We start from the raw sequence: 144,179 nt of genomic DNA, 5'->3' as shown, positions 1-144,179 counted from the left end.
GCCTACCCTGTTTTCAGGCTGTCTCATTTGTTAGTGGATTTTCCTTTGCTCATGCTCAAATGCAAAACTTACATTTCTACATCGAAGAAAAAATTCATTGGAACTTTCTTTAATTTTCCCAGCAAAATTATTGAATCCTTAGTAATTATGCATGAGGTTTAAGCATTTCAAACATCCCCTATTCTCCCATCCTTTTTTTGTGTGTGTGCTTTCTATATGGTACAGAAGGTGTTTGTCTCTACGTGCAAAGATTCTCAGTAGTATCCAGGGAAGTTCTGGGCACAGAATAAATAAAAAGAAATGATGCCAAGAGGAAGATTGTGAGGTTCACAACAACATGCTCAGGAGAGACTATGGGAGAAGTTCTTTAATGCTCAGTTCCAGAAGGAAGTTGAAGACTTCTTCAAATAGCTGTTCCTGGTACAAGAACTCACCTCCAAAAGGTTGGGGGTGGGTAGGTAGGGCTCTCTCTCTTTTTTTTTTTTTTTTAATTTTTTTTTTCATTGGGGAAGGGGAGCAGGACTTTATTGGGGAACAGTGTGTACTTCCAGGACTTTTTTCCAAGTCAAGTTGTTGTCCTTTCAATCTTAGTTGTGGAGGGTGCCATTCAGCTTCAAGTTGTTGTTCTTTCAGTCTTAGTTGTGGAGGGCGCAGCTCAGCTCCAGGTCCAGTTGCCGTAGCTAGTTGCAGGGGGCGCAGCCCACCATTCCTTGCGGGAGTTGAAACCGGCAACGTTGTGGTTGAGAGCCCATGCTCCAACCAACTAAGCCATCCGGGAGCTCAGCTGCAGCTCAGCTCAAGGTGCCGTGTTCAATCTTAGTTGCAGGGGGCAGAGCCCACCGTCCCTTGCGGGACTCGAGGAGATGAACTGGCAACCTTGTGGTTGAGAGCCCACTGACCCATGTGGGAATTGAACCGGCAGCCTTCGGAGTTAGGAGCATGGAGCTCTAACTGCCTGAGCCACCAGGCCGGCCCCAGGTAGGGCTCTATTTTGAGATAAGTTTCCTAGGTAAAATTGATGACATGACTGTGATTCAAAATCGGTCCAAAAAAAAGAGAGCTTCTTTTTGGTTGGAGACATCCCATGCCAAATTTCTGCCTGTAGCAAATATTCATGGCAAAGCCGGGAGACAATGAATATAAGGCTGGGCGGCTGAAAATGACAGCCTGTGGAATGGAACTATAAAAGCAGCTTCCACTGGCAGTCGGGTGGAGCGGGCCCCAGTCAGAAACAGTGCCCACCCTGACTGTCCTCCCTCCAACCCCACGACCCTCCGCCTCCTCCTCCACACACACATACCCCTGCCTTCACCTCTTAGGCTTCATCTGCTCTACATCAGGTCAGGCGCTCCAGGAAAAACGTAACCTGTCCCCTGAGAGTGTCTACAGCTGCAGGCCATACCTCTTTCACTCAGGAGAATTTGAAAAGGCCCAGATACTAAAGTATTCATGTGGAAGGGGCTGGAGGGAGAACAATAATATTGTCTTTAAGGAGCCCCATTTTTACAGGCAATGCTTGATCCTTCTTCTGCCTTAGGACATGGAGCCAGGGCATCCAGGATGCTTTGCAACGGGCAGAACCAATTTGAATGTCTCCCCAAGGGATCCCTTGTGGGAAACAGGGCTGGAGCATTTTGCCTGGCTCATTTACTGACCAAGTGCTGGTGGCTGGGGCCTGGGGGCCACAGGGTGCCAACAGCTTTTTTATACTCCTTACCGTTTAATCTGTACAATTCTCTGAGGCAAGAATTGTCTTTTACATGGATGAGGAAACCAAACGTATGGAGACTTTGGGTGCTTGTCCCAAATCAAACAGCTAGTAAGTGGTAGCAGATCCTGGAGTCAAAACCCGATGCCCAATTAATCAGGCTCCCACAGCATTTTCTGTGCTACAGGGTAGGTGTTTCTCTCCCCATCCAGAGGATGAGAAAACAGAATAGATTTATCAGGGTTTTCACACAGAGAAAGCCTTGCTAGATCATCTAGTAACCCCTGCGTACTCCTCCCTGCCCCGAGTGGATGTATTACACCCAAAGGAAGACTCAATTTTGTGTTGTGCTTTTTAAAGAAAGCAAACTTGATCCTTGCTGATTCAATTCCAACAGTAAGCGGTTGTCCTCTCCAAAATTAACCTGAAGAAAACACATGTCACCATGGAGTCATTGATGAAATGTTGGGCAGTGGTGAGGAGATGAAGAAAAATGAAGCAGGGTGAGGAATGAGAAAGAAAGGGTGGAGTGGCTCTGCCACTCAGTGTCAGGCATCTCCCTAGTAGGGAGCACTGTGTCACCAATCTCTTTCTTGGATGAGAAGAGAATGCGTGGGAGTTCCTGTGGGCAAATGCACTGCATGGAAGGTTGTGTGAACTCTGAGAACTGTATTTGTCAAAATAGACTTCCTGTGGCTAATGGGCCCACATTTATAACCAGAGTCCAGTAGCTGTTGCTGACAGACGTCTCTCACATTTCATTTAGGAAAAAGTCACAAACTGAGCTCTCAACCTCCCGCACTGGGCCACTGTACTCTGCATCAACTATTATAAGGAAGTTCCTGGTTTCCTGTTTCAACCAATGGACTGAGACCTGCCCCACCCAATCAGAACTACAGAACTAGACCGTCATTTGTATCTATAGCAACCTATCAGACTGCTCTATAATGACCAATCAGCACGCAGGATACCAACCAATCAGGACTGAATGATTCTGACTAATCAGAACTGAATTTGGAAACCCCACCTGCATTAAGTGGACCTGATTGGGAACCTGGGCGGGAACTTTATAAAAGGAGGCCTCCCCTCTTTAGCTCCTGGAGACCGCTTCGGTGCCTGCTGGAAGGTTCTGCGGTTCTCCGTTTTGCAAACTCTTTTTTCTTGAAGAAAGGCTCTGCTTTCTAATATTCTTTTTGGGAATTTTTGTTGATGGCTGGGAGTAAGGGCAGTGAAGAGTGGGAAGGAACAAGGGGACCAAGTAAAATTTGCAAAGGGGGGTAATTTCTTGGGCTTCTTTTTCTGTTCTTTTCCACCTATTTAATGGCCTGCCAGCACACCGTCTTTCTCATCAGCATGTGACCTTTGCTACAGCCTCTGCTTCCTGGGCAATTCTGTTCTGAAAATAACCAGCACCTCCTCTCCCTTCCAGTCCCTTAGATGTCACCATTTCCTAGTGACCTTGCCTTAGCTCCTTCATAATACACACATTCTGTGTTTCAATCCTCTAGGGCCCATTAAGTGACCAGATAGCTAATGTTTTCTGTACCAAGTTAGCTGATTTTGCATTTGTATTACATTTTGATAGGTGGCACATATGCCTAATGTTGAAGTGCCCCAGGACCTCTTCTTATCTTTACACTCACCTTCTTGGTGCTGTCATCCACTTTGAAGGCTTTAAATACATCTATAAATAGATGACTCAAATTTACATTCCATGCAGACTGCTCTCTCTGCCTATTTGACTTTTCCACTGGGAAGTTTAATAGACATCTCAAAGTGAAGACTATGTCCAAACAAATCCTGGTTTCCGTCTGCAGCCTTCTCCATCTAAGTAAATGGCAACTTTATTTTCCCAGCTACTCAGGATGACACATGTGGGTCATTCCTTACTTTTCTTGTATTCTCACATCCTGAAAGGGTCAGTTCACCTTCAAATACATCCAGAATTCAACCGCTTCTCACCGTCTCAACCTTTTCTCTTGCTTCTGCTACTACTTTGGTCTAAGCCATTATCATGTGTTGCTTTGGCTATTCCAACAGACTTGTAACCCTTTCTTCTTTTGGTCTGCTCTTAGCTCAGAAGCCAGATTGATTTTGTTAAACCGCAAATCAGATCACATGGGTCCTCATTTGCACCTTCCAGTGGCTTCCACCTCACTTGAAGGAGTCAAGCTGAAAACTACCTCTGCTTCTCTGGAAAAAAAACAAAGACAAAATACAAGCCCTGCCAGGTCTAAGCCCTTCCCTTTCGTTCTCCCTTCTTCTCTAGTGGAGTGTCAGGGCTGCTGATGTTTTCCGGGCCACACCTTGGCTGCTGAGTTATCCTCACGTGCTAACCAGTCAGTCATTTTAAAGTTGGTCAAGGTTGGATTGCTAAGAAATGCTTTCCCCAGATCTGAGAACCCTGCCTAATAGCCCTGGGAGAAAAGGCCTTCAAGTGGCTTTATCTTAGGAGAGGTTGTCCTTTCTGTCCTCAACCATACAGGAATCACCATTCTTTCACTATATAGCAACTCAGAGCCCACACCTATAGGAAACACCTATTTGTTTCAAGTTAACATTTAACCCAGCAGCTTTCTTCTACTTGGGCCTTCAACTACTTTCTCTCTCTCTCTCTCTCTCTCTCGCTCTCTTTTTTTTTTTCCCTTTAAGAAAACTAAGTCCGTTTTAATTTTATGGGCTTGACAGAACTAGGACAATAGGACAATGTTTGCTCGGATCAAATTTTTTTGTGCGAATTTTTCTGGCAGAATCAGTGTTTGCAAGAAGCAGATAAAACTTGACTGTTGGAGAACCTCGCTGTCGCAAGCAGCTGCCTGCCAGCAAATCTCCAGTTAACAACAGAGCTGGAGTCATTGTTAGCCAGGTAGGAGAGATGGAAGAGGGAAGAGAAAACCCTAGAGCTTCCTTGTTGGGCTCTAAATGAATCGTTGTTTAGCAATTACTGTAAGACAGCAGACCTGGGTACATGAGCTCTCTAAAGATAACATCTCGACTTGTTTTGCCTTCCTTACACAACACAGGTGCATATGCATTAAGGAAGCCCTACAGCCCCGAGATATTTTATTCACCTCACACTCGGAGGAGTTCACTGACTGGAATTCAATAGAAATGGTTCTCTGTGTGAAAGTAATTTCAGAAAGTAATCTAGTTTATGGAAATGAAAGGCATCAAAACACAAAAAAACACTGTTTCTCTACAAGTGCTTTGCCTCAAATATTTGACATGGAAATTTGTATAATCCCTCTGGGGGCACGTGGGTTTCACCAGTGTTAACATCTTTTGAAATGAATTTCACAAATGTTTGTCATGCCAGGCTGACAAATAATTTAGAATATCGAGGCATCTTAACAGAATCAAACTTAATGATAATGGATCTCAGATGATTGGGGAGGTTAAAAGTGTGAATTTTAATCAGGTGTTGGGGGTGACATCACTTTCACTTTCAAATACTGCCCAGAGGAGCAAAGGTGTCACTTAGCTGCTTGTGACAAGGCCCCCAAACCTCCTTGTTATGTAATGCACCTCAAATACAATGGATTGTCCACTGCCACATTCTACTTCATTTTTCACATAGAAAAACAAATCTTATTGTACCTGCCTGGAGGGGGAGGAGGAAAAGGAAGGTAGTGAAGCAACAGCAAGCACAGGTGTGAGGTGGGCACCTAGTGAGACAGGGTGAGCTGCCTCTCATCAGTCCTTAAGAAAAGAATAGACACAACATGAGCCCTTAGGAGGACTGGCTTTTGGTTAGAACAGAATTCAGGAAAAGCACGAGAGAAGGAAGCTTGTTTTCCATCACCTAGAGCTAAGTGCCCACGGATCCCCTTTTTACTTGCTTCGAGGGAGTGCTTTAGAGAACGCCCCATGGTCCTGTGAGAGCCCTTTTCTCTCACACAGGAGGACCCTCAGGAGGAGCGTCCTTCCCTGGGTTCCTGTGGGGACAGAGCCAGGAGTGCAGTTTCCAGGCTCTCGGCCTCATGTGGAAAGGTGCTCACTCGGGTAGTAAATGGCCATCAACAGTGATTGGATGGCCATCAGCTATGTAGTTGGCCGTCAGCTATAACCAGTGAGCCATTGGCCACTAGTATAACTGCTGTGGCTATGCTAGCAGCAAATGGGGGCTAACAAGAAGACGGTGGCTGAGCTAGCAAGTGGGGTTGGTTGATTGGCAGAAAAGCGGATGGTGGGTTGCAGATGGTGTGGCTCCTGCTTCCTGTGTCTCTGGCCTAGCTGCCAGTGAGAGTATGGTGGTGTGGTTCCCTTGGCTGTGGCTCCGTGGGTGTTCCTTTTTGGCTTCACCGTGTCCTGCATTCTTATGTGGGCAGCGGGAGCTGAGACCCTGCCGGACATCCCGCACGACAATGGGACTGTCGTATGTGTTGAAGGTTACTTAACATTCCTGGCTCCTGCCCACCAAATACCAGTAGTGCCTTCCAATCATAATGACAAGCAGAAACAGCACTAGACAGTCCCAAATGTCTCAGGCTTGATATCATCCCAGTTGAGAAATAGTAACTTTCATTCTGGTGTTCTTCTGTCACTAGCCTGGATTCTGACAATTTACTTTTCATCTGAGATAGATTTCGGCTCATCAAATTAGCCTTCTCACTCCTAATCTCACCTTCCTCCAATCCAGTTTGCACAAAACTCCTGTTTCTAAAACACAGCTCTGATTACATTACTCCCTGTCCGAAATATCTAGTGGCTCGCTACTCTCTCAGTAATAAAATCTAACTCCTTGGCCTTGAAATCAAGACGTGTTACAAATTGTTCTTAATATTCCTTACTCTTTACTGCTCTCTTTCCAAGACCCTTACGTCCCCAAAGGAATGGTAAAAGACAGAGTGAATATTTGGCTAGAGTGCTGGTGTCTTCCTACAAACACAGCCAACAGCAGATGAGTTGCAGGTTGTCTGGTTAACTAATGCTACAGCATAAACCACTCAACACTTAGTGGCTTAAAAATGTCAACTCTTTTAATTTTTACTATAAATCCTTGGGTCAGGTATTTGGGCAGGGTTCTGAGCAATTCTTTTGTTCCATGTCATGTCAACTAGGGTACCTGGTGGTATAGCTGCTGGCTGGTCTGTTCTGGAGGATGCAAGATGACTTTACCTGCACGTCAGTTGCATCTCAGTGCAAACATGTCGCAGGCTGGGCTCAGCTGGTTTCCTCTCCTTCTCCCTGGGTTTCCAGGCTTCTTCCCCAGAAAGGGGAATGGAACTTATGGTGGCTCAAAGCTCTGGAGGAAGGAAGCAGAAACTGCCAGTCCTCTTAAAGGCCAGGCCTGGAACTGGCAGAGTAGTCACAGCCTCAGACTCAAGGGGATGGGAGACACGGACCTGCCTCCTTTTGGGAGGAGTCTCAAGAATTTGCAGCTGACTTGAATCCTCCATAGCAGGGTAGATTACACTGTGTGGGTGATGTAATAGCACGGACATCAATCTGCCACTTCCACCTCTACAATTCTACAAGTTTCTTTCAGCCCTAAAGTGAAAAACAAACTTGACTTCTGCCTTTATTTTACCTCTGTCCTCTACTGAGTCTCCCTTAGTCTGAATTACTCTCATCTTCTGCTTTGGAAAAGCTTAAATTGATGAGACATCATGGTCATACCCAGGACCACAACAGGATCTAGAGCAGCTCCATAGAAATACAATGCAAGCCACATGAGTTACTCTAAATTCCCTTGTAGCTCCATTACAAAGTAAAAAGAAACAGGTGAAATTAATGCATTTTATTTGACCCACTGTCATGCGGGGTGGCCTTCAGGGTCTCTGGTCCCGCTCCCCACGTAAGAACGCAGGATGTGTCTAGGCCAAAAAGGAACACCCACGGAGCCATAGGTAGGGGAGTCATACCACTATAGTCTCGCTGGTGACTGGGTTGGAGAAACAGGAGACAGGAGCCACACGATCCACAACCCTCAAGATGGCAGGCTCAGCCACCATCTTCTTGCTAGCCCCCATTTTCTGCTAGCGTAGCCACGACAGTTGTATTAGTGGCCAATGGCTCACTAGTTACAGCTGATGGCCAACTAGCTATAGCTGATGGCCATCCAATCACAGTTGATGGCCATTTACTAGCTGAGCCAGCACCCCTCCATATGAGGCTGAGAGCCTGGAAACTGCTCTCTGGGGCTCTGTCCCCACACCCACTCACTGTATGAAGAAATTATTTCAATATATAATCAATAAAAACATTGAAATACTTTATTCTTTTTTACATCGGAGTCTTCAAAATCCGCTGTATGTCTTCCACATACAGCCTGTCTCAGTTCAGGCCAGTCCAATCCAGCCACCTCTGAAGTGCTTGATGGCATTATGTGGCTACTGGCTACTGCATTGGACTGTGTGGGTCTAAGGCTTTGTTACTGTTATTCCCCAGCCCCACAACCACCAAAAATGAAAAACTGCTCTACAAGTGGACTCATGCTAGAATAAACACGTCAGGCATCCTTGAAGGGGGCAAACCACCCAAGGTTGTACAGATGAAGGAAAATGCTCCCTTGTCATTTAGGTGGGAGTGGGATAGATCAAGGCCTATGGTACAGTTTCTAGGGCTGCAGACTCCCTCACCTTCTTCCTCAGTAGTTGTCTTTCCAAGTGAGACCCTCAGTCTCTCAAAGTACTCTACATAAAAATTCAGATTTGGTAAGGGACTAAGTAACTATTCAACTTAAATAAGAGTCTGCTTTACCAAAGGATTTGCTTCAATTCAGAATTCCTTAAGCCAAAAGCATTTCTCCTCTGTATTTCAAATGCATCCACTTATTTTTAAAAGATTTAATCACATTTCACCAACATCTATTAAATGAAATAAATGATCCCTACACACGAAGCCTTCCTGAAAGTTGATTTTGGGGGAAGAGCATGAGCACAGAGAGGGTGTACTCTTAGATTGTTAGGGCTATAAGAAAACTTCGAGCTCTCAGGAGCTAATCCGGAGATGGCAAATGCAGGCCCCAGTGCCATCACTTCTCATGGCAGACAGCATGGTGGCCTGCTGTCATGACATTCCGTGTGACCCGAGACATCTCTACTCGTCCCTCTAGGCAGCTGCTACCAATAGACGTGCAGTAAAGGCGAGATGGTGTCTGTTTTTACAATATGTAGAGCAGCTGTAGGATTCCCTTCTGGGCCCCACCAGTATTCTGAAATTCACCTGGGCCCCCATCCAGAGTTGGCTTGTTTAGAATGGGCACCGATCTAATTTGAGCTGGAGAGGCCCTTCCCAAGCTTTCATGTTGAGGAGACCAAGAGTAGGTCAATTGGTGGCTGAAGCTATGAGATGGAAAACTGAGGAGCTGTCTGGTTCTGTTTTATCCTCAGAGTAGGTCTGAAGCAAGAGGACGGAGCTGCTACTCTGAGGAGGCAGAGAGGAGAGAACCAAAGGCATCTCTTGGGCCCCTCCGTTTTTTACCTCTCCCTTGGTTTCCACGATACCACGGTAAGTGTCTACTTATTATCTGTTTGTGGAATGAGTGTGAGTTGGCTTCTCTTATTCGTAAACCTAGTCATAAGTAATATACATGGCAGGATTCACAAGCAGGAGATCTGGTCATTCAAACAAGCCCCATGCTGAGAAAGGCACTGCGCTTGGTCTAAATGCTCTGCTCTCATCGTCATCTTGAAATTCTTAACTTTTGAGTAAGGGGACTTGCATTTTCATCTTGTTTTGGGCCCTACAAATTACGTCGTGGATTCTGCAAGTATACCTTTATTGAGAAGGTAACTGAGACTGAAATGAAGTCAGTAATTCATTTAAAGGCACAGAGCTAAGTATAGAATCCATTTTCAGTCCAGTGGAGTCCAGGTTGGGACTGAGAAACTGACATAAACAGGTGGTGGTGGTGGGAGGGGTAATTTCGTCTCTGTTGTTTCTTCCATGACACAGAAGCTCCCTAACCCCAAACCTTAATGGCCATTGTTTGGCTTCTCAATTTTCCGTTAAACAGTAGAAAGGGCAAGTAGGTAAAGGCTGGCTGGTGCCACAGAGCAATTGTTCTAAGAGAAGGAAACATTTGCCATGTTGCCAAAGCTAAACTCATTTCCCAATTCCCCAAAGACCCAATTTCCCCAGCTGCTTTGTTGACATAGCAACAGTGAATTCTGAAAGGGTTGTTATAATATTAATATGCATTTCATGGTGGGCGTGCCCTGTGTTCTTCCCCCAACCTTGTGATCCAGGTCTGAAAAGAGGTGCTTTTGGCATCTGGCCACTGAAAATAAGAAACCCACGACCCAGTTCTCTGAGTGTGATGAGAAATATGGAACAGGTGCCTCCATCAGCACATTCAGACAATTGGTGGAAAGGTGGGTTACTCGAGCCCCCAGGCTTCTCAGTCTTCCCCAGAGTGAAGGGGCTGACACTGTAGATATTTTAAGTACAAACTGCACCTCGGAAAACATTTCCATCCTCCTCCTCCTCGGGGTGTTAAATGTAGCACCTGTGAGCTATTGTGTAGAAAATCAATTATACCTTGGGCCCAGTGATAAGAATTCATCCCCCCTGAGCTCAATTTTCAAAAGGCTTGAAAAGGCCTCCCACTTTTTTCCCTCTTTCCAATGCAAATAAGCAACACTCAAGACATTTCCTTGCCAAATTCCAACAAGAGTTTCAAGTGAGTAAATAGTCATATTTATTAGTAAGAGCGGTGGTAGATGAGTAAGAGGTATTTAATAAATGTATGTTGAATGTGTAGCATTTCTATAGCACTTAACAGTTTTTGAAGCTCCCCCCCACCATCCATCATCTATTTGATTCTTGAACAAGAACACAAACCCCAAAACCCTGTGATACAAACAGGGGAATAATATTATCCTCATTTCCCTAATGAAGAAAATAAGGCACAAGAAAGATTTTATCTTGCCCAATGTCACACAGCTGATTCATAAGTGTCAGGTATGATGAAAACTTGAATGTGATTCCAGCAAGCAGTGCCTTTCTGCTGTACCACATGGCCTCATGGTATTTCAGAAGGGACAGAGGGACAAAACAGGAGTGGTATTAAGTGATTGCAGGAAAGTGCAGTGAATAATAGTTAAAAAGTGTTAAAAGCTTACTATGTGTCTGTCATTAATATTAACTTATTTAATGTTTTAATTTTTTTGGCTTGAGGTCATTGTCCATTGATATGCAATTGCAGAAAATAAGTCTTACTGTTAATCCAGTTTCTTCCAGTGGTAACCTCTTGCAGAAGTATAGAACAATGTCAGAACCAGGATACTGACAGGTCGCTGTCAAGATACACAATATTTCCATCACCTCAGGATCCTTCATGTTGTCCTTTTATAGACATACCTACTTCCTGCTCACCCCCACCCCTCCGTAACCCCTGGCAATGACTGGTCTGTCTCCATTTCTATAAATTTGTCATATAAATGGAATCATACAGCATATAATCTTTTGTGTTTCTTTTCCACTCAGCATAATTGTCTGGAGATTCATCCAGATTATTTCATGCATCAGTACTTCCTTCCTCTTTGTTGCTGAGTAGTATTCCATAGTATGGTTGCGCCACTGTTTGGGTAACCATTCACCTGTTGAAGGACAGCTGCCTTGTTTTCAGCTTTTGCTATCATGACGAAAGCTTCTATAAACATTCAGGTACAGGTCTGTGTATGAACATAAGTCTTCATTTCTCTGAGATACATGCCCAGGAGTGTAATTATTGGGTTGTATGATAGTTGCATATTTAGGGTTTTTTTGTATCCAAAATGTTTGTTGGGATGGTTCCTCACTCATGTTGACTCGGGGTGCTTTTAGTGCTGCTTCCTTCTGAAGGAGCAGCCTTCTGTAAGCTTTGCTTTTTCTCCAGTAGGCTGACAGAGGACCGTGAAGCAGCCAACACACAAAACTACTGTTTGTGCGTGACTAAAGGTGGTAGTGATTTTATAGCATCCTGGGCATTTCACATCCATGAAGCAGGAATTGGGGCTCTGCATCAGGCGCTTCTTCTTGTGTTTCCTTTTCTTCTCTTCTGGAGAGGGATGAAGGAGATTCTTAGCGAGAAGCATGTTCTCATGGGGACGTCATCACCGCCAGAAAGGCCATATTTAGGTTCTTAAGCAATTACCAGACTGTTTTACATTCCCACCACCAGCAATGTATGAGCAATCTAGTTTCTCCACATCCTCACCAGCATTTGGTATTGTCACTATCTTTCATTTTCATGTTTCTAATAGGTGTCTGCTGATATTTTATTGTAGTTTTCTTTCACATTTGCCTAATGAGGTTGAACGTCTTTTCATGTGTTTATCATTTGTATATCCTTTTTGATGAAATATCTCTTCATGTCTTTTGCCCATTTTCTACTGGATTATTCTTTTATTAACTGTTGAGTATTGAGTTCTATGTATTCTAGATACTAGTCCTTTATCAGATATATGATTGTAATATATTCTCCCCTCTGTAGCTTTTTTTTTCATTGTTTTAACAGGGTCTTTTGCAGAGCAAACTTTTAAGTTTTGATGAAGTCCAACTCATCCATTTTTCCTTTTATGGGTCATGCTTTTGGTGTCAAGCATAAGAAATTCTTGCCTAGCCTAAAGGTTTCCTCCTATGTTTGTTTCTAAAAGTTTTATAGTTTTCCATTTCAGGCTATGATCCATTTTGAGTTAATTTTTGTATATGATGTGAGACTAAGTGAGGTCTTCCTGCCCTCTTACCCCCCATGGATATTCAATAGCTCCAGCACTGGCAATCTGGAAAAAGTTATTTTCCTCTATTGAATTTTTTTTAAGGAGAGAAAAAACTTTTATTATTGGATAAGCATTAAACTAGAATATGATGCGCACCATAGGCAATCTGCTAAAGAGACGGCAAGACAGGAAGAAATTTTATCCTTTTATATAACCAAGAAGATACATCCCATTGCATACATCTTCTCAAGATAAATGATAACTATTCCTGAAGTAAAAACATGACATCATCATTTGTCACACATGATTTATCCTAAGTTCACCTTGTAATTCAGGTAGACACCTGTTAGTTTATTTTCCTGTTTAAAGACAATTAACAATTTAGATCTTTGACAGGAGGTGGGTCTATAACTTGGAGCCAGGCACCAGCTAAAACTAGGCTCTTATTCGTCCACAGAAAATAGGAGATATGGGCCCTATCTTTCGTAATGATTACATTTCAAAGAGATGGCTACCAGGTTTTTTGTTCTTACCTATGTTTTTAATAAAAATCTTTAACATACAATATTATATTAGTTTCAGTGGTACACCATAGTTACTCAACATTTCTATACCTAGAGAAGTGGTCATCATGATAAACCCAGCAACCATCTGACATCATACTATGTTATCACAATATTATTGACTATATTCTCTATGCTGTACATTACATCCCCATGACATATTTGTTTTATATCTAGAAATTTGTATCTCTTATTCCCCTTCACCATTTCCCCTACTTTTTAAAAATTTTCAATTACAGTTGACATTCAACATCTTATATTTCAGGTGTACAGCATAGTGGTTAGACATTTATATAATTTCAGAAGTGATCCCCCTGACTAATCTAGTACCCACCTGACACTATACATAGTTATTACCATATTATTGACTATATTCCCTGTGCTTTACTTTACATCCCATGACTATTTTGTAACTACTGATTTCTACTTTTTAATTCCTCCACCTTTTTCACCCTGCCCCTAAACCCCCTCCCATCTATCACTCCCAAAAATCTAGTACCCATCTGACACCATACATAGTTATTACAATATTATTGACCATATTCCTTATGCTATACCCTACATCCCCATAACAACTTTGTGACAACCAACTTGTACTTCTTAATCCCTTCCCCTTTCTCACCCACCCCCAACCCCTCTCCCATCTGGCAACCATCAAAGGTTCTCTGAGTTTTCCTGTCTTGTTTGTTTTGTTCTTTAGAGTCCACATACCATGTTTCCCTGAAAATAAGACCTAGCTGGACCATCAGCTCTAATGCGTCTTTTGGAGCAAAAATTAATATAAGACCCAGTGTTATAAGACCTGGTATTATATTATATTATATTATATTATATTATATTATATTATATTATATTATACTATACTATACCGGGTCTTGTATAAGACCCAGTCTTGTATTAAAATAAAACTGGGTCTTATATTAATGTTTGCTCCAAAAGACATGTTAGAGCTGATGGTCTGCCTAGGTCTTATTTTTGGGGAAACACGGTATAAGTGAAATCACATTGCATCTGTCTTTCTCTGTCTGACATATACCACTCAGCAAAATACCCTTCAGGTCCATCTATGCCACCAGAGATGGCAAGAACCCATTCCTTTCTGTGGCCTAGCAATATTCCAACATGTGTATATGTACCACCTACTCTTGTATCCAGTCAGCCATTGATGGGCACCCAGGCTGCCTCCACATCTTGGCCATTGTAAACAATGCTGCAATCAACATATAGATGCACATGTCCCCTTGAAGTAGTGTTTGGGTTTCTTCAGGTAAATACCCTGAAGTGGGATTGCTGAGTCCTTCTTTGTCTTTTATTATAGTCTTGTTTTAAAGTCTATTTTGTCTGGTATAAGTATTGCTACTTCAGCTTTTTTGTTTGTTTCCATTTTCATGAAATATCTGTTCCCCACCCCTTGGCTTTCAGTCTGTGTGTCTTTCCATCTGAATTGAGTCTCTAGTAGGCAGCATATGTAAGCATCTTGTTTTCTTATCCATTCAGCCACCCTATCTTCTGATTGGAGCATTTGATCCATCTGTATTGAAAGCAATTGTTGATAGATATATAGTTTTGCCCTTTATTTATTTATTATTATTATTATTATTATTATTTTTTTTTTTTTTTCCATCTTAAAGAAGTTCTTTTAAGATTCCTTGTAATACTGGTTTTGTGGTAGTGAACTCCTTTAGCTTTTTCTTGTCTGGGAAGCTCTTTATCTGGCCTTCAATTCTAAATGACAGCTTTGCTGGGTAGAGTAATCTTGGTTGTAGGTCCTTGATCAATAGGAGGGATTGACCTTCACACTGATTTGTAGTGAGGACTGGCTGTGACTACAGTGGAGGGCTATGGTGCAGGGGCTGACCCTATAGAGCAGGATTCACTTTAGCAGGGCTCTGGTGCCTACTCAGTCTGCCCTTTGGGTGTGTTGTCCTTGGAGGCAGCTGGGCAATGCTCTGGCTCAGTCTGAAGCCAGCCACTGAGCATGGAGGCCCCACAGCCTCTTACAAGTGGCCCTGACACAGGCCAAGTTGAGCTGCAGCCTGTGTTCTGCCCAGGGCCACCTAGCATGAGCCGGAAAACAATCTGCAGGTGGCCGCCACCTGCACTGGGCATGGAGGTGCCTGGAGAGGCCAAACCATAAACTAAGGCTGGCTGTTGCTAGTGCCAGGTTTAGGGCAGCTCAACTAGTGGTAGAGGACACACTGAAGCCTGATGCTGCTTGTCTGTGTTTTGTGAACCTTTGAGAGATTTTAGTAAAAAGTCTGCATCATGATCCAGGACAGGCTGTACGGAAAAGCCACTGGACACAGCTTGGGTGGGCCTGCAAGTAGGGTGGCTGGTTCTTAGGGGATTAGGGTGAATAAAGGGTGTTGGCCAGGTTTATGGAGACTCAGATATGGTGTCTGCCTGTGTCTGCATGCCAGGAGTGGGAGGGCTCAACAAGGAAACAATGGCTTCTGCCAGCTCCTCTGTCTGAGAGTAAGCTGCTTCTCCAGCCCTCTCCTTGAAGCCAGACAACTCAGTTCCTCCCCATATGTCCCTGGTACCTTTTGAGCTGCTGTCTCAGCACTGGAGCTTAGAGGGAGTGAATCCAACAGTAATTCTGTGCATGGGTCCTTTAAGAGGAGTGCCTGGTATTGCAGCCCCACTCCATCTCAGCCACAATCTTTGCTGGTTTTCACATATGGAAGTTATGGGCACTAGAACCCTGGGTTGGGAGCCTGGTGTGGGGTTGGGACCCCCTCACTCACCCGGGGGGTGGGGTGGGGACCTGCACAGCCAGGAGATCCCTCCCACTTTTTAATGGTCACCCACAAGTGTGGAACCAGACCATTCCATGTTTGTGCCCTTCCTACCAGTCTCATGTTTGCTGCTGCTTCTTTTTATTTGTTTAATTTTAATTAAAAAATATTTTTTTAAATTGGGGAATACTGGGGAACAGTGTGTTTCTCCAGGGCCCATCAGCTCCAAGTCGTTGTCCTTCAATCTGGTTGTGGAGGGCACAACTCAGCTCCAAGTCCGTTTGCCATTCGCAATCTTAGTTGCAGGGGGCGCAGCCCACCATCCCATGTGGGAACTGAACCAGCAACCTTGTTGATAAGAGCTTGTGCTCTAACCAACTGAGCCATCCGGCAGCCCCCTTGGCTTCTTCTGTATATACTTAGTTGTAGGGCTTCGGTTTGGCTACATTGCAGGTGATTTTCAGTGATGATAGTTTTGTAGTTTAGTTGCAATTTTGATGTGGTCGTGAGAGGAGGTAAGTGCTGAATTTACTTACTATGCCATCTTGACCAGAAAACCCTCTATTGAATTTGTTTTGTACCTTTTCCAAAATTCAGGTGGATGTATTTGTGTGGGTCTATTTTCAGATTCTTCAGAGAATCTGTTTAATCTGTCTTGTTTATTTTTAACAACTCTTTGCGAGAGATGGCTGTTGCTGTCACCACTTTGCCGATGAATAAACTGAGGTTCAGAGAGTGGATGCAAGGTTTCTATGATCCAATATTTGCTACTGTAAGGGGAAAACAATGAATACTAGCAAACAATTCTGCTTATGAGAAAAGGATATATCAAAGGTGGGGTCAATTACATTAAAATTTATAGAGTCAGAAATGTCTGTACTTCCTTTAGAGATCCTCAGTCAGCTTATCAGAAAAGCTTCAAGAAACAAATAGCCTTGGACACAATAAAGTAACTGAAAACTGAATTTATTATTCTATTAGGCCCAATAAACATCACTTTGTTGCCTTAACCTAATAAGAACCATCACTTGTTAAACTAACCATTAGGTGAAGAAAAAACTGCCAATAGGGGGCCCTTTACCTACTGATAGATAGCTGTGATGTGAAACCTGGCAGCACTTCCTGATTACGTGAGATCCTTTTTAAAAATGCTTTTTAAAAATCCATATACTATAGCGACTTAAGCCAGGTCTCCAGAATTGAGCTGCTTCTATTTATATTTATTTACCTGTCTTTCTGTGTGTCTATGCATGATTTTAAAATTCTTTGGGGAATTTTGATGTAGAACAGGCAGGAGTACTGAAAGAAGTTTTTAAAAATGTGGTAGAGGCTATGTTTTGTAGAAGAGATGGAGTCCCATTTTGAGTAATTGAGAAGACATGAAGAACCCTTGTATGGTGTCCTGTGTTTGGTTCTTTAGGGAAAAAGAGCTTTCAGAAGTTGCCCACCAGCTTCACCCTCATATCCAGGACTGACTGTGATTGCTCATTATTTGATTGAGTTTTAATTTAATAAAGATTGCTCTGCAGGGTCAAAAAGCATTTTATGACTCTCAGATATTCCATTGTGATGTGCTAATGAACCCTGATGTTGTAAAAAAGAAAATCTCTCCAAATTCAAGTTGTTTAGGCAGAAGGGACTTTTCAGGTAGAGGGTGGTGGTATGTTTAGGTAAGATGCTAACATAGGAAATGCTATTCTCCTTTTCTAGATGATAAAATTAAAGACTGGGTAATCAATACATGAGCAATCCAGAATGATGCTCGTTGATTTCTGTATCATCTTTCAAGAATTTGAAAGATTTGTATTTGTTGTCTTTTGAATCTTCAAACCATCAGGGAGAAATTTATGGTTTACTCCCCAAAATCCATCCCATCTTAGATTAGCCCGATCTCATTCTACTGCTCTCCTTCCACTGGCCTGGCAAGCTACTGGTCAGGATTGGGCACAGTAGTGGAGGCTTTCCAGTGTTCTTCATATCTGGTCTGCTGTTTTCCTTAGGACATAGGAAGATCACACTTCCCCATCAACTTGCAGTTGGATGGGGGCCACATGACTAACGGCCATGAATAAAAGTGACAAATATTATTCCAGGATTCAACATCAGATTGTTGCACTAGAACCCCCCACCCCACTCTTTTCTCTGCCACAGTGATTGTGGAAGGATGTTTGGAGATGTAGCTGCCAATAAGATTTTCAAGCCAACGCATAGAGATCTCCACCCTGGAAAGATTCTGGACTCACAGCCAATTTTGCATGAAGCAAGAAATAATCCTTTGCTGTGAGACCACTGATGTTTGGGGATTATTTCTTACTAAAGCATAATTTAGCTTAAGCAATGGCCTTATTCTAGGTATGAAATATGAGATAAAGTCTGGAAGCCTTTTTGGAAATGTTCCTCTCTCCTAAAGAAACCACAGAAAGAGATAGTCTCTCTCTTTCCTCTGGATTTTAGTTCTGGGTGTGAGGCCTGGGACCAACAGCTACTGCCATATTGTTTCCAGCCCGAGGGTGACTCTAACACATAAGATGGCAAAGTAGAGAGAACCTGGGTCCTTGATGACATTTTTGAGCTGCTGAATCAACCAGCCTGGAACTTACCATATCTCTTTCTGTAATAAACTACTCAAATTGGTTTGATTTGGAGTATCTGTAACTTGAAACCAAAAGCATCCTAAGTGATAAACCATGGCTGAAAGCAAGGCAAGATTAAACTTGCTTCAGTTCTCTTCAACTACTATTCTAGTAGCAGAGACCTTGCTAAAAGCTCAGTGTCTTGTTTAATTAAGTGGGAAACCAAATTTAATATAAGCTGATGTACAAACTTGCAATTTTTCCAAATGCTTTACTGTAACTAATTCTTTAAGACTCCACCTAAGCCAGTGAGAGAATCTGTCTTCCAGCTGTGGGGATGACACAGATGTGCTGAGCCTTGCTGGCTACAGAGAGGGGCTCAGTCACTACAGTTACATTCTCCCATTGAGGCCCTGCCTCCTGGCCTGCTGAGCTCAGCATCTCCCCAAGTGGAACGAACCAATTTCAAAGACAAATCTTACAGTTGCACATGATGTTTTAGACAGAAAGTAAGGGAATTTGAACAGAGCTTGTAGGCACCCTGGGACGCCTTTTAAGATGAGTTTGTCTTCCTGGTGCCAGCTTCCCAAGATGGCTTGGTCTTGTATTATGAGGAGCCAGGGTAAAATACGTGCCTGTCACTTCATTCCTGAGTGGTTTTAAAACCTCATAGAAAGGATCTGATATTTGTGATATAAGACTTTCAAACCTCCTAGAGGAGTCTCCGAAGGAAAGACAATGCAGATGCAAAGTATACCTAAACTATCAACCTGGAAAGGCAGAAGAAAGGGCCTAAAATGGGACCAGGTACTCAGTAGCCAGAGCAAGGGCCTCAACAAGATGACGAGGGAGGGGTACTGTTGAGAGGGCGTGTACCATGATGAAGTGTTCTTTGTGTGTGGGAGGTAATATCCATGAGTTCTTCTTCCTCTAAAACTTAATTCTGTAACATTATGTTTGCGTTTGTGGGGAGGTAGATGGGGTTTAGGTACAGTAAATAGTGAACTAGGATATGTGATACAGGGCAGCTGTGGCTCTCTTGTGTTCACTCACTCATTCATCTATCAAAAATAGGTTAAGTACCTACTATGTGCCGACTAAGTACCTACTACAGGCACATAGATGCAGAAAGAGATACTGTCCCTAAATTCGGTATAAGGGGGAAACGAATAAGCAGGCCATGACAATCTAATATGACAAAAGCCATAGGAGATTACGTTTTCATATAGTTATGGGGGCTCAGAGGAAGAGCTCTACCCCCACATATATCCCACAGCACAGAAATTTCACCTGTGGCGATGTACTGTCTTAGGTTAAGGGTGCCGTCTTCAGAAGTCCTCTGTTAGAAAGAATGTCTTACCTTGGGTTCTCCCAGAAAAACAGACTGAGATAAGGGCCTATGTACAGACAGTTTATTATGAGAAGTGAATTTAGGGATGAAGTGGGAAAACCAGGGAGAATAAAACGAAGAAGGGAAAGCCAATCCAGGAGTGTATTTGAGAGCTAGTTACCACTGGGCAGGTAGAATCTGTCCCCCAGGGCAAGTTTCTGAGGAACCATGTGAAAGACAGGGGAGAGAGGAGTTTTACCCATTGGCTCTTATTTCCACTGGTCAAAGTTTGCTCTGGGAAGTGCTGATGCCCTCACACCTCCAGTTTTATGCATGTGTATATGTGAGATGGCTGGGTTAGCTCCTGCAGGTAGTGGAAGGGGAGAAGCCTTGGGCAGAAAGGAGAAAGGAAGTGCACAGCAGAGGACAGTGGTTGTCAAGATACAACTTGGCACAGGTGTTGCCACAGTAATAGCTGGAGCTCAAAGGTGGCCTAAGTCCATGTGAGAAAGGGCACCAAAGCTGACTGGCATAAAGGAAATGTTATCTGAGGGAGAATAAGCGATTATTCCATTAGGCTTATGCCAATCACTGCATATAAGGTGTGATTAAAAAATACAATGAATGTTTAAATAAAAAATTATTACAGTAAGACATATTGTCATTAATTCCCCTCAAAATACTCCCCTCACTTCAAACACACTTATCCCATCGTTCTTGCCACTTCTTGAAGCAGTTCTGGAAGCCGTCTTTCATGTCTTGACTTCATCCTCCATCATGACCGTGTCCCACATCTCTTCTGGTATAACAATTTCTGTCAAATAAAAACATTACGGTGTGTCCTCATGCACCTTATTCACCGGATCTGGCACCGTGTGACTTCTGGCTCTTCCCCAAAGTCAAAATGATCATGAAAGGAAAACGTTTTGAATCAATTCAGGACATCGAGGCAGCCATGACAGAACAACTAAAGACATGAAAGAGGGCTTCCAGAACTGCTTCAGAAAGTGGCAAGAAAGATGGGATAAATGTGTTCGAAGTGAAGGGGAGTCTTTTGAGGGGGATTAATAGCAAAGTGTCTTTTCCTGTAATAAATTTTTTAAAATTTAAATATTCACCGTATTTTTTGATCACACCTCATATATTCAATTCGGATCAAGCTTTTATTGAGCTTTCTATTTGAATGCCAGGTTGCTCACTCACAGCCCTCTTGAAGAAATGGAGTAGAGGACAGGCAAATTTTGAAAAGTCAATATAGGGAGAACAATTTGGGGGCAGTGGGAGGAGAGGGATGACCAATGAGGCCAACTCAGGTCACCAGCTACCTGAAGAGAGTGTGGAAAGAAGCATGGGGTCCCCTGTGGAAAAGAGAAAGTACCCAGGCAAATCTCTCTAACTCTATTCAAGAGGACTCCCGCTAAAAGATCAAATGAAGGTACTTAAAGACAGGAGAACATTAGGACCTCAAGGAGAGGTAGGCTGACAAGTTTGAGAGGTCTGAGAAGTCTACATCCTCAGCATATTTTCTGAACTGACTCCACATTGCAAACCTGGACCATCACACATGCTTGAAACATAAGACATGTTTCCCCAGAGGCAAGGCCAGATTCTATAAAGATTGGTCACAATGAATAGCCTTCTCATTGCTTCACCAAACTTGGGTTTCATTGGAATTGAGTTACACCCTTGCTACTTTGAACATACAATACTCCTCAGCTGGGAGTTAACGCGCCATCTCTGTGGCCGTAACTCTGCACTTTAATAGAATAACTGTCAGAACCACTAGGCATCAGTTCCGACTCCTCTTTCCTTATTGGTGTTGGAAAATACCTTAGACGTGTTTAAAAATAAATGCCCTAGTATTTTATCCCAGGAGGCCAAACAGCCTGGAATTCCTCAAGCAACCTGGGTCCCCATATACCCTTCTTGGTTTAGTTTTTTACGTGTGCAGTCTTATGGTTACAAAGATCCATACGCACGGGCTGGAATTCCCAAGCCAGGAGAGGATAAAAGAGAAAAGTATTCAGGGTTTCAAATCTCCAAAGTCAGGTTTATTGACTATAGCTACTATTCCTTGCAGGCTTATTATGTGCCAGACACCCTGTACATGATGCAGTCATCTCATTTAATCCTTACAACAACAGCGTAAAGTAGGTGTCAGTTTCCCCATTTTATAATTGAGGAAACTGGTTAAGTAACTTGCTCAAGAGCACACAGCTTGAAGGGGAAACAGCCAGGATCATGCTTAGATCTGATTCTGAAGCCGAGGCTTTGCACATTGAGTTGGGAAAAAATGATATTTATAAACAAGAATAAAAACATCCCCCATGAAAACACCTCTCCAAAAGGATATGAGTTGAGAGATATTTCTAATAGTCTGTCATAACTTCTCCAAGGTCTTAGCTTTAGGAGCAAAGATGTTACCCTTCCTCCTCCATTGCTCATCTGCAACATCAGACCACCCAGCCACCCCCTACCTTCCTCCAATCAGAACAATCAATCCTACACACTCGGCTAATGACATCAGTTCTTCAGGCCCTTTTGGAGGCAGAGGAAGTGGTGGGTCCAGTTGGCCGTAAAATACCTTCCTTCCTTCCATGCATACTCCTCTCTGGGGCTGAGGACTGTTCTTGGCTGTCCAGAGCTGGATAGAGAGAATTTTTCTTCCTTTTTGACTCGAAAGGATGTTTGATTGCATCGTGTGGAGCTGAACGGAGAATGGACTGGGCAGATTCGTTGTCAATTTTGACTCTTGTCTATGGTTCGGCTGTGGAATGATTGATTTGCCTTTCTGTATTACAGAGACTTCCTCTTTCACACACATGGATGTCTACTGAACCCTTCAGCGGCCACTTGTCAAGTAAAATGAGGCTCTTGAAAACAATTGAATGAACAGTCTCTCTCTTCTTAAAATTTTAATCGATTCTTTCCTTTTGCCCTTGCTCTTGGAGGGTGACTTAGCATTTTAAAGGTACACCTTTCCTCCATTATGCCCTCTTACCTGCTCCTGGTGCTTTTCACCTCCTTGTGGAGCAGAATCAATACTCTGCTATTCTCTGGAATTTGGATGTTACTTTGTGCAAACAGCAGTTTAAAAAAAAATAATTATGTGAGGAGCTCTGCTGTCTACACAAATCAACAACAACAGGAAACAAGAAGTGGATTACTACTGAAATCCTTTTTGTTCTAAATTGTAATCAACTATATTGGATGCGAGGTTTGTCCATTTAAAAAATTTCATAATGGGTTTTGGTCCTTTTGGTTCTATAAAAAGGGCATTTATAAATATTAATATGGAATACCAGGGAAAGAACAATACATAACAATAATGAGAATCACAAAATCCCATCACATTTGACACTGTCATATCACCAGCTTAAGGATTAGCAGGTTAACCTTAGAGTTAAAAATATTGCTTCATGATTAAAAAAAAACCACACACACAAATCTCAGAATCAAAAACACTCCTTTTTGCATTATATATTCCTTTTGGCTTCCTTATTTTTCTTCAGGTTATGGGATCACTGCTTCGATTGACATTTTTGGGGAGAGTGGGCTGAGGGGAAGGTGGTGGGTTGACTTATCTGCATTCTTTCTTGCCCAAGTCATGCTGAGCTTGGCTTTGTCTAATTCTAACCCCTGACACTGCTTGAGTCAAAGGCCCAATGACTAATACTCCCGTTTTAGCTGAGGTTCTTTTATTCACCCAAAGCTCCATTTTAAATGATAAAGTTACCCAAGGTGTCAGTTTTCACCAGTATTTCTAAATACATCTAGTAAAAATGCAGCAATTTCATAGAAAATCCAAGCTATTGAGATCTAATCACGGCTTTAAGCTGTGGCTTTATTCAAATCGGGATCACCAATATGGCTTAAGATGTAAATGAAGTGCAGAGAGAAATAAAGCAAGAAAATCTCCGATGGCCTTTCTCTCTGCTATTTGATGCCTGGGCCCTTATCAGTCAATTAATGCCGCGAAACTTCAGTGGCAGCGTCAGTGTAAAAGCCCCAATAGCTGCTGTCCTCCTCCCACCGTAGCCAAACAAAACACACTTTCAGTAGCCTTAATATGAAATGGAAAAAAAGGTCAAAATAGATGGGCTTTGCCAAATAAATCCTGAAGATCCATTCTAATTTCCACCCATGGATCTTTTAAGTCGTCCTGGATGCTCTTTATGATACGTTGATCCACACTTAGTTTCATTAAAACTTTGTGACTTGGTATTTTTCAACCTGATAGCTTCACAAAACTAGTTCTCAGAGTGTTCGCTAAGCCGCTCTGCATAAAACGACTGCTGTCATGGTGGCTTCTAATATCACCTAAACGCAGGCAGCGGCCGTTCTGGAAATGAACCTGATCTACATGCATTCCATCTGAGCTTGGAATTACTTAGCCTTTGCTTTTACTGGATGTCTTATGCGGAAGAGGTGCTGTCCTCTGCAGCCCCCACCCTAAGCCCTCCTGAAACTGAATGCTAAATTATCTACCACCCCGTATTTGTTCTGGAAGCAATCTACACAGAACACGACTTTTATCTGCTAAGGTTTCCAACTGGGATTAACAGATGCTAAAACATTTGGGGAGGAGGAAGAGAAGGAGGGGCCCAGAGAAGAGAAAAAAAATTAAAATTAAGGTTTCTTCCAACGATGGCGTGGAAAATACAGAGGAGATGCAGACTAAGGGAAAAAAGCAAGAGGTTTCTCAGAGGGCACACCAAGAACCTGGCTTTATGGACATAAATTTTAAAATGGTAAAAGGAAAAAATAAAATAAAATAAAAAAATGTTCTGGGCTCTTGGCTACCCTGAATATTACTTCCGAGCTGGCTGGGTCTCCCTCACTGATAGTGCCCCCCCCTCCCCAGCCGTGCTGTCCTCCACCCTGAGATCTGACAGAAGCCTTTATTTCTTTATCAATTGCTGTGGTCAGTATACATTACTGTAGTCAACAGAACTACTGGCAAAGGGTTTCAAAAGAGCTGGAGATCATTTTTCTAGGGGAAAAGCGGATTAAACATAAAATAAATCAGCAAGGCAGAATAACCAATTTCTAGCCCCAGCTGAGTCTGAAGTTGTGCGTTCAGGTAACATGGTGTCCCCAAAAGTTCTACCCAACATGACAGGTAGACAGCCTTGTTCAGCATCACCGTACTGGGGTGTAGGGCGGGAAACCAGTCCTCACTTTAGCTGACCTTCCCTTCCTCCATAAGCTTTGTTTCAGGCTACTATCTGACACCAGGCCTGCGTGTACGTTTATAAACTGTCAGGCTTTGCAATCAAATCAACCTGGATTGGAAACCTGACTCCTTTGACAACTGGCTGTGTGACCTTGGATACCTTCTCTGAGTCTCAATTTCTTCATTTATAAATGGAGATGATAATAACACCCTCTGCCAGAGTAGATTCGATGAGATAATTTATGTGAAGCAACTAGCCTGGTGCCTGGCACATGCTTGATGCTTAATACATGACAGTGGATGTAATGAAAGTTATTGTATTATGACTGCAGGTACGGAGAACTGGGCTGAGCATGACTGTTCACCGAGTCTATTGAACAAAACAAAATGAATCCTGAAGCATAAACCTCCACTTTGTGAGTGTTGTTGAAAGCCTTTCACTGTAACTGAACTGCACCTGGATGCCCCCCATTACTTGGGGATCAAGGATATTCTACACTCTCTCCCCTCACTATCCCCTCACCAGATTGTATGCTGCAGAAAGATAATGACAACCACACAGGCTTGAGTTCCCAGGAATGTTGGGGAAAAGCGAAAAGGTCTTTAGGAGAACCCTTAGAATAGCACAGTGGGCTCTGTTAGGGAGCTGCAATTCCACCTGCCTTACCCTCTCGGCTCTCCGCATGGCATTTTCCAACGTGGTTGCAGGAGCTCTTTACTCACCCCAGCCACCCAACAACTATGGAGCATGCTCAGTTCTGCTTTGCTTGTTGTACCATGTTTCCAGAGGTTTTTCTGGAAACATGGTTCAGAAAAGTGAAGGCTGTGATGAGAGAAATTGGGTTAAAAGCCAGAGGGGCAGATGAGGAATTAGCCCTACGGTATATTTCCTATAATCTGGAAGAACCCAGTTTTGAGGTGTGGTTTCAGGCTTCCAGAGAAGTGTGCTGATCGCCTTTACTGATGCACGAGAAATAAGCTAGCCATCTCCTTGCTGGTGGCATCAGAAAGTTTCTGACAAGCTAGGGTACTGGGAGAGGCCGCCTTCAAAGAGGAACAGGTGGAAAGAGCACGGGGCAGAGAGGTGGGGTCCCCATCCTTGCTCTGCCACAGAACCGCTGACTTGACCGTCCTGCACATCCTGAAGAGGAGGTGGGTGGCAGCATTAATGGGGATTAACTCTGAAGAGTGAGGTTATAGGGAGAGCCTTCTCTACCACTTTTAACACCTCTCCTGGTTTAAAAATTCTTTTCAACACCATCTTTGTATTACCTTTACAGTATAAACTTTTCACTGAAAATGAAACTAAAGGGCCCGGACAAGATATTCTCTAAGATGCAGAGAAAATTGTAGATTTGGATTGCGGAGGTGGCCAGGAAAAGACACAACTTGGGACAGGGGAGGAAATCTCTGAGCTCTTGTCATGACCAAGACAAAATAGGACCTGGAATATTATCACCCAGATCATCAGATGAAACTGAGCCTATAAAACCCAGATTCTACTGAGACCTCCTTCTCATAAGTTGGATAATCATATGACCAGCTTGGCTCCCTCCCTAAGTCTGCTGGTGCTTTGGAACATTTCCTGGTACCACAAAATGGGATTCATGGGAAGGGAAGCATGGGGCTACAGTTGCCCTGCAGTTTCTCTCTGCTTGGAGAACAGCCCCTATTGCTCAGGCAAGGCTTATAGATGACCCTTCAAGGTGAGGGTTTGTTCACTTTAAAAAGAGGGACCCTGCCTCCCGGAAGCTTTAGTCTATACTTAGAGGCCATGGGTCTACTACCTTATGACCAGCCTTTTCTGGCCCAAGGTAATTTCCTGGGTACCACTGCCCTTCTCCCTACTTCATGCCCATGTCCTTTCACCAAAAGGTCACCAAACGGCTTAGATCAGTAAATAGTTCTGCATATCAAACCCAGCCACATATCAGAACCACCTGGGCAGTGAGTTAATAATACAGATTCCTGGGTCCCAGCCCAGGAGGCTCTGGTTCAATAGGTCTGGATGATACCCAGACATCTTCATTTATTATGAAGCACTCCAGGTATTTCTGATGCCACCAGGCCAATGCAGTGATATCTACTGTGACACATTACCAGATGATTTCTTTAGGGCTTCCCAGGTGCAGTGGTCTAGGCCTGAAAACAGTCAGCCATGGACAAACCATCCAGACAGGTGAACCTGAACACTAATCCCAACCTGCCAGTGCACTGCACATAGGTGGGTATTAGTGATGGGAACTCCACATGGGGCTGTGGGTGTTTTGACAATACTGAGAGTGCCTCCCCCTACCCTACCCACAATGCACCTCTCCCCCTCTGTCCTTTCCCCTCCGCCCAATGGCAAGTTAATGCACAGATGGAACAAACCTCTGAAAACAAGAAAAGCTCTGCATGAAGCATTCTTGGCTTCCGGAGAACTCAGTCCAATTTGCCACCAATATCAAGGCTGGCTTTTGATTATGTTGATGATTAAGACTGTAAACAAAACAGCCTTTCTCTACTAATTAATTCCCTTCGAAGAACTCTAAAGATCTTTAATTACACAGTTTGAAAAGCAGCGGTTACCCGATCAGGCTGATCAGCCTGTGCGCTCCTCTCTCTGCCCACCTGAACGAAATATTTTCTTGTTTTCCCTGCTTCACACACCTAGGATGGGCTTGCAGTAAATCCTGTCAACTAAACGCCTGACAAAAGTGCTCTGATGTCAGGTATAAAGAATGCCACCTACAGCTTAATGTCTGAAAAAAAAAAATTCTGAGGGCTGCAAACAATGAAGGTTTTTGTCTTCTTAATGCCCAGTATGCAATCGAGTGGAAATGCTACTTCCATCCGTAATCTACAAATGAAATTAAAGTTGTTGAAAGACACAGAGTGAACCAAAAGCCTTTGTTTCTTTGCAGAACAGGAAAAATTTAAACCACTAAATGTTTTAGCAGATTTACTAAATTTCCAATTAAATCATGAAATCTATTGCAGAGTTCTGAGAGGACAGTGTCTCTTCTCTCTCTGTCTCCCCGCTCCCCCCCAACACACACATATGATATGAGCAAACCAAACTATGCCCACTCCCCATATTTAGCCTCATTCTGGTCCACCTGTGGGTAAAGTGAGGCGCAGAGAGGGCCACACAAAACTTGAAGGGGAATGAGGCCAGCTTAGCAGTCGTTTTTCCGCATGTCCTGGGTCAGCCTTAGATAAAAAAAACAGCAATTTGCCCCACGTTAGGGTTTCAGAGCCCCCAGCCTGTGGAGGCAGCTGGCTAGAGTGGGAAAGCATCAGGAGCTCATTCGTGGGGAGGGAGTCAGATCTGCTATACAAGAGCACCCTCTGCCAGTTGGCACGGAGGGCTGGCTGGAGAGGCCTATGGCCCAGAGTCAGAGAAAGGGCATGGGAGCCTGTATACAAAATTGGAGGGTCTAAGGGCCAGGCAGGAGGGAGATTCTATCTTCAAAACTAGACAGAACTCTCACCTCTGGAACAATAGCCAGTGCAGGCAGGGGCGATGCTGATTTTCCAAGGGCTCTCCACGTTAATCCGCCCCACCAAATCCAGCCACTAGGAGCCTGAATGGTCCTCCAGACACCCATTCAGTAGAAAATGACGGGTGATTTTTGCCCTTGTCTCTGGAGATCTCCGGTGAACACCGCTACTCTGGCTGACATGTGTTTATAAAGATAAAGCACCAGGATACTTTGGGGGCCCTCCCAGGCTATTACAAAGAGCAATTGGTGCCAACTCGGGCTCTGTATGGCTTTTTAGAATTGAGCTGTTAATTTTTTTTATATGTGCACCTCTTTCTGAAAAGGATTTGAAACAACTTACTATAAAGGCAAACACAATAAGTTCATTCAACTAAAATTAGAAGAGCAAAGCCATGGAAAGAGGAAAGAAGTAACCACTGACTGTGAAGTGTAATAGAGTTACTGTGATTTAGCATCAGGTTGGGTTCTGAGCTTCCTAGCAGCCAGGGAAAAAAGGACACCCAATTAGATAGTCCATACTACCTACTACAAGGCAGCCAAACAATTCTCCAAAGGACGTATGTTTTTTTTCTGTCATTAAGTTTCTTTTAAGAGATTCTGTATAGGAACTCTGAAAACATCACACTGTGTGTTTGACAATCATTTTATATAGCAAATGCAGAGGCTCTTCGGATACAGCTATTTCTTGTGATAATCTTTGGTACTTGTCAAAGACCTACGAGCACATCATTCACAACTCAATGGTAAATTTTAATGGGAGAAAACAGTGGGGGTGGGCAGTAGCTAGTCAAACGTGTAGATTTTAGCTCTTCAGTGTTTCATTCATTTATTGGTACATTAGATAGTTATTAATTGTCTACCAATGTCAGGTTCTAGATGTGGGGGGTTAGAGCAGTGAAAAGGCAGGCAAAGTCCTACTCTCAAGGTATGATCTAACCTGATACTAAGAAAGAACTTAATATCCTCAGATGGTGAGTGGATAGCAGGCAATCTTCCATTAGCTTAGTTGCTAAATAAGGGTTGGTGTAACAGATAGGATGCTTTCAGATGTAAGTCTCAAATTCCACATCATGTTACCTTAAACAATAAAGACATGTGGCTTCTTGGGGATATGAAAGACAGTTTGGGGACTACAATCAATAATGTTGTACAGATTTTGTAGGGTGTCAGATGGGCACTTGTCTTAGGGAGACCACTTCATGGATGGTGTAGATGCCTGACCACTGCGCTGCATACCAGGAACAAGCTGACATAATATTGTATGTCAACTGTAATTTAATATATATATATATATATATATATATATATATATATATATATATATATAGTCACGGGATATGGAGTTCAGCATAGGGAATAGAGTCAATGGAATTGCAATAGGTATATATGATGTCAGAGGGGTAGTAGATTGGGGGAGGGGGCTATCACTTTGTGAGGGGTATAAATGTCTAACTAGTACATTGTTTTGTACACCTGAAACTAATAAAATAAATAAAATCTCCTTTACCTCTGGGGGTGGGGAGAGATATGTGGTTTCTTTGATTCAGCAGCTCAACAATGCCTTCTCTATGCTCTACCACCTTCACTGTTGGCTCCATCCTCAAGGTTATAGCGATATGGCTGTAACAGTTCTGGGAGCCACAAAGCCAGGACAACCTTCATGGCAAAGCAGGAGACCTGCCATTTCTTCCTGTGGCTTTCACTTAAGGCGGAGGAAGTTTTTTCCAGCTCCGGTCCCCACCCCTTTCAGCTGACTTCCCCTTTTGTCTCATTGGCCAGAATTGGCCCACATGCCCATTCCTGATCCAATTCTGGCAAGGGAGATGGAGTGACTCTTAGACCAATCAGGCCACCCCTGGAGGTGGGGCTGGAGCCAGCTTCCCCTCTACTCCCACGCTTAGCATAACACTATTAAAAACAAATGGACAATATTACTCCTCTGCTTAGCAACTCTTTGACAATATAATATTAACAATCTTTGCATTAGCATTCAAAAGTGGAATATTTAGGTATACATTTAACAAATATGTACAAGATCTATATGAGGAAAACTGAAAATATTCTGATGAAAGAAATCAAAGATCTAAACAAAATGGACAGATTTATGCTCATGGATAGGAAGACTCAATATTGTTAAGATGTTAGTTCTTCCCAACTTGATCTTTAGATTCAATGCAATCCCAATCAAAATCCCGGGCAAATTATTTTGTGAATATAAACAAATTGATTAGAAACTTTATATGGAAAGGCAAAAGACCCAGAAGAGCCAACACAATATTGAAGAATGAAGTTGGAGGACTGATAATAACTCAAGATTTACTGTAAAAGTTAGAGTAAATTGAGATTGTGTGGAATGGGTGGAAGAAGAGACAAATAGATCAATGAAACAGAATAGACCCAAAGAAATTGACTCATACAAACATAGTCAACAGGTCTTTTGACAAAGGAGTGAAAGTAATTTGATGGGGAAAGGACAGTCTTTCAACAAATGGTGCTGGAACAACTGGACATCTACATGCAGAAAAGGAACCTAGACACAGCCTTACATCATCCACAAAAATTAACTCAAAGTTGACCATTGACCCATATGTAAAATGGATCATTGCAAACACGTCTAATGCAAAACACATTATCTAATAAAGGACTTGTATCCAAAATACACAAAGACCTCTTAAAACTCAATGATAAGAAAACGAACAACCTGATTAAAAAATGGGTGGAAGATTCCACCAAAGGAGATAAACAGTGGCAAATAAGCATAAAAGATGATCAACATCATTAAGGAATTGCAAATTAAAATGAGATACCTCTACACACCTATTAGAATGGCCCAAATCCAGAACACTGATAACACTAAACGCTGGCCAGGATGTGGAGCAACAGGAACTCTTCGTTCATCACTGGCAAGAATGCAAAATGGTACAGCTGCTTTGGAAGGCAGTTTGGCAGTTTCTTACCGTACTAAACATGGTCTTACCATATGATCCAACGATTGAACTCCTTAGGATTTTACTTATGAGTTAAATTTATGTCTATGCAAAAACCTGCCTTATTCATCATTGCTAAAAATGTGGAAACAACCAAAATATCCTTCAGTGGGTGAATAGATAAACAGAAGTACATCTATACAATGGAATATTATTCTGCAAAGAAGAGAAATGAGCTATCAAGCCACAAAAAAATATGGAGGCTTCTTAAATGCATATTGCTGGAAGAAGCCAGTGTGAAAAGGCTACATACTATATGATTTCAACTATATGACCTTCTGGAACAGGCAAAACTATAGAGACAGTAAAAATGTGAGTGGTTGCCAGAGGCCCCAACGGAGGTGGGAAGGATGCATAACAGTTTTTAGGGCAGTGAAACTATTTTGCATGATACTGTAATGGTGGATACATGACATCACACATTTGTCAAAACCTACAGAATGTACAACTCCAAGAGGGAACCTAATATAAACTATGGACTTTAGTTAATGTATTGGTTCACCATTTGTAACAAACGTACCTTACTAATGCAAGATGTTAATAACAGGGAAGCAGTGTGGGTTGCAGGGAGTGAGGAAAAGAGGCAGCCTGAGGAACGCTGTGCTTTCTGCCCAAATCTTCTGTAAATCTAAATTGCTCTAAAAAATAGTGTCCATTAGTGTAATAAATCTTCAGCATGGTATGAAAGACCCTGTACCCCCAGGGCAGTGCCGTCCTTCTCAGCCTTTGCTCCACAAAGTCTCTCCATACATCCTTTGCATTTTGGAACTTCTCACTGTTCTTGAACATGCTATGCCATTTTTAAAATCTACATATACCATTGTACTTTCCTTAGAATACTGCGTTATTTAGTCATTGACTGGCAATCTCCTATTCATTAAAGTAAACATTGCTTGCATGCCCAGTACATGCCAGAGCTATCAGATCCCTGTGGTAGAGAAGCCCACCGTCTACTGGAGAGACAATAACTCAGACAACTGTTATAAATATTTTACTAAAGTGTTCAGGCTTTTTTGGTCTTGCCTTTGATTATCATCTACGGTGTCCGAATTACCCTCATAGTTATAGGATGGCTTATGGAAGTGTCCCTGTTTCTTTAGATGGTAACGCCACTGACCAATGGTGGAGGGATAAAATGAATGTTGGAGTATCAGCTACCATGTGTATTACCCATGTATACTCCCATGTAAATAGCATGCCCATCCTACAGGGTAGTAAGCGAGGCTCAGGGAAGTTCAGGAATTTGGACAAGGTTGCTTAACTAGAAGATAGTATTCAAACTCAGGGCTTTGGAAGGACAGTGAGACATGGCTCCATGACCCTAGGAACAGTCAAGCTGTCGCTAGAGCTGCTCTGGCCTGAAAGTGAGGCAAGCACATGGGTGGCACACAAACTGAGTCTGCTGAATCAGAGTTTGAGCCAGAAGGGGAACTAGACCAGCTAAGAATAAGGGAAGGAAGGGAATAAGAGTTGGAGGAGAATCACTGCCAAATTCTGGGATGTGTGTGTATAGCAGCAATGGATTGTGAATGAGCACTTATGGGGGGCCAGTTTGCATTTATTACATTATGTAATTATCTCAAACCTCTATGGAGTAAATATTACTGCTCACATTTTACAGATGAAGAAAATGCACCTCAGAAAGGTTAAGTAACTGGTCCACCCCCCACCCGACCCGACCCCCCAAGCAGGCAGATGAGAAGGGCGGATGGAAACCCAAGTCCCCTGAGCTCAGAGCTCCAGCTCTTGACCACATGACACAGGCCAGCTCCTCACCAGGACTACTGCGCCTGGAAGAGGGTGCCCCGAGACACGGATCCCTAAGGCTGGAGGGGGCAGGCGGAGCTCCGTGGTAAGAGTCAGGGGAATGTGCTGCCATCTCCAGAAAGCAAACAGGTTTGGCGGTGCTATGTAAAGACATGTTGGGTAACAGACTTAGGGAGCAACATTTGAAGGCTCAGTGTGGTTTACTGACCTCCCCTGGACCCATCTCAGTTTGCAATAAAGTTACACATTTCATGCTAAATGTGTAGATAGAAAGCTACGTGGGAAGCTTTCTGCCAATCTCTGAAGGCAAAGAAAGAGGGCAGTAGCCAGAAGGCAGTACTGAAGGGAGTATTCCTAAGTGGGGACCCAGGGAACTGTGGGAGGCTGGTAACGTCCCAGCTGGCAGATGAGAGGGAGGAAGGCTGTGTCCTGTCTAACAAGCACAGGGCCAGGGCTGGAAGGGTCTGGGAGCAGGGGGCCATGTTGTGAACCTCTGACACCCCTGCATTCTGCTAAGAGAAGGGCAACAGCATATGAACGATTTATCAAAGGAAACAGTATCGCCATGCTGACTGAGGGCTCCTCTTGTGTTTATGAAATTCCATCCAGGACACAGAGTGATGTTGAGAGGTGACCTTGTGAGGGGGACTGCTAATTACCGCCAGCCTCTGAGGCCACCAAAGTTCCCAAAGGGATCACAGGGATCTGTCTGCTGAGCCAATGGAGGCTCCTACTGACGGTGTCTGAAAACACTTTGGAAAATTAGAGGAAGATGAAATATTTTTCCTGCCTCCAAGTTAGGGATAAATTGAAGATCGAGCCTAAATGAACAGGGTCTAAAAGTACAGTCCACTCCGCAGCTGCCATGGCAGGAGTGAAGAGGGCCTTCAAGGTGTTGATGCAGCCCTAGCCCAGACGGTCACTATTCAATGTCCTGGGAGGTGGTCTGCACAGAGAACCCAGGGATGGGCTGAGAATGGGAAACTGCTCACTCATCTCAAAGATCGCACTTTCAGTCTGGGCTGAGGCATCCTAATCGGGAAAGCAGACTATAGAATGGCCTGGGGCCCTCACTGTACACTTACCCTTGGCTGCCATTTGGAGGGCAAATACCACCTTCTTCCCTCTGTGCCTATATCTGTGTGTGTCCCTTCCTTTTAGAAAGACACCAGTCATTGGCTTTAGGGGCCACCCTAATCCAGTACAACCTCATCTTAATTACATCTACAAAGAACCTATTTCCAAATAAGGTCACATTCTGAGGATCTGGGTGAACATGAATTTTTGGGAGACACTCTTCAACCCAGTACAAATGTTAGAATCTTTTTCAGACAGATGGAGCAATTTTTACACAGGCCCTCCAGGTAGGAAAGAGCCTGGAGTGTTTGGGGCCAGTGTGCCCGAAGTGTAGGTGCAGGGAGTAGAACAGACCCAGGGGTTCCTGGAGAGAGGTGCAAAGCCAGACCATGCAGGAGAGAGGGAGGAGAGTGAGACACCAATGGTGCAGATAAGAAAAGATCTGAAGGAGCAGAGTCCTTGAGGAGGTGGCTGGCATAGGATTTCAGGGTTGGCTTGTGACAGGAGGAGGATTCAGGAATGGAGAAGGGGGAACATGGGCATAGAAGCATGTGGGCCTGATGGCAAGAAAGACAGAAACCCTTTCAAATGGCTTCTATTTTTCTCAACTAAATAGGAGATAGCTAGTAAGTAGAGGAAACGGAGCTGGAGTTTGGATGAGAGAAGAAAGCCTGGGATGGTTGAGAGAGAGAGAGAGAGAGAGAACCAGGATTTCTTTCTTTATTTTTTTTTTAAACTTTTATTTATTTATTTTTTAAGCGTGTTTTTCCAGGACCCATCAGCTCCAACTCAAGTAGTTGTTTCAATCTCGTGGAGGGTGCAACTCACAGTGGCCCATGTGGGGATTGAACCAGCAACCTTGTTGTTAACAGCACCACGCTGTAACCAACTGAGCCAACTGGCTGCCCCCCAGGATTTCTATGCAGTGTCAAGAGCCCTTTTGAGGTTTGAAGTTTGCTATAATATGACTGTTCTTCTTCTGTTCCACTGTCATTTACCTAGCTCAGGCCACATGAGCGCCTCTCTGTGACTGCGACCATTTCTGATTGGCTTCTCTCCTTCTTGTCTTGCTTCTACTCCCATCTGTTCTCTACACTGAGGCCATCCTGATCCTTCTAAATTCACATGGCATCACACCCCAGTTTAAAACAGTCCCAATAGTTTCCCACTGCCTTCAAGATGTAACCCAAACTCATTTTTTAAAATTCTTAAAATTTATCTTTCCGTTTCAGTTGGCACACATTACATTAGTTTCAGGTATAACAACCCAAACTCTTTAATGGAGCTCTGAAGATCCTTTATAAGCTGGTCCATACTTGCTTCACAGTTTCATTGCTTGCTACTTTCACTTCAAATTTCTCCTTTCAGCCATCCAGAATTACTATGAATTCCTTGAATGTGCTATTCTCTCTCTACTCCAAGGCTTTGCACTTGCTACTCTGCCTTCCTGAAATACTGTCTCCTCCTGCTTTAGCTTCCTTCCCTGTCTGCCTGGCTAACTCTCCTCCTCCTCCCCTCTCAGCGTGATCTCCTCCCCCAGGCAGCTTTCTTTGACATTCCCCTACTTTAAATCTGGGTAAGTTTCCTCTAGGCTTTCCTACTATCGCAGTTACCACATCATAATGGAATTGCTTCTTTATTTTGATTTGGCCCTCAGACAATATAAAGTACTATACCTGTGTTTCTTCTTATTTCCAGACATCTAGTGTGGACTACTTACTTTTCACTATAAACTGCATGAGGCTTGGTGAGGGTTCCCTACTGGATAATGTCTACGGTGTCATTCTGCTCCTGTCCAGGGCAGACTGACTGCAATCAGTGGTCTCTGTTATTGTGTTATAGGTGAGTTTTGCTTTAAGTGCTCTTCTAGCTTCTGAAAGCGTTGGGGCAGCGCATGCATTGTAGTCTCTTGGGTCATTTGATTTTGAGTTTCCAGAAATTCTTAAGCTGCTCTTTAGCAGAAAAACTTTGTCCCAGGTCCAGCACTTCCTCCTCTGCCTTCCAGCAGTGTCCCAAAGATGTATTTCACTCACACCCAAGCTATCCTAAGACGGCTTCTCCAATGACAATGGAAAAGTGGAAGATGCTCTGGTTTGTGTTTTGTTTCTTTCCTACCTGCAGGCCCTCTGATCTTTTTGGAAGCACACTGATTCCATTTCTCACGCATGCAGACCCAGTTCCTGCAGACCGGCCGTGACCACTGCACACCTTTAACCCATTCCACTGATGATGTAACAGTTTCCTTTCTCAGTTCTAGTCTTTACAGCAGGGGAGTCCCCACTGGCTTCCGTGTCATTAATAGGTAAAATCAGCTCCCTTTTGCCCTTCTGCGCCATGTTCTTACCATGTGCTGAGCAATATGCTATGGATGTCACAAAAACAGATACAAGGCATTGACCTTTGGTAATTCCTCTATTGCTAGGACAGAGGAACTAAAATAACTCCCATCCCCCCCTTTTTTGTGTGTCAACCTCAATGTCTATAAATTCTTGTCAGGACAATTCTGCATTGCTAACTTGTGTATTTCTGAATGCACATTTATTTTGGGTTCAGAAGAAACTATATTTGCTCTTGTGTACAGTTTGCAAATAAGCTTCTTTTTCAAAAAAGGATGTTTTTATCTCTGCAATTGTTTGAAGTGTATCAGCGACAGTGTATTAATGTTCAACATTGACTCTGCCTTTTAGAATGCCTTCTGTACTCAGAGGCTGGGAAATAAAACTGAGTTTCCCAGACGCCCTTGCAGCTGGGCTTCTGGATGTGAGCATGGTTCAGCTGTGCAGATGCACTTAGGATTTGGAAGTTACACACACAGAGTCTTGCTGTGTCTGGTCACTAGGTTTGTGCTGAAAGCAGTGGTGGGTCAGACATTTGCTGGTGTGGATTCTAGTAGGCACCTGGGGGGTTCTGGTGGCAGCACATGCAGGGACTTCCTGACCATAGGGGCTTCCTGAGAACAGCTGTGGTGCCATGGTTCTGGAGTTGAGCTCGGGAGCAGTAGCTTCCCATTTTGGCAGAGCTTCCTGGTTGCAGAAGGCCGCGGCTCTGCTGGTGACTGGGTTCTGCAGAGCGATTGAGGTCATCCTGAAAAGGTTAAACTTAAGCCTGTTTCTTCAGCTCCCCCCACCCCCCAGTCATTCTGTGAGCCATTGAATGCCTTGTAACAAGTCCCTTTCTGCTGAAACTAGCTGGAATAAATTCTAAATTCTCTTCTTTGCAATAGGACCCTGACTGATATACTATGGGAGTAGTTATTTGCAATGTTAAATACAGCTTCTGACTAGAAAGATTTTAAGGCAAGAGAAGCAAATAAGAGAAGCAAGATTTGTACTTCTTATTGGCAGCTCCAACTGTGTGGGAGCCAAATCAGGGCTCTTGCCATTTTGGGTGCATAGATAAACTGCTTTGACAGTACCACCAATAGGATTTTGAGGGGTGGATAGGAAGCAGAGCTCTGGAGACTCTAACTTTCACATTAAACTTGAATTTATCCTAAAACTCAACCCTAAATTATAAGCCTGCAGGTCAAAGTCTCTTGCCACATTTCTAATGATGAATGGTCTCTCTCCTTTGTCCCCTTGTTTTCTCTTTCCTCCCCTCCTGCAGCCCTTCACCACCCCCACCCCCAACACACACCAAGAAGGAGTCCATTTGTAAAGAAACAGTGCGATATAAACAATAAACTACAATTTGAAAGGAGAAATGATAAGAAGATCTTCAGTAGAGTGCCACCCTGGGAGAAAGGATCATTATTCCTAAATGAAAAGCACCAGAGGAAAAAAGTAACTCACAGGGTGGGGAGAGAGGCTGACAACAAGAGCAGGTCTAGGAACGGGCCAGCCACTCTTTACAGGTTCAGGTTCCACTTTTCCACGATTTTAAGATCAGGCACTATTTGCTCAGGGTACAAAATTCAAAGCTAAAAAGTGCACATAGCACGTCTCCCGCTATTCTTTGTGCTCTTGGTCCTGGTTCTCCACGCAGTGGTGTTTCTCCCCAGCTCATTTTCCCAACGGGGGCGTCTCTGATCTGCAGATTGTGCGGAAGGCTCCAAAACGGTGGGGAGGTGCTCCAGAGGGAGGAGACTGGCAGGGGGCGGTGACAACTGGGATTCCAGACCCACCTGGCTGGTGCCTGGGGGAGGGTCTGACCGTGCAGGGTGGACAGGACAGCCTGTGGGGGCCCACTCCCAGCCACTCAATGTTCAGGAAATAGCCGATTCCGTGGCGGGAGGCAGGCCTATGCCTTTTTCTTTAGCGTTCTTGTCTGTTAGTTTTTATGATGTTGTAGTTGATGCCCACAGCTTTCCCTTCAGCTGCAAGTTAGTGCTTATGGACGAATGTTTGTTTATACCTGTCATGTTTCTGTCCGTTCGGATAGAAATACGTGCATCTGAGGCAGGAGACTGTGTTTGTTTTTTAAACTAAGTGGAGCTGCCAAATACCCTCTACCTAGAGAAAGTTGCCCTCTTAGGAGTTTACACAAGAGAAATCCTTGCCAGTTATAATAGAGAGAGACAGAGAGAGAGAGAGAGAGAAAACCTGAACAATTGTTTGGCAATTCTGGGTGTGACACAAGATTCTCTTCTTTCTTAGCAATTCTGTGCCTCGTTCCTGAAATTTTTAGGGTCTGCTATGTCTCTTGCTATGAAAATTAGCATCAGCAGCTTTCAAAATGCCTTACCAGTTCACCCCGCCAGAAATCTTAAGACATTATTCTTTTCTTCTCCAAATTTCCCTTCTCTAAGCCTTCTAATTCTCCTTCAAATTTCCATGTGTAAAGTTAATACAATCCAATAAGAAAATAATGTGCTCTTGAGACGTTGACATGCTCAGTCATTTTATCCTGCCCTGAAGCCTGGAAAGTTTGAATTTTCCTTAGGATAAAAAAGTAAGAAATAGAATAATTCACTGTACTGTAACAATTAAATCCAGCAATTTAACATTACACATTGGTAAATATAATGCTTGCAACGACCAAAAGTCTCCCATGTATTGACAGACAAAACCAAAGTTATAAATCTAAACCTCCTATTCCGAACCACATTCCTAAATGTAAATAAGCATCCAAGCATGTTGCTACATATCTTTACAAAAGCAATTACAAACAAGCCTTATCAGTCGCTAAGTCAGCAACGCACACAATGCTTATCTGCTGTGCCCTCTACTGGATAGAGTACACAAAGCAAGCTGCATTATTTCCAATTAATTTTTGGCATCATCACCCTGCATCTGCTTTAGGAATGCAAGGCGTGAAATTTATAGTAGCAGGTTTAATATTCCATCCAGTCAAAATTATTTTGCTACAAGGACTTACCTTTGGTGGAATATTTCGGGTTGGTGTTTTTTTATTTTTATTTTTAATATATGGATTGTTTCTCCCCTTCTTGCAACCCACTGTCCAAACTCTCAAGCTATCACCAAACTTTGTACAGGGCAGGAATAAGTTCATGCCGAGTAAAATGTGTTTAATTTAATATCCTGTAAGAATAATTACTTAGCATAATGCCACTTAAACTGTATTTCTATCAGCAAATGCTAATGAAGCTACTAAAACATGAGTCATCTTTGGAAAAAATTAGGGTTTGATGGGTGCTTTGCCTTCACGCCCTTTCCTCCTGTAGCGACTGCCTGAAGAGAGAAACTCGGACCACAGGAATAATCCCAGGCTAGATCCTGCTGTCTTCCAACTGGGTGTGAGTCCAGTGGCTTTGTGGGGAATTTAATCCCACAGACCTTTCCTAAGCCTCCCAAGATGCTGGAAATAAAGCCCACAGGCTCCTTGCAGATGGCCATCCTCATCCAGGTCCCACTGGACAGTCACTAGCAGGGGACTCTGGCCCATGGCCCATGAAGACCACCTACCCTAACTAACAGCAGTGCTGGTGGCAGGCCGGTGGCCTTTGGCCTTAAAGAACTTGTTGCTTTGATCATTGGTGCACCCAAGTAATAAAGACCACTGTTCTATCTATCGCTCATTTGGAGGCTTAAAGCAGTCAACAAAGAATGCTAAGGAGTTAAGAAGGAAAAGGAGTATTTTGCCTTCACATTTTTTGTTTTATTAAAAACCCTTTCCTTTGGAAACAATTTTAGAATGACAGAAAAGTTGCAAAAATACTAGTTCAGAGTTCTATATACGCTTCCCCCAACTTCACCGAATTTAATCTCTTACATGACTATAGTATAATGATCTAAATCAAGAAAGTAACATTGGTACAATATTATTAGCTACACTATAGACTTTAATTTGGAATTCACCAGTGTTTACACTAATATCTTTCTTCTGTTCTAAGATCCAACCCAGGACCGCACATTGCATTTAGTTGTCTTGCGTTCTTAGTCTCTTCAATCTGGGATGCTGTCTGTCTTTCCTTCTTTTTCATGGCTGTGATACTTTTGAAGAGTACTGGTCAAGTGTTTTGTAGAGTGTCCCTCCGTCTGGGTTTGTGAGGTGTTTTCTCGTGGCTAAACTGAGGTTATCCATTTATGGCAAGAATACTACAACAGTGTGGATTCCTTGTCATTGCTTTGTGTAAGTGGGACCTTTTTTTCCAGCTATGAATTTAAGCAAGGGCATGTACAGAGGGCCTGGGTGAATCAGTACACCTCTGATGTGGGTCTGAGAGAGTTAGGCACTGAGCCTAAGAGCAATCGACATGCTTCTCTTACCTATATCCTGCTTTCTCTTACTAGGTGTGACAATGGAAAAAGTGAGAACATTTCTTTGCTATAGGCAGACAGCGAATAGTGTTTGCTTAGTCCGGTGCTACTGAGATCAGCAGAAGGACGAGGTGTAGGCTCAGAAGGCAGAGTATTATGGATGCTGGTGAGGAGAAAAGGTGTGGGGGGAGGAGGACCAAAATGGAAGTGTGGGTAACTGACCCTTCTGTGGCCCAGTGCAGCTTTTTTGTGGATTCAAGGAGCTCTAGATAACCCAAGGAATGAGATGCAGACATCCTCCTGGTCGAGAAACTTGTTAATTTGTGTTAAGGAGGTGGTGGTAAGCATTTCTCAATCACCACTGGCAACAGGGAGAAGAGCAGGTTTGATTTCTTCCATGGGGTAAACCTTAGCGATGGTGAAAAAGAATCTGTGGGCAGATTTTTAAGACTTGCATTTTGGCTTTTCCCCCCTGTAGAATCTGGAAGTTCCTTAGGGAACAGGCCCATTTCTGTCCAGTTCCCCTCCCCCTATTAAAACCTAGTACTTGGGCCTGGCACAAGCTCCAAAAATGCTTATGGATTAAAATGAACTTTTTAAAAAGTGAGTGTGGCACTCATTTACAAAACACACTGATGGGTGCTTTGCCCGTATCCACGCTGAAGTCTATGACCCTGTCCCCCAGCATGGTTTTGAAAGCCCAGCCGTCACCCTGAGTTACCAACTCCAAGCCTGCTGTCCTATGTCAGTCCTCCCAATGCTTAGAGAAGCTGTGTTGGGAGGAGACTTTTTTAAGAGGTCTCTGAGAGCAACAGAATCTACACTGTTTAAGAAAAGGTAGCATAAGCTCAGTTGTACAGATGGCAACATCTAAGTAGAGGAGAAGAGGCAAATAGTAATGTTAAAGCCTCCTTCAGGGTGGGCTATGGTGTGGGGAAGCCAGCAGAAAGAGGGAAGGACCGTCATGTAATGGGGTCGCATGGAAAGGATTTAACGTGCGTGCGCATGTGCCCGCAGGTTGAGCTGGGTTTGCCAGATTGATGGCACTGATTTCATTTCTTCATCTGCTCAGTGTGTCTTGCTTCCTTTCTTTTAATTGCCAGTTTTCCATATAATTTAAATAACATAATTTGTAATTACCATTGTAATTTAAATGGAATTATGTAAGTTTTCGAGATGCATATTGAGTGAGGACATTTTTAAACATAGAAGAGAAGCAAAGCAGCCGGGGGCCCTGAGACTTATTTTACTCAGGTGTATAAGGCAAATTGGAACAGGTTTTACTGGAATATTAATAGAAACAGTCAGCAGTATGAGCCGTTGGTATGTACCAAGCACTGTTCAACGTACTTTATATATATGTGCTCCTTTCATCCTCACAGACACACCATGAGGTCAGTCTGCTGTATTTCCAGTCTGCAGAAAAGGAAATTAAGGCATACACACTTTCTCCAAGTCATTCAGCTAGTAAGTGGCAGAGCTGGGGGTGGGGGTGGGGGGCTAGCTCTAACCACTATATTACACTGTGCTTCTAGTGTGATCTAGAAAAGGAAGGCCTGTGCTTTCTGGAGTAGCCTGTAACCCGGGAATATAAATGGGAGCGTTGGGAAGGCCTCGGTTTCTGTTCTTGGCTCTTTTAGGGACAAAATGAACCCACCAGGCACACAGCCTTGTGCATGCTTCTCCATGCAGGCGATAAGAAGTACAGCTGTCCCTCCCTCACTGGCAGGCCATAGTGAGTTCCTGCAGGAGGCTGCACACTGTTACGGACGCTTTCAGGGTGAGATGAAGGTGTTTGTTAAGGTCTTTATTTACTCTACCAGCACTATAATAGAAAAAGAACATAGACTCTCTCTCTCATCAAAATTTCAAGTAGTCACATATTTCATATGACAGGTTAAAGCACAATTACTATGGGATCTCATGGAATTGCTTTAAAACGAAGTTCTAGCTTTGTTTGATTCTTATATAGGTTCACACATGTACTTTGTACAAATTAGCTCACAGTATTCAACAGATTTAAGTTCTGTAGATCAACTACTTAATTGTTCACAAGGGGACATGTAAAAGGAGAAGAGTATTGTCACATTAATGCTAACCCTGTGAAATAGGTCATCTTTATCCAATGCACAGAGGCACGCAGCATGGTTTGTGTGGTCACATCAGAAGGAGTCTTTGTCTCATGAGCAACACTAAATTTATTATTTATTTATTTGTGTTTTTTTTTTAAAGATTTTATTGGGGAAGGGGAACAGGACTTCATTGGGGAACAGTGTATACTTCCAGGCCTTTGTTTTCCAAGTCAAGTTGTTGTCCTTTCAATCTTAGTTGTGGAGGGTGCAGCTCAGCTCCAGGTCCACTTGCTGTTTTCTAGTTGCAGGGGCACAACCCACCATCCCTTGCGGGAGTCGAGGAGTTGAACTGGCAACCCTGTGGTTGAGAGGACGCATTCCAACCAACTGAGCCATCCAGTAGCTCAGCGGCAGCTCAGTCAAGGTGCCATGTTCAATCTTAGTTGCAGGGGGCGCTCCCCACCATCCCTTGCGGGACTCGAGGAATTGAACTGGCAACCTTGTGATTGAGAGCTCGTGCTCCAACCGAGCCATCCGGGAGGCAGCTCAGCTCAAGGTGCTGTGTTCAATCTTAGTTGCAGGGGGCAGAGCCCACCATCCTTTGCGGGACTCAAGGAGTTGTGGTTGAGAGCCCACTGGCCCATGTGGGAATCAAACCAGCAGCCTTTGGAGTTAGGAGCATGGAGCTCTAACCGCCTGAGCCACGGGGCTGGCCCTATCATACTTTTAATATGCCCGCATTATTTGAGGACTTTAATGTGACATAAAGTTGACAGTAGAGCATAGCTAGTTTCATTTAACTGTGATGGAAGAAGGGACAGGATATCAGATTGACCTAAGAAGCTTGTGTTCTAGTACCAGCTCTGCCACTGCCTAGCGGTGTGACATTAATCGAGTACCTTACTTAGTGTAGGCCTGTTTTTTCATTCATTCAACTAGGCTAGTCATACTACTTATACTAGATGATCCCTTACTAACCTTTTTGGCATTAACAGTCAATAAAGTTAGGTAAGTTCTCCTAGGCCAGTGGCTTTCAAATTTATTTTTTACTGTCACCCATGGTAAGAAGTACGTTTTATATTCTTACCTAGTTCAATATATTTATAGACTTATATGTAAATGTTTTCATATACATATACACATACATAATGTGATATGTCACACATACAACCACACACACACATATATATATATATATATATATATATATATATATATATATATATATATGAGTTTCATGAAATAATACTTATCCTTATTACCTCAGATTCATTATATTTTTTATTTCATTAAGAGAAATACTTAATGAAATACTTAATACTTAATCACTTTCTACTACATTGACTTCAGGACCCAGTTTGACCATCACCATAACAAGGCACAATCCTGCATTTTGAGGACCTGCCCCCATGTGACTGCACAGGTTAATAGTTAAAATTCTGATCATTGAAAAAAATATATAAAAACTGGGTAGATACCAGTCAATATATTGAAGGAATATGCTATAAGTTTAGTGAAAAGTTAGGATACACTAAATAAAAACAACCATTGAGTGCAAGTAATCTCCATTGGTGAACTTACCTGTTTTAAGTTCTGCATAATTGAACTTTGGTTTTTCATTCTTCCTATAATTTTTTTTTCTCAAACTTCCTCTCACCTGTTAGACTGACTTTTAACTCTTCAATCAAAGGAACCCTCATGTTTTAATAAATAGATCATCTTCTGTTTACAAATAACTCCTTTAAAAGTTTCTGTAGATTTTGCTTGAGTACTTTAACAGAGCCCCTAGGGAGGATACTGTAAGAAGATTCTCGGCTTGCATCTTTTACCATGTCCTCAAATCCTCAATGGGGCCCTCTGTTGCAGTTTTTGAGTTCAAGTCTTGGCATGCCAGGGTGTTACGGGCATTTCTTGTGTCTTAGGTGATACTCAAGGGTTTTGGGTAATGGGTGTTTCATTTAGGTTCCCTCGCACCATAAACTAAGAATGAGAAAACTGGGTCTGATTTCACAAGCAATGTCCCCTTTTTTACTTTAATCACACACACTTGTGTATATAAGTGACCACCACAGGTATTAGGATATTTCCAATTGTTCAACCATCTAGGCAATATTTCATTTAGATGAGAGAAATCTCAAAATATCTTCTCTAAAAGGTTACATTACAAAATAACCCCCTTTCAGGTAACACTTCTAAATAGAAGATAATTCTGGTTTGTTTGTATACTTTAAAAAATGGGACATAATCTCCATTTATTAATTTATAATATATAATGAACTTAACAATATAAAGATTGTATTCCATCTATCATACTTCCCCCTCAATACAACTTACACAGATTTATTAAATATTCTAAACAATTAAAATTATGAAAGGATTAAAGCTTAGATTTGGCGTATTTCTATTTATTTTTTATTGGAACTGTATTTAATATTGTCTTTGTCTAACGGCAACCATGTACAAAAAGGCTTGGGACCTCTTGGGTGCTCTGAGAAGTTGGATCATTGGGATGGGAACATGGCCTAGTTATCTGCCTTTGTGTTTTTGATCTGTGTCTTCAAACTTTCTCAACCTCACCAACTCAACTTTTCCAAAATCACCATAATATTTATATTACTGAAAATTAAGCTTCACCAATAACACTTTGGATTTGTGGGTAAGATCCGTAGAACTCCATTTAAAGGTCAATAATTGTGGGCTTCATGTTTACCGTTTTGAAACATCTACCCATCTCCCCCACCCTCACCTTTTTTTTTAAATATGACATAAGTTAATCTTTCCAGTACATATAATTTCCACCAGATATATGTTATATCGTTGAAAAGCAATATGATTTCTTTTTTCAGAAAAATCCCTTTGTCAAGATATATTCCTATTACCGTACTTTCTTATATCCAGGTAGGCACATTGTGCTATTCCTGAGGCTTTTAAAATACCATCCATGCTGATCCAAATCAAACAGACCTTTAGAGGGTACTGACAATGACATCTTCATCCAATATGATCGCTGCTAAAGCTTTAACTCCCTGTTTACTCAGTAATGCTGTGCCAAGATCTTGGCCTTTAGATGTTCCCAGAATCCCTGGGAACATTACTTATTTGTTTGTGAGTATAAGCCTTAGAATGGTTTTGCATCCACAACAAAATATGAGGATGGACAAAGCAGTGTGAATCTCTTATTGGGTTGGAATTATTTTCTTTATCTACCATAGGACTTGGAACCAGTTAGAAGAATAGAATTTTAAGTAGTACTCTACCATGGTACATTTATAAAATACACTGGAATTAAAACAGAGTAAAAGCATCTGTTGTAATAGGATCTGTTTCTTCAACCTTTGGCGTTAATTTTTTTCCCTTAATATTAAAAGTACTAACATTTTTAAATTCTGAGGGATATTCATGGGAACTATGATTATGGGTTCACATTATTTAACTTTTAAAATATAAACTTAAAAAAACAACTCTTCATATCCTCACCTGATTACTTAAAGAAATCAGCAGGGTATCATAAGATAACCCTAACACTCAAAATGGGCTTTATTTAAATATTATAAAGGCTAAACATCATGGTTCTATCACCAAAAAATACTAAGAATTGTACAGAAACATTTCATAATTTCTACTTGAAGATTTTCAAAATAGTACACTTGTAATTGATTCCCTCTGATTTTGGCTGCATTTTTAGTAATGGAACAAAAGCACTAAAAAAAAAAAACCCACAAAAAACTCCTTTAAAAAAACAAAGATGAGGAAAGTCAACATCAAGAGTCAAGCATACCTCCCATCAGTGGGCACAGGGTTAGGGAGGGGATTTGTTAGAGAACATGGAGACACACAATCCGTTCTCCGCTTGCCCTCCATGTGCGCCAGCCTGGGTGCCGGGCAGCAGGGCACTGCAGCATGTGGACAGGCAGATAGTTTTGCTGGCTCCCACTTGCTTCTCAGGCCAAAGTCCAGGCAGAAGTTGGCCTTGTGGGGTTCCTGTCATCCTGCCAAGCCACTCAGGGACACTGCTAGGAGAATGCCGGCCAAATCCAGCATGAGAAGTCACCTCCTTCACATTCTCTCCCATGTCAGGGGGTTAGACTAAAGGAAACCCCTTCTGTCAGATTTTATGGTGTTTGTGCACTAGCCAAGGAAAAGTATGAGGAAGAAAAAGAAAGCAACTTGTTTAACCTCACACAATAGAAAGGAAAGAATTCTTCAAAGTAGTGGATCTGGGAATGAAGTCTAACATCCCAGAATCTCAGCTCAGTTTGCTATTTTTCCATCTACTGATGGTTTTTGGAAATTTAAATAATTATGATCCATCGACTCTGGACCATCATATGAGCGCATTCTCAAAGAGAGTGGTCCAAAGCCATTGTTGAACAAATACAGAATAATCTGTGCACCATCTGACAATAGTCAACCCACAAAGCATAGTCAGACATACATAGATAGCTCCACAGTGCAGACGTAAATGTTAAAAGCAGATATTCTCTAAAAGAACTCTTCCTTGGCCAGTCTTAAGGCTCTATGTAGGAAATACTCCTTTTAGTATCGTTCCTCCAACATCACATGTACATGTAGATGCTCAGATGAAGACTTACATCCACATATAGGTGTGGAGAAACTAACACGCTCATCTCACACACGCATGCAACCTCTTCTGAACCAATAGAGACAATACATTTTCTAGGGAACGTTTATTTGAATTTTATTGTACTGGGTTTTTTTCCCCCCTAGAAAAGTAGGAATCATAATCTTAACCTAATTTCTTTCAAATGGAGAAACTTAGATAATTTATCAACGCTTCCCTCAATTTTTACACCACACTGAACTCCAACAGGTTTTTGTTTTAAGGTAAACCAGGTTTCTGGTTCTTCCCTGTGGAGAAGTTACTTTCAAGTCAGTGAAAGTTCTTGGCCCGTGATTAAAAGTCTTTGCCAATTAGTACTCAACAACTTCAATTCATTTTTTTCTGGTTCAAGATGAGTAGGAGCCTAATAAGGCTGTGATAAAAGGGCAAAAGGCACTGAGAGCCAAAAGCGGATTAATGAGCTCCTCCATTTATTTGTCTTCCTAACAGCTGAACTGTTACAACTATTGACACTCTTCAAAAGGTTCCGCTCTGAACCCTGTCCAGGCACTGCAGGCTCCAATGGACATCTTCAAATCCAGAGAATGGAGGGGCAAGAGCTTCCCCTGTGTGATGCCAAAACCAACAAAGCCCCATGGATCAGGTAATGAAACTTCAGCTTTTCCCCCTTTGAGATTTATTTACTGGCAGCTGACAAGGGGCAAATTCAGCTCGAATTGTGCAGTCAAGGCCCTGTCAAGCTTTTAGAGGCACCCTTGTCTTGAAGCACCTTCATGACTGGCATTTCACTCAAAAGCCCTCGGCACTGGTCCTTAACAGCTTATGACATCACAAAGGACACTCCAGACAGATGCCTACATGGCATCCTGCAGCATTTTAAAAGAGAATTAGTGGTTTTAATTATGGTCGTAGTATGAAAGGGAACCATGCAAGCTCCACAGGAGACCTTTGATCAGACCCTTTTGCTAGTACAATGCCACGGAACTGTGACTATTCCTGGTAAGGGGCCTTTTCTTGCTGAATGACTCACCAGTGATCTTTGAATGCAGACAAGCTTCTAGCCCTCCCTCTTCATTAGTGAGCATTTCTATACAGGGGCCTATATAGTGCTTGGAGTCTAGGAGCTATACAATTGGGGGGAAAAGAATCCCTACAGATTCGGGCCTCTGCTTAGGAAGTGCTGAAGGACTCTGAGTGACTTTATTCATTAAAACAGGTTGCTATTAATTAACTGTCATAATAAAATAAAGAACTATTATTTGCATTTCTTACTATGTTCTCTTTAGTAATATGTATAAAAGATGCTTGTAACAGAAATTAATTTATTGAACCACTTCCCCATTTCCCCCATCCAATCCCCACCTTTTTTTTTTTTTTTTCCCTCGCATTTTGGTAGCAGGAGCCTACTTATTATTGGGCACAGATTTGTGAGTCCAAATAGAAGTAAAACATAAATATAAAATTAATTGAAGAAATGCAAAATCCTTTTTACTTGCCAATCAGTTTATGCAACTGAAAAAAAGCAAACAACGAATTAGCTTTGTTTTTCAGTGCTTCCCGAGAATTATCTAAGACAGTAAAATCCCAACTTTGCTCAAACTATCATCCAGTTGGTATTTAGCTTGAAGCGTGAGATTGTGTAACAACCACAGCTACTCAAAGGGGAAGAAAAGGAATTCTAACTTGTAACATAACAAGATTCATTCTTTAAAAAAAAAAATCACTTTTGGAAAACAGAAAACGTGTTTGGTCTAGTATTAATGTTTTAAGAATTTAATCTTCAAGATTGATCCCAATAAGCAGGACCCTTAAAAGATTGATGGTCAATATTTTAAATATATGAAAAGAGTCCATTCTCTTTTAGAATCCAATCAAGCAAAGTCATTAGATGAAAGACTGTGGAGGTAGCAAGAATTTTGGAAAGATTCTTACTGAACTGCTCATTTGGTAACATGGGATAAACAGAATATGCATAAATAGCACACCTCCGTCACTGTCACTAACACCCCCCCTTCCCCATGGAACAGTACTGCTGTGCCACGTTACTTCTGGCTGGGAGGTGACCTAGTCTTCAATTTTTGATACAGTTTCTTTTCTTGGAGGAAAACTTTTGGACCTCAGAATTTCGGAAGCAGAATAAGGAGCAGGTTTTTTTTCCCCATTTTGCTGTCTCAGACATTTTTCCTATTTCTCAGACTTTGCAGTTCATTTCTTAGGTGTTTCAGAGCAACGGAAATATCAGCCAGTTGTGGATCATTCCGTGCTTTCTGGGTGTAGAGACGGAAATGTCGGATGGTTTCAGACAACAAGACTTCGGGGTCCGCGCCTCTTGGCCCGAGGCGCAGCATCCGCTCGCAGGCGATGGCGTAGTTCTTGTGCCAGTTCACTGGATGTTCCTTCCGCGAAGAGACAAGCTCCTTATAAAGCTGGAAGACAGCAAACATGCTGGTGTTTCGTTGTTATCCCTTGATTCGCACCCTTCCCGGCACCCCCCTCAAAAAAAGAAAACACAGAGAAATTAATAACACAAGGGGAAAAGAAATCCAAGCAGCCTACAGTAAAAATCTAATCGTTGCTAGGCCATGCAGAAAATGCAAGGATGTTACTGTAATTATTACAGTAGCAGGAGGCAAATGTGCTTCATCAAAAAGTGCTTCTGGGGTTTTTCAGATGTTGCGGAGGGAACCTATGACACACTGTGTCAGGACAAAATGCTCTTCCTCCAGAAAGATGTTCTGGGAAAGGGATTTACTTCTAATTCATGGAAAGCCATTTACTCAATAGGCAGAAAGGTTGAAACTCTAAATTTAGCTGTTGGAGAAAAAAAATTGCTTTCTTTAGAAAACTGCATGGAAAAAAACTTGAAGGAATTTAAATTTTGTCCCTCATTTTCACATAAATGTTCCTCTACATTAAAAACAACAGTAATAAGAGCAATGATCAAATGACTCAAACGAATCCCACACTGAACAGACTGGGCATAATAGAATTTAGCAGCTAGCCTTAAAGCGAGATATTGAAAAGCTTCATGCTAGGATCCTGTAATTACAATTTGGATCATGTAAACTGCCGACAGGAATTAGGAACTTCGTTTTTCAGCATCAGAGGTAGTATTAATAAGACAGAATTTTTGATACATAGTTTTCTGGTGGAAAAACAAGATTCAATGAAAAAGTAGATACAAATCTGTAAAACAGAAGATTACACTTGTTTATCTGGGAATTTCACAGCTTTCTGGGAGATTGTCAAATTGGAGTTAGAGCTACAGGAACTTGGGTTTACCAGCAGACTCCATGACAGCACACAATAAGCAATGATGCTTTTTCTGGGGACAAGTGCTGTTGAAATGAGAACTGTATTCGTCACATCATTCACGTGAAAGGGACCCCGTATATTATCTTTTTCCCCAATTCCTACTCCAGAGCAGATAAAGGCATGCCTAACCTATTTTTTAAAAAGATTTTATTGGGGAATATTGGAGAACAGTGTGTTTCTCCAAGTTGTTGTCTTTCAATCTAGTTGTGGAGGGAACAGCTCAGCTCCAAGTCCAGTCACCGTTTTTAATCTTAGTTGCAGGGGGCGCAGCCCACCATCCCCTGTGGGAATTGAACTGGCAACCTTGTTGTGAGAGCTCGCGTGCTCACCAACTGAGCCATCCGGCCACCCCTCCAGAACTCAGTGGCAGCTCATTATCTTTAATCTAGTTGTGGAGGGCACAGCTCACTGGCCCATGTGGGAATCAAACTGGCAACCGTGTTGTTCAGAGCTCGTGCTCTAACCAACTGAGCCATCCAGCCACCCATACCTATTTTTTAAAAAATTCCGCAATCCGTGTTTGATATGTCATTTTGATATTTAATAATCTTCAGTCTTCAAGCTGCCTTTTAAAGCAATTTCCCTCTAGGTTTCCTTTACTCCACAAAATAGGGAAGAGTCACCTCACACTTTCATATATATATCAAAGCTATGAATTAGCCTCCCACCTTTTCATTCTCTTGGTAAAATAGTCAGTGTTTCTCTACCTTCCCTCATAGTCTTCCCTCTATCTGTTGCTTCTCTCCCCTAGCTTCCCTCGTATGAGGGGCGTGTGGAAAGTGCCTGGCACAGAGCAGGTGCGCAGGAAATCTTCAGGTTCTTCACTCCCCCGTTTTCAAAATCCTACTAAGGTTTTGGAGTTCAAAACAGAGGTCAGTACCTCAGTGAGCATTTCCCCAGTGGCTCAAGAGAATGAGAGGCTCACTTGCGACCTCCCTGCTCTAGTCTCCAGATGTCAGAACAATCATACTACCCTTTTCTAGAACACTTGGTTACTGAAGCATCATCATCCTTTTCTGGATGGCCCATTAAGCCCCGTGTGCTGCATCCTAAGAAGCCAGTCATTTCTCATCATGTGGAATTCTACTTCCTCCTCTGTGTGTGTGAACTGTGACATTAGTCTTGGCAGACTGTATCGTATTTGCTGGGGCCATCTTCAACTTCTCAGATGTATTCCTAAAGATAACAGGGATACTCCCTGCTCCCCCACTGCACCTGAACTTAATGTTCTGTATAAATTATGGAACAGGATAATGTAAATAATGACAAAAATATCTTTTGCATCTAACAATATTCTTGAACAACCAGTACTGGAGGTAGGGTGGGGTGGGGTGGATTTGTGTGTTCTCATTTGTCTTGCAAACAATGTCACACGACTGGAGATACATGTGAAGGCGACAACTATGGACTGGGCTCTAGACTTGTGCTCACTGAGAAGAGTAAAGCTTACAGGCCCAAAGGGACACTATATCTGTGAATTAGCTTCAATAGTGACCTAACAACTGACCATGGAATAGACCGCTGATGAGAATATGAAATATTAGTAAGTCTCAGATTTCTCCCAATTCAATACTACTTGTTTTTCACAGAATCACACGGAATTAGAGATGAACAGGATATGATATGACCAGGATATGAGAGAAAACTTAAAAAGTTTAAAGCCCACATTTTTTTTTTTCCCCCCCAAATAAAAAAATCAAGGCCTGGAAAGGTTAACTGACTCACAGTTGACAATTAATGGCGAAATGGGTCTTGAGCATGGACCTCCCGACTGCCAGACAGAATGCCAACATGTTGCCTCCTCTAATCCATCACTTGCTGTACTTCAGTGGGTACCTCAAGAGTCACGCCTTTGTCACTGTCGTGCCCTCTTTATGGAATGTCCTCCCTTCCCCACTGTCTCACTACCCTGCCCCACCATCTGTCTGGCTAGTTCCTTCTGATTTTTCAAGATGAAACACCAGTGACATCTCCTCTGGAAGTCTTCTTTCCCTTCCTTATCACCCTTCCCTGCAGGATGGTATATTCATGTACGGCTCTCTGTCCTTACTGTACCTCTGCAAACCTCTCATGTCACTTACTAGACTGAAATTAGGACTTTATCTTTTCTCTCTAGTCTGCTACCTCCTTGATAGCAGGGACAGTGGTTGATCGTCTCCACCACAATATTTGGAACAGACTGGGTGCTCAATAAATTGCCTATGAGTGAATGAATAAATAGATAAACAATGACCACAAAATTTTGGAGTAAAATTAGTCATACTGATTGGACACCATGCTATTTTGACTTAACACCAAACAAATACCCTGGCTGAGCAGATGCATAGCAGCCTAGAGATGGCAGGAGTACCTCCATTGTTCATACGTATAGCTCCCGGGTTCTCTTTTTACTGGCCCGTGCCAGGAGGTCTGTTTCTTATATAGCAGGCTCTAAGACTATCTTCGAAGGTGTCTAAAGAGCCCAGTGTTACAAATCACAGAAAAGCAGCGACTTGTTAAAAATAGTGTTATAGCAAGTATTTGCTCTGTACAGCAGCTCCTCAAATAATGTCGTTTCATTCAATGTTATTTCGTAATGTTGATGAGATTTTGTAGAAGCTTAACTCTTGTTTATATCAACTAGCCTATGGTAAAACTGCATTATACATCATCTCGTTTAAAGGTGCAGAACCTATCAACGACATTAAGTAAGGACATACTGTACTCCCATTTCCCATCAGAGAGAACCGATTGCGCCAGACCCTCAGTGTGGCTGGGCTCTGTCTTCTAACTGTGGCCCCAGGAAGCCAAACAAACCGAAGTCTCTCTCCAAGACCCTTTATCTTTCTCATGACCTCTCAACCAGCCATGGCCCTGTCGTTTCAAGTCATGACTTTTGCAATAGAGGGCGACTTGTCAGTACTTTAAACAAAAAAAGTCATTAAATTTGTTTCCTATGGCTGTTGTAACAAATCACCACAAATGTACTGGCTTAAAACAATATAAATTTATTATGTTACACTTCTGGAGGTCAAAAGTGATAAAATCAAGGTTTTTGTAAAATCAGCAGGGCTGTATTCCTTCTGGAGGCTCTAGAATCTGTTTATTTGCCCTTTCCAGCGTCCAGAGGCTGCCTGGACTCCCTCACCGTGGTCCCTTCCTCCATCGCCCAGGCCAGCGGCACAGCATCTTCAAATCTTCCTCTCTGACCTCTAAGCATTGTCACATTTCCTTCTCCAATTCTGACCCTTCTGCCTCCTCCTCATAAGGACTCTTGTGATTACACTGGGCGCACTTGGATATGATCCAGGACACTCTCCCCACCTCAAAATCCTTCATCACACCTGCCAAGTTCCTTCTGCCACGTGAGCCATATATTCACAGGCTCTGGACATTAGGACGTGGACATTATTGGGGTGCGAGGTATTACTTTGCTGACCATAGCCATACACTTTAGACATTATTTGTGAAACGCATGAGTATTTTTCCATTTTTTCCCACTGTTTTATAATGCCAAATAAAGCTGGAAGCAAAAAGTCAAAACTCCATTGTGATACACCCTCCTTGTATCCCAAACAATCACCACCACCCTCCCACCAAATACATTTATATATAAAAGTGTAACGTACGTCATATGCGTGAGTGTAGAGTTGAGCTTTCACATTTGAAGGCATATTCACAGTTTCTGCCAGGTTAAAAATGAAGAATGGTGTTTTCATCCTGTGGGTGGGGAGAGACTTCATTAAAATCACCTCATCAATTTCACATTCGAAGCTAAATCTGCTAGACTTTTCCATCGATAAGGAACATGCAAAATCCTTTATTGTGTTCTTTTTACTTCTCTCCTATTCATAGACATTTACTCTGAACCAACAGTAACCCCCCCTCCAATGCCAAGACACTGACTTCATACCGACTGCCAGTTCTTTTAGAAAACAGCTTACGTTCATCATCACTAGCATACATCACTTTTCCTCCAGATGTACATTATTGTTATGCAAGAGCAGCTGGGCAGGGGGAGACCTGCGGAGTTTGTCGGCACATCCCTGCACGTGCCCACCACAATGGCTCATGCGTGTGTGACCAACTCTTCAAAGGTGGCTGCACTCTGACCACATGAACTCATCCAAATTGTAGTCAGCACCCCAATTAAATCAATACCCACCCAAATAATCTGCTTTCTTCTTTTATGTGATTGCTCCCCCAGCTTTCCAGCAATCACAGTGAAGAATTGTGCCAACATACGGTATATCTTTGATCAGTTCTTCCAAGCAAGTATTTGTCCCCATAACTAGGCAGATAACTTGAAATATGCTGTTTTCTGACTTTTTCAAAAACACTACTGCATAAATTATAGTATGTGTATTTTTGTCATTGTTTTGGAACTGTATTTCTTGACAATTTTTTTAAAACCTCTTTAAACTTACAAGTAAACCCTTTGTACACCATAAGTCGATTCCCAGCGCAAAGCACAGTCTCTGGCCCAGAGTGGTCATCCTTCCTTTGCTGCAGAAAGTACTTCCTATGTACTTGGTACCCCCGTCTGTATCATTTAGAACTCTTCCATTAATATTTAAGCCAAAGTCTGTTAGCATTAGATATTTCAATTATTTTAAAATAATGACAGGAACCAAGAGAGTCAATAGCATGGCCGTGAGGTGTTCCATACAGAACAACAGGAATGTAAAATATCTAGCACATGAATATTCAAATCTCTTTTAACATGTCTGATTGCTCCATTAGTCTATGAGCAACTCAAGGGTAGGAACTGTGTTGTATTCATATATGTAGTTTCCATGTCTGGCACAATGCCTGGCATCTAGGAAGTGCTTCAATAAGTGCTTGGATAATTAACTAGCATATTACACGTGGAGAGACGTGTTTCCCCAAAAATAAGACCTAGGCAGACAATCAGCTCTAATGCTTCTTTTGGAGCAAAAATTAATATAAGACCCAGTCTTATTTTACTATCATATAAGACCTGGTATAATATAATATAATATAATATAATATAATATAATATAATATAATATAATATAATACTGGGTCTTATATTAATTTTTGCTCCAAAAGACGCATTAGAGCTGATTGTCTGGCTAGGTCTTATTTTCGGGGAAACACGGTAATAATGATCAACTTCTTAATCACACTCACTTTGGTTTAGTTGAGGCAGGAGAGCACAGGAATTATGAGTGTTCCAGAATCAGACTCCATCACTAGTAGCTATGTGGCCTTGGACAAAGAACCTCGCTACCTCCAGTTTGTTCTTTTATGAAATGGAGATAATAGTAATTTCTTCATAGGCTCTTGTGAGGATGAAATGAGATTATTCATGTATAATTATTAGTACAATACCTCAAACAAAATAACTGCTTATAAATGTTATTTTTATTATCACCACTCACCCCTACACCCCAGTGAAAAGTGCTACAGGCTACTTCTCTGCCATATTAGAAACAGGCTGCAAACACAAAAGCGCACATTAGTCACCTTGCTTGCCACATCTCCTCATTGGCCACAGACTCCCAAGAAGATGGCTCAAACCTGTAGGTACAAGAAAACAGTAACATTTTTCTGCCAGTTACATTTACGGCTACGGATGGGTAATCCTTATGTTATAATCTTACAAGGCAAATAACACAGGCTGGATCTTGAAGTACTGATAAGGACCGAAATAATAAACTTATTCTCTAAGCAAAGTTCTATCATTAGGAATTTGAGGTGTTGGTAAATGTGTTCTTAATCTGCATAATGAACCCCAGTGCCTCATGGGAACAAAGGATTGCTGGCTATAGGCTGGAGGCGTTTGGGGAACCAGTTGTTCCTAAGAACTACTAGACAGGCAAAGGGGCAGGGCTGAGCCTCCATCACCCTGGACACAGTTAAGAGCGAACGAGCTATAAAGCAAGACGGATAGGCCTGGAGACAGGGGAGGCATGGCTTTGCTAAATCATTGCTGGAGCTAGATGCTGCTCAAAGAACACTGGCTAAACTATTTGCTGATTTTTTTCTTTTAATTAAAAATTCTCTTGTGTATCTATTCTGATGGAACAAAGAGAATGAGTGATATCGTTGTGTACTTATACTGTCATCAGCTGTTTACAGAATAGGTTATTTTCTAACTTTTCCTGACGAGGGTCAGAGTACTCTGATGTAGACCTACTTATCCATGTCTGGTGCACAGCAATGCAATCTGTTCACATTGGTTCAGAAAAAACATTGTAACATTTTTCATGAGATCTTGCTTGTTGTTTTTAAGTTATACGCAAAATGATCTAATCTTTAAAGAACTCACATTTTTAATCATCAGCAATGGAGGCACATTTCTTTAGATGGTGACTCATTTTCCACATGGGAGAGTCAACTCCATATAGAAATGCTTCTGATCATGCCCAAAACAACATAACCAGGCTGATGGCAAACAATTGTAAAGAAAAAGTTACTTAAGTCCCAGTGTTCCCTATAGAGAACTTATCTGCCATTCCTTTATTTTATATTATTTTATTTATTTATCTATTTAATTTTTTATTAGTTTCAAGTGTGCAAGACAATGTAATAGTTAGACATTTACACCCTCACAAAGTGATAACCTCCCCAAGTCTACTACCCCTCTGACATCGTACATAGCTGTTACAGTACCATTGGATATATTCCCTATGCTGTACTTTACATCCCGTGAATAAATAAATACACATATATATATAGGTATATTTAATGATAGTTGACATTCAGTATTATTCTACTTGAGCTTCAAGTGTACAATGCAGTGGTCAGGCATCTACAGTCTATGAAGTGATCGCCCTGATGAGTCCAGTGCCCATCTGACACCCTGCATAGTCTTTACAACATTATTGATTACATGCCCCATGCTGTATTTCATATCCCTGTAACTATATTGTGACTACCAATTTGTACTTCCTAATCCCCTCACCTTCTTCCCACATCCCCACATCCCTCCCATCTAGCAGCCATCAGTTTTTTCTCTATAACCTCTGAATCTATTTGTTTTGATTGCTCGTTTATTCTGTTCTTTAGATTTCACATATGAGTGAGATCATATGGTATTTGTCTTTCTCAGTCTGATTTATTTCACCGAGCGTAATAGTCTCTAGGTGCCTCCATTCTTGAAGAAAGAAAAATATGACAAGTATATGCAGGTAGAAACAACCATGGGCAACCTTTTAAAGGTCTACCACAGTTCATGAATCTCTTTCACTTTTAGGGCATGAGATATGGACTTGTGGACTACACAGCATTACAAGAGTTGGAAGTGGAAGGTGCCCTGCATCTAACTAGTTCAGTGTCCACTCAACCACAGCCTCCCATTGCCCCATTGTTCTTCAAATACATGTTCTTTCTCTAGTATGATACGCTGTGGGCAGCAAATGACAATATTAATAATTAATTAAAAAAAGGACCAAAGAATTAAGAGGCATCTCAAAATTTAGTAAGTTTTTCAGGCATACAAAATTGCTATACTCCGATGAAAAATAGAACTGCTGTTCATACCGTCCATATTCTTCAGTCCAGTTATAGATGTTTCTTGTAAGTTTAATCCATTCCTCAGGGTTGAATACAATCTCTGAAGGCACTAATTTGTCACAAGAACCCCATGGCCAAAGTGAATAGTTCTTTTTCCAGGTTGGGTCACCTTCATGAATTCCTATGCAAACAAATGTTTGTTTTCTATTGAAAACAGAAAAATATATATTTTTAACTTAAAGTTCTAAATATTAAATAAATATAACTTATGAAGGGTTAAACCTTAGTTACCAATAAACCATCTGTGAACATTTTGGTTTATTTAAATCTTTCCCAACTAGACTGGTTGAAATTTATTTTAGTGTGAAAAAGCTGTTTTGAGGGGCTATGGAGAAGTAAATAGACATAAATGATAAAACCTACCTGTTCATGACATTATAAGACATCACTTGGGGACAAGCATTATTATAATGAACTTCTGTGGTCCTGTGTCATGTGTAAGCACACATATTATTTGATACCTTCTTTTACTTTAAGTGGAAATAAAAGTCTTCCTTTGTGTCCCTACTTAGAAGTATCTTTCCTTCCTCAAATGCCCATTACATTTTATTTATTTTTATCTCTTTTATTATTATTGTGTTACACTTACTGTTTGCATTGATAAATCTCTCTGAGTAAACCAGAAGCGCCGTGAGGACAGGCTCTCTATCTCTGAATTTACTCTGAATCCCACATAGCATGATGCATAGCTAACACATAGTATTCACTGAATAAAAGTAGTTAGAACTGAATAACTATTAGGAGCTTCAAATCATACCAAAATTAGTAATAGAAATTGTTTAAATAAACTTGGATCAAAAAACATTGTAATAGAACAGTTCTATTCCAATTAGTGATATATGCCTTAATGCTATTACTAAGTAGAAAAAAAAAGCATATTAGAAGAAATTACTTGAAAGTAAAAAACTTCATGAACTTTGAAACAAGATACTTCTGGCTTAGATTTTAGATTTCTCCCCCACCATTTATGACCTCTATGATTTGGGGGAAATTACTATAAACTACCTGTGTCTATTCTCCTTATCTGTGAAATGGGTATAACTCTTTCAGGGCTGTTCAAGATTAAATGAGATATCTGATATAAAGTACAGTCTTAAAACATAACAGAGTTCTGGTTCTGGGGACGATGGCCCTGTTTCTCCCACTGTACACATCTATAATTCCTGGACAGAATACAGGGAACAGCTTATCTGAACACTCTGAAAAGTAAATGGTAGAAAGAAGAGTTGGGGGAAGAGACCAGAATTCTATGTTCCTCCAAATCTGTGGTAAGTTTACCATTTTCCCCCTTCCAGTATTGCCTGGCCTGGACTCCAAAGCAGCCTGAAACCCAGAAGTACACAGCAAGTGAGGATAAAGGAGCTCTAAGAACCTTATTTTTTCTAGCCCAAGAAGCAGCAAAGGGAACTTGTAAGGGTTGGGGAGAGCAGAGAAAATACCCTGGATGTTTTTCCTTCTCTCTTTTCCAGGTACCAGGCACTACTGTACCAGCAGCACAGAGAGCAGTATAGTGATGGCAATGGCAGCTAGGCATTTTTCCAGAACGCTGAGGAAGGGGACACTTCTCTTTAGAGTTTTCACAAGGAGCGTGCAATATTTCCATCATGAGGAAATGCCTCCTCCACACTTATAGGTTAAATCCCTTCACAGTCTGGGCCCCACCATCCCTCCTCTCAGCTTCTCACCTAGCTCTCTAAGCCCTGGGCTCCAAGCATACTGGGCCACCCCCACTTCCCCAGAGCTCAGCTGGCCCCTTCCGGGACTGCACATGTACTTCCCTTGAACTGGCCTTCTCCCACCCACCTGACAAATGCCTACTTAGCCCTCAAGTCCCCAACATTTTGTCCATATTAACATTATCACACTTACCAGGTGATACTATAATTTATCTGTTTCATAGTTAAGACATCACCCAAAACCCTCAGACTGTAACAGGAGGGATCAGGTCCATGCAGCTGTGGATAGTAGAGTTTGGCCACTCTGGACACCAAATATTTATTAAATGCGTGTTGAATGAATGCCCCCAGGCAGAATTAATTGCTTCCTCATCCATGCTCCCAGAATGCTTGGCTTACACTGTCAGTTAAATCATCCATTCAGTAGATGCAGACTGAACATTTACTGAGTCTCACACTTGACAAAGCTTTGCTGGTATAGAGCTTATCCCATCATATCATGGCCAGCTATATTCATGTATATGTATATATACAACTAGACTGCGGTCTACTTAAGTTTGGAACTAAGTCTCATTATATTGCCAGGGCCTAATATAAGCTGGAACATGGTAGATTCAATACATGTTTGTGAGATTAAATTAAATACAACTCACAAAGAAATGACTACTTGTGGATGTTAATGATTCTTAATATTCTTAATCTTTTATTCCAAAACAATTACATGTTATTCTTCAGCAAATTTATACCCATTACCTTTGTATTTCTTCACGAGCCACAGTAAGCTTCTGGCTCTGAACGCCAAAAGTATCATATTATTATGTTCTTAGTAAGGCATAATTTAACTTTGCAATTTACAAAGAATTTCGGAAGTCCCTTTATTAAGAGAATAGAAATTATAAAATTAGTTTGTCTTCTTCACACTCTGGACGATCCCAAGCACTTCACAGACAGGAGAAATAGTCAACACTATACTCCTGGAGGCGTTATTCATCGTTAAGGTCAGAAATAAATAATTTTATGTTCTCAGGTATAGAATTCACAATTCTCACATGTTATCTCAGTCAGTATAACTGTAGGTGCTTTTCTTATTTGTAAAAATGTCTTATCCTTTATAAAAAATCCTTACGCTATTTTTATATAGTGATTATTCCTGGAAAACATTTTCTTTACACTTAAAAGGGGGCCATGGTGTTGATCAGGGAGAAACTATAATTGCTTGCGATCTACCTGCAATGATTTCAAGTAGCAGGCACATCTCTAATTTCTCTGAATTGTAGTAAGATCTTATTTGCTATTCTTGCTAATCTGTCTTTATTTTTTCTTTACCCAGAACAATAACATTTATTTCTGCCTGGCCTCATTTATGCACAGATATTCAATTTAATTACAAAGATAATCTCACCAGTGACGGGAAAATAGGTGTAGAAAATTGGTCTTTTGGATGAAGCACAGCTGCTACATAAACAATTTTAGAACAGCTTAAGATTTTAGAAAAGCTATTATATGAAAAGAATGCTTACTGTTTATTTATTTCAAGAAAATGATAAAGATTAAATGTGACCATTCCACTAGGTAATATTCCTTCCACAGGATTCCACCGGCTCCCAGGAAAGTTGACACCTGGTAAATGTTTTGCCATCTTGGGTAAATACCACTCATATGTCATCATCTGCCAGAAAAATAACATATGATGTCGTACTTTTAATATATTTCTTAAAACACACTCCAGGTTAGCAAGTACAACAAAAACGCTCTAAAATGTGGATATACTCATTCAATGAAAACATAATTGAAAAATGCATATAAGCACAACTGAGGTACGTCGCACTGACTACTCTTCTAGTGACCTAAAGCTTGGATTTCATGTCTTCAGCTGTGACTGCCATTGGCAAGATCAGTATCTACTTTCCTTCTGCTCCATGCATTTGATGGATTTCCCAGAATGACCTTCCCCCATTCTTATACTATGTTTCCCCGAAAATAAGACCTAACCGGAAAATAAGCCCTGGCATGATTTTTCAGGATGACATCCCCTGAACATAAGCCCTAATGCGTCTTTTGGAGCAAAATGTAATATAAGACCCGGTCTTATTTTCGGGGAAACACGATAGGGAATGTGTGCTCAACTTTCAGAAACAGCTTAAATATCACTTCCTCTATGATGCCCTCCCCAGTTTCCACAGCAGAATGATATCCTCCTCTAACACTTGTAGCTCTTAACCTATGCCTCACTAGACTGCGAGCTCCTAGAGGGAAGGGACTGTATCTTTTCATCTTTGTGGCTGGGCACCTAGCACATTGCCTGCCGTAGAATAGTTCTCAAATTATGTTTGCTGAAGTTGAAATGTCTTTGGTGGCCACACTAGACAACCTAGGCAAAATAGAGATGTGTCATTACTCCATTCATTCAAAACACAAGTATTGTTCACCTATAATAAAAAAGATATAATCCCTGCTCTTGAAAAGCTCCATCATAATGATAATCTAGGCCTCGAAAATAAAACCACTTTTGGCTAAATTACCTCAATCTATTAGTATCTCCAAACTAATTACATATCCTGATATGTTCTTTTGATTAACACAAATCACTAATATCAGGAAAAATAATTTTTCTTAATTCTGTAGTTAATATCTATTTGTCTATACTTTTATATGTACAGATTTTCTTTTTTTAAAGAAAAGACTCCTATTCACATTTTCAAAACTTTGTTAAAGTTTGGATATCATTGAGCAATTATGCATATGTTTTATTTGCTTTATACAAGTCATTTAACTTGAATGACTAATTTTATTGTAAGTGTATATTGTAAATACTCACAAAATGTTTATTGAATTTGATTTTATTACCCAATAGTTTCAGTTCTTGGGGACATTAACATTAATTAAATACCCACTGTGTGCTATGATGTTAATATTTTCCATTTAATTTTCATAATAACCTTATTATGTAAGAATAGTTACAGCTGATACTGTTGATTGCCCACTCAACAGCTAATACCTTCTTTTTTCTAACACAGTTCTAATTTTGATCAAGTAACCAGGGCCGCAATACACTTGGATCTAGTCATTCCTCTTTGCTAGTGAGTAGTTTAGGAGTTGGCATATGACCCAATACTGGTAAGTGGGGTCCAAGAAGAGGTCTGCTAGGGGCTACTGGGGCACATGTAAAGAGCCAGGGGGATGAGTATGAGTTTCATGATGTGATGTTTGGAACGGGGCATCCATCAGTTCAAGATACCGGAAGAGAAGCTGCCCCAGAAAGCTGACATCATTGAACTGCTCGTATTATCAATCCTAAAACCAACTATCTCCAGACTACTTGTTATGTGACATTAAAAACTCCACAGTTTAAGCTACTCTTAGGAATTTTGTTTCTTGCATTCAAAAGCAATGTAACTTATATGATGATCATTTCCATTTTATAAATAAGGAAACAGAGGTTCTGAGAGGAAAAACCATTAGCCCCATGCAACATATCCAGGAAATGGTAGGATGAGGACTTGAATTTGAGTCTAATTAACTTTGAAATCCAAGCTTCTCAAGTATATTAGCTGCCATCCCAAACAGGATATAAAATCATATTGTGATACCATATTGTCAACAAATAACCTAGCTTTTGTCAGAAGCTAGACTGAAGATCAAATTAATCAATTAATGTACTTGATATAAATGCAAACTGCTTACAAAAATGTGTAATTTGCAAATTTCCCTATATTTGCAAATCTGTTTATATAGTTTTTTAAATTAAAATTTATTGGGGTGACAATGTTCAACAAAACTACATAGGTTTCAAGAATACAATTCTGTAATATATCATCTATGTATCATATTGTGTGTTTACCACCCAGAGTCAGTTCTCCTTCCATCACCATATACAGAGGGTGCCAAAAAAATGTATACACATTTTAAGAAAGGAAAACTGTATTAAAATTGTAATACTCAATATATACCTATAACAAAAGATGAATACAAGTCACGTTTGACTTCTGCAATTACAAGAGGTGCTCAAAGTGGTCACCATCAGTGTCCAGACACTTCTGATTATGGCGAACTACTGCTTGAGCAACGTTGACCAAGGTTCCCACTTGTATACATTTTTTGGCACCCCTGCTATTTGATCCCCTTTACCCTCTTCTACCATCCCACCTCCCCCCTTACTCTCTGGTAACCACTACACTGTTGTCTGTGTCTATGAGTTTTTGTTTTTTTATTTGCTAGTTCTAAATATTCATTAATTCAACAAAATTTATTAAATTAATATTGTGCCTAGTAATTTACTTAACCAAACTAATCATAGTATTTTTTAAGATTAAGTACTTCTTGTTTCCCGATGACTGCTCTAAAAACATGTTCCCTTTTAAGTATTTGTGGTTTAAATAATAAATCTTATAGTTTAAATATATTTCTTCAGTTCCAGAAGATTGTTTTACTAGACTTCAAAATTTTCACAATCCTCTCCAAACATATAGAGGGTGCCAAAAAAGGTATACACATTTTAAGAAAGGAAAAAACTGTATTAAAATTATAATATAATACAGTGAATGATGCTAGCATTCATTTGATTAACGCCATCTTTTGAGCCAATGTCATACTACACATTGTTACCGTAATTCAACTTCGAAAAGTAATACATAGGTAACATCTTTTAAAATGTGTACATTTTTTGGCATCCCCAGTATTTTTTTCATAGGATCAACAAAGTTTACATAAATACTCCATAGCAAAATTGTGGTTAGTAATTTCTATTTTCAGTGAAATATTTACTTACCTGCAGTATGACTTATTTTATATTCAACCTAATTTATTTTAATCCCTGGACCAGTGGGCAGTATTAATTTGAATGGAAAATAATTTAAAAATAAATTTACAATACACAATTTTCATGGTTTGTTATGTGAACTAAAGACCCAGGGTATTATTTGAATCGAACATGAAACACATTAAAAATTAATTCTTAAAACATTCAGTTTCAATAATAAAGAGGCAACTCATATGACTTACATTATTAGTTAAAATAAACAAAAATGTGATATATATTCTCCCTAAGAGTGATGATAACTGTACCCATCCACTGTTAAAAAAATAGTTTTTTAAAGACATATGTTTTTAAATGATTATAATTACAATATTCTAAGTACATTTTTCACATACTTACTTCCTGATCCACTAATGAAATATCTGGCCTCAGTCCCTCACAATAATGCATGTAGCGGAGAGAATTTCCTGGCAGATCTCCTCTGAGTAAGATAATTGCATCATGAGGCATAGAGGCTAGAAGGTTCTTTGCAAATTTATCGATCACATAATTGGTCCTTTGGTCACAAATGCTAAATAAAAGGATCAAAAACACATTAAAATAGTAACACATTGCTTCAGTTTTAATAAGATTGGGTTTATTTTCTGCCCATTCCTTTTTCATCACTCGCTCTACATTTAGTGTTTCAAAGTATTCTAACTTATATTTTCTAAAAACATGTTTATATTTGAAAAGAGAACACTATTATCTAAAAAAAAAAGAAGGGACTAGTTGTTCAATTGAAAAAAATCAGCGTACTGCTTCACTTCTGGAATTTATAATCATTTCCATAAAAAGAGAATCAGTTAGTGTTCAAAAATAAGTCCTTGTTTTCCTCAAAGCATGTCCAATTTCCCTAAAAAGAAGTAAGGTTTCTGATTCCACTTGGAATTTAAGGTAGTTTCATGTTAATTCCACTTAGTCCAAAGGAATACTTAGAAATGCAAAAAGAAATCTGCCCATTCCAGCATAAACTGGGATGATACCTGTTTGACTTTCTTGCATCCAAGGCTGATCCTTTCTACCACTTCCCTGAACCACAGGCTCCCTGTGCTTCCATCTACGCGGAGAAATCATTAGGGAATGAGACCAATGAGAAGGGAGGGAAGGAATAGGTGGCTGAGTTGTTTACTTCTCTCCAGCCATTATCTGTCACTGCCAACAACAGCAGTAAAATTCCTTTCAATGATGAAGTGGACGTTCTAACTTCAAAGAAAAACTGGCATGAATTCTGAGCGCTTCCCATGAAAAAAGAAAAAGACTCCAAGAGTAAAAGCATCAAGAAACAGAACAAGCACTGTCCTTCCTGTACTTATCCGGTCCATTACATGTAATGGTTCTGAGAAACACAGCCGAAAGTTGAATCGTTGGGTTAGTATCACAAAGCAAATAAACACGTCCAGGAACAAAATATTATCCTTGCCTTTGTAACTGATGAAATTGTTTCTCCCATGATTCCCTACGTTGCAGGGTGAAGCCTCATATGTCACCACCCAGCAATACTGCTACCTATTCCATTCACCGGGGGCAAATAAAAGAATCAAAACAAAATAAAACTACCCAGCCTGTGCTGGCATCCCTGTTGTTAAGCCTGGATTGCCCTAAAGACCTGAGCCAGGAGAAGACTGGTATTGAAAAAAAGGTTGGGAAACATGCACTGTGGGTTTGGCAAACCCTTCTTTAGCTAGCTGTGGATTTGGGTCGGGGGATCCCAACAGGCCTCCTGGGATTGGTTTTCAAAGTTAAGTGGAAAGAGGAAATTTAACCTTTTAAAATACTGATCAAATCTCACTGTAATAAAACTCCAATGGACTCTTCCACTTCTGTAATGGTTACTCAATGATGCTGGAAATAAATGAACTATCATCTAAAACTTGGACATCTTTTATATTAGACTGAGATTTTCATTAGAAAGGTTATTAAAAATACATAAAAGGTTATTGAAAAATACATAAAATACTAATAACGCCTAAGGGTTAAGAAACTTTTAGAACTTCCATTATTTCAAATCATTAGTATTCACTACTACAGAATGAACTAGATAAGGGCCAGAAACTACTCAAGAGAAGAAATCTTTGAAGCATAGAGTGAATTACTTTAGGGCATACAAAAAGGCCAAAATGTCTTTACTCTGCATCTAAGTGGTATTTTACATCATGGAATTTTACATATACTCCAGATTCTACAAAATATCTCTAGGGTTCCTTAGAGGAAAATATACAAACAGTTTACGTGTACCACTAGAACCCTTGTTTGCAATGCCCTAAAATTCCACATCTTTCACACTGAGATTCTAGTTCAAAAGTTTAAGAACTATGGCATTTAGACCAACCACGCTGTCTTACTGTGAAAACTAGTAGAAGTTAAAGATGAAATAAAGTCCTAGAATCAAAATATCAAATGTCTCTAGTGTGAGTGAAACTTTTCCTAAAAATAACCACGTTACCTGTAATTGGAATATATTTGGTAAATCACAAAAAGAGTTGCTGAAAGCCATTCCAGACACTGAAGCCCGTTGGTGTTCAGCACTCGGTTACTCTCAGAAACCAATGCAGCCAGCCCGATGCCGGCGAGGACAGCCACCACTGCATTGCTCTGCATCCAGAACCTTTCCACCTGCGGAAGAGGCATGCAAACAGTAGGGCCAGTTGGCTGGTTCATACAATCCATCTGGTACTTATGTATTTTAAAAATACTCGTATTGCATACATCTAGTTGCTTATGCCTGCTGTCATTCAGGTCTTGTTAACTGACTTCCCCAATCCAACTCCACGTTACTTTATTTTTCAATTTTCAAACATTCCTCCTTCCCAGTTTGACATGCGAATCTCCCTTTTTGGATCCACACATTCTTTTCAATACTACGGACTTCATGTTGAACTCCTGCAATATGTAAGGTGGAAGAGGTGGAGAAATGCTTCCACTTTCTTCCTGATGTTTCTTTCCATGTGGAGAAGTTCCATCAGTATAACACTCCTGGCCTCTCACTTATTTCTTCCTTAGGATTGTAGGGATTGAGGTGACTGGAGAGTTTGGGAGCTGGGGCTGGGCCTGCACAGCCGTCCCCTTTCCTTTCTTTTCCTCTGGAAGTGAGCTGCCCACAGGAAGCATTTGTCCAGGGGCAGACTCTGTCCCTGTGGCACCAGTGGGGTGAACACTGCCTGTGACTAGTGGGTAGGTCTGCCTATTATGGGATGCAGGGTGAGGAAGCCCCCTTGCCCAGATATAAACCACATTCATCAATCTCAGCAATAAAGGTGATTCTCCCACCTGTTGTACTGGTTTATCTTAGTTCTCAATTATTCAGAACTCAGGTGATTAAGTAGGATATTATCTATTAGTTCTCTTGAACACAAAAAAACATATTGGTTTCAGCTGTTAAAAAAAAGCTACCTATGTTTACAGAGCTTTTATTATAAGGAGAATCTGAGAAATGGCACCAAGGGAAAAACAGAAATATAGTTGCTGTTTTGCACAGGCCTGGACTGGTGAGTTAAAAAATAAGGAAATTTGTTGGTAAGAGCCCCTAATTACAAACCAGAAATTCCAGGAGAAATGCAGTAGTACCTATATGTGTAAGCACACACATAAAATGACTAACTTAAATATACCTTACATTTATTTTTCTATTTAACTATTGTGCTAACTACACATTGCATTTTTCTTTCCTAAAAAGAGGTCTTAGCCTTACTGGTTCAATAAGTTAACTTTTGAAAATATAATAATGTATATGCAATTTTAACTATTTCTGAGCTAATTTATTCCTTTCTAAGATTCATGAGAGACAAATTTTTACATTCTTCACAAACTTTCTGGTCAAAGGATATATCTAAATGAAACTTACCACACCCATGAAAAGTGGTTTTGAAATATCTAAATTTGCCCTCCAAGCAAAGAACAATGAATAAATGCAAAACATTCCAGTAAAAAGCCATACTAAGGATGGGTTCTGTCTGTCCCTATAAAAAATTAAAATATATCAAAAATTATTTATGAACATGAATATCAATAATACAGTTTTAAACTATAGAAAAATATTTGGAGCTATAAAACTTTCCATTTTTAAGTAGGAATAAAGAAGGATCTGAGTTTTTAAAATTTGAGTTGGAATAGATAACCAAAATATAGTAATAAATTACACTGTACTATATATTGTAGACAACTAGGAACTATGCAGCAAAAGATATAGTTAAAATTTACAGAAGAAATACAAATGATTAATCTTGTTAAATTTAAGATGTAATTAACATATGCAAACAAAATAATTTCATGAATCAAAATAATATTTTAAAATGCAAATCTCAACATTGGTGAGAATGTGGTTGTATGAGAATGTATGTTAGTATAATCTTCAAGAAAAGTTACTTTGATGATATATATTAAGAGCCTTAAAAACATTCACATTCATTGACCTAGTAATTTGACATGTACACATAAATCTCTAAGTAATTACCAGAAACGTGGATAAAGATTAATCCATAAAAATGCTTGGGTATTACTTATACTGTGTCTCCCCGAAAATAAAACCTAACCAGAAAATAAGCCATAGCAGATTTTTCAGGATGACATCCCCTGAACATAAGCCCTAATGTGTCTTTTGGAGCAAACCTTAATATAAGACCCAGTCTTATTTTTGGGGAAACATGGTAATAGTGGAAAAAATGGAGGCCATCTAAAGATCCTAAAATAGGAGAACATTTAAATTAATTCTCCTAGGTTATAGAATGGAATATTATACAGACATTTAAGTGATTTTAAATATTTTTTATGGTATGGGGAAATGCTCACAATATAATGTTAAGTATTAAGAAAATAAAACTATAAATATATACATTTACATAAAAATACATTCAACACACTAGAAAATAAATGAACAAGAAATTAATGGATGTTAATAGTGCTATATTTTTTTCAGTTTTCTTTTATCATTGGAGGTTACTTTTATCTTCAGAGGAATTCAAGTAATTGTTTGCTTCTTTTGCAAAGCAACAATAATAACTGGCTATGGTCAGAGTGAGGGATCAAACCAAAGATTAAGACATCAAATGACTTGCCTAGTTAGATTGTAATATATTTCTCAATCTTTCAAAATCATTAATTTATAATCAGAAAAACTAGCAAGAAAGCAACACACATTTGCCTTCATAGAAGTAGTTAAAGTCATTTATTTGGAATATAAAATACTAGTGGCAATGTTCTACAATGACATATTAAAATATTAATTAATGAACATGGAAAAAATAACAGGAAAAGGAATTATATTACTCACTTTCTTGCTAAACATATATTTGCCCAAACTGCAAGGGCTTGAATGTTGAATGAGAGTTCGGTCCTCATATTTGTTACTTGAGAACTGTAAAAGACAATCTAACTTATCGTTGGCAGAAAACAAATGTGGTCCAAATAAAACATTCTTTGTAAAATACATCTGATTATGTACTGAATAATTTTAAGGGTTGGCATCAGATTTTAAAATTATTTTGTCTTCTTTCAAATTAGGGAGGAAAAGTACCACAAGAAAGAGTTTTAAACAGTTCTAAAATGTTTTCCAATTGTAACATTTGGTTACCAACTTATATAATTTAGGGTAGCATCAGAACAAATAATTCTTCAGAATTTGTGATATTGGTATACTATATTGAAATTATATAGTATATATAATTTATGACGTATTAATTTGTATCCCTGATTGGTTTGATAAAGAAGTCATCTGAAATGGGTTTTTTAACTTCTGTCAGGAGTGTAAACATGGCTTCCAGTGATTAGGAAAGGAAAACAAAATTAACTCAAATTATTTTCTGGAGATCCAATCATGAAGGAAAAAAAGACAGGACAAAAGAAGTGGTCTCCAACCATTCTTTTCTGGGTTATCTTCTTCCTTAAAGGGTTCCTTATTTTCTATATTATTTGGTTCAAAAAATGTTTAAGGAAGCTCCAAGAAATGTATCCTTTTTTCCCTTACAATTAAACTGAATTCTTCCATTAGCTCCATTAACTAATTAAGCATTTTACAAGTGTTATCTGAGTTTTAAAATATCGTGTTTCACTGAAAATAAGACCTAACCAGAAAATAAGCCCTAGTATGATTTGTCAGGATGACATCCCCTGAACATAAGCCCTAATGCGTCTTTTGGAACAAAAATTAATATAAGACCAGGTCTTATTTTCAGGGAAACACGGTAGCTCCAGCAGTCTCCAGTTTTTTTAAAAAACAAATGATTCTATACACCATCTCAAAGAACTTTCTTCTCCCTACTGGCAATTTTACTGGAGAAAATGTGATGCCATAATTATGGAAACCACACAATGTATATTTTACTAATGGAGACTCATCTACTATGAGAAGATATCCTTACTCACTTTCAAATACACTTGAAAAATTGATTCCCACATGAGGCCCATTTCAAGCTATTCTTCAAACGGACTGAAGTCAGTCTCAAAATTAATTCTTGGAGATCTGTTGCTTAAATGTAAGCTCTAAAACATGGTCACTGCCTAGGGTTAGATTCAGTAATTTCCTTGTACAGGGTTGCAATTTGGAGATATGCATGAGGAAAGAATTTAATTTGCTTGACTGGAAAAGGGTAGATGATTAGGTTCCATCATTTTGAAGGATTTTCTAGTAAGTTAATTATGAGTTGCCTTTCTCAACACTCTTGTCCACCTGAAACAATTAAAGACTAGAAATTCTCTCACTCAATCAGAGTGCTAAGATTATACCTCCATTTTACATTATGATTTGGTTTTAACAAGTAGTGTGAATGGTCATCACTTTTGTCAAGTCTTTTTTTCTTTTCTTTCTGGGTATATGACTTAACTGCTATTCATTCTTTTTTTTTTTTTTTATTTTTTAAAAAAATTTTATTAGGGAATATTGGGGAACAGTGTATTTTTCCAGGGCCCATCAGCTCCAAGTCATTGTCCTTCAATCTAGTTGTGGAGGGCGCAGCTCAGCTCCAAGTCCAGCTGCCGTGTTCAATCTTTAGTTGCAGGGGGTACAGCCCACCATCCCATGAGGGAATTGAACCGGCAACCTTGTTGTTGAGAGCTTGCGCTCTAACCAACTGAGCCATCCAGCCGCCCCTAACTGCTATTATTTCAATGTAAAGGAGGCCTTTAATTTCTGCAATAGATGACTTTTATGTGAAACTAATAACAGTTAGATGTCTGGTGTAGGATTGCTCTTGAGAATTCTTTGGAGTTCATGTGGGATTTGTTAACGCAAAATATACCAGTAATCCTGAGTGTGATAATAACCCTGAAAGGTAGATAGACAAGGGCAGGAATGAGTCTTCCAGCACAGAGCAAAGGAGGATAACGTAAAAGCCCAGAGATGCTGGCAAAGCTCTTTACCTTTAAAATGGAAACTGAGTTTCTTGCTACCTTCTCTCCAACAAGACAGAAAAGGGACACAAAAGTCTCAGTCAGACATTAAAAAAATACATTTAAAATTTATTGTAAAAACTACCTAAAGGTTATATAGGAATGATTGGTGGGAGGAAAATATTTTTAAGATGCAGTATACAATGAAAAAACAGGAGGCTAATAAATCAATATGTATATTATGATTCCATTTTTTTAAAACAAAAAACATACAAAAATATAGACAAAAATGTTAAATGGATTAGTAAAAGTGGTCATCTCTAACATGTTGGAATTATAGTAATTTTCATTTTCTTATTTTTGTTTACCTGTGTTTTCTAAACTTCATAATGATTATGTATCCTTTCTTTTGGAAAATAGAGAAAAAAGTCGTTTGAAAAGAAATGAAGGATGGAAGAAAGAAAGCAAGCTAGCAACTAAATAAGATAGAAATTGTGAGAATCTATGAATTAACTCATATATAGAGTTGAAATATTCTCCCCATATTTTAAAAATGTTTTTCAAATAGTCCTGAGAATCCCAAATTAATAATTAGTTAAATCACTTCAGTGTTGTAGAAAACTATTCTTTCCTAATTTTATATTGAAAATATCAAAATATTACAGGATTGGTCTGGATATTTTTCAAGTTGTCTTAATCTTTGTAAGTTTTACAGCAACTATTAACCCATTTTTCAATGAATGCTAATAGACAATATAGATGAACTATATTTGTTTAAGCTGGCTTTAATAAGATTGAATGTTAAAAATATGCAAGTAAAAAATAGAGCTTAAGGACAGCCTAAAGGAAAAGTCTTGAGAGACATTAAATAAATTAAGCTCTAAAAAATTAAAAAAGCATAGCTCAATCCAAGATAACAAGAAAATAATTGTTCAAATTGATACAATGTTACAAAATGTGGCTGTAAGAAAGAGGATACATAAAATCAGAACAAAGCATAAATTTTTCATACAGCAATACTATATCGGGTAATTCTGTATCCAACTAAAAGTTGAAACATTTCAGTTTTATAGGTTCTATGTAGCCACCTAATAGTCTCATTCACTGTTGCATTTACTACTCACTGTAAGTTTTACCTTATTGAAGGAAATGGTAGAACATTTGACAGTATATATAAACAACTATTAACTATATGGGTGAAAACTACTTCTCAGACACACTGTTTCACAAAGGGAGAAACTCAGAAATCCCAAAAAATAATTTAAAGGAATAGAGAATTCATTTAGAAATAGTTTCAAATATTTCATACTCACAGTAAAATTTTAGACATACTGGATCCTATTTCAGATTTGGCCTAAACATAAAAGAGAAAAGTTTATTTACACAAGCATTAAACTGAAGCTTTGTTAGGCTTTTATATTTAACTATCTTGATTTAGAAGATTCACGTTTTAAATGTACAGTGCAATTCTTTTCTTAATTCAAAGTCTTTACTTCAGAGCCTTATTGAATTTTTAAAGGGAAGTCAGTGAAAACTAAACATAGACATTCTTTAGGAAGAATTTCAGAAATAATACTTGGCTAAAAATCAATTAAACGATTCCAGCATGAATGTTGAACACATTAATTAATTAATAGACTTTATACTCTTTAAAGTCTTTTTTTGAGTACTTTGATTAGAGCTCATTATCACCTGTTAGACTATAATATCACAGCTGTGTGAATTATACAAATTTCATTTCTGGAATGGTTCTCAAGTATTATTTTAATGGAATAACCAATATAAGTAAACCAGAATATAAATTTAAAGTATCAAACTAAGCAAAAAAATAATAATTATCCTCTTATTATCCTATTTTATTATGAAATATCTCTGACATACAAATAACATATATAATGTATATTTACATGATAGTTTTTAAAAAAATCTGTGGACCCACCATTCATTTAAGAAACAGGTATCAATAGGCCTTGCCTTTCTCATCCCCTCAGTGGTAACTATTACCATGAATTTTGTGTTAATTATTCAACTACTTTCTAAAAATACACAATTTTACTACTTTTGTATGTATCCTTGAGCAGCAGATTGTTTAGTTTTTGCATGGCTAAGACTCCAAAAGCACAAACCATGAAAAGAAAAATCTGATACAACTGTCCATATTAAAAAAAAAAAAAATCTGTTTATCCTTTCATTTGTTCAAATAACCTTTACTGTAACCACTTTAGTGTTTTCCCCTAATTTATATGTTAGGGAACACAAGCCTTTTGAACTTCTTTAGAACACATTAAATTTCACACATTTAGTGAAATTTTATTTTATAAAGCATTTACACATAAGTATTACACTGAATACTAACATGAATACGATTCATTAAATATGGAAAAAGAAAGTGTTTTGGTCAAAGTAAATTAAAAATTTTGAGTTTTTTTCTTTAATCTTTTCCAAATATTTTCAGTCACAGACCAAGAGCCCAAAGTGATACCCAATGCTAAGAAGACTGAAATGCTTGAATTGCTGGCAGCAGGCTCTTTTTTTTTTTTTTTTAAGAAATCTGCATTTATTTTTATTTTTATTTTTTTAAGATTTTATTGGGGACGGGGAACAAGACTTTATTGGGGAACAGTGTGTACTTCCAGGACTTTTTTGCAAGTCAAATTGTTGTCCTTTCAATCTTAGTTGTGGAGGGTGCCGTTCAGCTTCAAATTGTTGTCCTTTCAGTCTTAGTTGTGGAGGGCGCAGCTCAGCTCCAGGTACAGTTGCCGTTGCTAGTTGCAGGGAGCACAGCCCACCATCCCTTGCGGGACTCAAGGAATTGAACTGGCAACCTTGTGGCTGAGAGCCCACTGGCCCATGTGGGAATCAAACCGGCAGCCTTCGGAGTTAGGAGCATGGAGCTCTAACTGCCTGAGCCACCGGGCTGGCCCCAGCAGGCTCTTTTTAATGCTTGTTATCCTAAAAATATATTCAGGATATACAACAGTATGATGTCAGGCTAAGTGATTCCAATTTTTTTCTAATGTATGTTAAAGGCCACATTTAAAGGGGCTGTTTGTTACATAAATAAATGAAAATTCTACACACTGTCATTGATAAACACTGATTTCCCCCCCCCCTTTTTTCAATCGAGGTCCAGGCACAACACTGAAGTTTTGCCACCTATTCCTTATAAGGGCTTTAAATATAAATTTACCAGACTGAATGTTCCATATTCTTCTCTGAGAAAATGAGTCAAAAATCCTAGCAATGTTGTCTGGTCTCCCCAGGTCCAGCGGGCTTGATTGACGTAGGATGAGATAGGAAGATAGACATAGGGCAGAAGACCAGCTGAGAAGTACAAGCTCAACTTCAACAAAGAACCCAGGGAGATTTCCTGCATCAGAGCATACTGTGTTGTTTAACAATGTTTATTTTAGTTGATTCATCCTGGAACTTCAAGAACACATCAAGGAAAACATCAAATATGTTTACTCAGAGCTGATCTCTCAATTTTGTATTAAGTCACTACAGAATACTATGTTAAATCTTTTGATTACCGTGGATTACTAGAGAATTGCATCAGCCTGAACTCCTTTCCATGGCAGGTGAAATCTGAGTGAAGCAAATAATATTAGCAAAGACTCGTGAGTATCACGTGTATTGCATCTTTTACATTTAAAACCATGTCATGACAAGTAGAATTGCACAGCTGACTTAACACACTTGGAAGTTATTAAGTTGTTTGGCTGATTTTAAATATGCCCCAAATATGTCCTAATACCAATTCATTTCATCACCCCTCATCAGGAGTAGACTTCATCTACGTACCCTATTACCATTATACATGGACAATATGCTTCTACAAGAGTTTTATTACACATTTCATGGAAATACTGGGCACAAATGAAGCTAGCTTTTAAATAAACACCCAGCTCATCCAAATGTCTTTTTTTCTCAATTTACATATGGAAAGGAGTACTGAAAGAAATGTGTTGTTCTATATAACAATGTTTCCTCATATGAGAATATATTTTTTTCTATACTTCCCCATCTTATTTTTTTATTTTTCACTTACAGTTAGCATACAGTATTGTATTAGTTTCAGGTGTACAATATAGTAATTAGATATTTATATAACTTATGAAGTGATCACCCCAATAAATCTAGTACCCATATGACACCATACATAGTCATGAAAATGGAAACAAACAAAAAAAGCTGGGGCAGTAATACATATACCAGACAAAATAGACTTTAAAACAAAGGCTATAAAGCAGAACCCAGCAATTCTACTTCAGGGTATTTAGCCAGAGAATATATTTCTTATCTGCACAGTTCTAAAACAAAGGACAATATCGACAATGTCTTACAAAGATTAAGTCCAAAAGAATTCTAGTTTACTGGAAAGATTCAAATAGTGGTTGCTTTAGTGATTGGGAAAGGGGATCTCTTACAAATATCATCACTGGAAATTGCCAATTTTTCCTCTACAAAAAAGGAAAATTCATATGACAAGGTATACAAGAACCAAAATTTGTATTCAACAGAAGTATAGCAAGCAATTGATTTATATTAGCATTTTCAAATAAGCATTTTCAATTGAAAATGGAGTATTTTTATTATAGTACTGATTTCACTTATATTTCTAAAGTGGTGACTGAATGCATAAAAAATCATGGCATGAAAAGAGTGTAAGAAATAACTAATTGACTAACATGCCTTTGCTATTCTTAAAAGTAGTATTAAAGAAGGTGAATGTTTATATTTTGGCAGTTTCTCCATATTATATATTTCAATTAAGAATGGCAAGGTGCACTTGCTGCAGGATTTTCCTTCTGTGTGGGGAAATAGGGAGATAGTTACGAGAGCTATTTCACGGAGTCCAGGAGAGTGGTTCCAAGTCCCATCTGCATGTACACTAGAATCACCAGCAGAGTTTTTAAAAAATATCAATGTATGGGACTCACCCCAGATCAATTAAATCAGAATTATTTTAGGGTAGGATCAGCAGAAATACATACTCACCCATACATACACACATAAACACACACATAAATATGCATACATTAACATATGTACACATACACTTATTTTTTTAAAGCTTCCCAGATAATTTAAGTGAGAAACTAGAATTGCAACCAACTGGCTCAGGACTTCTCGTTCTGCCTCAAAGCCAACTACCCTGTCACTTCATTGGTAGACCTTATTTTCTAGCCTCTGCTATTTAAATAATGGAAGTGAAAGGTCCTTTGAAGAATCATACTTCCCAAAATTTCATCCTTCATGAGTGGCTGACCTCAGTACAGGGCCAACAGGCTCTCAAACCAGGCTCCTAACTTGTCAACTCTGGGTCCTGCGTGTTTTATACAAAGCACATGGCTATCTTTTCAATCAGCCAATACAAAATACTTGGTTGCTAGGTTCTTGCCAGAGAATGTACCTGTCTGATATCTGAAGGCACCTTTTCTTGTGTCAGAAAGCTGGCTAAGAGTGACACTATTAAGATGGCAACATAGGTCATTCCAAATTTCAGTTCTCCTCTCAAAAAGACCAACTAGTAACTATCCATAGACAAGACTCCATTGTAAAAATATCACAATCCAGGTCGAGGCTAAACATGTGCCTGGACCACAGAGACTGAGAAGGACAACATTAGAAGTGTTAAGAGAAGCAATCTGACCACATCACCCCCTCCCCAGGCCAGCACAGTACTGCACCGAGAGGGCATCCCTGAGCCTACAGTTTTTCCAGTGGGAAAAGAAAGTCCAAGGTGGACATCCAGCTCCTTCAACATTGCAGGACACTTCCCAGGTGGCTCACTCTGGGCTTACCTCACAGGGACCCCTGGGGGGGAAGGTATTTGCAGGGCTATGCCACTGGGGGTCAGGTAGGGACAGAGAAGGGCTTGCAAAGCAACCAGTGCTCCGATTTTGGTAAAACTGCATCGCTGCTTGCCCAAGTAGAGATCCCAGCCAGCAGTTCTGCACATCTGTAGGGCTACTCTAAAATAATTCTGAGTTAATTGATCTAAGGCATAACTTAACATAATAAAGGCCATATGTGACAAGCCCAAAGCTAACAACATCATACTCAATGATGAAAGGTTGAAAGCATTTCCCTCGCAGATCAGGAACAACATAAGGGTGCCCACTCTCACCATTCCCGTTCAACCTAGTACTGGAAGTCCTAGCCAGATCAGTTAGGCAAGGAAAAGAAATAAAAGGCATCCAAATCAGAAAGGAAGATGTAAAATTCTCTGTTTGCAGATGACATGATCATATACATAGAAAACCCTAAAGACTCCACTAAAGAACTAATAAACAAATTCAGTAAAGTTGCAGGATACAAAATCAACACATAAAAATTAGTTGCATTTCTACATACTAACAATGAACTACCTGAAAAAATAAAGAAAATGATTCCGTTTACAATACCATCCAAAACAATAAAATACTTAGGAATAAATTTAACCAAGGAGGTGAAAGACCTGTACACTGAAAAATATAAGTCACTGATGAAAGAAATTGAAGACTCAAATACCTGGAAAGATATCCCATGTTCATGGATTGGAAGAATTAGTGTTTTTTAAAAACTTTTTAAAAAGAATATTGTTAAAATGTGCAAAGCCATCCATAGATTCAGTGCAATTCCTATGCATTATTTACAGATGGCATTATTTACAGAAATATACAAAAGAATCCTAAGATTTGTGTGAAACCACAAAAGACCCTGAATAGCCAAAGCAATCCTGAGAAAGAACAAAGTTGGAAGCATCACACTTCATAATTTCAAACTATATTACAAAGCTATAGTAATCAAAACAGGATGGTATTGGCATAAAAACAGATACATAGACCAATGGAACGGAACTGAGAGCCCAGAAAAAACCCCATGCATATATGGCCAACTAATATTTGACAAGGGTGTCAAGAATACTCTGTGAGGAAAGGATAGTCTCTTCAATAAATGTTGTTGGGTAATAAATAAGGGGGAATATATGCAAAAGAATGATATTGGACCCCTACTTTACACCACTCACAAAAATTAACTTGAAATGGATTCAAGACTTAAATGTAAGACCTGAACCATAAAACTCCTAGAAGAAAACATGGGGGAAAAAGCTCTTTGACTTTGATCTTGGCAATAATTTGTTGGATATGACACCAAAAGCACAAGCTATAAAAGCAAAAAGAAATAAGGGGGAATACATCACATTACAAGCTTGTGCACAGAAAAAGGATCAACAAAATGAAAAGGCAACCTGTGGAATGGAAGAAAATATTTGCAAACCAAATATCAGATAAGGGTTAATATCCAAAATATATAAGGAACTCATTGAACTCAATAGCAAAAAAACACAAAACAAAAATTAAAAAAACAAGTAATCGGACTTAGAAATGGGTAAGGGACCTGAATACACATTTTTCCAAAGAAGATATTCAAACTGCCGACAGATATATGAAAAGGTGCCCAACATCATTTATCATCAGGGAAACGCAAATCAAAACCACAATGAGATCTCCTTACACCTATGAGAATGGCTAATATAAAAAATACAAGAAGTAACAAGTGTTGGTGAGGATATGGAGAAAAGGAACCCTTGTGCACTGTTGGTGGGAATGTAAATTGGTGCAGCCGCTATGGAAAACAAGATGGAGGTTCCCCAAAATATTAAAAATAGAACTACCATATGACCTAGCAATTCCACTTCTGGGTATTTATCCAAGGGACATGAAATCACTCTCTCTCTCTGCATGCTCACGTTCATTGCAGTATTATTTACAATAGCCAAGACACGGAAACAACCTCAGGGTCCATAGACAGATAAATGGATAAAGAAAATGTGACATATATACATGTATATGTGCACATACACACACATATTTATAAATATTTATATATATATATATATATATATAAGTATTTTTCAGCCATAAAAAGAAGGAAATCCTGATATTTGTGACAACATGGATGGACCTTGAGGGCATTATGCTAAGTGGAATAAGTCAGACAGAGAAAGACAGATACTATATGATCTCACTTATGCGTGGAATCTAAAAAAACTGAACTCAGAAATAGAACAGATTGGTGGTTGCCAGAGGTGGGGGTTGAGGGGTGAGGGAAATGGATGGTGGTCAAAGGGTAGAAATTTCTAGTTATAAAATGAGTAAGTTCTGGGGCTGTAATATACAGCACGGGGACTATAGTTAATGATACTGTTATTATATATTTGAAATGTGCTGAGAGTAGATCTTAAAAGTTCTCAACATACACACAACTATGTAACCATATGAGGTGATGAAGCTGTTGACTAACCTTATTGAGTAATCATTTTGCAATATACACATACATTAAATCATCCACACTGTGAGCTTAAACTTACACAGTGTTATATATGTCAATTATATCTCAATAAAGCTGGAAAAAAGAGAAGCTTGGTTTCAGGACAACTGGTATCAGGATGTAAATGCATCCCAATCTGTGCATCTGTCAATTCATAAGAAAAATATTTGGACCTCCTCAGGTTTATATCCCATAGAGAAGTCTCTGCTGAGTTATACTTTTTTTTAATGTTATATCTTCATTGTTTTAATCAAGAGCTTATAAAATAAAAGACCATATAAGGAACTTTCTATATATTCTATAAAACCACTATGCCTGTTAGGTTGTTTAATAGCCATTATATAAGGTCTTATATGGTTGACTTAACAGAATTCAGTTCCAAGAAACAGTTGATATTTCCTACCAATTATGTTTCTTTAAAAAAAATTTTTTTTTATCACATAATAAGAATTTTATAACTTTCACATTATTTTTCTGCTTTGTTGTCAAGAAACTAAGAAGGAAAATGTATTCAAGTACAGTAAATACAATCATCTAAAGCTTTGTATAATTATTTCCCTATTTCTATATAATAATTTTAGTATATGTATTTTTTCCAATATAATTGTGATGATAGATGGATATATGTGACAAACAATGAAATGATAAATAAATGTGCCTGAGGTATAATTAACAAACAAACAAGCAATAAATAAATAAAATAGGTGAGTAAAATGATTCTAGCACTGGTTGTGTATAGAGACTATTTTAACCTCTAGGAGGAAGATGGACAGAATAAAGAACTTCTATCTTTCCAAGGACTTGTGTCGAACTCAGCTCCCTACTTTCGGCTTACCTACATCTCCTACTGCCTAACAAAGTAATTGTCCTATGTTGCTTTATACCACCATTTAAATTCATAATCATTTGTAATTCTAGGGGAATCTGTTCTGTGAAAACAGGACTTATTTACCAGAGATTTTATTATTTCACAATAGCAGCAGTGGTGTCTGTTTTGTTGAGAGCTGATCCTCCAGCACCTAGAACAGCATCTGGCACAGAGCAGGCACTCAACAAACAATTGAATGAATGAATTAACGATTATTAATACACTATCCTTTGACTTAGAATATATAATAAGAAATGTTGCTTTTGTTGTTTTAAGTCCTTTTAGCCTATTTTCATCAAGGTGCTGTTCGGAATCAGTAAGAAAATTATGAAATATGCCAGATGCAACTGCAATCAATACTGCATAATTTTCGTAAATCCTACTTTTTTTCAGTCAATGTTGTTAGGTCCGAAGGTAACTGATGCTATATATAAAACTAAAAACTAAAAAATAAAAAATAAAAAAAAAATTAAAGCCCCATGTTTTCTCATGCCATAAATGTTATACTGAGCCTAAATAAAATATTATAAATTTTCATTCTTATAAAATTAAAAAACCTACCTTTTCTTTTAAAAGTCGAAAAAGAATCCATGGTATTATGCACAAAACATAGAGTACTATTGTGTGCTGATTACATAAGCTAAGGCCACAGCAGAAAGCACCAATTTTAGCTATCTGAAAATAAATAAAAGAAAAGGATAAATATTCACCTGAAACTCTAAGTAAGCACAATAGTAAAAAGCTATTCTTTATATTCAAACCAAGCATTTGTACCATAGGTCAGGTTAAGCTCAACTTCTTAAATGTAAGCAGTCATGCTTTACCAGTCACTAATATTTATCACTGTTATTTTCTATTAATATTTGTCATTCTCATCAAATCATTGCAGTTCGATGTTAAAGGACTGTCTTCAAACTAAGTTTTAGACAGTCCTGTATAATAACTTAGATAAGTCCTGCCAGTAATAGGATATCGTGTAATTCTTATTCGAGTAAAATCTATAATTGAAGTTCGGCTATTCTTTCTGTTTTACTTTTTCTCCTACTAAATTATATAAATGACATACGACACTTTCTATTTAGAACCTGGTTATTTACGGATGGTGGTTTTGGTTTTTTTTTTAACATGCATTATTTTCATAATTAGAAAAAAAGTTTATTTTAAACACAAAATAAACTGTAATAGCATCACAGATCTGTTTATGGAAACAACAGATAAACCACGATGTTCTTTTGTTTCTATGTTGTTTAATGACACAACGCTGCCTGTACTAAGATGATTTGGCTCTTTCCAACGTGTAGACTGTAAGCTCTTAGAAGACAGGGTTCCTTCACGTTTCAAATTATTTTGATGATGGTACCTGCCTCAGAATTCATTGTAAGCTCTTCTGAACTACTTCATTTCTACATTTGATACTCTCCTTTTAGTTAGAAAAAGGTACAAACTTGATCTTGTGTAGCAATTAGGGAGTAAGTCAATGTCCCATAATGGTATATAATTTAATCTAGACTTGGCATTTTATGATCACACACACACACACACACACACACACACACACACACACACGATGGTGGAATTAACCAACAAGCCTATCTTTCCCATAGGATTCAAAGGGATTTCAGAATCCCTTCATTCTCCAAAAAACTTTTGAATTCTATGGAATTCTAAGGAATTATAAAGTCCCTCATGAATCACAGCACAAGAACTGAGAATATTTTCTCTCTCAATTTGCCTAGATTACTTTGACAGTAATCAGAACAGATAGACAGTACTTAAACCAAAGTTAAAAAGAAATACAGCATCTATCTACAAATTAAAACAAAACGTGATTTCATTTTGGTCAAAATAAGTTACCTTTGATCTTTCTTTTGCAGTTGCTGCCTCCTCAAAATGTACAGTAAGAGCCATAAGCAGCCCCACAAACAGATTGTTTAAGCTAAAAACCTCTGCTGCAATGGACCACTGCCATGTTAGACGAGAAAATGAAAACACCCCCGCAGCAAGGATTCCTCCAGCATAGGAGCCAGAAAGCCTGCAAACACAGATAACATGAAATCTTCTTTCCCAACAAAAAAACCCGACTTTATTTTCCTTTTTATAAACTGTAGCAGGAGAAATTATGACAGTTACCAGCGCCATCCCACACATTATATAGTTAATACATTACTCCATGGAATAATATTTTTCAACAGATTTTAATTAGGAAGTCCATATATTAACCTATTAACAATCAAATGAGCAAACATGCTTGGTATCCTGTGGATGGAATGAGGTTTAGTTCTCAGGATTCAAGCCAGTTCAGAAAGCCTGAAGAAATAGTAGCTAGAGAGATAACAAACCTGTGTCATTTTTCTTGCCACATCCATGAAGAAGAAGAATGGTCTGGTAAAGACTGAAATGTTTAATTGTAAATATCAATGAAATAGCAAAATATCTATTCAGGAACTCTCATTCTCACTTTCTGTGGAGTGTTTGGATCTACTTTCTACACCTATCTCTCAACATACCGCAAAGTCTGTCTTGGTCACAATATTTGGTGATTTTAAGATCTTGTAAGCTAAGTTCTTAGTTTCTGATGATTTTGTCTTTACAGAGAGTTAAAGTTAAAAACATATTTTTTAAAGGGAAGAATTGGAATGTGGATTTTAATAGCACGAAAAGGATCAAACGCAACACTTGGAAACAAATTTCTCACCCCCCAAATGCCAACATGAGCCATACATTTCAAATCAATTAGGAATCTGGATCTCAATTGAGAGATATGATTTGAGACTGGTAATATGGTTCAACATACCACAGCATATCAAACCAAAACAATTTCCTATTTCACTATAAATCTAAAGCTAAGAAAACTAAAGCTATTAGCCAACTATGTATGTCTAATGAGTGTTCGGAAATTCAGCAAGCATTACTGTGTCTAATAATTATGATACTATGTGGCCCTATGCCATTACTTTTTAAGTATATTGTTTTGTATAAAAAGTTATGGAGTCATTCGATGGTTCCTAACCAACCATTATAGAAAAAAATTAAAAATGTCAGTATCGCCAAACCTGTTTTTCTTTGAGTTTCTCTTCTGAATTTATTTCTGTTTTCTTTCCTTTATAAACACCATGAGTTTCCAGTTTCATCAGAGTCCCTCATTCTCCCAGGTATCCTGATGCAACATACTGAAGTCATTTCTTCCTTCCAAATTCCTTTCAGTGTGAATTCCTACTGGCTGTGCCTCAATCATTTTAATAGTTTTCTAACTTGGCTTGTTTTCCAATCTGTTCTGCAACACAACATCAGATTAAACTTCCTAAAACATACCCTTTATGACTGCCCAGCCCCAAAACTTGAGGACTCTATTGCCTGTAGGAGAAATTCTAAATCAATCAGCCTGGAATCCAGGCTCCCAGTACACTGACGCCCCTCTAGCCACTAACTGCCAACATTGTTAACTCCACCAGCTAGTCAGGCTTCTCAAAATCCTCTACTAGGACATGTCTGTTAGCGTCACACCTTCGCTCATGCTGTACCCCTGAAGTGAATGTCTTCCCTGCTCCCTTCTATTTATTTAAACTCCACTCTTCTCAAATTTCTCTTCAATTCCCAGGTTTCTAGCCCATCGCTGAACATTATAGCATTTAATTGTCCATAACAATTATTCTGACATTGGTTTTGAAATGTGCACTGGAGTTAAACTTCACTTCAATTGGAAGCATCTGGCCCCAAGCACAGAAAGGAAACAGTGAATGAGAGAATGAATTAATCTTAAAGCATTAGTGACATTTTTAAAAGGAATTTCTATGTTTCACCCGTTAACATTACTTTGGAAAGCAGCGTAAGATACAAGATTCCTTCCTCTACCTGAAATATAAATTACCATCCTTGGAGAAATGGCAGATTTCAGGGCTGAGGTAGTTCAAGTACAAAATGCATCTGAAACATCTTGTGCCAGGAAGAAGTGCTCCAACAGGGACATGACGAAAAGGACACAGAGGCCAGCTTAAGGGGACTCTCACTGGCCAAACTGGCGATAATCTGAGCATCAAATAATGATAATAACCCAAAGAATGTATAAGAATATATGACTCTACAGTGATATAAGTAATTGGAAGAGAAGGGAAAGTCCGTAGAATGCCAATTGATAACTAATAACTGTAGAGGAAATGAAATCACCACTTGGCAACCATCATAATAATAATGGATACCAAACTAGTGGGTAAAAGTTTTGCAGTAACAGAAATATGTACATAGTCTAAAGGTATCTCCCTATGAATGGATTTAATTACAAAAGGAAAAATGGTAACTTTATGCTGGCAAACTCAGCAGACACCATCCTAACCACATAATCAAAGATAACAGCCCTGTAATGGAACAAACAAATATCATATGCTTCCTGATCTCTTCCAAAGAGAAGAACACAGCCTCATATCTATGGAAATCCTAAGAAAAATGTATTACCTGAGTCTAAACATGAGGGAACGAACAAACTCAAACTAAGAACACTCTACAAAATAACTGGCTTGTATGTATCGGAAAATATCAAAGTCTTAAAAGATCTCCCTCCCCCCCAAAAAAAGCCAAAAAAACAAAAACCAACCAGAGGAACTGCTCCAGATTAAGGACTCTAAAGGGATATGTCAACAGAATAAAAGGCATGATCTGGGATTTTCTTCTGCTATAAAGTGCATTATTGGGACAATTGGCAAAATCTGATAATTTCTTGATGATTTTGAGAACTGTACTGTGGACATGCAAGAAAATGTCCCTGTTTCTAAGAAACATACCCTGAAGCAATTTAGGGCCAAAGGGTACTATGACTGCAGCTTAGGTTATAAACGAAATAAACACACACAGCTCAAAGACAAAGCAAATGTGGTAAATTATTAACATTTGGGGAATTGGATGAAGGGTATACAAGGAGGTGGCTACTCCTGATACTGTTTTATAAATCTGAAATTATGTCAAAATAAAAAGTTAAAAAACAAAACCAACAAGTTCCTGAGATAATTTGTTAACATTTATTGAGTTTTTGCCTGCCATATGCCAGGTATTGTTCTAAGTGCTTACCTTATATAACAAATTCATTTAATTTTCATAATAATCCCACAAATAGATGCTACTATCTCCTTTTTTCAGATGAAGAAACTAAGGCCTGAAGAGGCCAAGTAATTTTTCCAAGGTCCTTTGGCAATTCAGTGGCAGAACCAGGAATCAAACTTTCAGTCTAGTTATTTGGTGTCATTACCTTATGGGGTAAAAGATGATGTTTTTAGTGTTAATGTCAAATAATTTATTCTATATTAATGACGTATTGCACTTTATTTGGTTAAATATGTACACCCTGGAATGAAGAATAGAATAGAACTTTTGCCCAGTATTAGAATTGTACTTATTTCTGTTTTATCAAAATAACACACTACCAGCTTGAACTGCCTGTTTTAATCTCCCCTCCCCCCCAAAAGGGCAATTAATCAAAGTTTAAAACCACTAGTTAATTAAAGAGAACTGAGAAGAGAGTCCTGATATGTATGAATCCTCAGGAAGAAAACTCAAGACTCACTAATCTACAATGATTTTGAACACATTCTTAGGCTTAGGGAGACATCCTAATGTATTTGAATTGTTGACGTTCATTATTGGAAATTACGAACTATGTTTATTACCTTTTCAAATATTTCATAAGATTTTAAAAATTGAAGAGAGTAAGGTAAAATTATAAACTTCAGTGATAAACTTTATGTTACACTATTACAGTTAGTTGAATACATTGACATTTTATTGAAGACTAATCCTAGAAGCAAAGTCTATAATCTGAATCTCCACCATCCCACCGGCCTCCAGGTCAGGATGGTTTTGCAAAGAATAATCCATATACTCTTACACCCAATTTTCCTTGGTATCAGAGAAATGATTTCTGAGGCTGCTGAGTAAGGTTATAGAAGAGAGAGAACTGATTTGTTTTTTTGGTTTTAAAAATTTTGCTGTTCAACCTCTAAAAATCCCTTCATATGCTTGGGAGGTACCCAGCTTATGAGGCATAGCCCCTTCCTATTATACACGCTGAAAATACAAAATACTTTTCCAGCCTCCCTTGCAGGTAGAGCACGCGTATATGACCTGGACTCTGTTTGTCAGAAGCACGTGCTCCAGTCTTTGAACTGGAAACTGATGAGGCAAAGAAGCACTGATGGGGACAGAAACCACTCAGACATGCCTAGAGTGCTGGATGTTTCAGGCTCAAATTCCCTCCTAGGAATTTTGTGAGCTCTCCAGCTTCCTTTTCTTTCTTCCTTATATTTATTTCTAATTCTAGATTAAAAATTTTCCTTTTGTAAAAAAACAGCTTTACTGAGATATAATTCATGTACTTTATAATTCACCCATTTAAAGTGTACAAACCGTTTTAGTATATTTATAGATGTGCAACCAAACCACAGTCCATTTTATAACATTTTCATCACCTCAAAAAAGAAACCCTATCCTTTATCTGTCAACCTAGTCTTCTGTATGAATTTCTTTGATTTCAACAGCCTTTTATAAATCAAACCGTGAAATGTCGCTTAAAACACACGTTTGAACACACTGCCTTTAAAAGTTTGCTTTATGCTAAAATTCAGAATCCAATACTTATTGACTATGTAACATGTACAAAGTAGTAGATTATGAAAAGTAGAGATACTTTCAGACATCTGCTGTGGGAAAACTCTGCAAGCTGTGGAGGGACACATAACCAGGACCGGTAGGTACCACTCCATGCTCAGCTGAGGATGGAGACTCCGGAGACTGTGCGTATGGAGAGGCAGCATCAGTCCATATGGCTGTGGGAAAGTCAGCAGCAGCCTGAGCCCGGCCGGGAAAGGCAGGGTTAGGGGCTTTAGGTGGTAGGTAAGACAGAAGGGCTGAGAGAAAGGGAAGTAAAGTAATCATCCATCGGGCCTACACTGGATAGAGACGAAAGTAAAGACAAAAAGGATGAGCAAAGGGTTCTAGACAGCTGTCTCCATTTAATTGGGTAGGGGCATCAAGGAAATGAGTGAACTAAAAGCTAAAGTCTGGCAGAGAGTGGACAGTAGGTCGGGGAAGGGGACATCAAATTGTTGAAGGATGAAACAGGCCTGTTAGGCAAGACTGGACTCTCCTGACGAAAGCAGCCTGTGATGGAAAAGAGTTTAATAAAGCCAGTCTCAAAATCATAAGATTTTCATTAAAACTAAGTATTTGTCCTGAAGACAAGCAGTATACCTACCATACATAATAAGTCTGCAGGGTGAGAGCAATGTAGGAAGGCGTGTGTGGCCCAGTGCCACGACATCATAGGCATGCTAACAAGGAGACGTGATGCCCACAGTACACAGCAAGCGGGGGCTGTGACTTGCTGACAAGTCAAAGGATGATGTCAGCAACGGTGAGGACGAGGACTTGCTGAAGACTTTGGGGGTCTTCACCTCATTCACTGACTCTGTAGGTAGGCAGTCTTATTATGTTGTTCAAGGCAGATGACATTATCCTCGCATGCTCCATGTCACCTTATTGAGAGAGAGATAAAGGACTAAAGAACAAGCTGGTGACAAGAATGCTTGCAGGAAGGGATGTTTCAGGTCATGACCAGGCTCAGAATTAGCCTCGCATGGTCCACACCTGCAGCCTCTCTGTTCTCACTCTAGCACTCTACTGATATTGCTCTCACTGAGGCCCCCAATGGCCATCTGACTGCCACATACAGCAGGCTTTTGGGACCTCTCTGCTGTGGTGATGACTCCCCCAGCCACACTCTACTTAGCTGACTACGGGACCTCACATCTCTCTGGTTTTCCTTCTATGGGTCTGGATCTTCCTCTGTGTTTTCTCTGAATGGCTCCTTTCCTTGCATGAACTCCCTTAAAGCCCGTATTTCCCCAGATTTCATTCTCAGGCAAACTATTCTTCTCACTCTCCTTACTCTGCCCGGGTGGCTTTAAATACTGTCTTGATGTCAATTGTCAGCTACCCACTGAAGAAACCAAATCTGTCTCCGACTCTGCCTCTCCCTAGTTTCATACTTACGTATCTCTACTGACCACTGAACACGTTACCACAAAGCCATTCCAACCCTCGATGTCCTAGAGAATTTCAATGTCAACATGTGCAAAATTAATTCCTCATCCCCTTCCCTAAAATGACTCCTGCTCCTGTGTTCCCTATCTTAGTGATTTTCATTATCTATCTAGTTTAGTTATCTAAGAGACCTAGGAGTCACCATCAAAGCTCTCTCCCTCGCTCCCTGTCCAACTTATCACATCCTGCCCATTTTGCTTCATAAACACTAAAAGCTCATCCTCTTCCCCTCACTCACCCCACTGCCCTGTTTCAGCTATCACCATCACCTCAGGCTCACACCAATGCAGCAGCTTTGTATGCTCTCTGCCTCTAATCCTAGGCCCACCATCGCCACCAGCATGAGAGATCTAAAACATATCTGATCTTGTACTTTTCTGCCTTCAACGCTTTAATGACTCTTCTTTGATTATGAAGCACTACAAGCTCATCATGATAGACAAGACCTCTGATGATCTGGTTTCTGCCCACCTGTAGCTTCATTTTTGGATCTAACTCATCGCAAACCTTGTGTTTCAGCAACACTAAACGACTTGTAAGTTCCTGTACTTACAAGCCATTTTGCTCCACCTCCAGGTTTCTTTGCACACCAAGGTTCTTTGTATCGGGAACACTGTTTTGCCGTCACTTGGCCAGCTCCCACGGACTGTTTACAACTCAGCACAGGCATCGCCTTTCCAAGAAGTTTTTCCTACTTTCACTAAGACTAGGGTAGCTGCCCCTTCTCCAAATTCTCATTAAATGTATTAAATGGGTACTGAATAGACAGATTTTTCTGTATTTCTTAACAAATACAATCCCGAGGAAAAGAAATTTTTAACTGTAACGTAATCAAAACATAGTAAGGAAAGCAGACTTGAAGAACTTAAACTTCTCTAAATAATGTATTACAAAGCCAATAGGATTATTTTTGGACCATTAATACCCATTAATACATGGATAGCCATGTCAGCATTTTAAAAATTACTGTATATATCACTTTATGTATATATTTGTGTGTGTGTCCCTAGAAAATCTATTTGATATTTTTGAAAACTAAATGTTTTCTCCCCTATATATATTTATTTCAGACATACTTCATCTTTAGTTTTTAACACTCTCCAAATAGCAATGGTTTCTAATTACTTCAACCTAAGTCCAACCATTTCCAAATAATGTTTTATAAAATTACTTCTGCCATTATTTAAAAATTAATCTTTCATAACTGCAAAAAAAGAAAGAAAAAGAAAAGTAAAGATGTTTTGGTATTGGGGTAAATTTTGTTAAATTTTGTTTCTTTTGAGAACCATGTACTTTAGCATTGCTGTCCTTTACTTTTATAAAAGTGGTGTCAAAGTAACAAATGAAATTAAGAGAAAAATTCAAGGATTCATTTTTATTTTTTACATTAATTAAAAAAAATTGATATCCATATGGATATATCTTACAGAAACTAAGGAATAATCATTTCACCCTTCTGTACTTTAATTCAAGAGTCTAAATATTCTTTCAGCAAGAGTATAGAAATAATAACTTATTTAAAAAGCATTTTTCATATCAAGTGATTTATTCCTTTTCTATAACATAAATATTTCAAAGGGAATAATAAAATACAGAAGGTTCAGTTACTCATATTGCCTTTCACATACTGATGGGTAAAGGAAGTCATTACATTTTCCAAAATTTTTGTGAAATTTCGAACAAAATAGCTCAGAATTTCCATCTTATATCTTATTGAATTAAATATCAATGAATATCAATGAACCTTCCCTATCAGTAAGCCACTGTGAATTTGAGATAGAAACACATTAAATGACTTATCTAAGTGATGCCGAAAAAAATCACTTTGATGAAAATGTCTGAAGGTGTAACTAGTCTTAAACTTGTTAAGCAAGCCAGGTGACCAAGTAAGCACTTTTATTATCTATTTATTTATGAGTTTTTTAACAAAGGTATAAATCCTATGCATCTACAGAATTCCTAGAGCCTCCAATTAATCCATTGTCTGTTTTCATTGCTGGGGCTTTTGTTACCTTATGAGCCAATTATGACCCCTCTCAATGAAGAGTGATTAGACAAGTTGGCTGTCGTCTCTTTTTGGGAATAATTCTAACCAGAACACACATTCTACAGATTTTTTTTTTTCTGGAAAGGGCTATAATGTACATTTATAATTTTTTTGGTAAACTTAAATTATATAAGTAGACTGAAACACTATGTATAAATCTGACTAAATATCATCCTGTTAAATGAATTGGTAGTACAAATTTCCAGCTATGTAATCTTTCTTTTAGAAATATTAAATTGGTGCAAAAGTTGCTGCAATTTAACAGGTTAAAAATAATTGCAAAAACTGCAATTACTTTTGTACCAACCTAATATATAGAAGGAATGTCCAATCTGACATTATAATTTAAAAATGAGGTTTAAATGAAATTGCTGTTCTGAGCCCACAAAACAAGCTGTTTCGTATCATCCATAAAGTCAAATGTACAGATGAACTATAAATATGTGTCCCCAAATAAGACAAACAATTGTCATCTACCCACAGACGAAGGCTAATGATTTTTTAAAAATATATAAGTGACAATCAAAAATACCATTGTGTTTTCACTTGGCAATCCAGGAGTCCTACTTCCAATTTTCATTTTATTCTTTTGAATAAATATGCTTAAGTAATTATTCTTTTTAAAAATCAACCATGGAATTAATAAATTTATTTATTTACACTTAATGTGCTAGAGTAGCATCTTAAAATTAAAAGACACATTTTTCTACTGAAATTGATGAAACTACCTCAACAAAACTAATAGTAAACTAGAGAAAAAGGAGAGAAATACAAATGAGATTGTGAATAAAATGAAAAGTCTTTTCACCAGAACTCACTACTAAATTGTGAAATAGTCTAAACTATTTTCCACGTTAAGAACACCTTATGATGAATTAGATATCAGAAGAGAAAAAAATGTTTTTCATTCTCAATCTAATTCTCAGAGAGCCTCATAGAGGGTCAAAGGAGACATTTCTTCAAACGAATTACATATTTTTAGAATCTAACCTGGCTTACAGAGAAATAACATCTTATTCAGCTATATGAAGATCATACTTCAAATACCATTACTGTGATAATTTTAATAACACAACCATTGTATTGTAAAACAGTCACATGTCAATACTAACAATCAAAATCAAGTTTTCACATTGTTAAGAGTGGCATGCCCAATTTCAAGGATCTCATACTAATGGAGTAAAGCAGTGCTATAGATGATTCAAAATATCAACTAATCCAAAAGTCAATGAAGTATGCTTCATATAAATAAATATATTTTATATATTGCAGACTTTATTTATTTTATATATTTATGTTTTGAAATATAAGCTATATTTTGCAGTATGTTTGCAGTAAATACATCTTTCTAATTGCTTTTCACTTGGGTTAACACTAAAATCGTGTAGTTCACATTCTAGGACAGCAAGTGGTTAGTCAATGAGGAAAGACACACCAAGAGAATGACAGATTGTATGGGACGGGTGGTCAAGTATTTACAATTTCACCCAGATAATGCAAATGATAGAGATTCTCCACTGAGGTGGGGAGGAGTGGTAAGGAATGTGAGATGCCATTAAGAGCATCCTAACAAATGTGAAGCTCAGAATTCTACGGTTAAAACATAACTGCCTTCTCTTTGGTCCAAAAAATCCACGAGACTGTGTTAAGATTTCCTACAAAACATACCGATTGTGCAGTAGTTTTCTCACTGATGGAATACTATCCATCTGTTGACACAATGGATAAATCAGGAGGTTACAATTTATACCACTGACACAGGTTTGCTATTGATGATAAGGTATATTTTTCTTTCCACCACATGGTATTTGATTTTCATGTGTAGTCACATGTTTGTCTAACCCTCAATCAAAAGACAAATAACAGACCTGGAATTCTTTCAGCACACGTATTTGACATGCCTCATAAAATTCATGAATGTATCCGTCTTCAGTGTTACTTGCATGCGTAGAACCCCACATGGAGGGCACACGACCTGCCTTCTATAGGGAAAACTCCTTGAAGTAGAATGGAGTAGGAAGGCCACAATGCAGCATCTGAGCACTACTGTTAAATAAATCACTCTTAGTGTCAACTCAGATTGATGACTGAAAAATGCAATGGATTACAGGGAAGAGGTGTGGTAAAGCAAGATACAATGAACAGCCAATCTACCACCTCCATCCACCCAAGTTCTTATCTTTCTGGGTCTTGTTCATGAAAATGATATCAATGTTACCTTCTGGCTCATTCACATAATCAACACCCATATATTTACCTCGTCATGTACTTGGAGAATGGTCACCCTGGGAAGCTAAGCTGCTGAAAAGAAGGTGTGCTGCTGAACCTTTCTCTTTTGGTGGCCATTAACACTCTTTCAACACATACGTATTGAGCATCTAATACGTGCCAGGTACTCTGTAGGTGAATTATAGTCAGTGGCCATTTAGAGCAGTAGAATCTAAATTTTTTCTTTTATTTTCAAATTTAGATCTAATGAACACAAACCAATAATTTAGAGCATGGTATATTAAAGTTATATCTCTGAAGCCACCTCCACTAAACCTAAACAAATGTAAAACATTTTCATCTTTAATCAATTTGAAAATAAGTCCTTTCCCCCACATTTCATAAAAATTTACTTTCACTCCAGATAAAAATGCTACCGAGGTTTGTTCTAGTTCATGAGATTCAATCAAAAGGATAAGAACCGTGCTACCTGATTTTTCAGCTCCATAAACATCAACTACCAGTACACTAAAAGGAAAAGCACAAAGTATTGTTCCTGACTTAAAACCACTAAATAAAACTGGGGGAAACTTTTTTAAAGCTTTCAAAAAGGAAAAAAGCACAACTGAAATGGAGGGAATAAGATTACGAATAGCTTCCATAAATAAAATGTAATCACATAATTTCCATTAGAAGTCAGATTTGTGCATTAACCAATAAATGAGAAAGCTATTCAAAGTTTAGAGCAATTCATTTGATTATATCCCATCAACTTATACCTGAACATCTAAATAAAAGAAAAACACTTATAGAAATCATCATCATTTACTCCACATTTTCCTAAGTTTTCCCAGGATCCCAAATCACTTGCACAATGGAGGCATCATCACCTTAAGGCACAGCCTAGTGGCAAGTGACTCCCAAACTACAGATTTTCATCAGTCTTGTTTGAAATGTTTTAAAATACACAGACCTCAATATTAGCTTGTTATTCCATCTTGATGATGTATTTTGCAAGCAGTAGCAAAACTGAAATTGGTTAAAAGTATATTCTAGCATATTATTATTCTCAAAGGCACTGACAAGGCATCACCCTGAGTCCTTTTTAACTAAAAAATTTAGAAGATGCGGCATAATTTTTAAAATGTTAAGATCCCAAAGGTATGCGAAGTAAACTTAAGAGGTTGAAATAATAACAATCTACAGAATGAGGGTATTAAACTACTTTCATCAGCAACACTAACCAACTTTAATATTTAGTAGAATTAATATTAAGTAGTCTTATGCAAAGTTATGAAGTATATATTAATAGTCCAATCCATTGAGACTGTTTTCTACTTCAATGGCTTTGAAAGGCAGCAAATCTATAGGAGTTATGATCTATAATTTTATTTGTAGTTTTAAGAAATATATGCACTTATTATTATAGCCATAATGACTGATGACTAGTTCCAGTGGCAAAATCTCGGCAGGAAACAGATTTAGCAATTTAAATGTTTTCTAAGTTTTCGTAATTGAGGAAACTTTTCATAATCTGACATTTGTTAAAACCACTTATTAGAAATTATGCAGCACAGTAGCTGTGGAAATATGAGCTAGCTTCACAATTATAAAGTCAGCCTATGTAGTCCTTTCCTATTGTATATGGTGGCATAAACCCCACGGCGGCCTATCAGCTAACTGGCAGGCAGGGGGCTGCTCTATTCAAAGTGAGAGATACAAGCTGCAGGGCAAAAACCTGGCAGCTCCCATCTGACCCCACAATCCCCTACTGGTGACAGCTCCAAGCTCCATGGCAAATTAGGCCTTCTCATATTACAATTGGAGAAGACAGATTCCATTAGCAGTATCTGAAATTGAGTGGAGAGCTGCACTGTTATCAGACTTGACTCATAAGCACTGCTATTAATCAGAGCTATGATAGCATTTATATATTTCAAGCTATCTGCTGCCGCTGTGATATTCTGCTACAAAGGGTTGATGGGACTTAGGAAAGTGAACAATAGAGCTTTCTGGGAAAAGCAGAGTAAATCAAGAAAGTCTATGACTTCCGCACATTCTGAAGGGATTGTGGTTTACATAAATTTTCTCCCAATTGGAGATTGAGCTCTTCCTCATCTTACACATGGGATTTAGTTGTCACTCAATGGTAACAGCTGTGAAAAGGTGAAGCGGCCCACCGCTCAGAATATTGCCTTCGCTTTTAAAGCAATTAACCCATGAACAGGAGGATACCTGGTGATATCAAAGGGATTAGGCCAGGCAGTGCATTATTAACATTTCCTTGAACTAATTCTAACTCTGACTAGCTGTCAGAAAAGACTCTACAGTCTTAAAAAAGAGTTTTTGCCCTGCTTTTTTCCCCTTCAAAATGAAGTGCTGCTATTTGAGCCTAATGTGTCTCTTTACTTAGGAGAAAATGCATATGAACCAACCCCTTAATATGCTTACGCAGTCTGAGTCAACGCAATTTTAATACAAGTATGAGAGAAATATGTGATCAATTAACCAGGGATCAAGACAGATATTCTCCTGAATGGAAATTAATGCTCCAGTACTTTCCATTCTTCTTCAACTACAAAAACTTGGTGACTATTTGTTACTAAGACATAGTTACCTCTGAAATTAGGAAGAACTGCATATTATTCTCTATGGCAATAATCTAAAATACTCTTTGAGCTGGAAAATGTCCCTGAAGCAGGAGATTCTACATTCTCTAAGGTATGGCATTTTAATTTTTCCGTTCTTTATTCAATGGACTCTTAGCTGAAGCTATTAACATAAGAGCAGACACAGTGTTCAGAATCAAGTGGTCCTTCTCCAAAAGTTTAGTTAAATTAATTTTTAGCAGCAGCATAATGCTTACAAATATGGAACTTATAAAAAATAAAATACCCCATAAATAAAATACTGGTACAAAACAATCTGCCAATAGACATTTAAATATTACTGAAATTCGTTGTAGGTTCTTTGTATAAACAGGCATAGTTTCACTATACATTTATTTATTATTAATATACCTATATTCTAGGTAACCTATTTGACATTAAGAGATCTGATTACCTACTGTACAATATTAATGGTGTTAGAAAGTTTTTTTAATACAAGTTTCCTGAAACAGTGCCTTTTAGAAAAAAAATATTCAAAAAACTGTTTAATGGTTAGTGATTTTGTCTTACTTTTAAAATAAGCACTGAATTTTGATTATTAAAACTAAAACAGTTTTACTTTCGATTCACATGAATGTTCAATAAATATTGCTGAATGACTTGTTCTGTAGTTCCATTTGGCTGATAATAGTTTGAAAAGGATAGGCTGACGCTGAAGCCTGTTGAGAATATATTCCCCACCTTATAACAACCAAAATAAATGATACAAGCTATGCCCTCATCTGAGATCATAAGCAATTTAAATCTTCCCCGAGGAGAATTTTTATACAATGCTATCAACATACGCCATTCTCTTTCAGTGATACCCGAACACAGGAAATGTAAGCACGTTGATGTTTAATGATAGTGATTTCAGTACTCCTTCCTTGTTCAGTTTATAGGACCTCGTTTGATGTTTTTAGAAAATAAGTTTGAAATTCAAGTACGAGGCAATGCTCAATGGTGTTCATGTTAGTGATTTACAGTATCTATAACTTTTTTATTATGTATTAATAGGATTTGTGAATTTCAAATCTAACACTTAGAATATCATACTATCAAACTTAAAAATCATTTACTTCAATGGCTTTAAAAGAGAAAATCCCATTTCCTATAAAACACTAATTGTATTATATACTCTTAAATGCACGGATGTACACATTAATAAAATGGATACTATTTCATAGAAATGAAATGTATTAGATTAAACTCCCTTAACAAAATGCAAGCTTAAAAATACCCCTGACAGGGAAAATAAATAAATACATATAGAAACAACTGGCACAATCTTACTATTTTTAATTCAATAAACTACAGTGACACAGACAGCTTTCCATGTGCTGTTTTACTCATATACTTTCTACTTAGAGCAAAGCAAATATAAAGTTCTTGCCAACCATTAGAAAAGACTGACCAAAAAATGCAGTGTTAATGACATCTTACTGCTTTTAAAAGCAAGACAAAGATGCAAGAAAAGCAAAAATTACATAGTAATTGAAAACAACGAATAAATTGTTCTTTCAATCTAAGTCATGTTTACTGAAAAAATTGAGCTTTTTACATCAACACATTTAAACAGAAATTTGCTTTTGAAATACAATCTTTGTTTAAAAGGTACAGAAGGTCTTTATGTCCACCCCAAGAGCTAAATATAGTGAATGCTATGTGAACAATTACCTGAAAAAAAAACCTAAACCTGTTAAAAGAATTAATTTACTGCACACCAGTCAGCATTAATCCCACATGTACAGTAATGTTCTCTTAAGTGATGGGGGAAAGAAAGAATAAAACGGTTTCCTGGATCAAAACCCTTCAACAACAAACTGGAATGATGATTTGGTCTGTAAATGAATAAAGTAGTGAAATGTCTCCTAAACAAATTCTGATAAAGGAGTCAACCTGTAAAGGAATACATTTACTGTATGCTGGGACTGGAAAAAAGCCGTCACTGTAATGGCTGTACAAAAACTGTGTCCTGCTGTTGGGTTTATATTCACAGAAGAAAGGTTTTAAAGGTTAAGTTCAGGTCATACAACAAATGAAATTGTAACAAGCCAGCTGACATTGTATAATGTCTTCTTCCACTCAATCAATAGGCTACTGTTAGTCCTATTACCATAGAGATGGCTTGCTCTTTCCTGAAGGGTGTCTATTGTTTGACAAAACAGATTTGCCACTTGAACTAGGTTGTTCCCAAAGGGCGTGTACCTTGTCAATTATTTGTATTCAAAATAATGAAGTATTTTCATATTAAAATGTATGTAAGAGATAATATTGTTAGATCCCTTTTCTGAAAGAAAGCAACTTTCCCAAAGTACTATATTATTAATACTAAAACCATTCAAATATCCAGTTTAGTCATATTAAGAATTTTTTGATTTAAAGCATGTTAATAGCAAGTATACAGATTTATCATCAAGACTATATTAAAAGAAAAGGGTCACAGGCTAGCGTGCTAATCTAAAACCTATTATATTAAGGACAATAATTAATGAAAGCTATTTTAAAATATGGACAACTCAAAGGAAAATTATTGTACAAAGCTATTTGAATTCTAAAAAGATAAAGATTTTTATATATGATTTTTACAGTGGTTTTCATGTGGAATGGTATTAACAATATACTGAAAAACATGGAAAAGTTTTAAAAAACAAATCCTTTTATTTGCATAAGAGCTATTTATATCCACACAGCATTTAAATATATGTGTATATGATAGAAATCATCTTTTAAAATACAGATTAACTATCAAAATAAATACAAGTATTAATTTTATTTAAATGTCTTTATCTTAAATATCTTGTCAAAATTAATAACTCATACATTCAATATAAAACAGCCAACTTCCAAATTTCAACCTAGATATGTAAAATGAAAAGAGATCGGTTTTTCTATCAATAGAAATAATGACAGATTCTTAATTACAAAAGACACCGAAGGAATAATTTTAATAAAGACTATTCTAATCATTTAGAAAAAGAAAATATTCATAACATTCATCACACAAATTAGTCCAAGGAGAGATGTTATTTTAAAAATTTCATACTTAAAGATATGGCTAACACTGAAAACTTCTAAGACTGAAATAGACACAAATTAAATAATATAGATAAAAGTTTAACAAATGATTAACATTTATAACAAATCAATCTGAAAGCTTTCTGCAAATAGATTTAAACATAAAGTTTAGAGTCATAACTATGTTAACTTTTACCTTAGTATCAATAATTAAAAGAGAATTTAGAAAATAATTTAGGTTAAGGGCAATATTATGACTAATGCAAATAAAAACATTAGTCTCCAAACTGCCATGTGAAATTATGTCTACTCAAATTCTACTATATTTACATACAAAAATTATTTGTTTTTATAATCAAATCTACAGTAGTTTTTGAAAGAAGTATTTTAATTTGGTTTTCCCTTTGCAGGAAGCATAATTTGTATTTTTCACTATAATCCTCTTAGGCATAGGCTAGACTGAATTAAGAATGAAGGAGACAGAAATAGCAAAGACAGATGAGTTTACCAATACCCTAAACTAATGACCTGTTTTTCTTTTTAAAAGCAGGGTCGCCTTCCAAACTAAGAAAGCCTTCCATCAGTGAAGTAAGTGTGGTCTAATTTGCCTATCTTCCCTACAGCTATAATGGAACAAAGTGAGACCTTACTAAAACCACATCCCAACTTGATTTCCTTAGTTAATAGCCTCATTTCAAAAAGTAACAACATGTGCATATTTCAATACAATACAATTTGGTCTAGCTCTGAACCTGACAGGCAGCTGTCCCTCAGCACTACTGTGAGTGATTAAATGATATTTACCATTGACCAAAAGATGAACTTCATATTGTTAAATTAAACTGGCCCATCTGCATCTTCACAAAATGACAAACCTTATTAGTTCTGCCTAACCAGAGAATTGTGATAATGAACTGGTGACACCTTCACCCCATTGTATAAAGCAGAACCTACTGTGTAATCATTTGAGGGGTTAAACGTATATAAAATTACTGTAAATTAAGAAAGTGAAATCACATGAGTGATTAGGAAAACAAACAACAAACGATTTTCTTTTTTAATGCATGTACTTGGGCTATAAGAAAACTACATCTCCAAGTAACCAAAATCAATTTTAACTAATCAACTACTTTACCTGAAAACGGTGAAAAAAAGGAATGAGGCAGCTCCTGCTCCAAACAAGCCACACAGAAGATTGACTCGGTAGGCAACTGAACCAAAAGGAAATAGTTTAATTGCCAGTTTAGCCACCAGAGTGAACAAAGGATAGCCAGGAGGATGGGCAACCTAAGGAAAAATTAGCCACGGTCAGAAGGTCTTCATCGAGGAAAGGAAGAGTCACACTGGCTTTCATTGAAAAGTAGCCCTTTTCTCTGGCAAGCCTCAAGATTAAGAGCCAATGACTAACTGAATAGTGGTTTTCTATTGTAATCCTTTTGTGCCAATACAAACAAATATTTTCTTTAGTGGATTTGGCCTCGTCTATCACATGGTGTGTCACCTAGAGGAAGGCTGACATATTTCATTGTCAATTCTTAAGCAGTTTGTTCTCCAGGTTCACAGTACATTAGGGTCACTTAAAAGGCTATTGAAAAAAAGCAGGTTCTGAAATACCGTATTGGTTAGAAACTTGAAAGACCACACTGCTATCGGATTACCACCACGCTGACAGTCCTAAGGTCTTGCCTAAAGGGATCATGCACCATAATAAAGTTTATTAAATAATAAACTTATTAAAACCGTTAACCCGATTTATTTTATTCTCCATAGCTTATACAAAATTTGGGGTGATAATAAGCCAGCTACTGTATATATAGTAAAGGCTTTGCTTTATAATTTAGTTTAATTGGATTTAAAACTTAAAGTAAATTGTCACGTACTGTACTTATAAGTTACTAAAAACTGGGGTTTAAAAATAAATTAATCTACTTTATTCCATGCTTAATTAAACTTTCTTAATTCCTAAAACTGTTAATGAGAGCATTGATTAAACAATAAAACTAATACTTACTCCAAGCTCATGTGCGGCTGTGATCAGTTCCCCTGTGAAAAAATAATGTAAAACCAATAATTACTATTAGAAAATGACACTCCTCCAAAGTTTTCAAAATCCAAATGCTTGCATTGGGGTTTTGCATTAATTTGACTGGATAAAACTGTAAATCTGCAGAGATTTAACAGCATGAATAGTCGAAGAATATTTTCTCCCTTAGGTCTTATTGAACAAAGTATCTTTGGTAGTTTTTAATAACTGGTCAGTGGAAATACAGAGGAATCCAATTTTTAAAAAAATGCTTATTTTCCCTCCTGAAAGTTGTATACACTTGCAAATATATACAAAACTCTTCCAAAGCATTAGTGTAATATGCTGTTTTATCCCTCAAGTATTTAGTACAAAACTATCTGTAAACATGCAACCTTACGCTACGTAGAATGTGCAAACATCTGAGGTTTGATACTCCATAGTGAGTCATACTGCCCTAACCCTGGCATTTGGATATCTTCTCTACATTAATTAGTTTGGATGTCTTTAAACAATTTCCAAGTGTCTATTAGCTCCAGGTTATTTCCGTAAGCTCCAGCTACCATAATACATTTTTTCAAGCCATTAAATCATTATACTATTTACATAGTTCTTTGTAGTTCCTTGCCGGTAGTGATTAGTTCTAAAATTATTTTGCAGTAATTGAATGCCTACTATGTTAATATTCAGAGCACAGGAACTATTTCTGATTCATCCTTGTACACAGTACAACATTAAGAAATCAATCAATATTAATTGATGATTTATGGGAAGTTATTACCTATTAGAAAATGTCTTGTCCATTTTTTATCCTTCAATGAGTATCAATTTTTACTGACTGCCCTAGCCACAACGCACACCTTTGTCTTCTTTGGCCTGGACTGTAGCAATAGCATTGGCCAATCTTCTACTTCTTCATACTGAAATCACTTATTACTGCCACCTCCAAGGGCTGGATCATATCCCTCATCTAAAACTTCTCCATGGCCACTTTTTACTGAATGAAGTTCAGATTCCTCAGCATGACATGCAAACCCTCTATGGCTTGAAGGTCCCTTTACAAGGCTTATACCAATGAAACCTATGCTTGTCTTGGTCCAATCTCATTATCCACTGGTCCTCTGGAATGATGCTCTTTTGCACCTCCTATCACTCATTTTCTCACTCAGTATTCTCTCCTAAACCCTTCAAGGCCTAGTTCAAGTGCCAGTTTCTCAGTGACACGTTTCCTTACACATATCCCTTCCCAGCTAATTCCTCCATCAGAATTGATCACTTTTTCCTCTTCCATGGAATCTATTTAGATTGCTTTATATTCTGGTTAGTTGCTTTCATTTGTCTTGTCCACTAAGTCAAATATTATCCTACCCATTTCAGGATCCTGTCAAGACATCACCACCTCTTGCCACAAAGAACCTAATCCAAGCTCTGAACATAGAGGTTGACAGTAAGACGTGTCACAGGCATCCTTGCTACTGACATCCCTCCCAGGTGAATGACTGCTTGCATGATGGAAGCCCGACAAGGGCACTCAGACAGGTATTGTTCACTTAAATCAACTACTTAAGAGCATCTTTGAAGTTTTCTGCAGGTATTCAAGAAAACCTTGGAAACCAGATACTTGCTGTATCTACTTTTTAAAGAAATTGTGTATGGTCTAAAATATTTAAAATAGCTGTTCCCTTTCTAACTACTGTCAAGTCTATTTTATAGTGTTACTCTAGAATGAGTTAGCTCTTGCCTTCAGTCTAAAACCTTTAATTAGATTTTTCTCATATTTCTGTAGGTGCAATGAAACACAGTGAAGTTCAAAATTTCAATGTCGCTGTTCATTCTCCTCCATTTAAAATGTATTTAGAATTATATTTAACATTAACAAAAACAGCCCATTTTCTCTAACTTCTTTTTACCATTAAAAAGTGTTACTCTTTGCTGGGAGTTCTGACAGTATAAGGATAAATGTGGAATCTAACAAACTTCCATCAACTTTTATCAAATGTTAAACTAAAATCTATAGAGAGGAAATGCTACTATTCAAAGCTTATAAATGTATCTTTGATAAAGAGGAAATATTACTCTTAAAATTAAATATGATAGAGGAAGTAAATAGTGAAAAAACATAAAACAACAAAGAGCCTTCTGGGTCCCTGATTTCTCTGAACCCTTTATACTAGGGTTTCCTGCAATGTAAGTTCTACTACCACGTGCGATCAGAATTATCTGGGTACTTTATAAAAATGAAGATTCTGTGACCATACCTCAAACCTACCTACTCTAAGACACTCCGGCATTGGGGCCCAAGTTTCCCAGGCAATTATAAAGTACATTCAAATTTGAGAACCAGAGTATTTCGGTCTGGGACACAAATGGGTGGCACGCTCAGTTAGTATATGCTTAACCTTTAAAAAAATGAGGTTCCTTTTACTTTTTATATTATATAATTATAGTCATATATCAAGTCTATTAAAGACAGTATCCTAATGTGAATTCATTTCCCCCCAAAATAACAAACAGAAGTGAAGGCTAGATTCCAACTCTCCTCCAAAGGACCCTGAGCACTCCTGTCCATAAATCAACTATGCGTATCAAACGGTGCAATATGTTGGCAAGGCCAACATATTGATGGATTTAGGGAGTATAATTTAAGACTTATCAGGAAGAAGAAATCATGCTTTATATTGGTTTTGAGATGTGTTCTGTTTATTGATAGAAAATTATTTCATAAACACAAACATTCAAGCAGAACAGTACATTCAACATATAAACAAAATTATCAAAGATATTATACAAATTTTACTGGCAATACTTGGAAGAGTTTATCATTCCCAAAAATGAACCAAAATATTAAAAGCAAACAATATTTAGAGTCAAACTAAACAAATTAGAACACCTAAAAAGTTTGGTAACTCAAAGCGAATAGATAACTTTATTCTTTTGGGGAAAATGAAAACATTATTAATAAAGACAAACCAACAATCACAGATTGTAAAGAGTTTAAATATTGCTATGTATGTGATGACGGATTTAACAAAGAATTTTGTGAAATTCTTTGACAGAGAGCAGAGATTAAGAAAGCATGTTTTAAAGTAAACCTTTTTGGGTTCTTTCCTTGACCATCCCTATTTTCCAGCTGTGTGATTCTGGACACAGCTTACCTTTTGTCATCTATAAAAGGTAGCTATTGATAGTACCTACCTCATAGAGTAGCAGCTGGGAATATTAAAATGACAACCCATATAAAGCACTTAGAACTGTGCCTGGCACATAGTAAGAGCTCAGCGTTCATCATCCCACCCCCATACTTCAGACTCAAACAACCATGAGAAGTAACTGTCAGAGATTTTCTTTTTCTGAAAGGTACAGAACTACCCAACCTCTGAGTAATGCACTCCAATGTCAAAACTCTCACAAATATAGTTATTTTTGTTATTTAATATAAACCTTGGAAACATGGTTAACTTCATTCCCCATTATACTAATGAAACATTGCTCCTCTGTGCTCAATGGGACCTAAAAGAAAGAATAAAGGTAGTGACTTGAAAATGGAACATCAATAATCCTCAATGTGGTAGGTAGCCTTGAAGATGGACCTTAATGATTCCCAATTCCTGGTCCTCTCACTGTGTAATCCTCTCCCCCTTGAGTGTGAGCTAGATTTATTGACTAACTTCCACAAATAAAATAGGACAGTGGCATATCACTCCCAAGATTAGGTTACAAAATGACAAAGGTGCCATCTCTTTCTCTTGACAGAAGTTAGGTTACCCAGACCCACCTGGCTGAGAACTGACCTGAGCTTATAAAGCAAATCCTCCCCAAGTTCAGCCTGGAGAGGACGGCAGCCCCAGGCTACACTATGACAAGCAACCTTGTCCTGAGAAACAGCACCCAGCTACACTGTACGGAAGATTCCTGATCCACATAAAATAACATAATAAATGACTGTTGTTTTAAGCCACTAAATTTGGAAGTACCTTGTCATGCAGCAAAAAACTGTGCACTCAGCTTTTTCAATCTATAGATTCACTATCTGACGCTACCGGCACTGACAAAATTTCTGGCCAGTATTAGGCATTACTGGATGGTCACCTAACTGGGCAGCAAAACAAAACCTGGATGTTGTTTCTCATACCAAATAAATAGCAAGAACGCGTGTGATTTAAATGGCCCGTGAGTCATGACTTTCCTTTTTATAGAAGTAGCTTGCTTTAAGCCACAATCTGATTTCCACTCTTTTAAGCATTCTCCCCAAATATTCTGCCTGGCTGGTTCTTCTCAACATTCACGGAAATACCACCTCCTCAGAGGCCTTTCCTGACTAGTCTCTCAGAAGGAGCCACTAGCCACCCCCACTTCTCAACTCACATCTCCCTCTTACTGTCTCCATTAATTTTTCACCACTTAATAGGCAGGTGTTTATTCCGTAGTTTGTGTCGTTTCTACCAGCACTAGAATACCCTCTGTTCCTTGTTCACCGCTCCCGTTACTCCTCTTACTTGGAACACAACAAGCAGGCACTCAGTACTACCTGTGGACTAAAAGGAGCGGAAAGGAAAAAGTCAGCTGCAGAAAAACGACCTGGGGGAAGTGGAGAGGTCGGCCAGTCCCTTCAGGAGAAACCAACAAGCCCCGGTCTTTTTAGAACTACAGAAATCAGAGTTATAGGAATAGAACCGTAAGTTGGATGTGGAACGTACAACCCTGGCACAGGCGGGTGGATGGAGGGCGCGAGCTGCCCAGACCTAGTGAGAAGCATGCGGAGCACGGGAGAGGCGCAGAGGGGACGACCCTGACCCTAAGAGTACTTTACCCGAGTCTCCCCCCGGCACCGAGGGGGGCAGCGTGAGGGTGAACACGCCCGCCACAGCGGCGAACACAGCAACGCTGCCGCACAGGCCCCCGGAGCGCCAAGACCCCACTCGGGCTGCCCGCCCCCGGGCCGGGCCCCTGCCGTCGCCATGGAGACCCATGGACTAGTGGGCGCCGAGGAAACAGGACCCGGGCGAGCCCGAGAACGCGGGGCGGACCAGAGCTTCTCCGTGCGAGCCGAGCCCGCGCGGCAGCCGCAGCGACTTCCGGGTCAGCCCGTGTCCGCAGGCTGCTCCGCACCTTTGCCCACGGGGGGGGGGGGGGCAGAAAATGCCAGGCCTCGCAAAAGCCGGGCCCTGGGAGTTTTCTCACGCACTGGGGTTTACAGACTTGTAACATGCTTTAACCTAGCTCATCACGGGGGAAATATTCCTCTTCAGAAAGCAAATGTGGGCACGGGGCTCCCGCCTCCATTGCCGTTGTCCCCCTTTCTCACTGACTTGGCCGGGTCTGACAGAGAGAAGCTGGGTTGAAAACTGAGAGTGAGGAAGGGCTGCTTCTGCCCCCTACGGTGTGGGGTGAAACTACACATGAGGACCCAGAGGAGGAGCCCAGAGCCTAAACTGTGAAAGAAAGGGGAAATGTGCGTTCAGTTTGTGCAAAGAAAGTCAATAACTACTTGAATCGCCATGTGTTTACTACGATTCATTATAAGCCAGTGTGCTAATTACTAAACCGCAGAGTAAATGATCAAGTTATTAAATCTTCAGAGAAATTAAAAGAAGCGAATTGGTCTATTTTTTGTTGTTGTTGCTATGGCATGAGGAAAACAGCAGATGAGCTGAGAAACTTGAGTTTTTCTATTAATACAAATAACTCATACCCTGATACAGTTGTCTCCTACTTGAATGAAGAGAGGTATTTTGATGGAGCTTTGACCACAAAGTGGGAAATGAAACGGAGACACTGTACTTTTCAACTGGTAACAATGCGAAAAAGAATGAGGACTATTGGACGACCACATAGTGGGCTGTTAGTAAGATTTTTAAGCTTACAGTTTACATTATTATAGCAATTATTCTGGATTATCAGTTCCTGGAGGGCAGGGGCTGTATGGTAGCTGCTCCTAAAATGGCTTCCAATGATCCCTGGTGTTCACTCCTTTGTGTAATTCTCTCCCCTTGTGTGTGGGCTGGACCTGGTGACTTTCTTCTATCAATAGAATAAGGTAAAAGTGATGGCTGTCATTTTGGAATGACTTTCATCTGGCTTGCATTCCCTCTTGTGGCCACTTCCTCTCGCCCTCTCACTTGCTCACTCTGATGAAGCCATCTATCGTGTTGTGAGCTGTTTTATGGAGAGGTCCACATGGCAAGGAATTGAGGGTCACCTTCAGCCAACAGCCAGCGAGGAACTGAGGTCCTCAATCCACCAGCCTGCAAGGAGCTAAATCTGGTCAACGACGTTTGAAGGAGGTAGGAAATGGATCCTTCCCCATAGGAGCCTTGAGGTGATGGTAACTCCTGCTAAGTCCTTGATTGTAGCTGAGAGAGACCCTGATGAAGATTGCTGTCCTACAGAAACTGTGAGATAATCAATGTTGTTGTTTTTAGTCCACTAAGTTTTAGGGTAACTTGTTACTTAGCAATAGATTACTAAGATAGGCTATCTTCTATTTCTTTTCTGAAAGAGCATGCCAATTAATACTGATTGAGCCAAGCAGATACTTCTTTCCCTTTTCATCCATCTCATCTTTTTTTCTTGCTCAGGCGCTTTATAAAAAGATAAATTTTTACCATGGCAATTTTCTTTCAAAAGGGCATAATTCTTTGCCCATGTTTGGGAGGTGGAGGTCAGTTCTGGAAGTATGAATTTGGGAATTGTTCATGGAAGATATAGTGTAGAGAAAACAAAGTAGAGGTCAAATGTTAGCCCATATCTTCATTTAGGGAATGGCGGGAGGAGAGGCGTGAACAGTGGAAGGGAGGAATATGTCACAAGAAGCTAAGAAACAAATAACGTCAATGAAGTATTAATATATGTGGTACGGTTGTCACATGTGAAGGATGATGAAAAGGGACACATCTATATTTTGTGGGAATTGTATTTATACAATTTGGAGTGTCATCTCAGCAAAAGAATACAAAACTGCAGACACAAAATGATCTATAGGTATGAAAAGGAGTCTGGGCTGACGATGGCCTGTGAAGCTTATGCTTTATTAGCTTCACAGTTAATTTCCTTCGTCTGTGTCTGACTCTACCTCTCAGTAAGCATGCTGACTCTTCCCTCCTCCCTGAAGCACTTCCTTCTGCGACTTCAATGACAGCATGCTCCTTTGGCTTTCCTTTACCTCTGGCCTCTCCACCCCGGTTCTGCTTCTGTCAGAGCTCCAATTGTATGGTGCACCAGGGCTGAGTTGTAGAATTCTTCTCTCTCTTTCTGCCTTCTTTCCCAAAAGGGTTTTATTGAAATTGTAAATAGTAACTATAGGCTGATAAATCTCAAAACTACATACCACCAACCTCTCCTTTAAGCTACAACTTTTTTATTTTTTAAACCCAACTGCCTCGTGAGTTCTCCATTTCTATGTCTAAACAGCATCTCAAACCTGGCAGACTGTGTCTGTCTTATTTCCACTGTACACCTGTGCCTAAAATGGTACCTGGCATAAAATAGTACTTAACAAATATTTGTGTAATGAGTGAATAAATGAATAAAAATAATAGGCCATTGGTCTATCCATTAGGGATTGCATTTAGCTGCTAGTAACAGAGCAGTGATTTCAACATGCAAGCATTTATTCTCTTATGTAAGAGTCTGGAGGAAGTCAGTCCAACATTGGTTAGACAACTGCTTGATGTCATTCAGGACAAGACTGCAGGCCTTATATCTTTCTGTACCATCCCACTCAGCTTATATCCTCAAGGTCATCTCCTGATCCAAGATGGCTGCTAGTGCTCCATCTTTATTTGAGGAAGAAAAAGAAAAGATGAGAAGAGAAGGGCATACCCCACCCTTTTAAAGAGTGCTCTGGAAATGCTATTCCACAATTCTGCCACGTCTCACTGGCCACGGTTGAGAAATGGGCCATTTCTAGGGGAAAAAGCAGCTGAGAAATATACCTTTTCAGCTAGGCAATTTTCCAGGGTTCTATGACAAAGGAAGGAGAGAATGGATACTGGGAGGTAACTGGCAGGCCCTCCTATAGTTGTGACCTGGAGGTATGCTAACCCTGAAAGTTCAAGAGGTCAGTTTCAGTAGAGTAGTAGATATGGAAACCAGGTAATAGTGGGTGAAGAAGTGAGAAAATAAAAGAAGATAAAACAGAACACATTTACAAGAAGTTTTGACTGTGAAGGGGGAAAGAGAAGTAATATGGGAATTCACAGAGACTGAAGTATCAAATGAATTTGAAACAGCTACTATACTATAAAATGGAAAAATGTGTACATTCCTTAGGATTCAACCAGAGACAAAACTAGTAGGAGGTATTTATTACAAGGAATTCTCTCATGATTGTGGGAGCTGGCTAGGCAAGTCAGAAATCCCTAGGGCAGCCCATCAGGAAGGGCAGGCTGGAACTCTCAGGCATGGGCCGAAGCTGTGGTCCACAGGTGGAATTTCTTCTTCATCAGGGAACCCTCAGTTTTACTGGCTTTTCAACTGATTGAATCAGGGCTACCCAGATTATTTAGAATAATCTCCCTCTCTTAAAGTCAACTGATTATGGACTTGAATCACATCTATAAAATACTTTCACATTGAGATTGAAACATTGAGATTGTTTTTTGATTAAAAAACGAGGGCGTGTAGCCAAGCCAAGTTGACACATCCAAAGGACATCACAGTATACATAATGTAAATTCCAGGCCAGGGAACATGTGAATTAGAACATGAGATTGAGGGGAAGTAAATACACAGAAGTGTGGGCCTGTGGTGTCCCAAATGTGGCCCTGGGAGTCTTGAAATCAAAACAAAAGGGAAACAGGATCATTTGTATGGCCTCTCTGTTCCCCAGAGGAAGCAGATTCTTCCTGGCACTTGTGGCCAGCACCTAGCCTCTACAGACTCCCACGAAGCAGCTTCTCATCAGAACTGGGCAGAAGTGGACATTGCAGCTCCCACTAGGCCTCCACTGATACCTCCCTAGCTGGGAGGGGTCGCAGTGACTGCTCCTCATGTGGCTACCGCTGACACGCAGTGAGAAGGAAGGGCCAGGAAGTGGCCTTATTTTGGGGAGTACTGGTGAAAGTTCTGACTCCTTTAGGTCTCATCTGACACCACCCTCACTGGAGACAGAAGGCCCCTCATGACTGCTGGATGGTGGAAATCTAGACTCCCCACAGGGACTCATTGACACCATGGAGAAGAGGGGCCTCATTACCCAGCCAGGATGAAGTTCTGGCTCCCTCTTCATCCTTCTTTGACATCTCTTGGTGGGTGTGTCAGGGTATCTGAAGAGGGTAGAAGTCTAAGCTCCCCACTCAGTCTGCTGGAGTGGTGGTGGTGGGGGGGGCACAGGGTTTTCTTTGTTTTTTGGCTACAGTACAGAGGTTATTTTCTAAATGTATCTGTTCTTGCCCCTTCCTTTGACCAGAGAGAGCAGGCTTTTTTCTTTCTTTTCGTTTTTTTTCTGTGCCTATTGAAGTCTCTGGACTGCCAGCTTCTCCAGCATCTAATCTGGGATACATGAGGCAAAAAGAACACCCAGGGAAGTCCCTACCATGTCGTTCTTCAGGTTTTGAGGCTCCTGTCTGGTCTGCCTTCTTCTCTCCACCTTTCGGTCTTATGTTTGTCTTATACTATGTAATGTCCAAGGTACGTAGTCGTACTTAGCAGGAGGAATAGGGAGAAGTGTGTCTACTCCATCTTTCCGGAAGCAGGAATCACTCCCCTTTGTGTTTTTCTGAGTATTGAGAGCAGTTTCACAGACATTAGTGCACTGAAATTTGCCTTAAAAGTTGTCATTTAGAAATCATGATCTCCCCAAAACCCACATGAAATAAAGTCAAATGTGCCTTAATCTTACTAATACCTATGAAACTTTGGATTAGAAGCTTTAGATGAGAAATTGGATACTTGGAATACTATGCAATAAACCATCTGCAACAGGACAATATAAGAGGGCACAACATCCCTGTTAAGTACCTTAGAAAAAATAATTTTAAACACTCAAATGTACTAGTAACCAGAGGAATTTAAGATAAAAACTAAGAAAAGCCATTTTTCACCTTTCCAATTGTCAAAGATATTTAATATTTATAGAGTATTGGTGATACAGGAATTTGGTACAACATTTTAGAGGGCAATTTAGTTATGTTTATCAAAAATCTATAACATAAATTGTCAGTAAACAGATGAAAATGTGTTTAACTTTATTAGTAATCAGAGACATGCAAATTAAAAACACAATGGTATATTACACACCTATCAGGTTAGCAAAGATGAAAGTCTAATTATATATAATGTTGGCAGTGGTGTGGAACAGTGGAAATGCGAACAGGAAGGTAAATTGGTAAAACCACTTTGGAAACAGAAAATTGTCCAGTAAAGACAAAGATGTATAGTGCCTATAACCCAGCAATTCCATTCCAGGTTCATACCTGGAGAAGCCACGAAACAGATACAAAATGTTCATAGCAATTATTTTTCATAAGATTGCCCAAAAAGAACAACCCCAAACACCCATTAATATGGGAATAGAGAGGTAATCCTGGTGTATTTATACAATGAAAATGAACAAACTATACCTACTTGCCATGGAAAAATATGGGTGACTTTCACACACACAAAAAAATTGTAAGCAAAATATTGAGCAGAAGTGCAAGAGATACAATAATGCATATAGAATGATTCTAGTTATTTAAAGTTGAAAGATAGTGTAACTAAACTATATTGTTTAGAGATATATCCACCGAGCTTAAAACTGTAAAGAAAGCCAGAAAATCATCACAGATGGGATGATGGTGGTTACCTCTGGAGTGAGTGGGGGCTGTGATGGGGGAGGGGTACATGTGGGCTTTAGGGCACTGTCAATGTTTCTGGTTTTGACGAGCGCTGGCTCCATGGGTATTTTCTTTATAATTAGTTCATAGTTCAATTGGTCTTTAAACTATTTATAAATGTTTTATGCACTCTTCTATCTATGTGACATAGCTCACAATAAGAAAAAGTAGACAGGAAGAAAGATTATAGAGCAGTTACCTAATGGACAGATTTGTGATATGAGTGCTAACCAGAATATTACCCTGAGCTAGCCTGAGAATTTTCCTGCATCTTTTTAGTTCCATGTAATATAAGTATGGAGGTGTTTTATACGCAACAAAAATAAATGTCAGCATGAAAGTAAATTTTCTTTCAAAATCTCTTTTGGTGATCAATGTAATAGACTATTAAACTCTCTCCAATTTAGTTTTTGAACACACTCGTAAATTTTGTGAATTATGCTTCCAATCTTCAGTAAAAAAAGAAAATAAACGAACTTGGTTTCATAGTCTGGTATCTGTCAGTATTCTTCAAAATTGGAATGAACCCAATTTTTAAAAACAAAACTCAAAGATAACACATAAAAAAAGGAATATTATTTAAAGGACCAAAGATAAACAATTTAAAAAGCTAAAATAACAACTATCAAAATTAGAAGCAGAGGTGAGGTTAGCAGCAATAAACCAAATCCTCATTCTGTCTGGGGACACAATAGATAATGTCTTAACATTGATAAATTAAGAAATCATTCTAAAGGCTAATTATTTGGGGAGATAATCATGAGAAGAACTAAAACCAGAAAAGGTTAAAAGTGCCTCTGAGAAGGGATACTAGGTGAGAAAAGAGGCAGGATGGGAAATTCTGCTTTCATCATAAATTGTTATATACTATTATATATTTTGCCATGGGCATTGTATTATATTGATAAACAATGGGAAAATATTTGTAAAGGAACAATTAAGAATGAAAAAAACCAAAACTTTTGAATTAGCGATTATAATGTATATGTAGAGCATAGTAGGAGCAATATCAGTGTTTGCCCTAAATCAGTTGTTCTGTTTGAATTACATTTTAAAAACTCTCTTATTTAGCCATTTTATTTCAATGTGCAAATAGAATCTTATCCATATGAAATTTTGTTCATTCAAAGGGTCGTATGGTTTATGTTTTAGAGTTCACTCCCACTGCCAAGTGAAGAAAATAGGCAAATAAGAATACGGCAGGACAAGTGGTTAGGGGTAATAGCAGTAATACTCTCCGTGACAGTTGACTCCGATCCTGGCCAGAGTGATGGTACTGGACATGAAGAAAACCTAAATTAAATGCATTATAATATTCATATTTAAATACAGGTGCTTTTTTTCCCCCAAGCAACATTTGGGGGGAAAAAATGAAAAACATGTCGGTAAATCTAAGTATTGCTTGAAAAGCAATTATTTCTTTTTATCCTTCCTTTTCCTTCTGGGCTCTTCTTTTTTTTTTCCTGGAATATATCTTTTAGTAGTTTCTGAATCTTTGTATGTCTGAACTTACCTTTTCTTTTGCCCTTTTTCTGAATTATGATTTAGCTGGGTAGAATTTTAGATTCATCATTTCCCCCTCAGCACTTCATTACTGTTTTGTTTTGTTTTGTTTTTTCTGACATCTATTGATGAGAAATCTGTTATCAGATTGTCATTCCTTTAGCTGTTTTGCCTTTTCTCTCCGGCAGCTTTGGGGATTTTTTTTTCTTCTTCATCTTTAATGTTTTTAAATTTGCTCATATGTATCTGGGCATAGATCTTTCTAACTTGATTCTTCTTGGCACTCATTTGTTCTTTTTAAAGTAAAGATCCATGTCTTCTTTTAGTTTTGGAAAGTTATTAACCATTATCTTTTCCAAGATTGCTTTTCTATTATCTTTCCTTTTATTCTGGAACTGCAGTTGGGTTTCTCCTTGTTTCTACATCTATTACATATTTTCCATTTCCTATCTCTCTGAGCTACATTTTGAGATATTTACTTAGTTCTTTTTTCCAACTTACCAGTTATTTACAAGTCTCTCTCTCTCTCTCTCTCTCTCTCTCTCTCTCTCTCTCTTTCTATTTCCAGTTTTTCTTTCACGGTTGCTATTTTCTTTTTAATATTTTGAGGCTTGCTCTATTTATGTATTTCTTCAGCTGTGGACTTTCCTGTTTTTTAGATCTGTTGACTCTTATTTTATGCTGTTAGACCTTCATTGGTCTTGAGATTGTTTGCATGCTTATTTTCTACCGTACTCTTTTCCCCACTATATGTCATGGTTGCTTCCATCCTAACACTCAAGGATACACAGCTTCACATCAGGTCTTAATAGCCCAGCATGGGATTCTCTCCATAACACTGGCAAGTCTCTGCTCTGATCTCATTTGGTGACTTATCATTTGTCCCTGGAAGTTTGTTCATTTCCTTCCTTCTTTCCTTCCTTCTTTTTCGTGGAAATTTTCAAGCATACACAGAACTAGAGAGAATAATATAATAAACCTTTAGAATTCATCACGCAGCTTTAACATTTACCAATATATGGCTAATTTGTTTCATCAAGACCCCTCCCTTGTTTTTTGACTTACTGGATTATTTTGAAGAAAATCCCAGATATCATTTCATCCATAAATGTTTCAGTATGTGTCTTAGAGGTATGATCTCTTTTCTTAAAAACATAAGTATATTACCATTATCACACCTAAAAATTAGCAATAATTTCTTAATATCAACTATCCTGGTAGTATTAGATTTCCCTGTTTGTCCCATAATTTTTTTTTATAGCACATTTGTTTGAATTAAGGTTCATATAAGATCCAGACATTACTTTTGGCTCGTATGTCTCCTTTAATCTATAACATTTCTCCCTCCAGAATGTGGGGGATTTAAAGACAAAAAAAGGAACTGGATTATGCATTCTGTAGGATTTTCCGAATTCTATCTTTTGTTATTCTGTCCATGTGATATCACTTAACATTTATGTACCAGGCATCTGTTGCCTCAATAATGGTAAGCAACAAAACACTACAAAACCTCAGTGGCATGCCACAGTATGGGTTTATTAGTGCATATGCATCTGGGAAAATTGGCCTGGTGATTCTGCTGATCTTGGCTGAACTTGCTCACATATTTGATGATTGGCTAGCTGCTAGCTGGTCTAGCATGGCCTTGGCTGGGGGGACCGGGTCATGTAATTCTCCATATGTCTTCCATCTTCAATCAGGCTAGCTCCTTCCTATCCTTCTCATGATGATGGCAGAAGAGCAAAAAGACTGTGTGGTATTCAAAACACAGGGTCAGGAAGAAGGCCTCACAAAAAGGAGCTTTTCGGAGATGGCTGAGTCCTGGAGGAACTGGGTTAAGTAGACAAGCTAGTAAGATGGAGTCGCAGAGAACAGTGCAGAGTCCAGCTGCAACTGGACTATAGGACAAAGGCATAGTCACAATGTATAAAGCAAGAGCCCGGGTTCTGGATTCTAAATGCAAACGGAGTCAGAATTAGGATAAATGGGCAGATTTTCTTTAAATTAATATTAACATTTATTGAACTCCTGCTGTATGCCACGCATGTCATCAAGGAAGTTATGTAAGTTGGAGAGTAGTGGCTGGCACCATGGATTCTGAGCCTACCTGCCTGGGTTGGAGACCTGCCTTAACCAGTGAAATGTGTTCATTCGCATGCAATGCTTATAACATTGCTGGCTGAGTAATAATCACTCAAAAAATGTTATGCATAATCTCATTTCACATCCCCAGGAAGCCTGTGAGCTAGAAACCATTTTTATTCCTATTTTACAGATGAGGAAAGAGAGCTCTGGAGAGGTTAGGTAACTTGCCCAAGTCATACAGCCTGCGAGTGATGCAGCAGGAGTTCGGACCCACACATTTCATCTCAGAGCCCACATATTAACCACGATGGGCAACTATCTCATCTGTACCCCTTGATTTGACACTAGTTTTGTCTTGGACTAGGGCTTGCCCCAGAGCCTGAGTGCATGGATGAGTAAGTGGTGAGGGTGGGGTAGGAGGGACTGCGTTCATCCTGAGAAGTGGCATCAGTTGTGGGGATTAGTGAGCTGTGGGGGCAGGAACCCAAGCAGTCAGACACTCTGGGGCTCCTGGGGAGGACCTGGGGACATAAAAGGCGCGGAGGTGTGTGTCTAAGGCCACAGATGCAAAGGAGCATGTTGTGAAATCCCTCAGCAAGAAGCAGGAAAGTAATGGTGGAGACCAGGGGTGGATTTGATAGTTCTTCAAGGAAGGTGAGAAAAGAGGTGTGTGAAAGAGAGCCCAAATGTGGTCAGTTTTCTAACATGGTAGTTGCTAAACCTGGCTGATCACCAGAAACATTTGGCAGTGTTTTAAAAAATTGTGGATTCCTGGGCCCACCCTTGGAGATTCTAATTTGTAGTTCCAGGTAGATCCTGGATATCTGCACATTTTCAAAGCTTCCCAGGTGATCCTGTTGATTAGCTTGGTCTGGGGCCCACTGATCTAAAGTTACACCCCTTCATTTTACAGATAAGGAAGCAGACACCAGGGAGGTTAAATGTCTCACACAGCTGGTTGATGGCAGAACTGGAACTGGGCTTCAGTCCAGTGCTCTTTCCACAATATTCTATATTCCTGTCACTATATTAAATGGGTAAGATGCTTCAGGGGCAAATACTCCCAAATATAAGTGCATTTGTGTGTTAGTATGAGATTATCAAATAGTGTTCATTGCTATGAACTGGAGTAACCGTAATTATACACAACAAATTCTATGAAACAATCTCACTTTACATCTCCTAGCTATGTGGTTCTGTTCCCAGGTGGAATGTTAGTGGCTCAGAAGTTGGAACCACATGTTTTTATTTGTGTGTTTTTTTTTTTTCATTTTTGTATCTCTAACTTCTCCCACAGTACGTTTAGTAAATGTCAGTTAAATAACTGCAATTATTTGAAAAAACCAACATATTATATAAAATGTTCAGTGGTGAAAACTCAATATGATGGTAGAAAAACATTTATTTTTGTGTCACTCTCAGAATTCTTTTTTTCTCTTCAAGTCTGTCAAAACTTTTGTCACTTTGAAATCACAGCTTGTTTGGCAAATAATGTAAATCCAAGAAAGAATAGTACATGGCTTTCTTTTCTAAGGCAGTTTTGACAAACGTTACTGAGTCAACCATCTGTAGATGAACTGATAAGTTAATGCACCTCGCTTGATGAATTCTCTGCCTGAGTGAGTAGCACTGACCTTCCCTCTCGGGGTAGCAGTATACCACACTAAGCCTTGTTCTCAGATTGTCTCGGTTTTACAAAAAAGGGAAACTAAGGCCCAGAAAGTTGGAGTAAACTTGCTGGATGACACAACTGACAAGCTGTGCCCTTTCTATACACAGGATTACGCTGCTGCCCAAGTGAGAAGCAGTTTGCTGGGTTTGCATTGTGTTTTTTTTCTTATTTTTTATTTTTTTCTGCTCAGAGAGCATCCGCAAGTCACACAAGCACAGCGGCTGAAGGAACTTCGAGAAAGCAGGAGGAGAGTCAGGCTTTGCTGTCACAAACCATCTTCATGGGTATTCTCAGAAGCCTTTGAGGTACCACAAAACCTGGTCCTGATAGAGTCTCAGACTCAGGAGTGGGACAGATGGTGCTCACTTGCCCCAGGAGGTGAGAGTCCAGCAGGGGCTGGTTCTCCTGAGTTTCTGGAAGGAGCGTCTGCAGGACTGCTCGGGAGCCACAGCAGAGGAACTGTGGCTCGCAGATGTCCATGCGTATGGGGTGCTGCTTGGAAGCGGCAGGGGCCCCTCGTTACATGACTTGGCTTAGAGCTGTCCTTACATAGCAAATGCACTGCTTTTATTTAGATTCTGCTTTTAAAGGTGGCTTTGAAAGGGGCTGGGTGGAGATTAGTGTGTGTGTGTGTGTGGGGGGGGGGAGGGTCCTGAAATTTCCCCAGCTACCTCTTTGTATCTCTACTGTGCAAGAAAAACCTTCAACTGAAGAGCATTGACCGTCAATGCCCAGCTGAAATGGGGGCTGGAATGTTGTCTACTCTGAATGTAACTGCGGTTCCTAGGAGCAGGGGAGCACCTCGTCCCACACCCAGCTGGTTAGACACTGATGGGGGTCTCTCCAAGACCATACAGGAGCAATGGAAGCCTGGCACACTGGGTCACCGCACATGGCTCTCTGGGCCCCCAGAGCTAGACCTGAGCTGGGCCTCTGTACTGCCTTCAGGCAGCTACATACATCTGTGAAACTGGTGTTGGGCTACCTTCTGGCCAGAAAGTGAATGTGAGCCCCAGAGGTGGTCACTGAACCCCGAGCAGAGAATCTTAGTCATCTAGGGAGACAAGTGGTTCCAGCTCCAAGGACTTTGTTTCAGACTTTGTTGGAGCAACTATGATTCATGCCTGGAGAAGGAAATTACATTGGGTGCAAAGCTGTTTAAAGGCTCATGAGCAAAAGAACCTGGAATCACTGGAGACACCCTGGGACTGAGGGGTCACAGTGCCTGGAGAGGGTCAGTGACCTGCTTTCTCCTGGAGAGGAGGAAAGATGAAAGACAGTGCTTGGTTTCCATACAGGGAGGAGGAGGTGGTGCTAAAATGTGCTAGACTCACACTGATGAGCTTAGTGTCCTCCAGCAGGACCAGCCTGCAGTGCAGGTACTGGGACTGAGCTCTTATCACTGCCCCGGCATCCAAGAGTGGGGGAGGGGTCTTCTGCCAGGGACTTGACAAGGGCAATGGACACTCAAGGAGTTACTTCTTCCCAGGTCACCCTACCATACATCTGTGCACAGACACCACAGGGACGCTAATTTTATAAATAAAGTGAAAGACTTACTGACAGAAAATATAGTTCGTGAATGGAGAGGGAAGTCATATTTCTTAGCACCCTATTAGAGCTGAGTGAAGTAATTCAACTACAAAAACTAAACTCATCCAAAATATTGTCATGTGTTAATTTTGACGGTAAAGTCTTCAGTTCCATTCTAATCAAATCCATGAACATAATCCAGTCTTACCAAGAAACTTAAAGGGACACATGTAATTAGACGAAAAGAGTTTTCCTAGGTATTTCATCCATCTACTTTGCCAACCATCGAAAGAAATTCTGAATTTTTGACACTAGAGCACACTCTAGTGGTGGTGAGGCAAAGCAAGCATTTCCAAACTGTTAAATTTATCCACTGTCAGTGAACACTAGATAAATAAATATTCCTTGTTTGGGCAAAAGGTTAGGGAGGCTTGCCTCAAAACAGCAAAGGAAATTAATAGAATATTATATGACGACTCCAAGCCTTATAATTCTCCTCTAAGAATAAGGCAAGTTCTGTTTCATTCAATGCCAATGCCAAAGGCAAACAAACAAGAATTATTAAAAACCTTAAAACAATCTAAAATAACATCCAACCCAGCGAGGTTTTAGGAAAGCTTTTGTTGTTTCTTTTCTTCTTAAATCCGAGCTGCATTCAGACTTTCTCCTTGGAGATTCAGTTTAAAGAAGGGAGAGGAAGCAGATAATAGATATAATACCTAAAACAAACTCCCTTCAGCCATGACCGTGTTATTACAAACTTGAGTGAGTACCATTATTGCAGATAAATAAAAACAATGGACCAGAACCAATTTTACATAAGGAAATATTGTTCAATTTGTTGCAAGCCTTGGTAAAGACTTTTCTCTGGTCTCTCAAGTGATGGTTAATATAAATAACAAATTTGTCTTTGCTTAAAGATAGCTCTCTTACAAAAGTACACATATACATTTAACCAAATAAAATGTTGTCATCCTTTGTGTGTGTGTGTGTGTGTGTGTGTGTGTCCCTAAGTGAAAGGAAATATAGTCACGTGATTTGAAATGGAAATTATACTCTTAAAATCAAACTAACACAAACAGGAAGAAAAAAAAATCCAACAACACGTACATAAAAAAATAAAAAAACTTTTTTTTTAAGCCAGAAGCTTTGTGTTCTATTGTGTTTAGACTTAAAATATAGAACTATTTAGAAAGAATTAAAGAGATTATGTTTATTTGATTTCAAGTTATCTCAGCAAGAAACGCATTTTTCATACCTCTTTGGAAGAACAGCAGGTCAAATGGCACATTTGTGAGTGACTGTTTGAAATATTTCAGCCACGCCGCAGGGTCCACCTGACCTGAGCACCACAGATTGCAGGAACAAAGGCTTGTGTTTTAAATGTTCCTTTAAGAGCCTTTCTGGGGAGTAGGGGGGGATGCGGGAAGCTGTCACAGGCCTTGCTTTTTATTTTTATCCAATGACACTAATCAGTTTAATTATATTTCTCACCCATGACTTAGGCTCATAATTAATTTTTCCAAATGCAAACATTATATAGCATAATTCTGCAACTTTGCAAGAATAATAGTTTGTTTCAAAGTCACCCACATCCTTAAACTCCAAAGAGTTTCCCAATATGTGCAAATTTATCCCTCTCTTTGAGTAGGTTTTGTTCTTGAATCTGCTCAATAGCAAAGGTAGGTCTTTATTCTAATACCAAAATAAGGAGCAGAACAGGTTTGCTAAAGAGGAGATCGGGGCTCTGAGAAAGCGATTCACTTTATTACTTGACTGAATGAAAATCATACATTCCTATAAGGTTAAATGGGGCTACAGTTCCCTTATTAAATGGAGCAATTAATACTACAAGTGTCTGAAGATCATGCTTGAGAGGAGTTCATTTCACATTTCCGAGAGTAATTGTTCTAAACAGAGCAGAACACAACCCCTGTTTAGTGTGTAACTCAATATAAGGACTTGTGAGTCAAATGCTGAGCACTTTAGAACTACAAATCTTCGTTTGTGGCCTTATTAAAGAAATTCTCCCATCTCCATTTAAAGGGACAGATTGCCAAGGCCTAAATAAAACGCCAGAACCTAAAACGAAAATGGTCTGACCTCGCTGCTACACCTGATACTTCCAATACCAATTTCCTCCAAGCTCCCCTTTCTTCACCTCCTTTGCCCCAGGCTTTCATAAGCCAGAGAGAGAAAAATGAATTTCACTTCCCAAATGCTAGGATTGCTGGTGCAGAACGTAACTAAATATCAGCAGCTGTGCCAGGGCACCTGGGGCCATATAAGAAAACTGACAATAGACTTAGTTATCAACAAGATCCCGGTTCTCTGCTCATCTTGGTTTCATGTGCTTTAAGAAGGGCAGGGAGAATTGCAACTATGCTCTAAAAGAAAGAAAACAGAAAATTACAGTGAAAAAGAAAAATTATGTGTATGGGAGAAATTCTTAGGGAAAAGGGGATAAAACAGGTGGTCCTAAAGCCACAAAATGGGACTGAAGTAATGCCAGTAATAATGCTCGTGACCACTGCTTCCAAACTTTATAAATAAATGTGTCACTTGGGATCTTTTAAGATGCACCTCCTGAATCAGTCGGTCAGGGGTGTTGCCTAAGATTCTGCATTTCTAACAAGCTCCCACAGGACGTTGGAGCAGCTGGTCTGAGGACCACATTTTAAACAATTAGGGGCTAGGGCAATTCACTGCTTTTCAAATAATTGGCCCCCCACCCTATATTACTATTCCAAAGTGGTTTCATTTAATATTTGCTACTCAACAAGAGATTTCCTGAAGACAAGCACTGTGTATTCTATTTCTCTGATTTATCCCTTAGTACCTAGCATGGCACAATTGTAAGAACGAGAAAGACGAAGTTTTATACTAACAGCAACAGAGGCAAAGCCTTTTCAGAGGTAATGGCAGCAGACCTGTGAGGAAGAAGACTTAGGTTCAAGGACAATTACACAGTCCTGGCACAAAAGGTGTCAGAGAGCCTTTATAGGCTTTCATTAAGAATATTTGAGAAGATAATCTGTGGTCTCTTTCTATCTCTGTTCAGTGTGTGAAATGATGGTGCCATCCTCCAGAGAGGCAGCAGTTACGGCAGGAAAGGATTGGCTTTGGGGGCAGGCAGATAGGGTAGACTGTGACCTGGATTTAGTCTCAAGGCTTAGTTTACTCACTTCTCAAAATGGGAATGAGCATAACTACCAGCGAGTTGATTTTAAGGATGTGAAAAGATTCATATAAAGTACCCACCACAGTGCCTGGGGATAGCAGTTGCTCAATAAATATTAGGTGCAATCAACTCTCTTTCAGGGCTTGCTCTAACTCAGGGGGTTTTCACCTTGGCAGCTGCGCATTAGAATTACCTGGGGGAGCTTTTAAAAATCCTGATTAGACCTCTCCCAGGTCACACCCCAGATCAATTAAATGATAATCTCTGAGGAGGTGAGGGGGCCATTTTTAAAGCCCCCAGGTGGTTCCAAGTTCAGCCTAGGCTGAGAACCACTGATTTAAGTGTAGCTAAAGAGCAGTTACTTCTTTGGGGCCTAATAGGTACCAGCTAATTAGCCTCCCCTAGGGGTGATGGGGAGGCAAGGAGGAGGGTCGCAGGCGCCCCACCCCCCATGCACACCCCAAGGCTAGTCTTCCCTTTTTTCACCCCTGCAGGGACAGCAATCTGCCAGCTCTCTGCTAATCAGTTTCTTCCTAGGTACCAATCTGCCCCGGGGACATCAGCACAAGTGCTATCCCTTCAGCTATTTGAGCTTGGACTACTTTATTTGTGGTTCATGGTTATTTACCTTCTCCTTAACTGATAGAAGTATTTTATTATTGTCACCTGCATTTTCTGTGATTTCACCCACAGTGAAATCAAATGGGGTCACATGAAGAAAAACTCACCTTGATATTCAGCCCCTGGAGAGTTCACCCCACAGAGTGTCTGAAGTTTTCTGGGGAAGGGGGGCGGGCCATGTCTCACATTTGTGCTTGAACAAATCTAGTCAGCTGCCGTCCTGGTTCTGTCACATTGTGTCTGAGATCAAGCTACCTCCAACGACTGTGACTAATAAATAAATAACATACATAAAGTCCATTAGCCTAGTGCTTGGAACAAGGTGTTTTCAATAACGTTAGGGTTTTTACAATTAATAGATGGCACATGCTGGGCTTGGCCACCCCTGCTAGGCACTGTTGCCCCTTTCCAACACTGATTTTTTTTTTTTTTTTCCTTCTCTCTCTCTCATGGTGCTTATACCATGGTCTGGAGACTGCACAAGGATTTATGGCAAAGTTTGGCAGAGTTGCACCCCTTGAGGAGACACATTCTTTTATGCAGGACTTGGGCAGTACTGCTTGGGCTCCAAAGTCTCAATAAGCGTTTACTTCCTTTCTTTTCTCCCTCTGACCTAGGTATAAGTCCCCACCTTGTACTTCAGCAGCATTCTGCCCTTTATTCCTGAAATGTTGCTACCAGGTCAGGCTCCTGGGGCTGATTCCCCCTTCCCCCTCCTGCTGGGTCAGTTGCATTGGGTCATTAGACAGAGCTGAGTCTCTGAAGGGAACATAACTTGGGCCCAAGCGGGGACATTGATGCGTTTACCTACCATGAGAGGAGCAGGGCCTTTGCAAGTCCTGGCTAGCACGTAGCCACCCACACCCTCTTCTGGTACCAACTGATGAACAATTCCTGTGAACCTATTAGGTCTTTTGGTAGGTGATGGAGGCCAGACGCAGTCCTGCCCTCCTTATGTTCTTTGTGAGGAGATATAGGATGTGAACCCTGAGAAGGAGTTTGTCTCCTGAGATGGACTTCCCATGGTTAACCAAGGGCCCAAGTTTTATGAATAATAAGAGTCTAGCAGCTATTTGCTTACAGGGGCTACTCACATACTCCGCATGTTGGGAAGAATCTAAGACAGTACTCTCTATGCCCAACTTGTTTACACCAGCTGAGTCAATCACTGCAGGGAAGGGGTGGTTTTGTCTTTCAACCAATGGACTGAGACCTGCCCCATCCAATCAGAACTGCACAATTACATTGCCTCATTTGCATCTGTACCAACCAATCAGAACTGCTATGTAATGACCAATCAGAACTGCATGATTTTGACCAATCAAAACTGCATGAATTTGGAAACCTCATTGGTAGAAAATTGGACCAATTGGGAACCTGGGTGGGAATTTTCCCTATATAAGGCAGCTTCACCGTTGTCTTGGGAGAACACTCTTTCAGTTCCCATCGGAGGTTGAGGCTGTGTTTTCCTGAAGACAAATCTTTCTCTCCAGTCTGTTCACCTGAAGAAAGTCTCTCTGTCTCTCTCTTTCTCCTTTTCTCTCCAGTGCTTTTTGGCACATTCAAAGTTTCATTTAAATAAGGGCTAATTAGTGGGAACTACGTTTAATGGCTATAAAAAATCTTGGAAGAAACAGATACTAGCAGTCAGCTTGACGTGGGCTGGTCAAAAAGATTCCAGATAAGATGAATCTAAGAAAATGTTTGAAAGAAGGGCAGTGCTGTACAAGGGAGGGGTTTTCATGGGAGTGGGCAGCCTGGAGTGTAGACAGACTGGAGGTGAATTGCCTGGAGAGAATCTGAAAGTCCACCATCAACTGAAAGTCCACTTTTTATTATCACCATGCACCAGCAATTCTAGACCAGAAAAGGGTAGCCTCATAGGGGTCCTTTGTTGCCTTAGTAATTCGTACAAAGCACGATCAGCTGCATGCTTCATGTTTACTCTCAGAAATCAGTAGTCTTTTGTCTTGCGTGTGTGACGTGCTCTTTTCTGTCAAACAAGTTAAGATTTGTATCTTTAATCTCCAACTTCATATCATTTCAAATGGCCTGGTACTTTTGGGCTCCTTTCTGGAAAGTATAGTGTTTGGTAAAAGTCAAGTTATTCCAGTTTAGAATGAAAATGGAACATCAGAGAGGGGATTATGGACATAAATAATACTTGGGAATGGGCAGTGGGTCTAGAATCCCAGAATTCTATCTTCAATCTTTACATTTATGACTCCCTTATATAAACCTGTCCTACCCCAAATCAGTCAGCTTATGGTTTCTTGAATCACTGGAATATAGACCTTATGAGGGCAGGGTCTTTCTTTGTACTGTTTACTGTGGTACCCAAAGCGCCGAGGTTAGTGCTGAGCCAGAGCAGACTAATTGTTAGCAGGGGGAAAAAAATAGTTCAGGGGTTTTAATAGAGGTGAGGCGAAAGGCTTTATTCAGCTGATGCAAATCTGGATCTGAAGACTCAGAACCTCTCCAAGCTGACACAGAATTGGGATCTTCCAGATTGAGAAGGCAAGGGTATGGGACCTTGTGGTCTGGCCCAGGTTGCAGTTTCCTTTCTACCTGCTGCAAAACTTGCCTTGCAGCGAACAGTTGGAGGTTGCTCTGGGCTTATCATGACTTTTGCTGGAGATCATTGGAGTAATCTCATCCCAGAAACTCGGGATAGTTCTTTCAAGAGTTGTTTTTGCAAATTTGAGGATTGTCTGTTAATCAAGTTTCATGGGAGGGGGAAGGTAGCAAAAAAAAAAAAAAAAAAAAGTAAAAGGAGCAAGGATTGAAGCAAGGAAAATGAGGTGTATTTTAACCTTTTTAAAATTGAATGAAATGGGCAAATTGCCTTTTCTTCCCCCTCAGCTATGCTTCTGCACTTGTAAAATTGCTAGAAATATTTGTCATGTTACATTTTTTTAATACACAAATATATCCAAAGCGGAATGTCTCCATAAGTTCTGATCTCACACAGATTTGTTAGTGCTTAGTTTCCAAAGCCTTTGTTTTAGCAGTCATGGTGAATTAAAGTCAGATTCATCAGAGGCATTTTACTATTTATTAAGCAATGAGATCTGGACCTGGGGTCCTCAACTGAACACTTCAAACGTATGTGTGGGGACAGAGCCAGGAGAGCAGTTTCCAGGCTCTTGGCCTCACGTGGAAAGGTGCTGGCTCAGGTAGTAAATGGCCATCAACTGTGATTGGATGGCTATCAGCTGTGGCTATTTGTCTGTCAGCTGTAACCATGAGCCATTGGCCACTAATATAACTGCTGTGGCTGTGCTAGCAGCAAATGGGGGCTAGAAAGAAGATGGTGGCTGAGCTAGCAAGCGTGGATTGCACTTAGCAAATGAAGTTGGTTGGCAGAGAAGTGGATGGCAGGTTGCGGATAGTTGGCTCCTGCTTCCTGTGTCTCCAACCCAGCCGCCAGTGAGAATATAGTGGTATGATTCCCCTGTCTATGGCTCCATGGGTGTTCCTTTTTGGCCTCACCATATCCTGCATTCTTATGTGGGGAGCGGGACCAGAGACCCCACATGACACCCTGCATGACAGTTTGGCTAAGAGAGCAAATCAGCCCAGTTCTACCAAGTTTGAAATCCAGCCTAATTGTGTGCTTATATGTCACTTTGATCTGTTCTGGGGACATAGCCTGCCCTTCTAATGTGGTCCCATCATCTTGGAAATGGGCACCCTGCTCATAAGAGACCCGGATAAAAGGAAACTCAGGGTGAAACTATCACCACCCCTGGGAAAAGAACCTCAAAGTCATTGCTGGTTTTAGGTTGGCATTGTCACCTCTAGTAGGAAGGGCCCTTAATGTAGTTGCAAAGGTCTTCAATTTCTAATTAGGACTATGCTTGAATTTGGGATTGAGGAGGGGAAAGAGATAAAGCAAAATGCTATTTCATTTCTTTGGAGGACCCAAAACTACACTATGCTTTCTTTTTTCAAAATACTTGTTGAAATGAACGGGTCTTCATCACCTGTAAGTCTTGTATTCAATGAGGTGGGACTCAGCTTGCACGGGCTCACAAGAGGCAGTTCTGAGCATCTGTTTCCCACTTCAGTCAATGATGTTAGCGTGGCAGCTTTAAATCAGCCAAGGGTGGGAGTTTTTATGAAAACTGCAAAAGCCACAAATCAGGACACCCCAGCCCATGAGCTAGTTTTACCAACACACTCTGCCCTATCCATCTTTCACGAACCTGCTTAATACTCATTTCTTCATAAAGCTTCAGCTGACAACTACAACCCAACCATGACTTCCTGCTGGCCACAGCTGAGGGTACATACACGATCTACTCCACTTATCTGACACTTAAGCAATATGTTGAGGCTCAGATTGTTGACTCTGCGTTATTTTAACATGCTACCATTTAACCTTTAATGATCCTCCAGGTAGATTGTCAGTTTCACGAGAGCAGGAATGATATACCCCATGGGGTTTGTCAGAATGAAAACGTGACAGCAGCTCAAAATAAAACGTTAAAAGAAATGAATCACTGAATAATATTTAGATGCTGGAAAAACCTAGGCAATTGGAAGGAAAGTGAAATACATAATGAAACATGTAAAATGGTATATTTAGAAAATAATTTAACCATATAGAGCTGTACATCATGTGACTTCCAATTTGTTGATAATTGAACTGGTTCATGGGTTTTGGAGACTTGGACATGACTTTTGTGCTCATTTAGTTGTGAAATCTGAACATTGATGCCCTGTCTGCTCATGGCAGATGTCCTTCAGCCCTGCAGTCAGACATTCAAAGGCAGGGAAGCAAACTAGGTCACAGGTACCTTCTTTTCAATCTGTCTCACTAATCAGTTCTTAAGTGGCCATCAATCTTTCCTCTGCTGCTAACTGAAAAGGGGATGTAAGTCATCGTCTGTGTTTCCTACCCAACTTCACGTGGAGTCATGATTTCTGCTAAATGTGTTTGGGGTCAGAATATGTCTTAATACTGAGCAATAAAGCTCCATCCATAATGTACCAGTAATGGATACACATGTTTAGAAATATTTGTTTTAATACTAATGTCAGATTACTTAGGGCCTAATCCATTCTGTTGATAGGACCTAGTATAAGTGGAAGGATAAAGCTATATCCCTACATTAAAACTTTTTATGGATTTTTCTCCACTAAAACATAGGGTCATGAACTAATAAAATCCTCACTTTCTGAGGGTTTCATTTGACTTAAAAAAAAAAAAAAAAGAAGTTTTAGAAAAGACTAATCTGCAGAAGAGGCTTGTAAAAGTACTGGGTAAATAAGACATCTGAGTTTATGAAATGTTGCTCTCAAACCAATGCCTGCTCCTCAAAACATTTGTTAAATGGAGTAGAAGTAAATGTTAAGAAGCTCTCTGTTCAAAGCTACTTACATAAATGTGCTGTCACAGATTAAAATTAAGTGACTTGAGGCAATCTCCCAAAGAACAAACAAAAGACTAAAAGGAAAGACTTGTGTTTCTTCATATCCATTTTTCCCCCAGTTAGGCTAAATGGCTAAAATTCCTGTCTTATGGCCATTAATAGTTATAATACTATGATTTATTGTTCTGGATCCATTATTTGGTTAATTTTCTCTAGCACATGAATCTTCTCGATGCATCTGTTTTTACATCAGTAAATGACACCTTGGTGGATTAAAAAAAAACAAGAACAATATACTTAGCACTGTTTCTTAAAAAAAAAAAAAAAAAAAGATGGTCCCCTCTCCTTTATGCTCAATTACTGACAATCTCCTGCCTCACACTAATGAAAATTTTCTCTCTCCTTTTCCTCCTAATTTCCAGTAAATTTGTATTCTACTAACTTCTTTCTCCAGAATGGTCCGTGTACTCTCTACACTGGGGCAGAACGGGAAGCAGAGAGTGCTGGAGATTAGGCCTGAGCCAGGTGACCTCACCCGGCTTCACCTACGTCTCCTCTCTGCTGCTCAGGCTCCTAGCAGCTAATTTAGGAGTCAAGGCCTTGGGCCAACAGATGGAGTTCATCTCACGAGGAAACCTGGGACCACCTGTTTCTTTGCTTGGTATATTTGCTCTGAGTCATATCAGGATGAATATATTGCAAACTTCTGGTATCCTAAGTAAGAAAAGCCTACTTGTAGGAACATTATCAGAGCTGAAACAAGTTCAGGTGCCTAAGAAATCATATTTGCCCAACAGAAACTTACTAAACATTGGGGTTTAGTTTTCAAGGAAAAGGGAAACTTTAAAATTTCAAAAGCTTCAAAGTATTTTTTTCCCAATGAAACAATGGCGATTAAGAGATACCCTTGATCTGTCCAAGTAACTTTGTATTATTTCTTTTTGAATTGTTATGTAGCACAAGTTTTTTTCTTTTTGCCCGTGAGCCATCTCTTGGCAGTTCTTTTTCTCTCCATCCCCATTCCTGGGGCATTTTCTTTGCAGCTATTGGACCATCTGTATCCAGTCTTGTCACATTCAAAACCATCCTCCACATAGCGACGTAAGGGGGTCTTTCCGAAACAGAAATTGTATTGTTATTTCACTCTTTAAAACTCTTCAACATTTAAGGCCTAGCTCCTTAAAATGACAATCAAGGGCCTTGTCCATTGAGGAAGTAAAAAGCATTCCTGGCAGCTAGCCTATGGTGTTCCCAACTGAACATAAACTGTGCTCGCAGAACAGAGGTCAGACAGCTTCCCTCCATGATCATGTCTGGAACAGACAGACAAGGATATTCTGCAATCACAAAAATGACTAAGTACTCCTTTCTCAGCGGACATGGAAGACTTCACCATTGACAATGCCAGCCCCACTCGAATCCTTTCATCTCCTAGATAAAATGAAATATCCAATTATTAAATCGCCCTTGTTTTTGACGGCACTCAGTCCAGAATGGGTCTGAACTATTCTAAACCCTTCTTAGAGCCATCCAGCTAAAGCCCCAATCCTAAGGAGCTCCTTCCAACTCCCTCTTACTGAGCCGCTGCATGAACCTTCTGCTGTTCATTCTCTCTCGCTAAATAGATTTACCTCTCTTGCCTAGGAGTAGGTTATCGATAATTTTGTTCCATTGGCTTTAACATCTCTCCCCTCCACAATGTATGCTGTAGTGGTAGCAAGACCACGTGCAGTTTCCCAAGTGTGTCTTATCCCATGCAGTTCCCTTGGCTTGCAGGACCTTTCCCCTTCCTTTCTTCACATAGAAAAAGTCAATCTTATTTTTCAAAATTCAACTCACATGTCAACTCACGTGTGCACACTTCCAAGAACCTACATACGTTTTTGGGTCAAGTACCGATTGTCGTGTGGTAACTCTGAGCTAGAGCCCAGGGTGTAGAGTCTCAACATCTGTGGACACCGAAATCCAAGAAGACCAGATTCAGGTTCTGGCTTTGGCAATGCATGACCTTGAGACTCTTACTTATAACTCACATCAGGGCTGAACTGGCAAATGTCATTCCTCCAACTGTTTTATTTAATCGTTACTACAGATTGACACTTAACGAACAGCCCTGATATCAACTGCACACATCAACAGTGCTGGGGCTTAGAACAATACATCTTTTTCTTATTTGGAGTTTAATAAGACAATGCCCAAGATGGCTAAATAAATCATGTTTGTTTCCTTTGCTTTTTTTGCTTCTCTAGTTGGTAAACTGGGACTATCAACTTGTTTTATTCTAGAGCATGGTTGTGAAACATTTATGAAGCATTGGCTCTTAAAGGCCAGAAGCAGCAGAGGGTCTGAGGATTAGGTGCAGGTCTTAATCCTCTCTATCCTGACCATTTAAACCATCTAGCAGGTCTCTATCTGGAAATTTGTGGTAATACTATCTTCTTCCTCTGAGAGTTAATGGAATGGGATGTACAGACTTTCTAAGTCAGTGCTTCTCAGCCTGTGATGCACATTAGAATCACCTAAAGAGCTTCTAAAACATTAGCCTGGGTCCCACCCCATCTAGATTCTGGAGTGGGGCCTGGGCATCAGTAATTTGGTAAAGTTTTGTGGGTGATTCTAATTCATAATTAAGGGAGAGCATCAGAGATCTAGAACTTGGCAGGAAAGTTCCTCTGAAAACAAAGTATTTCCCAGTACTGGGTAATGGATTATAGAACAAGTATGGACATCTATATCTAATAAGTGATTGATAAATGATCAAATTTTATGAAGACACCAAGCATCTCTTCACCAGGGCAGCATTCCTTCAAACTAAAAGGAAGTAAATGATGGATAGACTCACAATAAAATTCATGCTGTAGAAATCAAAACATTAACAAATTTGCAGAAACATTAACAAACATATACTGTTGCACAGATCAGGGAATTTGGAAATGAAATGGGGCCAGAAGCTAATTACATGGAAATACTTCTATTTGCACATTTCTCCAGCAGGCAAAGAAGGAATTGCAACCAGTATATCTATACAAGTGACAAGAATATTAAGTTTTCTATCATTGCCCTGGTACACTACCTATCTCAGCATGTCTTCTGTCCTAGTTTTTGTGAAGGTGAGAATAATATCAAACTCATTAATTGTTTACATTTTAGATATGATAAGACTTTAGTGGATGGTGTTAATTAAACTACAAAACAACTCCTCTTACTGTGGTGTGCATTCCAAGTTGGAGCAATTAATTCACTCACTTAAACTGATCAAGATTTAATTACCATCACTCTGTGCAATTACTCCATAATTAAAGTAATTTGGTTCATTCCACTTGCTGACAGTGTCATTGAACAGCCATTCACAGAACCAAAAGAAGTGATAATTAACTCAAAGAATAGCTCAGGGCAGTTTTACAGACAAGTTCACTGTTATTCCTGAAAAACGTAGAATGAGGTAAGGTGTGGAGAGGAAATCCTGGGAGAACTTTTAAACAAAATAATCATAAAGATAAACAACATTTTAGGGTTTTTTCCCCTCAAAATAAAGTTTCCAGCAATTTAAATGATTGTGGTACCCATCATTATAACCTAACCATAAATTAGTGTCATTAGCAAAACAAATAACTTGAAAAAATTAAGCCATTAAATACTGGTTAGGCTTAAAATTAAGTCATTAAACACGGGTGGGTGAGGGGGATTATTCCCTACCTGGGGGTTGGGAGGTGTGGTACAAAATATTCTGGTACAAAAAGAACACTCAGATCTTCAGAGAAACCGAAAAGGCATTTAAGAATTGTAAAACTGAAGTTTAAAAGAAGCTTTGGGACACACACACACACACACACACACACCCATGGAGAAGAACAGTTGTCTCGATTTACTTGTGGAATCACCGTTTTATAGCGTCGTTAATTGATTAGTTCTCTAACGAGAGAAAATGAAGAGATTAGCTCAGAAATTCTGAGATCGTTACTAGGAAGTGCTAGAACATATTGGGGTATGAAATTTGCCCAAGATCACGAGTCTAGAGAACGGGAGAGCTGGGGCTGGAACTCATCTCAGAAGGTTCACTCAGAGGCAAATTATATTGAACTGAGCAGAACTGAATTAAGTAGTATTTCTGGGAAAGGTCTGGATGGAATTTCTGGCCTTCCCACTAAAGTGACAAATGAATCAAAATACTCAGGTAGTGTGGCTCTGTGAGGACTTGGGGATGTTGGGACATTTCTGAAAGCCCTGCTTCTAAGGGAAACAGCTTCTGAAGCATGGTCCTTCAGCATATCTGCTGGGTATGACACTTGGGACAGCTTCTCCTGGGTCCTGTGCTTGGAATTGGAGAGATGGTAAGGGGCACCCTATATATCCTCCTGCCATTTTCTCAACATTATATCTGTGGGGGCAGAGCCCCAGAAAGAAGTTTCCAGGCTCTCGGCCTCACATAGACAGGTGCCTGGCTCAGGTAGTAAATGGCCATCAATGTGATTGGATGGCCATCAGCTGTGGCTAGTTGGCCATCAGCTGTAACCAATGAGCCATTGGCCACTAATATAATTGCTGTGGCTATGCTAGCAGAAAATGGGGGCTAGCAAGAAGATGGTGGCTGGGCTGGCAAGCGTGGATGGCGGTTTGCAGACAGTGTGGATCCAGCCTCCAGTGAGAGTATAGTGCCGCCAGAGAGAATATAGTGGTATGACTCCCCTACCTATGGCTCTGTGGGTGTTCCTTTTTGGCCTCACCATATCCTGCGTTCTTGTATGGGGAGCGGGAGCAGAGACCCCGCAGGCCTCCCTGCATGACAAATGGCGCAGCAAGCAGGGTCTCCCGCACGACAAATGGCGCAGCGAGCAGGGTCTCCCGCATGACAATATCCATACAACTTTGAAATTTCCACCTTTAACAATATATCACACAAAGCCTGTGAAAGATGCTAAGAGTGAGGCCTCCTTTCATGTGCCTTGGGTGGTCCACACTGGAAGAGTGGCCCCAGAACCAAGCCCTTTTGGGAGGCCCTACTCATGCCTTCACCAGTAAACTGGTAAGGAAATTAGTTGGATGGAACAGGTCCTTTCAAATACTGAGAACTAGAAGGCGAGGGGACTTGCCCAAGATGACAGGTCTAGTTGGTGCCAGAGCAGGAGCTAGCATTCCTGTCTCACATTTGCCTAGATCATGCCATTTTCACTGGACAAGGACTAATGCAAATTACTACAACATGCAACTCTCTGTTAATCAAAACATGATGTACTGCCCCATTCGTGACATTTCCACGTATGTGTAAAAAATTTAGTTGAATGCATTGCTCAGCCTTGTCTCTTAGAAAAATTCTTTCTGTAATTCTTTTTCTTTACTGATCCCATTTGAAAATGTTAGAAGGAGCATGATGTTAAAATATCATTCAATGAACTCATAGACACAGACAATAGTTTAGTGGTTACCAGAGGGTAAGGGGGGTGGGGGATGGGGGGGTGGGAGATGAGGGTAAGGGGGATCAAATATATGGTGATGGAAGGAGAACTGACTCTGGGTGATGAACACACAATGGGATTTATAGATGATGTAATACAGAATTGTACACCTGAAATCTATGTAATTTTACTAATAATTGTCACCCCAATAAATTAAAAAAAAATCACTACACTCAAAAAAAAATATATCATTCAATGGATAAGATGTACACCCTCAGAAGATTCTTTACTCAGAAATTAGTCATCTGTTTCCTGAATATAGTGGAAAAGTGTATAAGGATCTATGGACATATTGGATTAAACATAACATTAACATTAATTTCATTTGTTCCTTTTTACTTTTTAAATGTGACTACCAGTAAAGTTAAAAGGATGTATGTGGCTTGCATTATATTTCTATTGAACAGCACTTCTGTAGAATGCTGGTAAAAGGCTTTTCAAAAGTGGAAAATGGTAGAAATTTTAAACAAGAATATAATGACTCCAGGAGGGGAATGATGTGGTCACTTGAGTATGTATGTGTACATTTTGGGAAAAAGTCTGTTATTTAAAAGTATAGGTGTTAAATACCTATTAAGAACATATACATTGAATATATTTCATTAGTGCAATAAGTAGTTATCATGCACTAAGCATCGTATTTGACACTGGGGCTCAGAAAATTTATCCTTCTCCATACATCTCATTGGCCAGAGCTGGGTCACTAATCCCCCCAGAGGATAATGAGATCACCATGGATCTGGGGGAAAGAGTCGACCTTTCTTGAAATCAAGGAATCTCTGCCTACTACCTGAACAATATCTTGTGGTTTTTTGTTGTTGTTTTTTAGAAAGTAGTTTTATTATTTTTTAAATATCTGGGTTTTTTTAAAGCAGGGACTCCAGGTAATAATGGCTGCATGCCACACAGTGAGTGCCACAATGTCCAGGTTAAAAAATGAGCAGGTTTACATCATTTGACCTGACAGATCCCTTAAATTAGTAACTAAAAATATCATTGAGGGGGAAAAAAAAAATTCAGGCTCATTCACATTTGATCTTCATCTCCCCCCAAACTTCAACCACAGACATGAATTTTAGTTTTGCTGACATACGACTCTAACAACATGTATTTCATTTAGAGTTAGGTTAGGAAAATATTGGTTTCAAATTGAAAAAGATACACAGAAGCATATGGCCCCCCTTTTCTTTATTTTTAATGCCAAGGAAATGGGTATACCTTAGCACTGACTTTTTTTTTATTAGAAGGGGGAAAAATAGGTGGGAAGAAGCATGCTCAAAGCTTTCTAGAAAATAGATTTTTTTGGATGCAGTATACTGATGATTACTTTTGTGTAAGGACAGATAATACACCACTGCAGTCCTACCTTTTTGTGGTGACTGACTCAGTTTTGTAGCCCCTTTCCTCATGGACTGAAGTACAGATTTATGCCATTAAACACTTATTCATAGGTGTAGCAACCCATCTTTGTAAGGTTTCTAAGAAGGTATTTTAGGATATAGAAAACAGAGGATTTCACTGAATTGATTCCATAACCTTTCTTTCACAAGAACGAGGCACATTTAGTATTAGGTGGATGTGGACATTATTCATACTAACCTTGCACATTTAATACCATTAATTTGTCAAAACTAATAATATTAATTCATTCAAAAATGAGATTAAACCGGGCCCCCCTTGCAGTCGTAATCCATGACTGACGGCTCCGTGACACGGGCAGCACAGCGCCTCCAGCAGAGTGAGCAGTGCACGTGTCGCAGGTTGCAAGGGGAAACCACATAGTATCTCCTGGCTTCAGTTAAAGCATCTTTGAAAAAAAAAAAAAAAAAAATAGATTGCTTGTCTCTCCGCACTCCTTGAACATTCTGTTTAGCAGCCAAGCCAATGACTTATATTTAATGCCAACAGGGCAGAGCCATATAATTATTTTTCTAAACGGCATTTAATGGAAATCAGCAGGTATGAAGAATCCAACCAGGCTCACAAAATGATGGTCGCTGCAGTTGACTTTATTTCTGACCATGTAAAGCAGGTATGGGCATCATTAAATGTAGCCAACCAGGAATGGTGCAACATGTTACATGGTGTCACTCTGAATTGTGAGAACACCCACTGTCCCTCCTCTCATTACCCTCTCTTGCTCCTTTGCACTGTATTAACATCCCATACTTTTCTCCAGTCTCTTCTCTGCTTTTATTCTTTTACTGAGTGCCTACTATGAGTGAAGGACTCTACTAGAGCTGGGCATATGAAGATTAACTGGAAATGGCAATCTTTCCCATGGAGATTTTTGCCTACTCAGAGCCATGTGTACATGGAAAAAAGCATACAGACATTCTGGAGTCAGCCAGTTCTGGCGTCTGCTTCCAGCTGGCATTAGAATTAACAAGCTGTGTGACTTTGGACAAATTACTCAGCCTCTCTGAGCTTCGATTTCCTCCTCTGTAAAATGGAGATGACTACCTAAATGCTTATAACATTATGAGAATGAACTGAAAAAAAAAAAAAAAAAAAAAAAAGTAGGACAACTAGTACAATGCCTAGCAAATGGTTGTTTTAAAAATGATAGCTAATATTGTGTTTATGTAAGGTACCCAGCAACGCACCTGTGTAAGGTAGACACTCAAATATTCACTCCCTTCTTCCTTGTTAAATTGATGATTTTTTTACCACTGGCCTTAGGGAGTGGTGAAGTGGGAGAAATTTGTTTTGGGCACATTCCCTCCTCTGTGCCCCCCCCCCCCCTTCCTTTGGGTGAGGCTCCTCTCCCTACGTTCCTGTGTCTTCTGGTTAAAGCACCTGTTTTCAGGGAAGAAAATCTGAAATTTCTCCAGGCTGAAAAATGTGGGTAAATAACTGATAAGGGAATTAAAGTAACAGTAGATGTTTATTCACCAGCCTGTAGATAGAGGAGGCTTCTGCTTTTATTAGATGCCAGGCATTGCAGATAGCAAGGTACCTCTACCCGCTGATTCTTACAACTGGCGGGGTTGTCATAAATAGTATATTCTTGTGATATTGCCAAACAAGTGAAAAACCAAGAGACTTTTGGGGTTTCCTATGGCAAGCATTTATTAAAGTATTTTTCAAATCAGTTTTCTCTCTAAGACAAATTCCTGTGATAGCTGTTAGAATTAAAAATAAGCATGTGATATTCCTAAAAGCATCATTTAAATGTGCTGTGTTAAGTACCTAACATGAATTTCCTCATTACATCCTGTAAAAATTCTAGGAGACAGGCAACTTACCTGCATTTTACAGATGAGAAAACCGAGGCCTGGGAGACTAAACACCTCAACTGATAAAGCCAGGATTCCCAGCTTCTTCTGAATGAACAGAGATGGTGTTCTTTATGTTGCTCTAGGAGCCGTGCTCACAAAACTGAGCCTCAAACTAGATGAAGTAAAACACAATTATTTCATCATGTGTTTATCAATGAACTTTTTCTTTACAGCTACTTTTACCAATAAAGCAAATCTCACAAATAAATCTGTTGGGAGCAGCTGATGACTCGGAGACACCTTTTATGGAGCCAGCACGTCTAGCATAGCTGACAAAGAGACTGACTGTGTATGGCCTGCGAGGGAGAACTCGGGCCTTTCTCGTGGACAGTGTCCTGCATTGTGGTGTGTGGTGTTCCATTGATAGGTTCAATTCAATCTCAGTCTCTTCTTTTAGGTGGGAATTAGGGGCACGCCAAGTTGAGAGCAGCTTCCATAAAGGTACCATGGCATGAAGTTGCTGGGATAATGTAGAGGGGTATTATGGGAAATAGTTTGGAATGAGGATAAAGGAGAAAAAGTGGCTGAAGGTTAAAATGAAAAGACAGATTGGGGCCTCATTAAAGGTCTTGACTCTCAGGTTAAGAGATTTGGACGTTACCTAGTAGCAGTGGGGAGCGGTTGGAGGTGTTTAAGACAAAGGCATGAACGACCTGAGTTTTGGACCATCTTGGCAGCGAGTGGAGGATGGAGGGAGGCTAGGGTGCCTAGGACAGGGAGCCCCACTAGAACATGAGTCTGGAACTAGAACATGGGCCCCCTTAGATCCCCCCTGAAGACCTGGGCGAGAGCTTATACAACACATAAAGAAGAAAGGATATATGTTCAAAAGATGTTTTGGAAGTCGTCCCTGGGAGAAGGGGAGGCAGCCCACTGGTCACTGTATAGACTGGGGATCATGAAGTAGGCACAAGGACAGCATGACAACTGCATTTCATCTCGAATGCCGAGAGGGTTCTGAGGTGGACCGCTGGCTTAGTGATCTTGCTACAGGCACAGGAAGGGCAGTGGCAGCACACTTGGCAGGTGTTTGTCATGCTTTCCAGACCCAATGAGTGGCTTGCCCTGTAGTAGGCCTTTATCTTGAAAGTAAGTTTGTGTTATTCCCTAACAATGACTCGATTAGTCACCTTCAGCATGAATGCTAAAGACCAGGAGATACAGTAAGATGATACAGAGCCAACACCTAACCAGCTGCAAAGCAGAGCTGAAAGACCAGTGCGAGGGGGACCAAAAGTGTTAATAACATAAGAAAACATATTACAGACAAAGGTATAACTAAACTTTCAGGCGATGTAAATGTAAGAAAGCTTAGAGATCAGTCCAAACGCTTCTAGAGATTTTTGAAAAATTGACTATAAAACTCTTATAGACCCCATGCTGTTTTGCTCACTGCCTGGGTGAGAGAGTCTTGCCCTAGGGGTCTGGGGAGAGCGGAATACAGGACACTGGACAGAACAGAGGAGATTAACTGCCATTTATTAGTCCCATAAAGTCACAGCCTGGGGGAGGATGACACCACATGCCATGCAGAGCCACATGGGGGTTGCACGTGAGAGCAAAATGAAGCAACAGGGGCTGTGAGAAGCTGGCTTTGTAGTAACAAGAGGGTGAGATGGCATCTGTTTCCCAGAGGAGTATGTGACCAGGTTTGTTTGAATAATTCCACTTACAGAGAGGTGAATCTCATTGGGTTGAAGACCAGGTAGGGAGCCGCTGGTCTGGCTGCTAAGAAAACTAGGTGCGTAGGGAGATTTTCCAATGGAAAAAAGTTGGGGGCATATCTGCCAAGAACAGGGGAACTCAGAATTAAAAATTGGGGGTACCATGAGGCTCAAAGATGTCAAGGTAGCACATTAAATTTTAGGCCTTTCAAGACAGCCATCTAATGTTAGCCACTGGCCATATGTGGCTATTGAGCACCTGAAATGGGGCTCATCTGTGCTGAGATGCGCCGTAAGTATAAAATACATACCATGTTTTAAGGGTTTAATACAAAAAAGTAAAAATGTCAATTTTTTGATTGTGTTGGAATGATAATACTTTGGATATATTTTTGGGTTAAGTAAAATATATTTGAAATGTATCTGCATTTTTACCTTTTTCTTTTAATGTGACTACTAAAAACTTAAAAATTGTCTATCTGGCTCATATTTGTGGTTCCCAGTATGTTTCTGTGGGACAGAGCTGTCACAAACTTTTCTCTAGAAAAATCGAGAAACTGAAAATGCCTGGGAGTAGTTGCCTAAAATCTTTGTAGTATGGAAAACTCCCGCTTCACTGACCAAGAGATGAGTTTTAGCTATTTATTCTGGTTATCACTCCTCAAACAGGCCTCCTAGCAAACAAGTGGTTTTTATCCTGGCCTGACCAAATCTCAACCTTCATTGACCAGCACTCCAAACTTGCTCAGCTGAAGTTCAGAAAAAGAAGTTGCACTGTTTTTGAGCCAAATTATAGCAACGCAATGAAAAGGAGAGGGCAGTAATGCCTGTGTCTTATTGTTGTAACGGACATGGCCAGGGATGCTATAAATCATCACACAGCATGTATTTTTAAGCCTCTAATATTGAGTGTGCTGGACCAAAATAGCAACAAGCTCTAACTACACTAACTGACAAGTGAAAAAAGTAACAGTTGATCATTTTGTCCATAAAATTGAAGTCAAGAGGCTAGACACATATCGTACTAAATAAATCAGAATTAGGGCAATTTCACATTCAGAAAAAAAATGCTATCTTTGGAGGCACAAGCCTGTGGTATCCAAAGAATGTTTCTCAGGTCTTTCACGGAAATATTCTATTAGATGCTAATTTTGCAATTTGCTGGTCAGGAATGAAATGCAGCCAAGAGATTTAGTTTCACTATAAACAAAGCATCAGCTTGTTCTCCCAAGTGTTAGAAACAGTGTTAGAAACAGCTAGTATGCATTAGCAATAAGCCAGAGAAATTTCTTAAAGTAAGAACAGAAGGACACAGTTTTTGGACATTGACTATTTATAGGTCTTATGGGTTTTAAGGGTCCTTGTATAGCTGAGCTCAGTCAAGCTGGTTGCACCCCAGTATGACCTCAGCACCTTGCCCATATGACTGTCCCCATCTCGGGGAAAGCTTGGCTCTGCACCTTTGTTTTCCCAAAGACGAAGAAATACTCAGTTCAATCTAGTTAACAAATAATAATAGCCTCCAATTATTACTGTTTGTCAGGCATTGGGCTGGGAATTATACATATATCAACTAGGCTTTACAGCAAATCTTCAAAGTTGGTCAAGATTAGATCTGTTTTGCAGATGAGGGACAAAGAAGCTCAAAGACATTGGTTTATCCTTCGGAAGTGACTGGCGGCATATAATAGAATAACTAACAATGGGTGGCTAAGCAAGACATTAAGCAAGTTGGAGTTTATTTGAAGTATGCAATAAGACATCATGAGTTTAGGGTTGCTGCACTGGCTTAAAGATCCCAGAGACCGAGGCCACTTATCCTCCCATTCTGCCATTTAGAGTGCATTGGCTTTTCCTTGGATTCCTCATCGCCATGTGGCTGCTAGGTCTCTAGCAGGAAGAAAGGAGAAGGAGAGGCAAAGGACCCTGCCAGCTGAGGCTGCCTTCTTAATTAAGTTTCCCCAGAATCATATCCAGACTCTCATTGGTCAGGACATGTCTCATGGCTACCTCCATCTGCAGGGAAGTCCAGGAAACAGTATTATTATTTTTTTAATCTAAACAATGAACCCAAAGCAGGATTCTTTCGGCAAAGAGCAGGGGAAAACGATTAAGCAAGTAACTACAGTGTCTTATCACTTTGGGATTGGATTCTAGGGTGATCTCATTTCAGATCATATCTTATCTTAAATACATCCATGCTCATATCTTAAATACTTCACAGCCTCCTGACGACCCTCTTATTTGTCATATTCTCAGCAACTGGCATATAGTAGGCACCGAGGTTTGTTGACTTAAGGCATGGAGTTGAAATCCCCCCAAGCAGAAGTTCTGGCAACCCCGTGTAAGCGCCTTCCATGTAATTCCCTGTGGATGGTGGTGAATGCAGCCCAATTGGTTGCTGTTCAGTTAAGCAATATTAAAATAGTCTCTGCTCAGGGAAATTAAAAATAAAATAAAATAAAATAAAATAAAGGCAGGATGCTAAGCCTTGCTACTTTGCTAAGTGATGTTTTTAAAAAGGCTTGGAGATGATCTACATAAAAAGATTTTCCCAATAGCTAGATACAGAAAATAATTCCAAAAGTACTGTTTCTTTCTCTATCTAAGCCTTTGCTAATATCTTTTTAGCCCCTAAAGACCTGCCTTAAATCCTTTGCATTTAAGTAACAAATTATTGAAACAAAGCTTCACCTTTTGCTAAAATGTTTTCTCCTTAGGAGGCATAGGCTGCTAGTAGATGAAATGAGGAATATTTTAGTAATTGGAAAACAAGTGATTTGTGTAAGCCTATATATACCTACATGTAGATGTAAAGCTGTGGAGAAAAGATTTTTCAGAGACAGCAGCTGATGAGATGGACTCTGGATTGTAGAGCTCTGGCAGGAATGGGAGAAGTCATAAATCTGACTCTCTCTAAGGATAGTGACGAATCCATCACAGGGAAACCCTTATGGAGTAGTCAGACTTTGAGGCAGCTCCACTTTTAAATAGTCTGTTCCTTGGCGGATCAAATGTTTGATGTGTCTTGATCTGTCATGTGTGAATTATGAGCTACTGGTAATCACTGGAAAAATTTTCTATTAGAGCAGTCTAAACCTCTTTAGGTTCAGCATCTATGAGGGATTCAAGGTTTGGCTATTCCTTCTATTATTTTCTGCTGCTTTTCTTTTTAATAAGTTTCTAGGACTGCAACTCACATTGTCAGACCAAGGCACTCTTGTGTTCAGACCATGGAGCGTGGCGCACTCCCAGGGCCAGGCTCTTCCTTAAACTGGGAATCTTAGAGTTTCTGATGAGTCACAAACAAACACTAGATCCATTTTATCTGAAATCATGGCACTGGTTACAGATATGCTAATTAAATGGGTGTAGTTAATAGCTTTTTCCTCAAAATAAGCAAAAAAAAAAAAAAGTTTCACTTTTTAAGTGTTCATCTTTGTAGAAATGTTTAGATCTAGTCATATAAATAGCATACTTTTAATTCAACTCTATGGGCTGCTTGGATATTAACTAGGAATCTCACAACCATTATAAGAATACAATTGTACTAATTCATGCCCACTGTATTCATTTTTGATATTTGCTTCTCAGTTCATCCAAATTAGGATATTTTATGTTGAAATATGCCCACATTGTCTTCACATAGGGCATGGAAATGCCATTTTACTTATTCTATGGTAAGCTAATAACATTTTATTCCAGTTTTAAATTTTTTTTTTTCTGTTTTGCTTTTCTCCCCTCCCCAAAAGCTCTGACATTTGGGAACTTTGACTAAAATGAGTATTTAAAAAGATATTACAGTGATGGAGACTTTCTTTCCAAGACTATCCTTCAAATTTTAATTTGAACATTACAATAGACACGACTAATAAAGGGCAGTTAATCAGCGCTTTGCCTCATCTTCTGGCTTGTCAGTCCCAAATTTTCAGTCCAAAAAAATAGCAGTTTGGAGTGTTTCTTTAAGATGGCATTTGGCTGATGGTTTCTGGAGACTCATTTTGTCTAGTCAGAAACATACCATCTCAACTCACCCTCATTCATAGTCCTAGGGTGGGCTGCAATGCAACTAGACTGTGTGAAATGTTTTCATTTCCTATTGACTGGTTGTACACTTCCCTTGTGTTAATCTCTTGTTAATGGACACTTGCTTTGAGCAGCTGAGATCGGAGTTGTGTTGTCTTTGTGATTCTAGCAGATTTTATTACTTGGATATCTTTGTTTTCATTATTTTGAGATTTTGGGATTTTGTCTGTTTCATTGATATTGATTCTCTCAGTTAGAGATGGCCCGGCCTCCCGCTGTTTCTGTTTGTGTTTGATCTACAACCAGTGGGAGGGAACCCTCAGGCTGCAAATGTTTTGGTTCTAAGCTTCAACTGGGAAAGACCTGGTAAGAGCCATTAGCAGCTTTCTCAACTGAAAACAGATGAATGTGGCTTTGAACCTAGGTGAGGGACTTGCCTTTTGTCATTTAAATGACCTCAGGCCATTGTTCAGAGGCTCTTTTTGGAGGGCAACATGGAATCTTAGAGAGCCCTGGCAATCACTTTATGAGAAATCCAAAGTATACAGTTCCTTCCTTTAAGAGCTCTGCCTCTTTCTAGCTGTGTGACGTTGGGCAATTCACTTGACCTCTCTGGGTCTCTTTCCTTATCTTTAAAATGAAGATACTAGACCTGATGATCTTTTCAGTTCTCCCTCCTCTTGATTAATAGATGGAAAGACAATAACATTTCTTGAGCTGTTATATGCTCAGGTGTTGAAATAAAATGTTTAATCTACAAAATGGGATAATAATTGAGTTAAAACATAGGTACATGTTCTATCATCTATCTATGCTGATATAATGTGCTATGTAATTGCTTAATACTTTGGGGAAAATGTACCTACTTTCTCCGTTAATATTATAAGCTCCTAGAAGGGAGAGACCACATTTGTCAAACACCTACTCCAGGTTTTAAATAAGTGCCTGTTAAATTAGGTTATTTAGTAGTTTGATACCTGAGAAGACACCACTTTGGCAGCACCCCAAGAAAATGGGTCATGATATTGAACATGCATCCAGGTACCCAGCCTATTTCAGATGGCAGGTAGGAGACATCTGATGGCCCTCCACTGGGGATTCTAGTTGTTTATTGTCTTGTTATCTGACTAATTGCCAGAAAGATGCTCCTTTCTGCTCAAGATCACTTTATGAGATATCCTATCCTTATGTATCTGTTAAGAAAAGTTAAGAATTAACTGGTGTTTCTTTTTATTTACATTTTTTAAGTGTCAGCATTAGTCAGGATTTTTAAAAATATGCAACATGTTGGCAAAAATATTTTATAACTGCATCATTAAAAAAATCTAATCTAAATTGGCTAAAGGTTTTACATAGTTGTAATAAAAATGCTGTCTGAGAAGGAAGGATGCTTCTGAACTTCCCTCTTCATTATCAATGGCAGTCTGGGTTGGACAGCTCTGTACTTGTAGGAGGCAGAACCTGGACCAGGGACTTTAACATGGAGGAGGAAGAGCTAATGAGCAGATCTAGACTGAGACAAGAGGATTTAAACACTTGCATCCCTTTCAGACTGAAATTCTTTACATTTATGTTCAATACGTTAGAAATAGTTGAAAGCTTAAGGGGGGAAGGTTGGAGAACACCAACTGCTGGTGTCAACCATTCCGCTCTGGCCCCAAATTTCTAATTCCCACCCAGCAAAACGAAACTCGAGTGATTAACTGAGCTCATTTTTCTTAGAAGACAGATTAGAAGCCATCGATTGCCCCTC

At 39.5% G+C, this 144,179-nt stretch overlaps 1 protein-coding gene and 1 pseudogene across 4 annotated transcripts; both read right to left on the bottom strand.

Moving 5' to 3' along the window:
• Positions 1-11,475: 11,475 nt before the first annotated feature.
• LOC109444448 (small ribosomal subunit protein eS27 pseudogene) lies at positions 11,476-11,730 on the bottom strand (annotated as a pseudogene).
• A 36,940-nt stretch (positions 11,731-48,670) lies between these two features.
• Positions 48,671-106,301, bottom strand: TMEM260 (transmembrane protein 260). Of its 4 annotated transcripts, none has more exons than XM_019725781.3 (16): positions 106,023-106,299; positions 101,201-101,232; positions 100,325-100,476; positions 83,038-83,215; positions 81,745-81,858; positions 75,187-75,381; positions 73,310-73,350; positions 69,943-70,026; positions 68,518-68,632; positions 67,120-67,289; positions 65,034-65,205; positions 61,399-61,547; positions 58,170-58,346; positions 56,151-56,204; positions 54,290-54,380; positions 48,671-49,792 (listed from the first exon to the last, which is right to left on the bottom strand). In XM_019725781.3, the coding sequence occupies exons 1-16, from the start codon at positions 106,180-106,182 to the stop codon at positions 49,538-49,540; spliced, it is 2,139 nt and encodes a 712-aa protein (XP_019581340.3). In that variant the 5' UTR covers positions 106,183-106,299; the 3' UTR covers positions 48,671-49,537. The 4 variants fall into 4 exon arrangements, with proteins under 4 accessions (XP_019581340.3, XP_019581341.3, XP_074183540.2 ...); XM_019725782.3 differs by having other exon boundaries at positions 75,187-75,366; positions 106,023-106,298; XM_088797345.1 differs by having other exon boundaries at positions 49,653-49,859; positions 106,023-106,301.
• Between the last annotated feature and the right edge of the window lie 37,878 nt (positions 106,302-144,179).

Source organism: Rhinolophus sinicus, chromosome 3 (assembly GCF_057876585.1).
Source record: "Rhinolophus sinicus isolate RSI-liver-muscle chromosome 3, RSI-T2T, whole genome shotgun sequence".
In the NCBI taxonomy this organism is placed as follows: domain Eukaryota; kingdom Metazoa; phylum Chordata; class Mammalia; order Chiroptera; family Rhinolophidae; genus Rhinolophus; species Rhinolophus sinicus.
Note: the sequence above shows the minus strand (reverse complement) of the source record. Positions and strands in the feature narration are given on the sequence as shown.

Bases quoted from the DNA above. Each gene is read 5' to 3' on its own strand.
- TMEM260 (XM_019725781.3), bottom strand. From the start codon at position 106,182: ATGGGTCTCCATGGCGACGGCAGGGGCCCGGCCCGGGGGCGGGCAGCC. The intron at 81,859-83,037 runs GTAACTTATTTT...ATTTATTTTCAG, and splicing joins CTGCAAAAGAAAGATCAAAG to ATAGCTAAAATTGGTGCTTT. The intron at 56,205-58,169 runs GTATGAACAGCA...TTGTACCTACAG, and splicing joins TGGACTGAAGAATATGGACG to GTTTGAGCCATCTTCTTGGG.